Consider the following 144,179-nt stretch of genomic DNA (forward strand, 5'->3'; position numbering starts at 1 on the left):
GCTGGGGACCTCTGAGAAAGGGAAGTCATCTTAATGATCACCTTTCCTCCTCAGCTCTTCTGGTCTCAGCAAGATTACTACCATATTTTCTAAGGTATTTGGACACCTCAAATTTAAAGAGCTCCCAGTTCTTGCAATAAGATTTTTCTTCACAAGCCCTTTCCCAAAAGTGTGAGAGCAGATCTTTAACCTCAAATTTAACTATATCATTATTTAATAATGAGCTATTTGGCTTCCAGTAGGATGCTCTACCAAGGTTCGTATCAGGGGTAAATATTTTGATATCAATGTAAATAGCCCAATGGTCTGTGAGGGGAGTAGTACCAATATTTCTAGTAACACACTCACTATCAATACATTTGGATATAAGCAAAAAATCTATTCTGGATTGTCTGGAACCTGTTTTGTTACTCCAAATGAATGATCTTTCGGCCGGAAACCTCTCTCTCCATATATCAGTAAGATCAAACTTTTCCGTAAAAAGTATTAGACCTAAATTCTGATTGGTTGGCCTACCTGGGGGCCATCTATCAGTTGAATTATCTATTGTAATGTTAAAGTTCCCTCCTATCAATAATAACAAATTGGGAAATGTAAATAGCCAATGAAGTATATGTTTCTCTATAGATTCAAGCAACTCATCATTCTCATGTTTGGTATTGTACCCGTAGAAGTTTACAGTAATGAGCGTAATGTCCTTGTAACTGATCATTCTCATGTTTGGTGTTGTACCCGTAGAAGTTTACAGTAATGAGCGTAATGTCCTTGTAACTGATCATTCTCATGTTTGGTGTTGTACCCGTAGAAGTTTACAGTAATGAGCGTAATGTCCTTGTAACTGATCATTCTCATGTTTGGTGTTGTACCCGTAGAAGTTCACAGTAATGAGCGTAAAGACATTGTAACGGATCACAAGACAAATAAAGTGACCAAAGGGTTCACATTCCGAGTGTAGAATATTACCACCAAAGGTATTTTTCATTGTAGTGACACCAGCAGAGCATTCAGATCCATGGGAAAGCCAAATGTCGTCGCCCCACTGTGACCTCTAGAAGTTGGCATCAGCCAAAATTGAGTGAGACTCTTGAAAAAAGCAAAAATCTGTTCGAAATTGTTTAGCAAATAAAAATAAGGCCTTGCGCTTCACATTGTATCGTAACCCCCTAGCATTAAGAGAAACTATAGACAAAGACAAAACAACAAAGATTATATAAAAGTATAAACTGTAGTAGGAGCAGTGAATGTAAACGATAAGGAACCGAGATCTGCACCATTTAAGTCAATTTAAAGTGAAAATAGCTTATTCCATAACCTTTGAGCTAGACGTTATCTGGCTTTGAAATTCAACTCAACTGAAAATTATGTTCAAGACCAAACCAAGGGTTCTTGTAGTAAGAGAGACTAAAAACCCCCTTTAGTGTAATCAGGAACTATTCCGAGAAATAAAACAACAAATAATAATTTAAATAAAAGGGTACCTACTATTTTAAGTACATATGAAAACTGATCATAAAATATTTTTTTTTACATATAAACGTTCCTAAGACCTTTTTTGGAAATAAGTATTAATAACTAAATAGAGCAATAACCGTGTAAAGTCAGAGCAGACCTGTATGCCCTTTAAAACACTATCTTAGTTACTGTATACATAAAAAATAAATACAACTTTCAATCTTCTTCGTAAGTTTGTAAACAAAATAGGTCTTCTGGTCATACAAGAACAAACTAATAAATTGAGGTACCTGAGTATTCCTGAAAAATAGTCACCTGATGCTTGTTAGGTAAACAACATAAGGAAAATGAGAATACCATGGCTGAAACCATCAACCTGTTCCTTCTGGTGAGATTTTAGGGAGGAATGTGGATTTCTGAACCGTTGATGGAGCCTCCCCTCATTTCGTGCTATCTTGATCGTTGGCCACAACTTGTTCCTTTTTTCTATGTCTTCCGGGCTGAGACGCTCGGCGAAACGCATACCATGGCTCTGAAGGAAGGCGTTCTTCCTAGCAGCTTTCCAGACAGCATCCCTGTAGAATCTGGTAGTGAATAGGATGATGATACCCCTAGGTCTTGAATCGTTTTGCTGTTGCTTCTTGCCGAGTTGATGCACAACGTCGATGGTATCACCAACTTTGTTCTTCTCTGCAGGCAAAACTTCTTGGCTGATACGGATAGCACATCTTAATTCTCCACCTCTGACAAGCCGTAGAGTCTCAGGTTCCATTTTCTTGTGTATTGTTTCAGATCAGTGAGACGTCTATGGTAGACATTGTTATTATTTTCCACCCTTTCCACATTTTTTTCAACTTTTGCCACTCTCGTTTTCACATCCTTGATTTCACCTTATGTAAACTCCAGTCTTTTTCAAACCTTCGATAACCATGGTTGGCGTCACACCTGGACTTGATGAGTAAGGAGAGGGTAGCCACGATGTCAGAGTTCATGTTGGGTTTTGTGGAGGTTGGAGGTTTGCACGGAGTAACCGGTAAATAGGGGAATTCGTCATCGTCATCTTCAACAGCATTCGAAAGCATGATATTATCCATAGGCCAAGCGTAGTTATGGCACGTTTCTCTCTTGTTGATTAGCAATAGAACGGCTAACTTCTTCCTTTCTTTTTTTGTCATGACTTTGCATGTACATGCCGAAATAAGTGAAATAAAAATAGTAATGACTGTAAACTTTTTTTTTTTCACAATCTTTCTTAAGTTTGGTACGGAGCTCGGTAAAAAAGCGTCTGTTCAAGCCGCCATCTTGGCCCCTCTCAGGAAGAGGGTTGCCTACCCCTGCTCTAGAGTCCTGTGGTGCAAGGTATTGGGCAACAGCTTTCTTCCAGAGCCCATATCCCCAAAGCGTCTCACAGTATGGATAATGATCTAGGACCTCCCCCTTGTCAATGTAAACTTAAAATCAGTACTCTTTGTGAATATGGGCCCTGGCTTGTCAGTAATGTCCCTTCACCTGAAATACAACAAAGAAGTCACCTTTTCCTAGAGAGATTTACACTGTTATCAAAACGTCACGCCAGGGTAAACCTACACGAAATTCCCTATGGGAAAGTGAATGGAGGAAAACTATTAGAACAATTTCCCCGTTTGCCCACTAGGTTTTATGGGTATTATGACTCATACTGTGGTCATTAACAATTCCTTTAATTTATATTTATGGTGCATTCTTATGCATGTACATTTCATACTAATACATTCCATTGTGCTGTAGGCAGGTGTTCTACAGCATTTTCAGAAAGTATCATTTTGGATCATGAGTGTCACTCGGGCAAGTGCTGTAGGCCAACCGCTGCTCAAGCTAATGATGCGTTCCAACTTAGTCACCTGCTTACCTCAATTATTGTCCCCGTCTATCCACCCAGTTAATGAGATGTTATGTTCTTGAACTGTGCTGTACCAAGCCTTCCGTCCCGAAGAGGACGCAGTCACTCACCTCCCCAGTCAGTCCCGCTGTGGTAGGACAGCGCTAGCTTCCTGCTTTTATGTTTCTGATGCGAGTATGGTCGCGGAGCCAGACCAGTGATATCAGTAACAGTTTCTGTCCGCACAATTAATGCCTCCTCGATAAGAATCGTCATAGCCTTACATAATGCTATAAATTCTTGAAACTTAGGAGTGGACTGCTTGCAATAACCTGAGGTGAGAATATTTTTTCGGACAACGTAAACTCATAGTACACTACACTACAGTATACTATTATTTAACTCTTAATGATAGCCTACATGGGCTATTGATAATGATACAATTTGTATCGGATTCAACAGCAAGCTACACATGCACATATCACCTATGTAGTTAGATAAAGGATTTTGTGTAATCGAATTTCGATCAAGGTAAATTCATCATCAGGGCGCGTTTACATGTTCAGTTGTTGGTTTCGTCAACATATTACTCATCCCTGCTGTATGTACGCAGAACAAATGTATAGATTCAACGTGCAATAATTTCAAAGATTTTACTGAGTAACAGTTAATATAAGGAAATCAGTAAATTGAAATAAATAAATTAGGCCCTAATCTATGGATTTCACATGACTGGGAGTACAGATATGCATCTCTTGGTCACATATACCATAAAAAAAGAAGGGGCATGGATCAGTAAACCAGACCGTATCTGGTGGGACCATAATTTGCCTCATGCAGTGGGATACATCTCCTTCACATAGTGTTGATCAGGCTGTTGATTGTGGCCTGTGGAATGTTGTCCCACTCCTCTTCAATAGCTTTGCGAAGTTGCTGGATATTGGCTTGAACTGGAACGTGCTGTCATACACGTTTCTCCAGAGCATCCCAAATGTGCTCTATTTGGTAACATGTCTGGTGAGTATGCAGGCCACAGAAGAACTGGGACATTTTCAGCTTCCAGTAATTGTGTACAGATCATGGTGACATACATTATCATGCTGAAACATGAGGTGATGGCAGCGGATGAATCACATGGCAATGGGCCTCAGGATCTCGTCACCATATCTCTGTGCATTCAAATTTTCCATCAATAAAATGCATTTGTGTTTGTTGTTCATAGCTAATGTCTGCCCATACCATAACCCCACCGCCACCTTGGGGCACTCTGACACTTTGACATCAGCAAACCTGCATTCCTGCAGTCAGCATGCCAATTGCACGCTCCCTCAATTCAAGAGATCTGTGGCATTGGGTTGTGTGACAAAACAGTACATTTTAGAGTGGCCTTTTTTGTCCTTGGCCATCAGGTGGATAGATTATCTTGGTAAAGGAGAGTGGTTATGGATGATGCCAGAATTCCACAGTAGGCTGCATTATGTTAAGCCTCAAGTCCAACTTATTTTAATGTTTTTCTCTTTAATAGTATAATTAACTCACTTAGTAAAATTATACTAAAACGAAAAAAACAGTTTAGAGCCATGTCACACTTCTCAGCACTTCTGTATTTCAAGAGGAAGTGCTGCCTAACTGTTTTCTCCCTTTGAAATAAATCACCCAGAAGTGAAACCCTCCACATGCCACATTTGCTTAGTTACACAAATACAACTTGTTTAAATAACCAGTTGTGTAGTCTTGGAATTCTTATTTAAACACCTTGGCCTCACTAAGTTGAACTAATTCAAATGACTCTACAGTCCGGTAAAGAAAGTACACCCAAAGTCCAGAGTCTAGACTGAGAGGATAAATCCCATGCATTCTCATTCAGTTTTTCTTTTCATCTTCCTGCACCTTATTAGCCAGGTCACGTGTGTGGTTCATTCACTCAAATCCACTCCAGTGTCTACTGTCTACAGTTTGACTGGGTTCCCACTCCTCTGGGTGCATATCTGATGGGGTTTGGGGAGGACCTGTGGTGTCCCCAGGCCCACGCGGCCCTGATGCGGCTGCAGGACTCGGAGCTGCGTCTGATGGAGGTGATGAAGAAGTGGATGAGCCAGCGGTCCAAGAGCGACCGGGAGTTCTCGGTTCAGCTGCACCAGATGGCTGCCATGGTTGAGAAACTGGAGGGGCCCCAGCCTGGGGGAGGACTGGACTACATCAGCCAGCTCAACCAGGTTCTTTACGGGTCCTTCCATTTGATTGACATCTTTTTGTTTTGAATGAAACTTTTTATACATATTTGCCCATCATAGAAGTGGGCAGAAAGTAACTTTTTGGACCTGAATGCCAAAATATTTAGAAGATAGAAGTGCTCAGTGTTGACCCATGTTGCATACCTCACCCCAACATGAGACATCCATGTCTTCATCACTGGAAAATATAAACGGTTGGGTTTGATAGTGACAGTTGTTTTAAATTATACTGTCAATCTGTCAATACTGAAATGACATCCACCCTGTATTCTAAAGTATACTGCGTCTCAACCAATGGCGGGCGGGCACAATATAAACATCTCAGATTCTGTAAAATAGGTACTAAGCTACAAAATAAGCCAAAACAAAAAAACAGCGTAATTTACTTGTTTGTAGGTAATTGATTTTAAAGGGTTTGACAACCCTGTTTACATTTTTTTATTATGTCAAACTCAACCGTTTATCTTTTCCAGTGATTAAGGCATGTATAGTATGCCTCATGGTAGGGTGGGGTAGGCAAAATGGGTCGACTTTGAACACATCTCCTAAATATTTTGGCACTCCGGTCCAAAAAGTCCATTTTCTGACCACTTTCTGACCATGGGCAAATATGAATGGGAACTTTCATTCAGTGATTGAAATCAAATGGAATGACCCCTACACTATATCAGTGGGTTTTAGCAAGCTCATTGGTTTAGACATTAGGCCACATCCACCCCCAGCTGCAAAGTGGACTTGACATTTCAACAGTATTGATGATTGAGCATTACGTTTGATCAGTAGATGGCGATACGCAGAGTATTCTCTTTATTCATTCGGTCTCTTTCTCTCTCTCTCTCTCTCTTCCTCTTTCAGTCGTGGGGTGTGCTGGTGGCTCAGACTGAGAGTTTGAGTCGTGTGATGCGGCGGCAGTCTGAGGACCTGCAAGTTGGGCCTCTCAGCAAACTGACCCTGCTGATCAGAGACAAGCAGCAGCTCAGGAAGACCTACGCAGAGCAGTGGAGCCAGCTCAGCCAGGAGCTCAGCAGGGTCAGACACACACACACAACTACACAGATACACATACACACACACACAAACAGATGAACATATCACTCTGTAAAACTCAATTTGCCCTGATAAATATTACCAGGAACTTTGTAGTCCTCCACCAAACACCTTGTCAGTTTGCTTTCAAAGTGGGAAGTAGCTTCCACTTTCACATGCTGGCTTTCAGCTATATGCTTGTGCTGGAGAAATATGCAGTAGCCTACAGTGTTGAAAAAATCACACAAATTTACTGAGAGTGGTGCTATTTCTGAGTCTTGTTTGTACAGTGCCTTGCAAAAGTATTCATCACCATTGGCGTTTTTCCTATTTTGTTGCATTATAACCTGTAATTTAAATAGATTTTGGAGGGGATTTCAGGTAATGGACATACACAAAATATTCCAAATTGGTGAAGTGAAAAAAATTACTTGTTTCAAAAAAACTAAACAAAAATTACAACTGAAAAGTGGTGCGTGCATTTGTATTCACCCCCTTTGCTATGAAGTCCCTAAATAAGAGCTGGTGCAACCAATTACCTTCAGAAGTCACATAATTAGTTAGATTGTACACAGGTGGACTTTATTTAAGTGTCACATGATCTCAGTATATATACACTTGTTCTTAAAGGCCTCAGAGTCCGCACCACCACTAAGCAAGGGGCACCACCAAGCAAGCGTCACCATGAAGACCAAGGAGCTCTCCAAACAGGTCAGGGACAAAATTGTGAAGAAGTACAGATCAGGGTTGGGTTATAAATAATATCTGAAACTTTGAACATCCCACGGAGCACCATTAAATCCATTAATAAAAAATGGAAAGAATATGGCACCATAAAAACCTGCCAAGAGAGGGCCACCCACCAAAACTCACGGACCAGGCAAGGAGGGCATTAATCAGAGAGGCAACAAAGAAACCAAAGATAACCCTGAAGGAGCTGCAAAGCTCCACAGCGGAGATTGTAGTATCTGTCCATAGTACCACTTTAAGCTGTACACTCCACAGAGCTGGGCTTTATGGAAGAGTGGCCATAAAAAATCCATTGCTTAAAGAAAAAAAAGAAGCAAACAGGTTTGGTGTTCACCAAAGGGCATGTGGGAGACTCCCCAAACATATAGAAGAAGGTACTCTGGTCAGATGAGACTAAAATTGAGCTCTTTGGCCATCAAGGATAACGCTATGTCTGGCACAAACCCAACACCTCTCATCACCCCGAGAACAATCATCCCCACAGTAAAGTATGGTGGTGGCAGCATCATGCTGTGGGGATGTTTTTCATCCGCAGGGACTGGGAAACTGGTCAGAATTAAAGGAATGATGGATAGTGCTAAATACAGGAATATTCTTGAGGGAAACCTGCTAAAGCAACACTCAAGTGGTTTAAGGGGAAACATTTAAATGTTTTGGAATGGCCTAGTCAAATCCCAGACCTCAATCCAATTGAGAATCTGTAGTATGACTTAAAGATTGCTGTACACCAAGTTATCTGTTTTTTTGTGTGATATTTCTTGTTTGTTTCACAATAAAAACATATTTTGCATCTTCAAATTGGTATGTTGTGTAAATCAAATGATACAAACCCCCCAAAAATCAATTCTTAATTCCAGGTTGTAAGGCAACAAAATAGGAAAAATGCCAAGGGGGTGAATACTTTCCCTAGCCACTGTAGCTCATACTGTATTTGGTTTGTTTGTTATGAGTTGTGATGGTTTCTTTAGTTACCACTCTATTTTAGAGACAGTATACATCTCTATGTAGAGCCTTTTGCCACTGATCTTGTCAAACAGGAAATGTACAAATAACAATGATCAAAGATCCTGTAACACAAAGGGCTATTACTGTAAGACTATTAATATTACTATTATAAAGGCGTATTGTGCCGAAAGAGCTTACGTAGGAATACTGTTATCACCTGAAACAAACAGTCAAAACAGACGGTCACCTAATCTCTGAAATATGATGTGCTTAATATGAAGATCATGGCATAGGTTGCAAAGAAAGCTGTTTTAAACTTTGGGCTTGAAATAGTTAAATGAATCACAAATGTGTGAATTTAATGCATTTCCTTTTCACCAGTGTGGATATGCAGCAGGCGCTCCTCTTTGAGATGCAGAGCTGCACAGTTATTGTAACTTCATTAACAGACAGCACTCAGTTGAAATGAAAGCCAATGGGCTGTAACTGAGTTTGGCCATTGTTGTCTAATTGAGAATTGCTCTTGCATAGCAAATGCATTTTGATGAACAAAAGCCATCAGGGACTTTAATATGACAATAGTTTTTGCCCTTTCCGTGATTTATATCATTACCATATTATGGCGAGCAAATTATGTGTTAATCTTTAATGAATTCCTGGGTTTATGGGTTGCAGTTCGTACGTTTCCTGGGTCAGGTTTTGCCTTAGTACCTTGTACAGTGCACTACAAACAAGTCACAGGCCTAATGCAGACATCCTCTGCACTTTGGTAGTGCAAGGTATAATTAACCTTTTGTGAACTTTTGTGAAACGTCACAGCACAGTTGAAAAATATATGGCAAATAGAAATCAACTGGATGGTGTTCAGAGATAGATGGGAGGGGTTGAGTGGAGTTGAAGGATGGTATTAAAACAAACAAGATAACTATTGTAAAATATACTGTGCCCGTAAATCAATCAATCAATCAATCAATCAATCAAATATATGTCACTAAGTGCTATACAGAAACCCAGCCAAAAATCCTAAATGGCAAGCAATGCAGATGTAGAAGCACGGTGACTAGGAAAAACTCCCTAGAAAGGCAGGTATCTAGGATGAAAGTGGAAATGATGCAGACAATTACATTGATGGAAGCTACAATCGATCTGTAATATTAAAGCTGATCTACCCCCTAAAAAAATATATATATAGTTATAATTAACCTTAGGTCAGTGGTCACCAACCGGTCGAACGCAATCGACTGGTCGATCTCAAGGCATTCCTCATCGATCACCAAACATTTCTGTAAATAAAACTACAATAAAGCATTGTTCCTATTATTTTTTTTGTGCTGTTGGTGGTAGGTGCACTCCATTCAGCAGCCCCAGTCCCGGGAAGGCAAAGTGTTCCCATTTGAACCATTTCATGTCTGAAGGTAGAACTCCTAGAGAGCAAATCAAGTGCACCGGCGTCTTCACAGACAAGTTGATACCGTGAAATGTAAAAACTTTTAAAACGATGGCTATGAAGACTCAATGAGTACAGCAAAGAGCTGCTGTTTTCATGAGTAAGTTCTTGTTTAAGTTGCTATTCAGCGCTGTCAACACTTTGTTCAACACTTTGTTCAACACTGTCAACACTTTGTTCAACACTTTTATAAGCCATAAAATACACTTTCTCCATAATTCCACTCATGCTACAAACAGCACTGCAGCTGCAATGAATGAGTGTAGCAAATTTTCGATAAGCTTGCATTGTTGTTATTATTAGCGGCTTTTAATATCAAGGAATATTTAACTTTCTCTGGTCATAGGAAGAACAACATGAATTGGTACATGAGGCAGAAATAATGCAGTGTGACTTGAGTTTTGCCATCAGCTAGAAGACTGTTCTCTTTTCTCAGCGGAGGGACCACTGCTCCCTCCCTCTCCTCAGAATGACCATCACATGCAGGCCATCAATCCAGTAATAAATATATAATAATATTATGTTCACTCAGCTCACCGCCTCACAAGTACTACATCAAATGATCTATTACCAGTGTGATCATATACCTACATTTTTTAAATATAATTTCAAAAATTTCTGAGAAGAACATAATTGGCAGGGCATTTCAAGCATAGCCAATATGCAGTGATAATGTATTGGGCCATCCAAGCCTACTGCACAAACATCATTGCTACAGAACTGTTTTTAATTGGTTAATGTAGGCGTATGTTTTTTAAGTCATGTTTTAAAACATGTTTTAACATGCATGCTCAACTTGCATTTTGACTCAGAAAGTGATCTTGACTGGTTGGTGACCACTGCCTTAGATGGTGGCTAATGGAAATGTTAAGGGTAAAAAAATGAAGTCAAACCAGTTTCTGTTACCAGGGCCTCTCTGACGTCACCGACCACTTCCTGTGTGCTTCTACTTCTGAATTGAGAGGTGTTGGGATACAGACCGGTAGGGTCTGGGTCCCGGTCTTTCCTGTCTGGTCTTTCTCCTCTCTCTTGTCTGTCTGCGTTGTCTCGGAGGTGGCAAAGCTGGGGTCAAACAAAAGCCTGCATTGTGAAGGCACTACTGCATTTAACAAACCACACCCGTATCACTTGTTTGTACAGTTTCACCTCCACTCCTTTTTAACTCCCCTCCTTTCCCTCTCTGATGACGGTGCTGTGTGGTTAGATAGTAGAAATGTATTTGAGGACTCTCATTGTCCTCAGAGAATGGCTGAATATCTCTCTACTCATCCCTTTTGTTCTTCAATTTATGCACCTTGTTTGGATGAGGTAACACTAATATACCCTTTCCATTTGTCAGGTGACCCAGACAGAGCTGGAGAGGCTGAAGGCCAGCTATAGACAGCTGGTGAGGGATGCAGCGCAGGCAAAGAGGAAGTACCAGGAGGCCAGTAAAGGTGGGGAAGCTCACTCTTTCTGGCTCCGTCTCATTTCTCCAAACAGCACAGACACACTCTCACTTTGACTGACTGAAAGAATTACATTCAGGACAACAGATGACCATTACCTCCTGATGATTCACCGAATTAACACAGTTGATCATATTACTAGTGACTATTTGTCATGTGTATTGTTTTTCCATTCTATGCTACATTTGTGTGTGTTCTACTGATATATATATATATATTGTGTCTTATGTTTGTTTAGATAAAGAGCGTGAGCGTGCAAGGGAGCGCTATGTGAAGGCTACTCTGAGGCTCCATGAGCTTCATAATGAGTATGTGCTGTCAGTCAGAGCAGCCCAGGTGTACCATCAGCACCACTACAGCCAGGCCCAACCTGCCCTGCTCATGGCACTACAGAGCCTACAGCAGGAGATGGTACTCGTACTGTAAGTGTATGTGTGTGAGGGAAAAGCACAACTCTGTCAGTGAATTCCCAGTCAGTGTTGAGATCATATTTCGTGTGTGTCCACCGTGGTAGGAAAGTACTGTGACTATGGTCATCCTATTGTTACACTGCATGGTTTTGTATCTCACCTAATATCCTTCCCTTTTGATAAGAATTCAAGCACTCTCATGGGAAGTTTGATATAATAGTTTTTGGCTGTTGTCCAAACCCACGTAATGTAATCAATACTGGCCCTGGAGACCCACAGTGTGTTTCAGCCCAGTACTATACATACAGTGCCTTCGGAAAGTATTCAGACCCCTTGACTTTTTCTACATTTTGTTACGTTACAGCCTTATTCTAAAATGGATTAAATAAAACAATTTCCTCAGCAATCTACACACAATAACCCATAATGACAAAGCGAAAACTGTTTTTTATAAATTTTTGCACAATTAAAACAAAAAACTGAAATACCTTATTTAGATAAATATTCAGACCCTTTGCTATGAGACTCGAAATTGAGCTCGGGTGCATCCTGTTTCCATTGATCTTCCTTGAGATGTTTCTACAACTTGATTGGAGTCCACCTGTGGTAAATTCAATTGATTGGACATGATTCGGAAAGGCGCACACACCTGTCTATATAAGGTCCCACAGTTGACAGTGCATGTCAGAGAAAAGCCATGAGGTCGAAGGAATTGTCCGTAGAGCTCTGAGACAGGATTGTGTTGGCACAGATCTGGGGAAGGCTTCCAAAACATTTATGCAGCATTGAAGGTCCCCAAGAAAACAGTTGCCTCCATCATTCTTAATTGGAAGAAGTTCGGAACCGCCAAGATTCTTCCTAAAGCTGGCTGCCTGTCCAAACTGAGCAATCGGGGGTGAAGTGTGGTGGCAGCATCATGCTGTGGGGATGTTTTTCAGCAGCAGGGACTGGAAAACTAGTCAGGGTTTGAGGAAAAGATGAACGGATCAAAGTACACAGAGATCCTTGATGAAAACGTGCTCTAGAGAGCTCAGGATCTCAAACTGGGGTGAATGTTCACCTTCCAACAGGACAACGACCCTAAGCACACAGCCAAGACAACTCAGGAGTGGCTTCATGACAAGTCTCTGAATGTCCTTTAGTGGCCCGGCCTTGAACCCAATCGAACATCTCTGGAGAGACCTGAAAATAGCTGTGCAGCAACACTCCCCATCCAGCCTGACAGAGCTTGAGCGGATCTGCTGAGAAGAATCGGAGTAACTCCCCAAATACAGGTGTGCCAAGCTTGTAGCGTCCTACCCAAGAAGACTCGAGCCTGTAATCGCTGCCAAAGGTGCTTCAACAAAGTACTGAGGAAAGGGTCTGAATACTTATGTAAATGTAATATTTCAGTTTTTTTTTAATGAATTAGCAAAACATTTCTAAACAGTTGTTGCTTAGTTATTATGGTGTATTGTGTGTAGATTGATGAGGGGAGAAACGATTTAAACAATTTTAGAATAAGGCTGTAATCTGACAAAATGTGGAGAAATGTAAGGGGTCTGAATACTTTCCGAAGACACTGACCTATTTAATAACGGATCATCAAGCCTTTGATTAGATGAAGCAGGTGCGTTAGTGCTGAGCTAGAAAAAAAAGCCTGCACACCCAGTGGGTCCCCAGACCAGGGTTGAATAATACTGCCCTGACCTCTACCAGACCTTTGACTTTTTCCCTGTAACCCAGGAAGGAGATCCTGCAGGAGTACTATGACATGTCCAGTATGCTCCAACAGGAGGTGGTATCTGTCCACGAGGAGATGTCTACTGCTCTGAAGGCCATAGAGCCACACAAAGAGTACGAGAGTTTCATCCATCAGAACAGGTATTCAGCTGCAAGTTGCTCTAGATAAGAGAATCTGCTAAATGACTAAAAGGTAAATATGCTGATCTTAGTGCAGTCAAGAGGCTGAAAAGTTTCACCATGTGTGTTCAGGTCTGTAGGGGAGGTTCCGGTGTGTGTGGAGTTTGACTCTGGTCTTCTGGAGAACACAGATCGACTAAAGACTGGAGAGCTGGAACTAAATGAGCTTACAGTGGAGGGGATCCAGCACAGGTTAGTTTATACGCACACACAGACACAGCGCAATCAAAAAGTATTCAGACCCCTTGACTTTTTCCCCATTTTGTTAAGATACAGCCTTATTCTAAAATGTATTCATTATTTTTTTCCCTCATCAATCTACATACAATTCCCCATAATGACACAGTGAAAATAGTTTTTTATTTAAAAAAATGCACATTTATAAAAATAAAAATACGTTATTTAAATAAGAATTCAGAACCTTTGCTATGAGACTCGAAATTGAGGTCAGGTGCACCCTTTTTCCATTGATCATCCTTGAGATGTTTCTACAACTTGATTGGATTCCACCTGTGGAATCAATTGAATTGATTGGACATTATTTGGAAAGGCACACACCTGTCTATACAGTATAAGATCACACAGTTGACAGTGCATGTCAGAGAAAAACCAAGCCATGAGGTCGAATAAATTGTCCATAGAGCCCCGAGACAGGATTGTGTCGAGGCACAGATCTGGGGAAGGCTACCAAAACATTTCTGCAACTTTGAAGGTCCCCAAGAACAGTGGCCTCCATCATTCTTAAATGGAAGAAGTTTGGAACCACCAAGACTCTACCCAGAGCTGGCCACTCAGCCAAACTGAGCAATCAGGGAATAAGGGTCATGGTCAGGGAGGTGACCACGAACCCGATGGTCACTCGGACAGAGCTCCGGAGTTCCTCCGTGGAGATTGGAGAACCCTCCAGAAGGAGAATCATCTCTGCAGCGCTCCACCAATCAAGCCTTTATGGTAGAATGGCCAGACGGAAGCCACTCCTCAGTAAAAGGCACATGACAGCCCGCTTGGAGTTTGCCAAAAGGCACCTAAAGATTCAGATCATGAGGAACAAGATTCTCTGGCCTGATGAAACCAAGATTGAACTCTTTGGCCTGAAGCATGATGGTGGGAGCATCGAGCTGTGGGGATATTTTTCAGCAGCAGGGACTGGGAGACTAGTTAGGATTGAGGGAAAGATGAATAGAGCAAAGTACTGAGAGATCCTTGATGGAAACCTGCTCCAGGCCACTCAGGACCTCTGACTGAGGCAAAGGTTCACCTTCCAACAGGACAACTACCTTAAGCACACAGCCAAGACAATGCAGCAGTGGCTTTGGGACAAGTCTGAATGTCCTTGAGTGGCCCAGCCAGAGCCCGGACTTGAACCCAATCGAACATCTCTGGAGAGACCTGAAAATAGCTGTGCAGCGGAGCTGCAGAGATGAATGGTAGAAACTCCCCAAATACAGGTGTGCCAAGCTTGTAGCGTCATACCAAGGAAGACTCAAGGCTGTCGTCGTTGCCAAAGGGGCTTCAACAGAGTACTGATTAAGGGTATGAATACTTATGTACAGTGGCGCAAAAAAGTATTTAGTCAGCCACCAATTGTGCAAGTTCTCCCACTTAAAAAGATGAGTGAGGCCTGTAATTTTCATCATAGGTACACTTCAACTATGACAGACAAAATGAGAAAAAAAATCCAGAAAAACACATTGTACATACACACACACGCTACCGGTCAAAAGGTTTAGAACACCTACTCATTCAAGGGTTTTTCTTTATTTTTTACTATTTTCTACATTGTAGAACAATAATGAAGACATCAGAACTATGAAATAGCACATATGGAATCATGTAGTTACCAAAAAAGTGTTAAGCAAATGAAAAAATATTTTAGCTTCTTCAAAGTAGCCAACATTTGCCTTGATTACAGCTTTGCAGATTCTTGGCGTTCTCTCAATCAACTTCACCTGGAATGCTTTTTCAATTGGGTTGAGGTCGGGTGATTGTGGAGGCCAGGTCATCTGATGCAGCACTCTATCATTCTCCTTCTTGGTCAAATAGCCCTTACACAGCCTGGAGATGTGTTAGGTTATTGTCCTGTTGAAAACCAAATGGTAGTCCCACTAAGCACAAACCAGATGGGATGGCATATCTCTGCAGAAACTGTGGTAGCCATGCTGGTTAAGTGTGCCTTGAATTCTAAATAAATTACGGACTGTGTCACCAGCAAAGCACCATCACACTTCCTCCTCCATGCTTCACGGTGGGAGCTACACATGCAGAGATCACCCGTTCATTTACTCTGCATCTCAAATTGGGACTCATCAGACCAAAGGACTGATTTCCACCGGTCTAATGTCCATTGCTCGTGTTTCTTGGCCCAGCAAGTTTCTTCTTATTATTGGTGTCCTTTAGTAGTGGTTTCTTTGCAGCAATTCGACCAGCAATTCGTCTTATTCATGCAGTCTCCTCTGAACAGTTGATGTTGAGATGTCTGTTACTTGAACTCTGTGAAGCACTTATTTGGGCTGCAATTTCTGAGGCTGGTAACTCTAATGAACTATTCTCTGTACAGAGGTAATTCTGGGTCTTCCTTTCCTGTGGCGGTCCTCATGAGAGCCAGTTTAATCATAGCGCTTGATGGTTTTTGCGACTGCACTTGAAGAAACTTTGAAAGTTCTTGAAATTTTCCAGATTAAAATAATGATGGACTGTCTTTTCTCTTTGCTTATTTGAGCTGTTCTTGCCATAATATACTAAATAGGGCTATCTTCTGTATACCACCCCTACTTTGTCACAACACAACTGATTTGTCTCAAACGTATTAAGGAAAGAAATTCCACAAATGAACTTTTATCAAGGTACACCTGTTAATTGAAATGCATTCCAGGTGATTACCTCGTGAAGCTGGTTGAGAGAATGGCAAGAGTGTGCAAAGCTGTCATCATGGCTACTTTGAAGAATTTCAAATATAAAATAGATTTAGATTTAGACACTTTTTTTGTATTACTTCATGATTCCATATGTGGTATTTTATAGTTTTGATGTCTTCACTATTGTTTATTATTCTACAATGTAGAAAATAGTTTTAAAAAATACCTGTAATGAGTAGATGTGTCCAAACGTTTGACTGGTACTATATATATATCACACACACACACACACACACACACACACACACACACACACACACACACACACACACACACACACACACACACACACACACACACACACACACACACACACACACACACACACACACACACACACACACACACACACACACACACACACACACACACACACACACACACACACACACACACACACACACACACACACACACTCTCAACACCAACAACACATTTCACCCCTTTGTCCCCCTTCTCTCGCCATGTCTCTCCCCCTCTACCAGGTTGACTGTAGTGGAAGAGGAACTGCTGTCTCTTGCTGGTAATGTGGTTTCCCAACAGGCCTCAGTCAACCAACTGGAGTTGGAGCTGGAGGCAGAGGAAGAGGGCATCAAACGGGGTCAGAGGTGAGGTGATATCCACATGTACAGGAAGGTTCAACTTTACATGGGCAAGCATACTTGGTAAGCACTTAGGCAGATGTAGTGTAATTAGATAGTACTTACAGCTGTTATACCTGATAATATGATAATTTATCCTGGGTAAACAGAATATAATTATATTTATATGGTCTGAACCAGGATAAAGTTGGCTCTGGCTGCACCAAACCACTGTCTTCACCAACACTGACTAGAAAAAAAAGAGTCATGAATTTTGGCGTTGATCTGCATCATATATGTGCAGTGTGTTGATCTCCTCTCAACGGTGGTGTTCATCTGCAGGCAGTCTCCTATCAGAGTAGTTTAGTCTGCTCTCCTCTCTGCTATGGCTGGCTAAGCTGGCTGCTCTCTGGGGGACAGACTCACTATGCCTTATGAATATAACATGGTGATATGAGGAGACTTTTCAAGCTTCTCCTCTCATTTGTCTTGGTTTAGATGCCTGTCCGCTGTTATTAGAAGTTACTAATAAGCTCTTCGTGCATAGATGGAGCAGCTGTGTTGACTGACACTAGCCTAATGTTCTCTGGTGCCGAGGGAAACATGCCTCTCCTTAAGCAGTCATGAGTTTGATGAAACACTTTGGAAATCAACAGATACAGACAATGCTTCCTGGATTAGTAAATAACTATTTTACCCAAGTGGTGATGTTAGTAGTGTAATATTTGAAAGTTAAGTAAGGAAGAATTCTGTCCACAAATATACCCACATATCTATTATATGTCAAATGTTTATGATTAGTGAATGCCATCATGTATTTAATTTGTTAGATACTCCCTATTAGCTGAAATATATATTTTTACAAAGCCATTTTAGCTATCGCACTAGCTGATTGGTTCAAACAGATTCACAAATCATGGGAATTTGTCACACTATGAAGACGTCTCCCTACAAGGCTCGTGCCTGGTCTGGTCTGGTCTGGTCTGGCCTGGTCTGGTCTGCTCCCGCCATGGCCAAAGCCAGTGTGAGAAACGTGCTAACAAACATTTGTGCTTTGAACTAAATAAATACTGCACTCTGACCCACAAAACCTCTTCACTAGATTCATGATAGTGTTGTTAGACAAAGTAAGGAAAGTGAACTTCAAAACGTGATGTAGTTTTATCGGAATTTGCAGCTGTTGTTGAGTAATACATCTGCTACCTTCTGACATGACTTACGGCATCTTTAACCCTACTTCTCCCATATAGAATATCTCAATTAAACTATACTGTTGGTGAGTGCCCTGCGGAAGTGATATGGCTAAGGTGAAGGAGATGGGCCAGTGAACCAGCATTCTTGTGTAAAACCATCGGGCATGTCAGTTACGCTGTAAATATATTGACAGTGAGGCGACAGTCAATGGAATTGTTGCTACTTGTTGTAATGGAAACACATTGTTCCACAGTATCATCACAATGCTTTAATTGATGAGCTGACAGGCTGCTTCTCTCTCTGCAGGGTTTACCAGTTCAGTAAGAGGCATGCACTGGAGGAGAGCCGACAGCAGGTGATGCTGTCCCTGGGAGCTAGAACTAGGCTGGAGGCACAGAGGTTGCTGCTGAAGGGAAAGCTGGAATGGCTGGGATCCAGTGAACCCCCTTCTGCCTTGGGGCTGGAAGAGGACCGTATCTCCCTGTCCTCCATCACCTCTAGTGTAGGTCTCTCTCTCTCCCTCTCTCTCTCTCTCTCTCTCTCTCAAACACACGCACACACACCCTCTGCATATCTGATCCCTGCCACTCATCTGAAAGAGATACCATGCTTCCTGTGGTTGAGATGATCTCTGTCCCTTGTGTCTGTTTCATTGTCTTGTCTCGTATGGGAACCTGACCTGTGATTGCACTCATTGTGTAAGATGTTGTAAAACATGACGTTATTGGCTCTTGTTCGTTTCTAGTCCTCCATTGTGTGTTCAGAGTTCAGGTTCTACTCATTCATTACAGTACCTTGCAAAAGTATTAACCCCTTGGCGTTTTTCCTATTTTGTTGCATTACAACCTGTAATTTAAATTGATTTTTATTTGGATTTCATGTAATGAACATGCAGAAAATAATCCAGATCGGTGAAGTGAAGTGAAATAAATAAAAATACCTGTTTCAAAAAATTCAAAAAAATAAAAAACAAAAGTGGTGCGTGCATATGTATTCACCCCCTTTATGTATTCACCCCCTTTATGTATTCACCCCCTTTATGTATTCACCCCCTTTATGTATTCACCCCCTTTATGTATTCACCCCCTTTATGTATTCACCCCCTTTATGTATTCACCCCCTTTATGTATTCACCCCCTTTATGTATTCACCCCCTTTATGTATTCACCCCCTTTATGTATTCACCCCCTTTATGTATTCACCCCCTTTATGTATTCACCCCCTTTGTGTATTCACCCCCTTTATGTATTCACCCCCTTTATGTATTCACCCCCTTTATGTATTCACCCCCTTTGTGTATTAACCCCCTTTATGTATTCACCCCCTTTATGTATTCACCCCCTTTATGTATTCACCCCCTTTATGTATTCACCCCCTTTATGTATTCACCCCCTTTATGTATTCACCCCCTTTATGTATTCACCCCCTTTATGTATTCACCCCCTTTGCTATGAAGCCCCTAAATAAGATCTGGTGCAACCAATTACCTTCAGAAGTCACGTAATTAATTAAATAAAGTCCACCTGTGTGTGTCACCTGATCTGTCACATGATGTCAGTGTATATATACACCTGTTCTGAAAGGCCCCAGAGTCTGCAACACCACTAAGCAAGGGGCACCAACAAGCAAGCGGGACCATGAAGATCAAGGAGCTCTCCAAATGGGTCAGGGACAGAGTTGTGGAGAAGTACAGATCAGGGTTGGGTTATAAAAAAATATCAGAAACTTTTAACATCCCACAAAGCACCATTAAATCCATTAATAAAAAATGGAAAGAATATGTCACCACATCAAACCTGCCAAGAGAGGACCAAAACTCACGGACCAGGCAAGGAGGGCATTAATCAGAGAGGCAACAAAGAGACCAAAGATAACCCTGAAGGAGCTGCAAAGCTCCACAGCGGAGATTGTAGTATCTGTCCATAGGACCACTTTAAGCTGTACACTCCACAGAGCTGGTCTTTATGGAAGAGTGTCCAGAGAAAAGCCATTGCTTAAAGAAAAAAAGAAGCAAACATGTTTGGTGTTCGCCAAAAGGCATGTGGGAGACTCCCCAAACATATGGAAGAAGGTACTCTGGTCAGATGAGACTAAAATGGAGCTTTTTGGCCATCAAGGATAACGCTATGTCTGGCACAAACCCAATAGCTCTCATCACCCCGAGAACATCATCCCCACAGTGAAGCATGGTGGTGGCAGCATCATGCCGTGGGGATGTTTTTCATCGGCAGGGACTGGGAAACTGGTCAGAATTGCTGCTAAATGCAGGGAAATTCTTGAGGGAAACCTGTTTCTGTCTTCCAGAGATTTGAGACTGGGACGGAGGTTCACCTTCCAGCAGGACAATGACCCTAAGCATACTGCTAAAGCAACACTTGAGTAGTTTAAGGAAAACATTTAAATGTCTTGGAATGGCCTAGTCAAATCCCAGACCTCAATCCAATTGAGAATCTGTGGTATGACTTAAAGATTGCTGGAAACCAGCAGGAACCCATCCAACTTGAAGGAGCTGGAGCAGTTTTTCCTTGAAGAATGAGCAAAAATCTCAGTGGCTAGATGTGCCAAGCTTATAGAGACATATCCCAAGAGACTTGCAGCTGTAGTTGCTGCAAAAGGTGGCTCTACAAAGTATTGACTTTAGGGGGGTGAATAGTTATGCACCCTCAAGTTTTCTGTTTTTTTGTCTTATTTCTTTTTTGTTTCACAATATGTTGTATCTTCAAAGTGGTAGGCATGTTGTGTAAATCAAATAATACAAACCCCCCAACAATAGTCATCATGCCAGGTTGTCCTGAGGCATGGTCCTAGGGCTCAGGTCCTCCGAGAAAGAGAGAGAAAGAAAGAGAGAATTAGAGAGAGCATACTTAAATTCACACAGGACACCGGATAGGACAGGAGAAGTCCTCCAGATATAACAAACTGACCCTAGCCCCCCGACACATAAACTACTGAAGCATAAATACTGGAGGCTGAGACAGGAGGGGTCAGGAGACACTGTGGCCCCATCCGATGATACCCCCGGACAGGGCCAAACAGGAAGGATATAACCCCACTTTGCCAAAGCACAGCCCCCACACCACTAGAGGGATATCTTCAACCACCAACTTACCATCCTGAGACAAGGCCGTGTATAGCCCACAAAGATCTCCGCCACGGCACAACCCAAGGGGGGGCGCCAACCCAGATTACACTGACAGTCTCACACAAACCCATTCTCACACACACACACACACACACACACACACACACACACACACACACACACACACACACAGACGCCATACACACATAATTTCACAATCATCATATGCTGCTACTCTGTTCTTTATTTTACTCTTATTGTTATCTATTCTGATGCCGAGTCACGGTACCCTGCCTTTATGTACACATCTACCTCAAATACCTTGTACCCCTGCTCAGTGACATTGTACTGGTACTCCCTTTTGTACAGCTTCATTCTTGTGTTACAATTTGTATTTTTCTTATTTTCTTATTTATAGCTGTGCATCGTTGGGAAGAGCTCCTAAGCTTAGCGTTTCATAGTAGTCTAATACAAACTGATTTGATTGAGTACAGCACAGTAAAGAAAACTAGAGTATAGGTCAGTACTGTACTTTAAAGTATAGTAGAGTTTAGTACACTACAGTAGAGCACCCTAGAGTAGAGTACAGTATACTTTATTGTATAGTACTATACTTCACTGTACTGAACTCTGCTGTGCTGTACTGAACTCTACTGTGCTAATCTGTGATGTACAAACTTGTGAAACATAGACGTCTATGATTGGTACAGATTTGGTGTGGTCCGGACCAACCAAATTTCATCTTGTTTTGGGGCGGTGCTCATTAGAATAATAGCCAGTATGTAGAATAATACCCAAACATGCGGAGGATGTAAAATATTTCTACCTTTGTGTACCTATTCAGGATACATCACCATGAAGAGAATGCCATTCATGATTATTCATGTCTGTATAGTAGAGTTCAGCACCCATGATACCATTATGTTACCATCACTCTGTTACCGGGTGGTAATCCACTTCACTTACTGTAGTTCAATATCCAAAATAGAGATTTTTTTCAAACTTAAGGTATCATGCTATAGCTGACACCCCAATCTTTCTGCAGACATATTTGAATCTTAATTTGTAGTAGATAATTCCGAGTTTTTGGAAAACGTGGTCACATAAAAAAACGGAAGGAGATTTTACAGTCATTCTGTTAACTTCAGCGAGATATGGATGAGTTTTCACTTCCTACGCCTTCCACTACATGTCAACAGTCAATAGAACTTTGTCTGATGACTCTAATGTGAAGGGAGGTCGAATGAGACAGGAAATAGTCACCACTGCCACGAGTTGACCATGCTTTCACTATGCACGTTCACAGGTAAAGGACCTGCGTTCCACCGGTCATCTGAAGTCATTCTAATTCTCCGGTTGGAACGTTATTCAAGATATATTTAAACAACATTCTAAAGATTGATTCAGTACATCGTCTGACATGTTTCTACTGACTGTTACGGAACTTTTGGACATTTCGTCACGTTATAGTGGACGCGCTTTGTGACTTTGGAATTGTTTACCAAACGCGCTAACCAAAGTAGCTAATTGGACATAAATAACGGACATTTTCGAACAAATCAAGCATTTATTGTGGACCTGGGATTCGTAGGACTGCATTCTAATGAAGTTCATCAAAGGTAAGGAAACATTTATCATGTATTTTCTGGTTTCTGTTGACTCCAACATGGCGGCTAATTTGGCTTCTGTTCTGAGCGCCGTCTCAGATTATTGCATGTGTTGCTTTTTCCGTAAACCTTTTAAAAAATCTGACACAGCGGTTGCGTTAAGGAGAGGTATATCTATAATTCCATGTGTATAACTTGTATTATCATCTACATTTATGATGAGTATTTCTGTTGAAACGATGTGCTATGCAAAATCACTTGATGTTTTTGGATCTAGTGAATCTAATAAGCCAATGTAAACTCAGATTTTTTTGTATAAATATGAACTTTATCAAACAAAACATGCATGCATTGTGTAACATGAAGTCCTATGAGTGTCTTCTGATGAAGATAATTCAAGGTTAGTGATTCATTTTATCTTTATTTCTGATTTTTTGTGAATGCTATATTTCGCTGGAAAATGTCTGTGCTTATTGTGGTTTGGTGGAGACCTAACATAATCGTTTGTAGTGCTTTCGCTGAAAAGCCTATTTGAAATTGTACACTTTGGTGGGATTAACAACAAGATTACCTTTAAAATGATATAAGACACATGTATGTTTTAGGAATTGTAATTATGAGATTTCTGTGGTTTGAATTTGGCGCCCTCTATTTTCACTGGTAGTTGTCATATCGATCCCGGTAGTGGGATTGCAGCCATTTAACAAACTTTACATCTGCACTGTTCTTCCAGTAAATGTGTTTTTGTAAAATTCTGTGGAAATGTTTAGAAGTACTGCTTGTGCATAGAGTTGCATGACTTGTTTAACTTTGCAATCAGTGGTTTTTGTTTGGCATACTTTTAAATAAAAAAATTCCAGCGTCATTCTGCTGCCGTGGAATTGCCCTTATGTAACCTTACAGTTTAACTAGAAGGCATCTGAACTACCGACTGACTCAACCTGTTCTGTACTGTTCTGTACTGAGGACAACCTATTCTCGTGTCTTGTTCAGACACAACCATCTCTATTGAAACAGAGGCATGATTGAGGATCTTGGTGCTTTGCATACTTTGCTGTCTGTCATGGTGTTGACTCAAGTGCATTCCTTCACTCATTGTGCTGTTTTATCCAGATCCGCCCTAAAGCAAACAAGTATTTTCTTCTTTGATATTCTCTACTCATCATTTTTGTAATGTTTTGTGATATTGTGATATTCTCTCCTCATCTGTGGATTATGTTAAGTGTTTCTGAGTGCTGTTACATGTTGTTATTATTAACACAGGTACTGATGGTGATGAGCATTCCTAAAAGGGAGGTTGATGATGGTTGTGCTCTGTGTTGTTTCAGGAGAGGGACGGCCTCAGAAACCTCAGTGTGGACGGCATCATAAGCCACCTTAGTGGCCTGTTCAAACCCAAATACACGGTCAGTGATGTAACGTACAGTGTTCATAAATAGTCAGCTATGGTCATACATACTACACAGTTGTGGTCATACCACTGATGCAGCATACACAATCTGTTATGTTCCTACACGTTCAACTATGGTCATTCATTGTCTGTGAGGCATCATTGTGATCACCCCTGTCACAGATGGACCTGTTCTGTTTTCACCCACCTGCTGTCTTTGATTTATCTGTCTCTGTCTATTCAAACAACTCAAGTCAGACAGTCAAACAGTTCCCTTGTCAAACAGCAAATGGCCGTGTTTTCTCTGTAAGCCAAACTGTTCAGAGTAGGACTCCAGTAGTAAAACGCCTTGTTTCTCATCTGTCTTTCCTCTTTATCTATCTTATCTCTAGAGATGTTTGTTGTAGTATGCCTTATCTTGTCATCTGAACAGTAGTATCTTTTTGAATTGGCGCCATGTTGTCTGTAGTAAACAAAAAATCACTAGGTATCCATGTGTGTGGTCTTTAGATATACATTGTATTGTTTTTGAGCAGTGTGTTTTGTATCTCCTGATCAATGTTGTTGGCAGCTGTATCTTCCTTGTATCTAGTCTCCTTGGCAGTGTATTGTTACCCTGTCTATGTATTCGTCTGTGATGTAGCGGTAACAAAGTTGGTGGGTAAACTCTGATCGCCGGTCGTGGTGAAAAATGTAATCCTTCCTATTCTTTCAATGCATTTATTCCGCAAAAGGTGTGTAAACTGTGTTGACTTGTTTACCCTCCACTACACTACTGGATGTACTTTAGTAGTGTTTGTTCCCCTGTGCTGAATCTCATCTAGAGATACACGTGTGAGACTCATGCATCTCAAACCGCACTAATCTCACATTGAAATCAATCTATTGTTTATGAATGAGCCTCACAGTGGGCGCTCCATGCCCAGGTCCCTCCTTACCTGGCCCCTCATTGACCTTGCTGTGTGAACCCCCTCCAGGTGCCCCCTGCCCTGTCCCCAGTCCCAGAGGTAGAGCGCCCCCTGGAGCAGCAGAACTGGTACCACGGAGTCATCCCCAGGCTTGAAGTCCAGGAGCTGCTGAGGTGTGATGGAGACTTCCTGGTCAGACAGAGTCAGGGCAAACAGGAGTATGTCCTCTCTGTCCACTGGGCTGGCTCTTGCAGGCACTTCCTTATCCAGAGCACAGACGTGAGTGAGTGAGTGAGTGAGTGAGTGAGTGAGTGCGTGCGTGCGTGTATTTACAATATGATCATGTCTGTACAGTTTGTATGGTTATAAAGTGTGTGTGTGTGTGTGTGTGTGTGTGTGTGTATTTACAATATGATCATGTCTGTACAGTTTGTATGGTTATAAAGTGTGTGTGTTTAGAATATGTACCGCCTGGATGGAGAGGGATTCCACACCGTTCCCATGCTGATGAACCACCTGGTCTCGTCACACCAACATGTCACCAAGAGGTCCGACATTGTCCTGAAGAGACCTGTCCTAAAGGTAACGCACCTGCTGCCCACACACACACACACACACACAGGTCAACTATAATCTGTTGTCGATCTTGTTTTACCTTTGTTGAAAAGTCCATTGTTTTGTTTTATTGTGTTAAATTCAAGGTTCCCCAATGCTTTATTTGTCAAAGTATTTCTTAAATATTAACGTTATTAGTTTCACTTAACTAAATAAGGATTACATTACACTCCCACATGTTGAGTTATCTTTCTCTAGTAGTTCTGTAATTACATAATGGACTCCTTTATTTTTATTGTACCTTTCATTTATCAGGGAGTTATACTTTTACAGATGAATTACGTAACATTTTTATCTCAGATGGTGTTTTAAATCTGTCCACAGTAAAAGCCCTCAGATGCCCTTCTCATTCTGTGCTGTGGGACATGTGGCTGTTGGTTAATGCTTCCAACAGGTTGAGAATAACGATGCGGCCATCAATTAAGTCTGGGGCCTAGAAAAGTGTTGTTATTGGGGCCCGTGTCTCCGTTCCTGTGTGCTGGTGTTGGGTGGACCTGTGGGTTTAGGGAGATGTGTGAGTCAGGGGGTGTTCTTGTATGTATATATGTAGGCCTATGTTTTGTGTGTGTGTGGAATAGCGACTTTGTAGTGTGTGCAAAACACTGTGTGTGTGTGCCTGCATGCGCACCTCTCCTGAGCATGTTGGGAGCGAATGGGCTCGAAACACACCTGCTCTGCTCACCACTCTGTGTGTAGCAGCTGTCTCAGCGTTAGGATCCATCAGATTTTAATGAGCTCCCAAGATCCACATACTCATACTTGCTCTTCATCCTCCTGCAGATTGCTATACATACCACACTCACATGTTCTCTAGAGTCTAGAGCTGCATACATACTGTACTACCACCATGCTGCCCATCAAAAGGGCTCCAGTGTTTTTCACACACTACAAGGTCTCCATTCTACACACACACACACTATTTTACACAATGCAGTTTTAGAAGTTTGTCCGAAATGCTCTACCCATTCAGAAGGAACAGCAGCACCGGTGTCTCTGATTGGTTCCTCTCTATCTCTCTCCCTCCAGGACAAGTGGGTTCTGGAACACGATGATGTCATCCTGGGGCAGAGCATTGGCCGGGTGAGCTCACCACCTGTGGAATGTCTGTTTGGAGTTATGAGAGGCTCTGATTGTCAGGTTGGCATTCTGTTTTTGTTTTAGCCAAGATCCAGAATGAAGCCAGATGTGTGTCTGTTGTCCAGGGTAACTTTGGAGAGGTGTACAGTGGTCGTCTGCTTTCTGATAACACACCTGTAGCTGTGAAAGCCTGCAGAGAGAACCTGGCCCCAGAACACAAGAACAGGTTCCTTATGGAGGCCAGGTCAGTCTGTTTCTCTCCCTCTCTCGTTCTCGTTCTCAGTCTCTCTCTCATTCACATTGACCTTGCTGTCTCTCTCTCTCTCTCTCTCTCTCTCTGCTGTGCAGGATCCTGAAGCAGTATGACCATCCTAACATAGTGAAGCTGATTGGTGTCTGCACACAAAAACAACCCATCTATATCATTATGGAGCTGGTACAGGGTGAGCCAATCTGTCGAGGGCCTTTACACTCTAACCACAGCTACAGTACATTCTATCATTACAATGGACTAGTAAAGTGTGTGTGTTCTGCCAGGGGGAGACTTCCTGTCCTTCCTGCGCTGTGAAGGTCACAACCTGAAGTCAAATATGCTGGTGAAAATGGCAGAGAATGTGGCATCTGGCATGGAGTATCTGGAGAGCAAGAAATGCATCCACCGGTGAGAGGCTAGGGAGATGGATCTAGTCTTCCCAGATATGGAGCTGTATGAAGGCTGACATACAACAAGATTACATTTCCTTTGATTGCACAATTTATTCTAGATGATGAAACAGATTGAGGTTTTTGGGACAGTGAAGTTAACCCAGTGTGCAGGGGTTACTGAAGCCTATAGCGTAGGAATGACCCTAGGAGTGTTAAGCTGCTGTGTCGCTGAGGAGGTAGTAGAGGAGCAGAGGACGTAGGGCTCAGAGCCCTGGCTCCTGGCTCATCAGAGGAGTGCTGGATAATTAACCCAGCAGGAACACATCCAGGCTGGATGCTCCAGCCCCCGTTACCCTCTAACACTCCTCCTAACACTGCATGTCAAACTTCCTCCGCTCACTACTACACCCTGCATCATGGAGCCCACAGATGACAAGAGGGGCTGATTTTCTCTCACTTATTTATCGGCTGTCATTTGCTTCCTTCACTCGCTCTGACTCTCGCTCTCTTTCTCTCTCTCTGGCTCGCTCTCTCTCTGGCTCTCTCTCTGGCTCTCTCTCTCTGGCTCTCTCACTGGCTCTCTCTCTGGCTCTCTCTCTCTCTCTGGCTCTCTCTCTGTTTCGGTCTCTCTCTCTCTGTCTCGGTCTCTCTCTCTGTCTCTCTCTCTGTCTCGGTCTCTCTCTCTGTCTCGGTCTCTCTCTCTGTCTCGGTCTCTCTCTCTCTGTCTCGGTCTCTCTCTCTCTCTGTCTCGGTCTCTCTCTCTCTCTGTCTCGGTCTCTCTCTCTCTGTCTCGGTCTCTCTCTCTCGGTCTCTCTCTCTCGGTCTCTCTCTCTCTGTCTCGGTCTCTCTCTGTCTCTCTCTCTGTCTCGGTCTCTCTCTCTGTCTCGGTCTCTCTCTCTGTCTCTCTCTCTGTCTCGGTCTCTCTCTCTCTGTCTCGGTCTCTCTCTCTGTCTCGGTCTCTCTCTCTGTCTCTCTCTCTGTCTCGGTCTCTCTGTCTCGGTCTCTCTCTGTCTCTGTGTGTGTGTGTGCAGGGACCTGGCTGCCCGTAACTGTCTGGTGGGAGAACAGAGCAGGGTGAAGATAAGTGACTTTGGGATGTCTCGCGAGCAGCAGGACGGGGTCTACTCTGCCGCGGGGGGCCTCAAACAGATCCCTGTCAAATGGACGGCCCCCGAAGCCCTCAACTATGGTACCTAGCTCTGCCCCGCGGCCACAACACTCACAACCATCCCTTTCTCCCCTCCTCTCTTTATTCCTAAATCTCTATTTGTATATCCCAAGGTTAGAGAACTCACTAAACACGGCAACAACCTGTCAACCCAGACATCATTCCGTACCCTGTGATCAGTGTACTGCTTTTGTATTTCTCTGAAATGTCATCTCTAACAGACACACGCTGAACTGGGGTTGGAGTGCTGGCGAAACATAGAAGAGTTCTGTCAGAAAAAAAGTCGGAACATACCTTTTGGGGCTTAGAGGAAGCTTCATTTTTAAAACTTTATCACTACTTTTCTCAGGCTGTGATTGTGGAATAGTGTGCTGTAGTACAGTTGAATAGGATCATCATCAAATGTAATAGCTGTCTCAATGCTGCCCCCTGCCTGTGTTTCAGGGAGGTACACCACGGAGAGTGACGTGTGGAGTTTTGGAGTTCTCCTATGGGAGATATTCTCCAGGGGAGTCACCCCCTACACCAGCATGTCCAACCAGCAGACACGGGACGAGGTGGAGAAAGGTACCAGCGAGTCATTGAGATTTCTAACGAGTCAGAATTTGCTCTGTAGGAGTTTCGAGTTTTAATGTCACATGAACAAGTGCAGTGAAATGCCTTTCTTGCAAACTCAAATCTCAACAATGCAATGTAATACTGGACAAAAAAAACACGAGAAATATGAGGAACACAATAATTACGTAAGCATATTATATACAGGGTCAATTCCAATACCATGTTTACATTGTGCAGGGATACTGGAGTGATGGAGGTAGATATGTATAGGGGTAAGGTGACAAGGCACCAGGATATAAGATAAACAGAGTAGCAGCAGCTTGTATGCGAGTTGGTGTGCGTGTGTGTCGAGTCAGTATAAATGTATGTGCATATTATGCGTGAGTGAGCAGTTGGAGTGAGTGTGCAGGACTCTGTGAGTGTGCATAACAGTGCAAAAATAAAAAGGTCTATAAGGATACAAGGTTAACTCAGACAGTCCGTGTAGCTAGTTTAGGAGTAGAGATGCAACATTATAGAAGTATATAGAACAGACATGACTCTGGGTAGAATAGGGAGTTAGGTCAGCTCTATACAGGCGTCCAAAACATTACACCCCTCTGGATTAACCCCAGGTGAAGCCAACCTGATGTCCAATCATGCTCTCCTGTCCCGTCTCCTAGGATACCGGATGCTAGCCCCAAACTCCTGTCCTCCAGATGTGTATGCCGTTATGTGTCGCTGCTGGCAGTACGACTCCAGGAACCGGCCGTCCTTCAGCAAACTCAGGACCGAACTCAGTGCTTTATACCAGAAACTGTCCTTACTCAAGTGACTTGTTTGATTCTCTTTTACCTTTTTATATGGAGCAGATGTTAGCCTTTATTTAATATTAATTGATTATAGAGAACCAGTTGCTATTTGATTTTGAATTTACCATATTTAAGTAGTGATGATCCAACAGGCTGTGAGACCACAGGTAATATAAGTACACAGGACATGTGTGTATTGAAAACATTGGTACCATATTCTACAAAGTAGCATATTCTATATCTGTTGAATATTGCTATTGTTTACTGTATTACATTACTGTAAATGTACAAATTGAATGTTCCTATTATATCAGCTTTAAAGAGTTGATGGGATCTTTTTCTCTCTTGTCTTTTTTAATATACACTGAACAAAAATGTGAACGCAACATGTAAAGTGTTGGTCTCATTTTTCATGAGCTGAAATAAAAGATCCTGGAATTTGTCCCTACACAAAAAAAAATGTATTTTTTTTGTGCAGAAATTTGATTACATCCCTGTTAATGAGCCTTTCTCCTTTGCCAAGATAATTAAATCACCTGACAGGTATGGCATATCAAGAAGCTGAATAAACAGCATGAACGTTACAGAGGTGCACCTTGTGCTGGGATCAATAAAAGGCCCCTTAAATGTGCAGTTCTGTCACACAACACAAAGCCACAGATGTCTCAAGTTTTGAGGGAGTGCGCAATTGGCATGCTGACTGCATGAATGTCCACCAGAGCTGTTGCCATTTCTCTACCATAAGCTGTCTCCAATGTCGTTTTAGAGAATTTGGCAGGAGATCCAGCCAGCCTCACAACTGCAGACCACATGTAACCGCGCCAGCCCAGGACATCCCAATCTGGCTTCTTCACTTGCGGGATCATATGAGACCAGCCATCCAGACAGCTGATGAAACTGTGGGTTTGCACAACCTACGTTTTTGACAGTTTGTGCAGATATTCTATCTCAGGGAAGCTCATCTGCATTCTCGTCATCCTCACCAGGGTCTTGACCTACTGCAGCTTGACGTTGTAACTGACTTCAGTGGGCAAATGCTCAGCTTTAACAGCCACTGGCACCCTGGAGAAGTGTGCTCTTCACGGATGAATCCCAGTTTCAACTGTACTGGGCAGTCGACAGACCGCGAGTATGGTGTCATGTGGGCGAGCGATTTGCTGATGTCAACATTCTGAACACTGCCCCATGGTGGCAGTGAGGTTATGGTATGGGCAGGCATAAGCTATGGACAATGAACACAATTGAATTTTATAGATGGCAATTTGAATGCACATAGATACCGTGACAAGACCCTGAGGCCCATTGTCATGCCATTCATCCATCACCTCATGTTTCAGCATGATAATGCATGGCCCCATGTCACAAGAATCTGTACACAATTCCTGGAAGCTGAAAATGTCCCAGTTCTTCCCTGGCCTGCATACTCACCAGATATGTCACCCATTGAGCATGTTTGGGTTGCTCTGGAGCGATGTGTTCAACAGCATGTTCCAAGTTCCCGTCAAAATCAAGAAACTTCGCACAGCCATTAAAGAAGAGTGGGACAACATTCCACAGGCCACAATCGACAACCTGACCAACTCTATACGAAGGAGATGTGTCGCGCTGCATGAGGCAAATGATGTTCACACCAGATGCTGACACATTCCCCTACCTTTTCTTTAAGGTATCTGTGACCAACAGATGGATATTTGTATTCCCAGTCAGGCAAAATCAATAGAGTAGGGCCTAATTTATTTATTTATATGATCTGTAACTCCGTAGAATCTTTGAAATTGTTGCATGTTGCGTTTATATTTTTGTTCCGTGTATTTTTATGAATTCAAATCCTCTGATCATGATGATGCCAGTGTTTTCTACTGCTTTTTAAAGGTGGCCACTAGAGAGCAGCGCTGTGTGTATGAAAGAGTGATCCACTTACAGTGAGGCTAGTGATGAGACAGTTCACGTGTAGATAACTACTGTACAGTATTGTATGTGACACACCCTCGGCACGGGACCTCGTCTAAACATTGATACTGGCACTATTACATTCTCAGAACTTTATTTCTAGTGATTGTGCCCATCATTTAATTCCAGATTCTTAGACTGGCCTTTGTCTACAGGCATCAATGTGTTTTTATTCAGATCTTTCATGTCAAGACCTTATATCATTAAGACCTTTCACAACAATTCTAAATGACAAGAGGGGAAACAGTAGGCTGTTCCTAGATCTGTTTGTGCATTAGCCAACTTGACACGCAATGATAGTCAGAATGGTTGGCTAAAGCACATACAGATCTGAGACCAGACTAGCAAAACAGAGTTCTAAAAAGGAGCTAAAAGACAACGGTGACACTCGTGACTCATCACTATAGCTCTTGATTGCGGAAGGTCAGCAAATCGCATGACAATCAAGTTAACTGACTTGCGAGTCACTTTCTCATGAGCAACCACCTATTTATTATACAGGAGTGACACCAGAGACTTCTGAGGACATGCTAACCCCTTCTGTGGAATCACACAAACACTGCTACTATTCATTACTTAGAATGAGGCCAATTATTGGGGAACGTCATTGTTAGCCAAATATGTCACATTATTCTACCTGTCTAAGCAAGAGTGAGAATGTACTATATCAGTAACCAAATCTGTGGAAATTGTGCCTAACATTGGCCATTTGTATTGTATTTTTATTGTACATGTGTATAAGATCAAAAGCATGAAGATAACACAAAGAAAATAGAGGTTTATAGTCTTGGTAAGCAGTGGTCGGCCCATCTACCGACTGATCCAGGGAAAAGACAGATGAACGTACAGGAGAGGAGCCCAAGTGATTTGGATCCTGTCTGTTGTAGAAGAATGCAGACCTGTAATATGGCAGTGCTTAATAGCCATTTATCGTCTGCTGATCTAACAGGAGCAATACCTACACAGTCCTGGGGGAGTGGCAGCAATTCACTCATCCCCCATCTTCAGCAAATAGCATGACAGGCAGACAGCCAGGTGATAAAAATGTCACATTCTCTGTGATTGTGCAACTAGCCTGACGTGAAAAGCACCTCGCCAGTTAAGCATGTTCAGTCACTTTCTGCATCAGCTGAATGTCTTAAGATGAAGGGGCGGCAGGTAGCCTAGTAGTTAGAGCGTTGGACTAGTAACCGCAAGGTTGCAAGATCAAGCCGACAAGGTACAAATCTGTCGTTCTGCCCCTGAACAAGGAAGTTAACCCACTGTTCCTAGGCCATCATTGAAAATAATACTTTTTCTTAACTGACTTCCCTAGTTAAATAAAGGTTTAAAAAAAGAAAGAGTGTGTTCGGTCTCTATAGAGAACAACAAACAAAGAGAACCCATCTGATATTTATCTTATTGACTCCAGTGGATGAAAATAAAGTATGGCAATGGCCTTTATCTCTTTTCAGTTATAACACCCATTTTTCCTCAAACACACAGGTAGTCACAGACAGTCATTACTAACTACACAAATGTATATGCATAAACACAAACTTTGAGTTAGTTTTAGTCAAAGATGTTGCAACTACCCATTTAATGTGTGCAAAAGTAGGGCAGAATTCACCCTTTGTTCTAAGTGAGATGTAAGGAATGGGCTGGTTTGAAAAGTAGGACCAAATTCACTCTGTTCCAGGAGTTTCCCTCGATTCCTGTAACAGAGTGAATTTGGAACGTTGACTTTAAAAGCCACAATGACTATAACTCGTGATTGGATTGAATTACCGGTCTTAATTTGGCCCGAATCTTGTAGACATGAAATGGATTGCTGCAGTTGCAACATATTTGACTCAAACTAACTTTGTGTTTATGTATATTCATTTTTGTAGTTAATATCTAACTACTAAACATATAACTTATAGTAAAGTTGTATTGATAATTATTGATATTGCAGCATTCAACACTAAGTGGTGTGTCTCTAGGTCTTTAGTAGTTGAATATTAACTACAAAATGAATATGCATAAATGCAAAGTTAGTTTGACTCAAAGATGTTGCAACTGCAGCTTCCTATTTCATGTGTATAAAAGTAGGGCCAAATTCACTCTTTGTTTTAAGTGAGATGTGAGGAATGGGTGTCTGTTGATTCCTGGAACAGAGTGCATTTGGTCCTACATTCAAAATCAGTCCCATTCCTTATCTCACTTATGTCAAATAGTGAATGTGGCCTTACTTTTGTACACATAAATACTGTATGTAGCTGCAGTTGTTCTAAGTGAGATATAAGGAATGAAACTGGTTTGAGAAGTAGGACAAAATTCACTCTGTTCCAGAAATCAACACATAAAATAATAAAATAATATACATAAACACAAAGTTACTTTGAGTCAAATATGTTGCAACTGCAGCAATCCATTTCATGTCTACAAGATTCGGGCCAAATTAAGACCGGTAATTCAATCCAATCACGAGTTATAGTCATTGTGGCTTTTAAAGTCAACGTTCCAAATTCACTCTGTTACAGGAATCGAGGGAAACTCCTGGAACAGAGTGAATTTGGTCCTACTTCTCAAACCAGTTTCATTCCTTATATCTCACTTAGAACAACTGCAGCTACATACAGTATTTATGTGTACAAAAGTAAGGCCACATTCACTATTTGATATAAGTGAGATAAGGAATGGGACTGATTTTGAATGTAGGACCAAATGCACTCTGTTCCAGGAATCAACAGACACCCATTCCTCACATCTCACTTAAAACAAAGAGTGAATTTGGCCCTACTTTTATACACATGAAATAGGAATCTGCAGTTGCAACATCTTTGACTGAAATTATCTTTGTGTTTAATTATATTCATTGTTGCAGTTAAAGGGGAACTACACTCGCTGAATTGGCCTCGTTTTTTGGCTTGCTCCTCAAGAAATGCTGGAGGCCATAACAGAAGCCAAATGTGAGTTGGCTTGGGGGTGTGTTTTGATGTGGGTGTTTCTTGTGTGTGTCCTTGCCACACCCATCTGTCAAAACCTTGCCCGCAGCTGGTTCCCCCACTCAATCACAACAAACAAACTGCTTGCAGGTTGAGTTCAATAACTACAGGCAGATAGATGTATGAGGAGATGCCGGATGAAGTGTTGAACAGGTCAATAGCCTACAGAGTAATATCAGATGAATGCAATTGCTGAATTTATGTAGATATTCTAAACTAAGTGTTTTGATAACTTTCAAATGTAGTAACAGGTCCATGTACAATAAACAACCGTTTACGTAATACATAAACCATATAAGCAGTGTTCTGCTAATACAGCAATGTGCAATGTCTTTCTCAGGGATTTTGTCTGGTGGTAATAGGGCTACCTTGGCAAACATGTCAGAGCGGTCATAACTTCCTGTGTGGTGTCCCGTACACAACAGGAATTTCATGATCCTGAGGCAGAATACATATGGGTTCTCCCTCCCCATAATGACTCATACCATCCAATTAAATAATATAAAACGACAATACAAGTTAAAGTTGTCTAGTAAAATGTTAATGCTGAGTGCCAGGTCTCTGTCCATTCAGTGACGTCAGTATCAAGCCTGTCTGTCGGTCAGGACTCTATCACATCATCTTGCAAGTCTCCAAGTGCTGGCTCCATAGAGCCTCTTGATATCTGACAAACATACACTCACTGGCCAGTTTATTAGGTACACCCATCTATGTAGTACTGTGTCGGAACCCCATTGCCTCCAGAACAACCTGAATTCTTCAGAGCATTCTACAAGCTGTTGGAAACGTTCCACAGGGATGTTAGTCCATACTAATGCTATGGCATCACACAGTTTCTGCAGATTGGACGGGCGTACGTTCATGCTGCGAACAGCCAGTTCTATATCTTTATAAAGATGCTCTATTGGGTTGAGGTCTGGGGACTGTGCAGGACACGCAAGTAAACTGAACACGCTGTCATGTTCCAGGCAATGTTTTTCACTCTTCAATTGTCCAGTGTTGGTGATCGCGTGCCCACTGGAGCCGCTTCTTCTTGTTTTTAGAAGATAGGAGTGGAACCCTGTGTGGTCGTCTGCTGCAATAGCCCATTAGTGACAAGGATCGACTAGTTGAGTGTTCCAAGATGCCATTCTGCACACCACTGTTGTACTGTGCCATTATTTGTCCATTTGTGGCCCGCCTGTTAGATTGCACGATTTTTGCCGTTCTCCTTTGACCTTAATTGCCAATCTCCTTCGGCCGCCCACAGGACTGCCGCTGACTGGATGTTTTTTGTTTGTCACACCATTCTCAGTAAACCCTAGGCACTGTTGTGTGTGTAAAGCCCAGGAGGGAGGACGTTTCTGAGATACTGGATCTGGCACTGACTATCACACCATGCTCGAAGTCCCTTAGACCACTCGTTTTGCCCATTCTAACATTCAATCGAACAGTAACTGAATGCCTCGATGTCTGTCGGCCTGCTTTATATAGCAAGCCACTGCCCCGTGACTCACTGTCTGTAGGAGCAATCCATTCTTATGAACAAGGTATACTGGCCACGGAGTGTATACTATGTTAAAGTTTGAACAGGTCAAACTCAACCTACCTAATTATGGTCTCCTCATCAACAAACATTGTTGAGCAGGCAAGAGGTGAGGCTGGAGGTAAGGTTTTTTGTCCGCGCCCCATTGACGGGCATGGCAGCGTAGATCAGCTCCTGGCCCCTCATCAAAGATACTGGTCGGCCATACACAAACACACACACAAAGCACTGATTACATTATCAATGGTGGTTATGATTAGCATGGTGGAACCAACCTGACTGCTGTATTCACCTTTCTATTTCACTTCAGATATAATGATATGTGAAGTGAAATACAATGGTAAACACAGTGAGCAGGCTGGTTCCACCAGGCTAAGTTATGAAGGGGAATTGGGGAAAAACTCTAAACTGTTTTGACCTTTGACCAGGTCAAATGTCACCAACCTGTTTCAAGTGTCATTCCTGTTCCATTTATAGGAATGCGCACAGCTTGGGCATGTCTTCATGATGCTGAAGGTCCCCCTGCTGGTCTTCTCTATGTTGCATGTTCGGCTTTAAACTGGACATCTCTGCAACAGGCAATCCTCATAAACAATGTACTTCCTCATCTTATGAGGTGTTGTTGACTGGGAGGGCCCGTGACAGGGTTATTCAATAGATGCACAAGTGGTAAATTGCATTTTGTTCTAAAGAAAGGTCAAAGCTTTTTTTGAACTTCACAACCAAAATGTATTCTCCTTGTATCTGCTTGGCTGGGTAATTAACCAACTAGTTTATCAAACCGAGTATTTTTTTAGACACATTTTCACATAACACACATTACCATTGTTGATGAAGCCGTCTGTGTCACCAGGGCAGTAACTTGGGTCAAGCTAAATCTAGGTCGTCACTAGTTACCACAGGCACAAAGTTATAAACGCCGCCTATTTCTACAATTACACTTCTTTGAATGTGATTTTAAACCTAACCCTAACCACACTGCTAACCTTATGCATAACCCTAACCTTAAATTAAGACCAGGAAGTGAACTTTTGTACAGAATGACTGTAGCACCAGATTGTATTAGATTCAGGCCAGTAATGCCGCTATGGTTTGTTGCTCCAGTCCTAGTTCACTGTATTACTGAGACATGTGTTAGCTACCACCATAGCTGCATCCATTATTTAGTTTTGCCCTAGACAATACAGAACACACTTGTATGAGCTACAAACTAACTTTCAAACTCGACTTGTAGGGAATACCGTTAACTAGCCTATAGCTAGCTAACCTGCCTCGCTAGCATTATCAAATGATAACTTTACATAACCAGCAGTATCTAGACAATACACAATAAACTTGTATGAGCTATGAACTAACTAGTTTGTATTATCAAAAAACTAGCTAAACAAAAGTATATGTACTCCTTCACTTCATAAATGTACTCAGATCGCTACAGGCTCTGGGGGCCTGAGAGGGGAAAGCATCTTCCGACAGTATTCCCTGCAATGTTTTCAGCCTTGAAATCCTGGATATCCAAGAACCTTTTAGCCACTTTCATAATGATTTTGTTAGCTTGTCCTGTACAATGAATCACCTGCGCAATAAACACAACAAAATGAACCTTCTTCAGCGATTCATCTTTCAGGATCTCTCAACTGACTGACATCCACAGACTGTTGGGCATCCACTGCCATAGCTTCATCATCTCAACTAGCTGATTTGACCATTTTCACTGTCTCTGCATAGGAGACCTTCTCGACAGCCCTGATCCTTCCTACTTTGACCTCCTTCACCCTAACAGGGCACGCAGGGAACTCTGGAACCCGATTCCCATCACAATTGGAATACCTTGCATCCTCAGACTCTTCAACAATAATATTCCGTTTGCAAACGCTTGACGTGTGGCCAATTCTTTAAACATTTATGACATTGAAGCTTTTGTACATAAACTCGCACCGCATATCTCATACAGTGCCTTGCGAAAGTATTCGGCCCCCTTGAACTTTGCGACCTTTTGTCACATTTCAGGCTTCAAACATAAAGATATAAAACTGTATTTTTTGTGAAGAATCAACAACAAGTGGGACACAATCATGAAGTGGAACGACATTTATTGGATATTTCAAACTTTTTTAACAAATCAAAAACTGAAAAATTGGGCGTGCAAAATTATTCAGCCCCCTTAAGTTAATACTTTGTAGCGCCACCTTTTGCTGCGATTACAGCTGTAAGTCGCTTGGGGTATGTCTCTATCAGTTTTGCACATCGAGAGACTGACATTTTTTCCCATTCCTCCTTGCAATTTCAAAAGCAGCTAATACAGCAAAGTGTTGGGAATAGTCGATTTTTAAACATTAGCTGTAAAGACTCAGGGCCTGATTTATAGCTAGTTTTGGTTGGCTTCTCTTCTCTATGATCCTGTCCACTTTACTACCCTGCTGGCTGAGCTTTGAACCACAATGTCTTCAGGGCCTGAATGTCACAGGATGACCTCGGTAGGGGTCAACAGAATAACCCAAAACGCTGCTGCATAGACATTCCAATTCATAAAAGCGTGCTTCTTCTATATGCAAAAACTCCAATAATCTCTCCAAACTTCTCAGAAGCCTTTCTCCCCATCCCTCAGCGTTACCTGAGTTTTTTTTTTGGTCCACATATCACGATGCAGGAAACCTTATGACTCCGCCAGGGGTTTTGCGTCAGTCTGTGACATCTTAAAAGTGAGTTATCACATGACTAGCCATTGTGAAGTATTTCACGTCAGTGAGGTATGATGAAGTGTATCTCTGTTGTAGATCAGTGCTCTCTGTCAGCAGGCTATCAAGAGTGTCAGGCCCTACTATGAGTGAGTGTGGGTCGGTGTCACCCAGAGATATCTGTCTGTCTCTCATTCCTCTACGCTATCACCTATCTCATGAATGCACACTGTATGCATACTATATGTCTCTAAGCATCAACCAAGGTGCACGAACAAAGGAGCAAACTGGAAATGTGAGAGACTCTGATAATTCTTGGTAAACCTCCCAGCTGTATGGGTTATTAGTGACATCCAGTCATTAATCACCTGGCGAAGGATGTATTCTCTGTGATGTGAGCCAAGGGAGGCTTCACTCCGAGCCAGTATGTCGCTCAGACTGCTGCATCACCATGTATCACATAAATCACGTTTGATTCGTTTTCACAGTAGAGATGGCATCAGTGATGAGGAGCTTTCTGAGACAAAGGTAAACAATCACTGGGCTTGGGCCTTAATGGAACTTTTACTGATGTTCCTGTTATCTTTTGCTTGGTTTCTATTACTATGGTATAGCAATGCTATATGGGTGGATTATACATCTTCTTATGCTTTAAATCCCTGACTTAAAGGAAAAACCCACTCCAAAACTATACTTTGGTTTTCTTTTCATTCGTCTACTGTTGATACAGTCCCGAAATGTTTTGCATGTTATCAGTCAAGTTTTCAAGATATTGGACATTCAAGAAGCAAGGTGTCACTTGCCACATCATTATGATGCAAAACGCATAGTGTATTTTCCTTTAAGCCAGCAAGGTGGAAAAATCTGCCATTCTACCCTTGAGCAAGGCAGTTAACCTCCAACAACAACTGCTTCCCGGATGCCGATGACGTGGTTTAAGGCAGCCCTCCGCACCTCTCTGATTCAGAGGGTTAAATGCAGAAGACACATTTCAGTTGAATGCATTCAGTTAAAACAACTGACTAGGTATCCCCTTTCCCTTCCCTTCACATCTCCGATGTTGTGTCATTCATATTCACTGTCTCTCTCCTTCACAGCTATAGCCTGGTCCCAGATCGGTGCTATCATTCCAACTCCTTGTCACAGAAAACAATGAAAGACATGATAATTCAATAAGTATTTGGTAAGAGAGCAAAAATAGACTGGCTAAGTTTAAGGAGAGAGGTCCCTGTTGCTTTACACTGTACATTTTCTCATATCTTCAGACCTCATGTGGTTTTACACCCGTCAGTGGTGTCAGAGATGGTTAATAGTGTTATTGTATTGCAGCATTGGCAGGCAAACCACATTCACTGTTTTGGGCAGAGAGGGCTAAGAAAGCAAAACTCCGAAATTGCCTGAAGTATCTGTGGTGCGATGTTCTGTGACTCACCTGCCTATTGATTGGCAGCTCTCCATGAGACCTTATGGTACATCACTGGTGGAATGTATCCATGCCGCAATGACAGTTGAGGACACCACACCATGTAATAGAGAGCCTTGTAGGAATGTAGCTTTGAAGATAAGGATCTAAGTGACTCCATAATATCCCTCGGTCGCATTCTTTCACTGATTTGTTTTGTTTGTGAAACGTTTGTATAACTCACCTTGGCCCAACTGAATGGTTGGTCTTCTGCAGGTACTAGAGGCTAGTGGCTATGTCTGACGTTCACTCAAACTTTTAATTAAAACAATCACTGAAAAAACCTGAACTGTCTGTAAGGCATTGCCCTGGTTTAGTCTGTATCTAATGGTTAATTATTTGAGGGCTGTTCGGGCTCATAACAATGAGGAGGTGAGACCCAGTCATACATTTCTTTTTGAATAAGGTTGTTGTATTATTCTGAACCATCAGAGAACTCCTTATTAGACAAACTATTAGAAAAGCGAGGCACTTTTGTCCTCGTACAATTCAGTTGTCTGTAAACAAAAGAAATTAGGCCTACTCATCCAACATATTTTGTTGAAGTGATATCCCGTAGTTGAAGCCTCAGTGCCAGTCAGGTTGTGCTATCATGCCAATGCCAATGTTGGCTTGATAATGACAGCAGTGAAGTTGGCATTGGCAAGAGCACAAACAGAGATGGGACCAGGCTACCATAGTTGAACACTGAAGATACCATTGTAAAGAGACACCTCAAACCTAATCTGAAATGCAATAAGCAAAATAAAAAATGTATACCACTCTTATTGTTGCTAATATAGCACAATTGACAGTCATTATAGCATTATTATCATTGCATTTCATGTTGATTACAGTACAACATCAATTTATGTTTTACCTAGCAGTTTTTTATGCTTATGTCACTAAGATCTTGTACAGTACCAATACCATGAGTTTGTCCATAAATTCCCTCTGATTATCAACTGTCAAAAACTACAGTAGATGTTAGAATAGCAAAAGAAACGCTCCAAGGCCTTGATCATAGTTAAGATAAGAGTCATCAGCGAGACACCAACTAAGACAGCAACCGACATCATGCTGTGTGTGTGTCCATCACGTGTTCTTATCAGACCCCATGTGCACGCGTCACCTGCATACCTAGAAAACACATTTAGGAGGATGTTCTCTTCTAGTACAGGTATACAGGTTCTTGTTGATACAGTGTACTGAGTTCACTAAGGGTTCAATAATACTGTATTTCATCATATATTCAGTAGTTGGCCTATGTGGTTAGCTACTGATGACTTTAGAAGATGTTGAAATTAATTGTATATGTTTTTTCAATGACTGATCAACGAAAGTAGAGTTTGGTAGGGGCACAATCAAGGCCAAATTTAACTCAAAATCATAGCTAAAGTTTGGGCTCTACTGAACACATCAGGGAGTCTCCAAGGTAAACGAAACAACATTGATCCATATCAAGGTCCAGGTGAGAGTCATTTTCTTATTTTCTTTGTTTCAGGATTAGATTACTTGAATTTCAAATTCTCACACTCCTCTATTCTCTCCCTACCCTGAACAAAACTTTAAGATTACAGATTCCATTTAATTGAAAAGCCATTTCATTCAATATACTTTGTTCAAAATACATATTTAGTAGTAAGATTATGTTACCCCACATTATACTGCCAGTTTACTCTTAGTGCTCTGGCTATGTACATAACCCAGACTGATACAGGGCTGCTGTTCAGTGAAGGCAGCGTGGCACATGGAGTTACCGGATGCCCTTATAGCCTCAGACACACCTCATTACCACTTTGGGCAGATGACTGGACAGATATTGCCCTGTGTGTGTCTATTTAAATTGATACAGACATAAACAAAACATTTGGTATGTTATCCTGCAGGCTTGTATTGTATGTCAGAAATGCCCCTGTTGCCTGCAGTGTTTATTTAAGATCAGTCCACACATCACCATCAACACTAGTCAGGGCACCAAGTAGCATCACCCGGACAAACAAGCCTCTATGTAGGCTGTAAATAATAATATTTTCTATTGCACTGACCTTAAATTCTATCAATAATGCACCAACTAAGTTGCAAGCTATGGGTAGAAGATTTGGTACTGCAATTTGCATAGCCTTGGTACTCATCTCAACATTATTAGGCTACATGAATTATGTCTGCTCAAATGGATTAAGGAAGATGTTAAACAAAAAGGATAATTTGTTTGTCCAAACATAAATATTTAAATACATGTTAATTCATGCATAACAGACAGCGGATAGGGCAATATCCCCCCAAGATGCAAATACAGTTCATGGTAACTCAAAGCAGCCAAAGCTGAGGTTGCTGATCCATCAGCTGCTTTCTTAAATAAACACTGCAGGTACAAGGGGAATTTATTGCATACAACACAGTGCTGTGGTATAACATACCAAATGTGTTGTTTATGTCTGGTGTTCAACCTTCCTAAGTTCTCCCATGTCACCCTGCTTTTCCGTACAGTCCACTGGCTTCCAGTCGAAGCTCGTATCACCATCAAGACCCTGGTGCTTGACTACGGAGCAGCAAGGGGAACTGCCCCTCCTTTCTTTCAGGCTATGTTCCCACCCTACGTCCCAACCCAATCACTCCGTTCAGCCACCCTTGGGCTCTCAGCCCTCCCACCTCTAAGGGAGGGCAGCTCCCGCAGCCCAGTCAAAGCTCTTCTCTGTCCTGACACCCCAATGATGGAACAAGCTTCCCACTAAAGTTAGGACAACGTTCCCTGCCCCTCTTCCGAAAACCTCTGAAACCCTAGCTCTTTGAAGAATGTCTTAAATAACTCTCATGTACCATCTAAACCGCTGTAAAATATATTTTTCATCACCAAAAATATTGTATTTTCAGCTGTTTGAAGCTGGTGTATAAATCCGAAAGTAAAAGATGCAAAAACTAAACTTGAGCATGGGAAGCATATAAATAGTGCACATGGAATAGATATATCACTTCTTAGACTTGCTTTCAATGAGATTTACAGATCTATAACTCACATTTCTATGTGAATTTGGTCGGATCGCCCAAAAAGTTACATATTGCAGCTTTAAATGTTGTATATATCTGTCTTTTGAATACAAAACATGTCAACCATGACCTGCAGTAATTGTAGTTTCCCTGACCTTCTCTAATGCAGAATGTTGTTTGTAATGAATACAGTTATATCATTTCTGCTTTGTAACTCCAGGCCGCAGCCAACGTGTTCTTAGTGTATGTCGAATTATTCTGTAAGTAAATCTCTGACACTTCTACTTTAGGTGACATTATGAATGGAATAGTGGTCATACAATATCATACGAATTATAGGAAGTACAGTACCAGTCAAAAGTTTGGACACACCTAAAAAGTTTTGGACACACCTACTAATTTCAGGGTTTTTCTTTATTTGTACTATTTTCTATATTGTAGAATAATAGTGGAGACATCAAAACTATGAAATAACACATATGGAATCATGTAGTAACAAAAAGTGTTAAACAAATCAAAATATAATTTATATTTGAGATTCTTCAAAGTAGCCACCCTTTGCCTTGATGACAGCTTTGCACACTCTTGGCATTCTCTTGACCATCTCCACCTGGAATGCTCTTCCAACAGTCTTGAAGGAGTTCCCATATATGCTGAGCACATGTTGGCTGCTTTTCCTTCACTCTGCGGTCCAACTCATCCCAAACCATCTCAATTGGGTTGAGGTTGGATGATTGTGGAGGCCGGGTCAACTGATGCAGCACTCCATCACTCTCTTTCTTGGTCAAATAGCCCTTACACAGCCTGAAAGCGTGTTGGGTCAATGTCCTATTGAAAAACAAACAATAGTTCCAGTGAGCACAAACCAGATGGGATGGCGTATCGCTGCAGAATGCTGTGGTAGCCATGCTGGTTAAGTGTGCCTTGAATTCTAAATAAATCATCAACAGTGTCACCAGAAAAGCACCCCCACACCTCCTCCTCCATGCATCGCGGTGGGAACCACACATGCAGAGATCATCCGTTCACCTGCCCTGCATCTCACAAAGACATGGCGGTTGGAACTAACAAATTTGGACTCATCAGACCAAAGGAAGGATTTCCACCGGTCAAATGTCCATTGCTTGTGTTTCTTAGTCCAAGCAAGTCTCTTATTATAATTGATATCCTTTAGTAGTGGTTTCTTTGCAGCAATTTGACCACGAAGGCCTGATTCACACAGTCTCCTCTGAACAGTTGATGTTGAGATGTGTCTGTTACTTGAACTCTGCGAAGCATTTTTTTGGGCTGCAATTTCTGAGGCTGGTAACTTTATACACCAGAAGTTAATGGGTATCTGTAGGACGACTGTACAGTGTAAGTCGGAGGTTTACATACACTTAGGTTGGAGTCACTAAAACTCGTTTTTCAACCACTCCACAAATTTCTTGTTAACAAACTAATGTTTTGGCAAGTCGGTTAGGACATCTACTTTGTGCATGACACAAGTAATTTTTCTAACAATTGTTTACAGACAGATTATTTCACTTATAATTCACTGCATCACAATTCCAGTGCGTCAGAAGTTTACATACACTATGCCTTTAAACAGCTTGGAAAATTCCAGAAAATTATGTCATGGCTTTAGAAGCTTCTGATAGGCTAATTGACATAATTTCAGTCAATTGGAGGTGTACCTGTGGATGTATTTCAAGGCCTACCTTCAAACGCAGTGCCTCTTTGCTTGACATCATGGGAAAATCAAAAGAAATCAGGAGCTCAGAAAAAAATTGTAGGCCTCCACAAGTCTGGTTCATCCTTGGGAGCAATTTCCAAATGCCTGAATGTACCACGTTCATCTGTACAAACAATAGTCCTCAAGTATAAACACCATGGGACCACGCAGCTGTCAAACCACTCAGGAAGGAGACGTATTCTGTCTCCTAAAGATAAACTTACTTTGGTGCGAAAAGTGCAAATCAATCCCAGAAAAATAGCAAAGGACCTTGTGAAGATGCTGGAGGAAACAGATACAAAAGTATCTATATCCACAGTAAAACGAGTTCTATGTTGACATAACCTGAAAGACCGCTCAGCAAGGAAGAAGCCACTGCTCCAAAACAGCCATAAAAAAGCCAGACTACGGTTTGCAACTGCACATGGGGACAAAGATCGTACTTTTTGGAGATATGTCCTCTGGTCTGATGAAACAAAAATAGAACTGTTTGGCCATAATGACCATTGTTATGTTTGGTGGAAAAAGGGGGATGTTTGCAAGCCGAAGAACACCATCCCAACCGTGAAGACAAGTTGGGTGACAGACAGACATACACCACAGAGTGATTGATCAAACATGAGTAAACACAGTCACAAAGCCCAATTATCTTATGTTAACAATCACTTAAGCACCTTGAAAGAAATGCTAAGTAACATGACCTGGCAAGAGATGAACGACGACTGCACCATTAGATATTTAAAGCACTGTCCATCTGTAACCTCAAACACTGCAGGAGGGACTGGTGCACTTCACAAAATAGATGGCATCATGAGGGTGGAAAATTATGTGGATATATTGAAGCAACATCTCAAGACATCAGTCAGGAAGTTAAAACTTGGTCGCAAATGGGTCTTCCAAATTGACAATGACACCAAGCACACTTCCAAAGTTGTGGCAAAATAGCTTAAGGTCAACAAAGTCAAGGTATTGGAGTGGCCATCACAAAGCCCTGACCTCAATCCTATAGAAAATGTGTGGGCAGAACTGAAAAAGCAAGGAGGCCTACAAACCTGACTCAGTTACACCAGCTCTGTCAGGAGAAATGGGCCAAAATTCACCCAACTTATTGTGGGAAGCTTGTGGAAGGGTCCTGAAAAATTTGACCCAAGTCAAACAATTTTAAGGCAATGCTACCAAATTCTAATTGAGTGTATGTACACTTCTGACCCACTGGGAATGTGATGAAAGAAATAAAAGCTTAAATAAATAATTCTCTCTACTATTATTTTGACATTTCACATTCTTAAAATAAAGTGGTGATCCTATTGTGAAAAACTGAGTTTAAATGTATTTGGCTAAGGTGTATGTAAACCACTGACTTCAACTGTATATGGTTGGGTCAGGAGGAGCCAGGGGGCTTTGGGAGGTGCTGAGTAGAGGAGAGTCAATCACATTATTGTGTTCACTGATAATAGTGGACAGCTGTGGATTAGTGAGGAAGGGGGTCGAGGTCAGGTCAGGTGAGATGACATTAAGGGAGAAGGAACAGTTTATTGCCCGCATCACTTGACGTCCTGCCTAGTAATAAAGATGTAATATTTAGAGGGAAGGAGGAGACTCCTCCCAAATTGGGATATATATACTACAACTGGTGGAAATATGTTTTGTCTTATGCAGCTGTATGACCCAATGGGTGAATAAACTTGGTTTAAGCTTTACTAATCGTCCTTAGGTTCTAAATAAACAGAGTAAAACTTAACACAATAATATGGACTTGGTCTTTTACCAAATAGGGCTATCTTCTGTATACCACCTCTACCTTGTCACAACACAACTGATTGGCTCAAACACATTAAGATGGAAAGAAATTCCACAAATTACATTTTAACAAGGCACACCTGTTAATTGAAATGCATTCCAGTTGAGTGTGCAGAGCTGTCATCAAGGCAAAGGATGGCTACTTTGAAGAATCTCAAAAAAATATATATTTTGATTTGTTTAACACTTTTTTGGCTTCTAGATAATTCCATATGTGTTATTTCATAGTTTTGATGTCTTTTCTATTATACTACAATGTAGAAAATAGTAAAAATAAAGTAAAACCCTGGAATGTGTATCTGTGTCCAAACTTTTGACTGGTACTGTGTATCATCATACATCTTATCCAGTTGTACAGTACAATAGCATACAAATTGGATGACTTAACTTATCAAACATCTTGGAGGATGTTTAGTATTATACTTCTTTCTCTGAGACCAGGTTGCTTGTTGCCCAGTAACAACAAAGGAGATCTCCTCTAACAACAAAAAATGGCAACCAAATGTCTTTTTTTCAGGTTTTCCTCTAACCCCTCCAATGTTGTTTGTGACAAACAATAAAATGCACGGGACTCTCTGCTGCCTCATGTCAGATGTCATCTATCAAGGTGCCAGAGGGCAGGAAGGGGAGGGAGGGTTTGGCGCTGGGTGGGGCAACAGCTGGCTCACACTGAGGACACACCTCTGTTTTGTCCCATATATACCTGTAGTGATACAGACTGTAGTTTCAGGGTCACAGCCACACTCAGGCAGGTCAAAGAGCAACACTGTCTCAGTACTTACTCAGCCACCACCATGGGGAATTGCAGCCAGGGATGCAAAGACTATTTCTCTCGGCAAAAGAACACCAACATCCGTCTTACACTGCCGGTAGTCTGCTTCGTCTGGCAGATTGCCATGATCATCCTCTTCGGAGTCTTCATCCGCTACGACAAGGAGTCGAACGCACACTGGGTAGAGACCAAGGCCCATGACAACATCACCAGCGACATAGAGAATGACTTCTACTTCAGATACCCCAGTAAGTACATTCATAATCACCGGTCTGCCTGGTGCATCGTTTAGGTTGACAATATACAGTAAATGTATGATTCATGGTTTCATCTTCATTGAAATGACAAAGACTCTGGTTATTAATAAGAAGCATGCTTGCTGTTTGATCAGATGACAACCTTTGATCTCTAGGATGTTTGATTTCCCCTGTGAAATCCTCTGGACAACGATCTCAGTCTCAGTTATTTTGAAAGCATCTATTCATTAATGGACTAATGCAGTAGCAGTCCAAATTTTCCTCCCTAACTTGGGTTAAAACTACGTAAACTCTTTACCAGATGTTGGTCAGTGCTTATTTCCAATTTGTCTGGTTCTAGCTTGGTTCATAACAGCTTCTGATGGGCATCTTTGCTGATAGCCAGGCTGAATGAGTTACAAGTTAAGTTTACTCGTGATGCTATGTGGCATCTGTTTCCTCTTATAATATGATGTGTTTTGATTTGTCAGGGATTATATGCTACCTGTAGCTCTGGCGTGTAAACTGACAGGGTGTGTATCCTAAACCTGCTAATCTGATGATGACATTTCCAGATGAACATGTCAAGTTAACAGCTTTAAAACTTTGACCAAATAGTACAGAACACCAGGACTGATTTTTATAAAAAAAACTATGCAACTACTGAGAGCCCCTTGCATTGGATGCAATAACATGTTTCATTAACTATTAGGATTTATTTTACACTTTTAATAATTCTCTCGCTCTCCCTCTCTCGCTCTCCACCTCTCTCTATCTCACTCTTTCTCCTTTTAACTCTCCTCTCTCCAGGCTTCCAGGATGTCCATGTGATGATTTTTGTGGGTTTTGGGTTCCTCATGACTTTCTTGAAGAGGTACAGCTTCGGTGCGGTCGGCTTCAACTTCCTCATTGCCTCCTTCGGCCTGCAGTGGGCTCTGCTAATGCAAGGCTGGTTCCACTCTCTAGACCCCCAGACAGGAAAGATCTTCATCGGTGTTGAAAGGTATGCAACTGCACTGATGTGCATCTATGAGGCTGCAATTTGTTCAGTAATTAGAGTGAGAACTGATGAGGTGTGCCCACACATAGGAGAGGGGAGGAGGCTTAGTCCGTGAGTTGCTACTCATACTGAGACAATGGCAGAATGGTTGTAGGAGCAATAGACTGTACCATAGACTCTCTTAGGGTTAAGCAAGCTGTCACCATGGGTTAAGCGGTGATGGGTTAAACCAGGTACGGGAAACTGGCGGTCCACGGGCATCATATTATTATTATTATTTCAACTGGGGGGGACTCAGTCGGGGTCTCAACTTACTATTGAGAGTTAGAATAATAGAATAAACTAAGTGCAATTTCAAAATGTGGTTGTGCATCAGCAGTCACTCAATTAGCCCATGTCAGCTACATTTTTTAGATTGGTGAGTTAGTCTAGCGGCCAGCTATCTAGCATGATCGTAATACCTACCGGTGTGGGGCCCATCGATGCAAATATTTGCCTCCACCCCATGCCAAAATGTGCTGTATTGCAGGAAATTGACTTTAAAATGTAAATGTTTTCTCTTCGCTGTCATGAGGGGGGTCACCCCCATCAAAGTTGCTCATCCCTGGGTTCATCTGATGGATGGGTTCTTGTTCTGAGAATCTCAATAACAAGAGGCGTGGAGGTTTAAACCATTTAGGTTGACTTAAATCACAAATATCATTATCCTTGAGACTTCTCTCCCGTGGTATTCATATTGAAGGGCAGACTATCATTACTCTCATAGCTGAGAGAAAGACCTGAAGGAGGATTACCTGAAGGAGGATTACTTACTGATCTAGTCATTCAGGTTTTACAACTGTATACATGACTGACTCTCTCACATGACTCTCCAGTAATAATCTCCACCCACCTGTGTCTTCTATCTGCAGTCTGATCAATGCTGACTTCTGTGTGGCGGGCTGTCTCATAGCCTACGGGGCAGTGCTGGGCAAAGTCAGCCCGGTCCAGCTGTTGGTTATGACCCTGTTTGGTGTCACTCTGTTTGCTGTGGAAGAGTACATCATTCTGAACTTACTTCATGTGAGTCCCATCAAGCACTCTCTGGGCGTACAACTATTAAATTAAACACACTGTATTAGCCATGGTTGGATTCATTGAATTCACCCTATAACCCTGATATAGTAACGCATTTATGTAATCTCAATGACCTGCAGCCACGTAATCACATGGTTTGGTACACCTGGTAACAAACAACTGTTTCTATCCCCACAGGCTAGGGATGCCGGTGGCTCCATGGTTATTCACACCTTTGGAGGTTATTATGGTCTGTCCATCTCCCGGGTCCTTTACCGACCTAATTTACACCAGAGCAAGCGTATGCAGGGCTCTGTGTACCACTCCGATACCTTCGCCATGATTGGTGAGCTAGTTGTTCATTGCATAAACATATGAATGGTTCTGATTGGCTCTGTGTGGGTTTCACTCCCTCTGGTGATGGTGACCTATCTTTAGTTTGTAGACGTTTTCTGCCATGGCACTGTTCCTGTTCTGAAGTGTGTGTGATGATCGGTGTGTTTCAACTGTGTTGGGTCTTCTCTCTCCTCAGGCACACTGTTCCTGTGGATGTTCTGGCCCAGTTTCAACTCGGCCATTACTGACCATGGAGACGGTCAGCACAGGGCTGTCATCAACACCTACCTGTGCCTGGCCTCCACTGTCCTCACCACAGTGGCCATCTCCAGCCTCTCCCAGAAGACTGGCAAGCTCGACATGGTAAGAATCATCACTATGTGTATGTGTGTTTGAATGTGTGACATTCTCTGTAACTGTGTATTTGTGACACTAACTGATGACCTCTCAGTCTGCATAATCCTCCTCTGCGCTCATCTTGTTGACTGACAACTTTGAGTGTCATGACTGGTGCTCTCTCTTGCTTAACAGGTGCATATCCAGAATTCCACCCTGGCGGGGGGTGTTGCCTTGGGGACAGCGGCTGAGTTTATGATCTCTCCCTACGGCGCTCTGATTGTGGGCTTCTTCTGCGGCATCATCTCTACCATGGGCTACATCTTCATTTCTGTGAGTCTCAACCCTGGCCAATCACAGCTTAAAGCTACAATGTCTTGTTTTGTAGGCATAGTAGGTTCTGTCCAAAGAAAGTAATGCCAACTCTTACAGCTCTTATTTACTTCTTATGAATGATGTTGGGCCACACTCAAAAAAGAAGGTATAGCACTCTAAATGGTTGCCTAATCTTTGGGCAGATTCTTTTATGGCAAACGGTAACACACTAATTGGGGCTGTTTACGGGTGTGTTAAACTTTCCCTGTCTCCTCCCAGCCCTTCTTGGAGAAGACACTGAAGATTCAGGACACGTGTGGAATACACAACCTGCACGCCATGCCTGGGGTGATTGGCGGGATAGTTGGAGCCATCACTGCTGCAGCTGCCAGCGAGTCAGTCTACGGAAAGCAGGGGTGAGTCAGGAGACCCGAGGGCCTAAGGCTACACAGCCAAACCACATGAACCTGAACATGTATCCTTGTTACCAGACAATCAGAACACATATTCCCCCACAACCTCTCATCAACCAATCATATCACACAGTTACTGTATGTCACAGGACAGATCTTAAACGATGAATGTAATTTTACACCAAACAATTTATGTCAATTACAGTTTAGGCTGTAGTCTAACAGTTAGTTGGAAATATACAGAGTCATTAGAACACTCAACAATAAGCCTAAATATGGCACACAATCTGACTCTGTACATTGTTATTTTTTGTCCAGGTTGATCAACACGTTTGACTTCACTGGAGACTTTAAGGACAGAACTGTGTTAACTCAGGGTGGATACCAGGCCGCTGGCATGTGTGTGTCCATCGTCTTCGGGGTTGTAGGCGGAGCTATAGTCGGTGAGTTTGGCCACGCCAGCCTAGCATCAGAGATAGAGAGGAGCCATGGGCATATAAAGGGTGAACTAGAGGTGACATGGGTGTTATAAGGGGTGACGTACTTGAAGGAAAGGGACTGAAGTTAAACGCTATCTCCTCTGTTCACAGGTTCCATCCTGAAGTTACCCATTTGGGGTGATCCTGCTGATGAGAACTGCTTCGATGATGAGGTGTACTGGGAGGTAAGAGAACCAGCCACTCATCACCTGCTGTTCAGAATATAGCCACTAGGTGGTGCCATTGTCTTTGATTTAGTCTCACGTGACGATTTACAGACCTTTGAGATCTACATCTGAATTTTTATGACTAAATGTAGAAAAAAAGGAGAAATAAAGATCAACTATAGTAGTCGATAAAACTATTGCATTACACTGACCACACTGAAGACATTTCACACAAGTAGGACAATAAAACCTAAATCACCTAGGATTTCTTCACAGCTCCCTGATGAAGAGGAGGAGCATCAGGAGAGCATCCCTCCCATTCTGGAGTACAACAACCACATGATCCACAAGCAGCAAGACCTGTAAGTCCATTCAGCATGCTCTGTTTGACCATATCACACAAATCGTTAGTGATTTGTTGAAGTTATAATCAAGGATTCGTTTTAAATACAGTACTTGTTTATAGATAATCCAATCTTTTCTCAAACCATTATGTTCTCTGTTTATTGTAAAAAAAATTACCTTTATTTAATGACTAATCATTCCACAAGAGAGAGCAGTGGAGGGAAACATTTCTGTTTTTCTTTCTAAGTCTGTGATGTTTTTCTCTTATCCTAATAGATCTGAGTCCAACTTCTCTGTGGAAAACTGTGAAAGCTAAATACAGAGGTGTGAGGACACCACTACCCAAAGACGTGCTGCTGGACCACGGAATTACCACGGAAATCCAACAGACAACCGCACTCCCCTTAAATGAAGGCACCTATACAAGGAACATTAAAACGTGCTTTCTTGCATCTTATGTTAAGGTCATTACCTACATTTGAAGCCATTAGATACTGTACGTGCCTTCAGCCCTCCCCCCACCACCCACACCATTAGATCACATACACTTCCTAGATGGTTATGCACTGACACGGAACACTGTGTCCTGAATTCTGGTAAAATGCTGATCTATTGAAAGGACCTCTAAGATCTGCACTTAATCCACAGTATGTATGTGCAACTATAACCTACTACACAAAATGGCCAATAGAGCTTTTCCTGAGTATTGGTATACTGTGTAATATGTTATATATATATATATATATATAGTTGATATATATATATATATAATCACACACTGTGAAATCTTTGACCACAACCACTGAATTGAATGAGGTTGAGGAAAGGATTTTTTTATGAAATCACTTTGACCAATCCTCATTCTGTGGCCTTGTATGTTGTACATTTTCTTTTCAGATCATTTTTTATTTTAATACAGCTGGTGCATATGTGAAGAGGACTGTAGTTTACTTTTAGTTAAAAGTGAATATTTTGTCTATTGTGCTCTGAAAACCCCCAAATGGTTTTGCTCTTTTTTCACAATGCAGGAGTACCCTTTGAGTCCCCAATGTGATCATTTTCTTTGGTTAAATACTTTAAATGTACTTCTACAACTTATCACTGACTCTTTGTTTGGGATAACGATTTAAACTTTACTTGAACGTTTTTGGTAACATAATGCATTTAAACAGCTTTTAAAGCTATGCACATGCAAACACATTTTCATCACTATCTCCAATGATTGAATGTATCCCCTGCCTTCTGAGAAGCCCTCTGTCGTCCACCTGTTACTTATGTTCTTACTGTGCTGTCTGAGTGACAAAAGTTATTTAGATGTTTTATGTAAATCTCATTCTATACTCAAAATCATGTTTATTTAAATGTTGCTACTCATGTAACTTAACAAATAAAATGTGATGTTAGATATACTGTGTTTGCCTCTTCTCCTTGATAGTTCCACAGTCATGTAAGATGGATGTCAGTATGTGTATATCTGATGTCATTCTCAGTGTGAATGAGAAGATACTGTACATAAGATGAACATACAGACCAGCATGATCAACATGAACTGTAACAGGTGGGGCCTTTTGAATGTCCACCACTGAGGTAATGAAGGGCTAAAATCAATGACCTGCTATCCCTTTAAAAGGCAACTGCAGTCAGCAATTTTGGAGAGGGGAAATACTTTTCACTGCACACAAAATTACTTTTTCGCAGCAGGTTAGGTAAATTAGCGTAGCACGTTAGGAGACTGAGGTTAAGGTTAAGAAAAAGGATTTGGGTCAGAGTTAGCAAAAACGAACCTGCTACGAAAATCTCTTCCTATGGAAGTGCTGTGAAAAGTGTCCCCCTTTTGGAGAGAGTACTACTATGGGGCCTACACCATGTGACCATGTCTGTTTGAGGATGATGAATTGTTTGAAAGTCATGGTAAGTCTATTTCAAATCAGTAATATCATTGAAATTGTTTTGAATATATGAATCCTGTAAATATTGACTGTAGGTGTAACACGATGCTTTGGGACAGACTACAGCTAAGGAGAGTTTGAAAGGAGTTTTATGTAAGTTGCCTCTGAAACTGATCTAATGTCTGTATATTTGCAAGTTTAAATGTTTAAACTGGCATTTGCAAGTTTAAACTGGCATTTTCATGTGTCTTCTAGAGACTTAATACAGCAGCTGTATTTTAACCTTGATAAAACAGTTTTTTAGTCTAAAGCCACTAACCCAAAAGTTTAGCTATTTAATTGTATTGAGTACATTCTTGGTTAGAGTTTAGGTATGCCTATCTCTGCCTGCTTTTTGAGTGCCCCAACATGTTTAACAGGAATTTGTCATTTTTGGGATGTTTTTCTTGGGCTATCACTACTGCTTCAGTGATAACTTAAAGGTGTGTTTGAAAAGTGTGTTGTGCTCAAGTGTTTTCCTCATAGAAGTGCTGTGAATCCCTATTTTCTAGTCCAATTACTCTGAGGAGGCAGGCTCAGGTTCAGAACTACTGAGTTTATTAACGCACATACATACATACAGTATATACACACACACATATATATATACTGTATATATATGTAATAATATCAATATATATATATATATATATATATATATACACTACCGTTCAAATGCTTGGGGTCACTTGGGAGAAAAAAAATTGTCCATTAAAATAACATTGAATTGATCAGAATTACAGTGTACAGTCGTGTCCAAAAGTTTTGAGAATGACACAAATATTGATTTCCACAAAGTTTGCTGCTTCAGTGTCTTTAGATATTTTTGTCAGATGTTACTATGAAATACTGAAGTATAATTACAAGCATTTCATAAGTGTCAAAGGATTTTATTGACAATTACATGAAGTTGATGCGAAGAGTCAATATTTGCAGTGTTGACCCTTCTTTTTCAAGACCTCTGCAATCCGCCCTGGCTTGCTGTCAATTAACTTCTGGGCTACATCCTGACTGATGGCATTCCATTCTTGCATAATCAATGCTTGGAGTTTGTCATAATTGGTGGGTTTTTGTTTGTCCACCCGCCTCTTGAGGATTGACCACACGTTCTCAATGGGATTACGGTCAGGGGAGTTTCCTGGCCATGGACCCAAAATATTGATGTTTTGTTCCCCGAGCCACTTAGTTATCACTTTTGCCTCATGGCAAGGTGCTCCATAATGCTGGAAAAGGCATTGTTTGTCACCAAACTGTTCCTGGATGGTTGGGAGAAGTTGCTCTCGGAGGATGTGTTGGTACCATTCTTTATTCATGGCTGTGTTCTTGGGCAAAATTGTGAGTGAGCCCACTCCCTTGGCTGAGAAGCAACCCCACACATGAATTGTCTCAGGATGCTTTACTGTTGGCATGACACAGGATTGATGGTAGCGCTCACCTTGTCTTCTCTGGACAAGCTTTTTCTGGATGCCCCAAAACAATCATAAAGGGGATTCATCAGAGAAAATGACTTTACCCCAGTCCTCAGCAGTCCAATCCCTGTACCTTTTGCAGAATATCAGTCTGTCCCTGATGTTTTTCCTGGAGATAAGTAGCTTCTTTGCTGCCCTTCTTGACACCAGGCCCTCCTCCAAAAGTCTTTGCCTCACTGTGCGTGCAGATGCACTCACACCTGCCTGCTGCCATTCTTGAGCAAGCTCTGTACTGGTGGTGCCCCGATCCCGCAGCTGAATCAACTTTAGGAGACGGTCCTGGCGTTTGCTGGACTTTCTTGGGCGCTCTGAAGCCTTCTTCACAACAATTGAACCGCTCTCCTTGAAGTTCTTGATGATCCGTTAAATGGTTAATTTAGGTGCAATCTTACTGGCAGGAATATCCTTGCCTGTGAAGCCCTTTTTGTGCAAATGACGGCACGTCTTTCCTTGCAGGTAACCATGGTTGACAGAGGAAGAACAATGATTCCAAGCACCACCCTCCTTTTGAAGCTGGAGTATATGCAAATTGCCATCATACAAACGGAGGCAGCAGACTTTGTGAAAATTCATATTTGTGTCATGCTCAAAACTTTTGATCATGACTGTAGACATTTTAATGTTGTAAATGACTATTGTAGCTGGAACATGATGATTTTTAATGGAATATCTAGATAGGCGTACAGAGGCCGATTATCAGCAACTATTACTTACTTACTGACTTTATTGTCCTCATGTGGAAATGTTGTTGCGGTGTCATGTACACATTTAAAGTGGCGTTTAAATACAAAACAAAATTGACAATACAACTTTCATAACAGTTACGTACCAATAAATACAATTTTTTTTAAAGACTAGCCTCCTGGCCTTACTGAGTCGATAGGAACATTAACATTATTTAGGAGGGATATCACACCTGGCACAAATTATTGTCTAGTTCTGTTTTTCCTGCTGAGGGGTGCTGATATCTGCACCCAGAGGGGAGTAGTTCAAAGTCCGGGTACAGGGGGTGGCTTGGGTCTAAAATTATTTTGTGAGCCTTGCAGAGGGTCCTGACCTGAAAGATCTCATCCAGGTCTGACTGTTTAACTCCAAGTACCTTGGGGAGGGCCCTGACCTTAAAGATCTCATCCAGGTCTGACTGTTTAACTCCAAGTACCTTGCTTGCTGTGGTGATAATCCTTCTCAGCATATTTCTCTGGCTGACAGTGGCATTGCCAAACCAACAAACAATACAAAAAGTTATAATACTCTCAATGAAAGATTTGTAAAACAGAGTCAGGATAGTACAGTTTACATTAAGAGATCCCAGCTTTTAGAGAAAAAACACCCGCAAAACACCAGTTTCGACGTCAACAGTGAAGAGGCGACTCCGGGATGCTGGCCTTCTAGGCAGAGTTCCTCGGTCCAGTGTCTGTGTTTTTTTTGCCCATCTTAATCTTTTATTTTTATTGCCCAGTCTGAGATGGCTTTTTCTTTGCAACTCTGCCTAGAAGGCCAGCATCCCGGAGTCGCCTCTTCACTGTTGACGTTGAGACTGGTGTTTTGCAGATACTATTTAATGAAGCTGCCAGTTGAGGACTTGTGAGGCGTCTGCTACTTGTCCTCTTGCTCAGTTTTGCATTGGGGCCTCCCACTCCTCGTTCTATTCTGGTTAGAGCTGTTCTGTGAAGGGAGTAGTACACAGTGTTGTACGAGATCTTCAGTTTCTTGGCAATTTCTCGCACGGAATAGCCTTCATTTCTCAGAACAAGAATAGACTGACAAGTTTCAGAAGAAAGTCTTTGTTTCTGGCCATTTTGAGCCTGTAATTGAACCCACAAATTCTGATGCTCCACTAGTCTAAGGCCAGTTTTATAGCTTTTTTAACAGTTTTCAGCTGTGCTAACATAATTGCAAAATGGTTTTCTAATGATCAATTAGCCTTTTCAAATGATCAACTTTGATTAGCTAACACAACGTGCCATTGGAACACAGGAGTGATGGTTGTGAATAATGGGCATTTGTACGCATATGTAGATATTCCATTAAAAATCAGCCGTTTCCAGCTACAATAGTAATATACAACATTAACAATGTCTACACTGTATTTCTGATCAATTTGATGTTATTTTAATGGACAAAAAATGTGCTTTTCTTTCAAAAACAAGGACATTTCTATGTGACCCCAAACTTTTGAATATATTGTGTATATATATAAACTCAGCAAAAGGACCCTGTCTTTCAAAGATAATTTGTAAAAATCTAAATAACTTCACAGATCTTCATTGTAAAGGGTTTAAACACTGTTTCCCATGCTTGTTCAAGGAACCATAAAAAATGAATGAACATGCACCTGTGGAACGGTCATTAAGACACTAACAGCTTACAGATGGTAGGCAATTAAGGTCACAGTTATGAAAACTTAGGACACTAAAGAGGCCTTTCTACTGACTGAAAAACACCAAAAGAAAGATGCACAGGATTCATGAACATCTGCGTGAACGTGCCTTAGGCATGCTGCAAGGAGGCATGAGGACTGCAGATGTTGCCAGGGCAATAATTTGCAATGTCTGCACTGTGAGACGCCTAAGACAGCGCTACAGGGAGACAGGACGGACAGCTGATCGTCCTCACAGTGGCAGACCACGTGTAACAACACCTGCACAGGATCGGTACATCCGAACATCACGCCTGAGGGACAGGTACAGGATGGCAACAATAACTGCCCGAGTTACACCAGGAACGCACAATCCCTCCGTCAGTGCTAAGATTGTCCGCAATAGGCAGAGAGAGGATGGACTGAGGGCTTGTAGGCCTGTTGTAAAGGCAGGTCCTCACCAGACATCACCGGCAACAACGTCGCCTATGGGCACAAACCCAACGTCGCTGGACCAGACAGGACCGGCAAAAAGTGCTCTTCACTGACGAGTCACGGTTTTGTCTCACCAGGGGTGATGGTCGGATTCGCGTTTATCGTCGAAAGAATGAGCGTTACACCGAGGCCTGTATTCTGGATCGATTTGGTGGTGGAGGGTCCATCATGGTCTGGGGCGGTGTGTCACAGCATCATCGGACTGAACTTGTTTTCATTGCAGGCAATCTCAACATTGTGTGTTACAGGGAAGACATCCTCCTCCCTCATGTGGTACCCTTCCTGCAGGCTCATCCTGACATGACCCTCCAGCATGACAATGCCATCCGCAATACTGCTCGTTCTGTGCTTGATTTCCTGCAAGACAGGAACTTCAGTGTTCTGCCATGGCCAGCGAAGAGCCCGGATCTCAATCCCATTGAGCATATCTGGGACCTGATGGATCGGAGGGTGAGGGCTAGGGCCATTCCCCCCCAGAAATGTCCGAGAACTTGCAGGTGCCTTGGTGGAAGAGTGGGGTAATATCTCACAGCAAGAACTGGCAAATCTGGTGCAGTCCATGAGGAGGTGCACTGCAGTACTTAATGCAGCTGGTGGCCACACCAGATACTGATTGTTACTTTTGATTTTGACCCCCCCTTTGTTCAGGGACACATTATTCAAATTCTGTTGGTCACATGTCTGTGGAACTTGATCAGTTTATGTCTCAGTTGTTGAATCTTGTTATGTTCATACAAATATTTACACATGTTAAGTTTGCTGAAAATAAACGCAGTTAACAGTGAGAGGACGTTTCATTTTTATTTAGTTTATTTATACACACATACATATAAATAAAAGAGGGACGGAACCCAAAATGCAAAAAAGTACACAGGAAATAGTAGAAGAGATTCCTCTCAGGAAAACAAGCAACATTTACAATGACCAACAAAGACAAATGACAGAGGGAGTATATATACAGTGATAGAGTGGGGATTGGAACCAGGTGTGTGTAATGATGACGGGACAAGTCCGGGGTTGATGAGTGAAGGGCGTTTGCCATCAGCAGGTTCAGCAGCAGCTAGAAGGCTGGCGACGTCGATTGCCTGAGCTGGACAGGAGGTGAAGCCAAAGCGAAGGCTGGTGTGACAGAGCATACCTACCAGGAATCAGCTTTGGACCTTTATTGTGTGATGCTATTGCTCCCATAGTTATCATAAAGCTTTTGCAATGTATGTAGGGTCCTTTGTCTTGTCTACAGTAAGTGAGATCTTAGACCAGCACCTTTGACCTCACCATGTGTTCAAATCTGAGCTAGTAAAAATAAAGATCCTGCTCTTGTGCCTTGAGCCACAGCCAATCAGAGGTATGTAGCAGGGTTCTCTGTCCTGTCTCACGAAGCACAACCCGATGTCATTGTGACCTAGCCTGGCCACTTCCTCCGGTCAAAGTTGGGAGTTGGAGGGCTTAGAGAGGTCAATCCAGAGGCCCAAAGGTCCAGAGGTTATTACATAACCAGAGACACATGTTTAGCTTTATAGGGCAACATGTTAGAGGTTAAAGGTTAGATCAATCTCTGTCACACTCTGTGAAGTGAAGAGCACCCCTCTGACTAACTGAGGCCTGGTATTGGCCCCACCATCTGTTACTCTCAGCCAAGTCCCTCCCCTCATCTCTCACCCTGTGTTTTCTGTGACAGGTATTATTTTAACGTATTGTTGTATATTTTAATGTGTATATGGATGTGTAGTTTAATGTGTATATTGTATTTTGATGTGTATTGTTGTGCTAAACAGGGCACATCTGGAAAAGAGACCTTGGTCTCAGCATTGACTCCCTGTCAAAATAAAGGTTAAATACGCCACTGATGTGGAATATGTCCCGTGTCTTCTGTCTGAGACTCTCTATGGTATGTTCATTACAGGTCTGACAGACATGATTATCACCATCATTGTACCAAGTACCCCTGAACAACTCTTACTTTCACTCTCATATACCCATACACATTTATATTTCAAGAGTATCTGCATCAGGTCAAAGAGGGGGGTTATTAGTATGACCATAAACAGAGACAGAAAGCAAACCATGTCATTTCTCGCTGAGCATATGTGAGGGCGTGATGGGTTAAGGCGAGGGTCTGAGCTGGCCTGATGGAGGTCTGTTGCCTGTCCATGTTGGTCATACCAGACTGGTCACCCTCAGGGCCAACCTTTCCAATCCCAGTATTCTCATGGTAATGAGGCCTAACAGAGATCCCGGGTCACTGGACAGACCAGTCAATAGGGTCATTTCCTGATCCATCACCATGGTGTTTAATGAACTCTAAACACTCAGTGTGGACACTAGCTTTGTGCCTGCCTGACAAACCAGCTGGTTTCATGAGTGAAGAGGTCACAAATTATGATTTTTATATTTAAGCTTAATTATGAGGTTACTTCTCTTAACTATCAGTTTGAACAATAGTTTTCAGAATATTTTACAATGAACACTTTATTCACAATATAAATGGTCTTCTACAGGAATGAGTAGCAAAATATATTGTATATATCTGCATTTGGAAAGAATTGGACAGCTTCCTCATAATGAATCTACTCTGGAGCAAGTTCAGTGAGCGCATGTCCCTAGATTTGGCCCCTGAGCCCTGAAGTGGCTTTATGAGGAATTCACCACTTCTAATCCTGATGGGAGGAAAGTCAACCAGGGGAACCTTGACACTAAGGCAGTGTGCACCAACTCCAGCCCAGGTTTAGGGGATTACATGGGATAAATTAGATGGACAGCAGGGGAGAGCAGGGAGGGTGGAGCAGCGATTTCCCTGATTCACATAGCTTTCCCATGAGGAGGTGGGAGGAGGGAGGAGGGATTGGAGCTTCAAACTGAGTGAGAGAGAACACGAGACAGAAGAGGTAAAGAATGAGAATGAGGGGGAGAAAGTGAGAGGGAAATGGCTTCATATATCTTCTTCAGGCTAATCAAACAAGGCTGTGGGTTTGAGGGGCCGACAGAGGGGGATGGAGGCGGGATGCAGGAGGAGGAGGAGGCAGTGGGACTGTAACAGAGATGTCCCTGTTAATCCTGTGTTTGAAGAGTGCAGGCGGACAAGCAGGTGGGCAGACCCTCCTATAGTCCCCCCTGAAAGGACCCGGGGTGCTGGAGGAGATTGGAGGGAGCTCCTCTCCTGGATCACATGACCCTGGGAGTGTGTGTGAAACCACTCTGCCTACCATTGTCCCCCCTGAGGCCAACCCGATGTGAAAGGCTGCAGAAAGCCTGTAATCAGATTAAAGGTTGCTAGGAAGAGGGGGGCCAGGTTTTCGGGGAACGTGAAGGGGGGTGGTCGCTCTCTAATCAATACCTGCCATTGAAGTGCAGGAGAGGGGCTAAATAACGCAGCGGGTGGGCGTGGGGTACTGGGCCGCGGGGACAAATTGGCCTGTTGTTGGAGGGGGGATAACGGCTGGGCTGGGAGGAGTGGCACAATCAGTAAGCTTGGAGTGTGGTAGAATGGGTGGGTGGGAAAGGGGGGACCGGGAGAACTCAAAAGGTGGCGGCCCTCTCCCCTCCCGCCCTGGTAATTATATCACTTTTGTGAGCTGATTGGAGCAGGCTGCAGGGTCCATCTGGTCTGATAGATCTCTATTCTCAGACTCACACTGGTCTCACCAACCCACCACTCAATGAACTATCAGGGGCTCCTCTGCTCTTAACAGGACTCATCATCATCAGGCTTCATGAGAGGTCTGTCCCTGTCAGTCAGCCATCACACAACACCACAGCTCACTAATGACAGACAATAGGCTTCTCTCTGCTTCCCTCCAGGTCCCAGGTGGACCATTAATGGAGAAAGAACGTCAACTAGTCGCACCATTTCATTGTAACACTGAGGCTGTGGATGGTCTTTTGTGCTTAGGTGCTTGAATGGATGTGATGTGGAAGGAGTGAATGTGAAAGAGGTTTCTGGTTGGGAAGGACACCCTCTTGAAACATTTTGGAAAGTGAGAAGCATCAGGGGTGGAATATAACATAAAGGAAACTTCTCATCTCATTTTCATTTTCACACACAGAACTACGCCTATTGCTATATTTTTTTAATTTAACCTTTATTTAACCAGGTAAGTCAATTAAGAACAAATTCTTATTTACAATGACGGCCTTGCAAGAGGCAAAGAGCTCCTGTGGGGACAGGGGATAAAAAAAACTAGGTAAGACAAAACGGACAACACAGACAGAAAACACTGGCAACAGCACAAATACACCAGCAAACACACAAAGTGGATGTGTGTGTTTTGTTTGTTAAGTAAAACAACATGCTTCCTTACGTAAGGAAACGCAAACTAGTGACATCAGGTGACAATTAGAAACAACTCCTAAAAGATCCTGGAGCTTTAGGTTGGCTTGGAGGGAATTCCAAGACCAGGGGAGTAATTTCAAGGACTTTTTCCATGCTCGGTTCTAATTTTCAGGACTGTTAGCATAAAACAACATTGAGATTTGAGCTTCTTTTCATTCAAGCTAGGAGAAAGGATAGATAAAATAGAAGTTTTCCTAAAATGGCCTTCTAAATAAAAATGCACCAGTGTTTGAGCCTGAGTGTTGCTAGTGATGTCCACCCCACAACACAGTAGAGATCACATGATTGGTGACAATAGAAGGGCCCCACATAAAAAAATAACACAGTTTATTATAGAATACTACAGTACTTACTATAGAATTCTGTAGTAAACTGTAGAATACTATACTACGCAATGTAGTATACCTCAATCATGTGTATACTTACTTCATAATGTTGGAGTATACTGTAGAATAAATAGTATAACAGTAAATACTGCATTATACAACAGACCACAAAAACACTACATTAAATTATACAGTAATGTCTGCGAAAACACGACAGTCTGCAAAAACAAAACAGTAATTATTATAGTAAACTCAGAAACGTCCTCTCACTGTCAACTGCCTTTACTTTCAGCAAACTTAACATGTGTCAATATTTGCATGAACATATGATTCAACAACTGAGACATGAACTGAACAAGTTCCATAGACATGTGACTAACAGAAATTGAATAATGTGTCCCTGAACAAAGGGGTAGGGGTCAAAATCCAAAGTTGTTGCGACGTTGTTGCCGGTGATGTCTGGTGAGGACCTGCCTTACAACAGACCTACAAGCCCTCAGTCCAGCCTCTCTCTGCCTATTGCGGACAGTCTGAGCACTGATGGAGGGATTGTGTGTTCCTGGTGTAGCTCGGGCAGTTGTTGTTGCCATCCTTTACCTGTCTTGTGTTATGTTTGGATATACCAAACCTGTGCAGGTGTTGTTGCACGTGGTCTGCCATTGCGAGGACAATCAGCTGTCTGTTTTGTCTCCCTGTAGCGCTGTCTTAGGCATCTCACAGTACGGACATTGCAATTTATTGTCCTGGCCACATCTGCAGTCCTTGCCGCATGCCTAAGGCACGTTCACGCAGATGAGCAGGGACTATGTGCATCTTTCTTTGGTGTTTTTCAGTCAGTAAAAAGGCCTCTTTAGTGTCCTAAGTTTTAATAACTGTGACCTTAATTGCCTACTGCCTGTAAGCTGTTAGTGTCTTAACGACCGTTCCACATGTGTATGTTTATTAATTGTTTATGGTTCATTGAACAAGCATGGGAAACCGTGTTTAAACCCTTTACAATGAAGATCTGTGAAGTTATTTGGATTTTTACGAAGGTCCTGAAAAAGGGACTTAGCTTTTTTTTCTGAGTATATACTACAGTATTTATTATTTGCATATACCCTGCCCATTACCCTCCCCATATCCCAATTTGTGCCACCCATAAGTGAGAAAACTACATGCCAAGTATAAACCATATATTGTGTTCCCTAGAGGTTATTCTCTACAGGATTTATGTCCTGACCTCGGGACGGTTGAGCAAAAGTAGGCTAACGTGATTAGCATGAGGTTGTAAGAAACCCCCCCCAAAAATCCCAGGACATAGATTTATCTGACATGTGCAGAAAGCTTAAATTCTTGTTCATCTAACTGCACTTCCAATTTACAGTACCTATTACAGTGAAAGAATACCATGCCATTGTTTGAGGAGAGTGCACAGTTATGAACATGAAAATGTATGAATAAACCAATTAGGCACATTTGGGCAGTCTTGATACAACATTTTGAATAGATATGCAATAGTTCATTGGATCAGTCTAAAAGTTTTCACATACTCTGCTGTCATCTAGTGGCTAAAGTCTAAATTGCGCCTAGGCTAAAATAATTCATTATTGCCTTTCTCTTTCATTTCAAAGATGACGGCACAAAACATTTTTTCTTTGAATGAACTTTTACCAGATCTAATGTGATATATTCTACTACATTAATTTCACATTTCCACAAACTTCAAAGTGTTTCCTTTCAAATGTAATCAAGAATATGCATGTCCTTGCTTCAGGTCCTGAGCTACAGGCAGTTAGATTTGGGTATGTCATTTCAGGCGAAAATTGAAAGAAAGGAGCGGATCCTTAAGAGGTTTTAATTAAAGAAAAGAGCAGAAGCTCTGAATTATCTGTTCAGACCTCTGACCAACCAACCATCCAACACTACAGGTCATGGAAAATTTGCTCTTTGAGGATTTTGTCCCACAGATTTCCTCAAGGACAAAGCCCCCACTTCTATCACAAGGATAAAAAACTATACCCGTTTTCCCCATCAGTCCCTGGCTACTTATTCTGGTGTTCCCTGTTTGTCTGTTGCCAGTTTGTCTTGTCAAGTCAACCAGGGTGTTTTTCTGTGCTCCTGCTTTTCTTATCTCTCTATTGCTAGTCCTCCTAGTTTTGACCCTTGCCTGCCTTGACTCTGAACCCGCCTGCCTGACCATGCTGCCCACCCTGACCTCGAGCCTGCCTGCAACTCTGTACCTCCTGGACCTTGTTTATGATTTTTTGCCTGTCCACGACCATTCTCTGGCCTGCCCCTTGGATTGTAATAAATATCAGAGACTCGAACCATCTGCTCCCCCGTGTCTGCATCCGGGTCTCGGCCTTCAGTGTAGAGTTTGAGGTTTACACATAAATAGGATCACCTTAGTCCAACGCAGATTAAAAGTACAACAAATCAACTATTTTCTGGTGACAAAGGAACAACAAGCCTCAAATCGTACAGATTTTGTTGAATGTACTTCCGGCGCCGACAGAGATGGCCGCCTCGCTTTGTGCTCCTAGGAAACTATGTAGTATTTTTTATTTTTTAGAAGTTATTTCTTACATTCTTACCCCAGGAAATCTTAAGTTTTATTACATACAGTCGTGAGGAACTATTGGATATAAGAGCAACGTCAACTCACCAACATGATGACCAGGTATACGACTTTCCCAAAGCGGATCCTCTGTTTGGTCCACCACCCAGGACAATGGATCGGATCCCAGCCGGCGACCCAAAACAACAGCGCAGCAGAAGGGGCAGACGGAGAGATCTTCTTGTCAGGCTCCATAGACGGGCACATTGTGCACCGCTCCAGAGTTTACTACTCGCCAATGTCCAGTCTCTTGACAACAAGGTAGATGAAATCCGAGCAAAGGTTGCCTTCCAGAGAAACATCAGAGATTGTAACGTTCTTTGTTTCACTGAAACATGGCTCACTCGGGATACGTCATCAGAGTCGGTACTCCAACCTGGCTTCTTCACGCATTGCGCCGACAGAAACAAACATCTCTCTGGTAAGAAGAAGGGCGGGGGTGTATGCCTTATGAATAACGAGACGTGGTGTGATCATAACAACATACAGGAACTCAAGTCCTTTTGTTCACGTGACCTAGAATTCTTTACAATCAAATGCCGACCGCATTATCTACCAAGAGAATTCTCTTCGATCATAATCACAGTCGTGTATATCCCCCCCCCCCCGCCAAGCAGACACATCGACGGCTGCATTTATTGTAGCTGGGGATTTTAACAAGGATAATCTGAAAACCAGGCTCCCTACATTTTATCAGCATATCGAACGCGCGACCCGGGCTGGCAAAACCCTGGATCATTGATATTCTAACTTCCGTGACGCATATAAAGCCCTCCCCCATCCTCCTTTCGGAAAATCTGACCATGACTCCATTTTGTTGTTCCCAACCTATAGACAGAAACTAAAACAGGAAGAGTCCGTGCTCAGGTCTGTACAACGCTTGTCCAACCAATCGGATTCCACGCTCAAGATTGCTTTGATCACGTGGACTGGGATATGTTCCGCATAGCGCTGGACAATAACATTGATGAATACGCTGATTCGGTGAGCGAGTTATTAAGCAAGTGCATCAGTGATGTTGTACCTACCGCGTCTATTAAAACATACCCCAACCAGAAACCATGGATTGATGGCAGTATTCGCACAAAACTGAAAGCACGAACCACTGCTTATAATCAGGGCAAGGTGACTGGAAACATGACCGAATACAAATAGTGTAGTATTCCCTCCCGCAAGGCAATCAAACAAGCTAAGTGTCACTATAGAGACAAAGTAGAGTTGCAATTCAACGACTCAGACACGAGAGGTATGTGGCAGGGTCTACAGTCAATCACGGACTACAAAAGGAAAACCAGCCCCGTCGCGGACCACGATGTCTTGCTCCCAGACAAACTAAACAACTTCTTTGCTCGCTTTGAGGAAAATACAGTGTCACTGACACGGCCCGCTACCAAAACCTGCGGGCTATCCTTCACTGCAGCCAACGTGAGTAAAACATTTAAACGTGTTAACCCTCGCAAGGCTGCCGGCCCAGACGGCATCCCCAGCTGCGTCCTCAGAGCATGCGCAGACCAGCTGGCTGGTGTGTTTACGGACATATTCAATCAATCCTTATCCCAGTCTGCTGTTCCCACATGCTTCAAGAGGGCCACCATTGTTCCTGTTCCCAAGAAAGTGAAGGTAACTGAGCTAAATGATTATTGCCCCGTAGCACTCACTTCCGTAATCATGAAGTGCTTTGAGAGACTAGTCAAGGACTATATCACCTCCACCCTACCTGACACTCTAGACCCACTCCAATTTGCTTACCGCCCCAATAGGTCCACAGACGACGCAATTGCAATCACACTGCACACTGCCCTAACCCATCTGGACAAGATGAATACCTATGTAAGAATGCTGTTCAACGACTACAGCTCAGCATTTAACACCATAGTACCCTCCAAACTCGTCATTAAGTTTGAGACCCTGGGTCTCGACCCCGCCCTGTGCAACTGGGTCCTGGACTTCCTGACGGCCCGCCTCCAGGTGGTGAGGGTAGGTCACAACATCTCCACCCCGCTGATCCTCAACACTGGGGCCCTACAAGGGTGCGTTCTCAGCCCTCTCCTGTACTCCCTGTTCACTCATGACTGCGTGGCCATGCACGCCTCCAACTCAATCATCAGGTTTGCAGACGACACTACAGTGGTAGGCTTGATTACCAACAACGACGAGACGGCCTACAGGGAGGAGGTGAGGGCCCTCGGAGTGTGGTGTCAGGAAAATAACCTCACACTCAATGTCAACAAAACAAAGGAGATGATTGTGGACTTCAGGAAACAGCAGAGGGAGCAGCCCCCTATCCACATCGATGGGACAGTAGTGGAGAAGGTGGAAAGTTCCTTGGTGTACACATCACGGACCAACTGAAATGGTCCACCCACACAGACAGCGTGGTGAAGAAGGCGCTGCAGTGCCTCTTCAACCTCAAGAGGCTGAAGAAATTCGGCTTGTCACCAAAAACACTCAAACTTTTACAGATGCACAATCTAGAGCATCCTGGCGGGCTGTATCACCGCCTGGTACGGCAACTGCTCCACCCACAACCGTAAGGCTCTCCAGAGGGTAGTGAGGTCTGCACAACGCATCACCGGGGGCAAACTACCTGCCCTCCAGGACACCTACACCACCCGATGTCACAGGAAGGCCATGAAGATCATCAAGGACAACAACCACCCGAGCCACTGCCTGTTCCCCAGCTACCATCCAGAAGGCGAGGTCAGTACAGGTGCATCAAAGCTGGGATAGAGAGACTGAAAAACAGCTTCTATCTCAAGGCCATCAGACTGTTAAACAGCCATCACTAACATTGAGTGGCTGCTGCCAACATACTGAATCATCTTTAGCCACTTTAATAATGAAAAAATGTATGTAATAAATGTATCACTAGCCACTTTAAACAATGCCACTTTATATAATGTTTACATACCCTACATTACTCATCCCATATGTATATACTGTACTCTATACTATCTACTGCATCTTGCCTATGCCGTTCGGCCATCGCTCATTCATATATTTTTATGTACATATTCTTATTCATTACTTTACACTTGTGTGTATAAGGTAGTTGTGAAATTGTTAGGTTATATTACTTGTTAAATATTACTGCATGGTTGGAACTAGAAGCACAAGCATTTCGCTACACTCGCATTAACATCTGCTAACCATGTGTATGTGACAAATAAAATTGGATTTGATTTGAATGATGTTAAAAGCTGTTTGGGCTTTTTCAAAAGCCAAAGTCAAACGGCTGCCATTTGAATAGAGAACAGTGTCATCTGCATAAACATCTACATCAGCTGTCTCAATATGTCTCCAAATGTTGTTGATCTAGATAATAAACAATAGGGGACCTCAAATTGATCCTTGAGGCATACTTCAGCACAGCTCTACGGTGTCCGACTTACGATCTGCCTTAACACACTGGGTTCTATTTGACAGGTAGTTCACAAATCACTCCAGAGCGTGAGTAATCCCAATACACGTTAAGCTCTGCACCAAGACAGTATGGTCCACAGTGTCAAATGCCTTTGACAAGTCTATGAATGCAGATACACAATGCAGCTTCTTATCCAGGGCACAGTGAACATCATTCAGAACCTTCAAAGTTGCTGTGACAGTGCTGTGGTTAGAACTGAAACCTGATTGCATACCACTGAAAATATTGTTTTCCTGGAGTTAGGCCTTCAACTGCTTAATGACTAGGGATTCCAATACATTTGCCAGAACAGACAATTTAGATATGGGCCGATACTTATCCAGTAGAGTGGGATCCCCTCTTTTCTAAAGAGGTAGGACAAATGCTGATTTCCACAACTTGCGGATTTCATTACATTTTAGGGTGAGACGGTATGTTAAAAGAGGAGCAATTTTGTCTGCAGCTAATTGTAGTAGGTGGGGGTCTAGATCATCAGGGCAAGGGGATTTGTTGACATCAATTGCTTTCAGGGCTCGAATTACTTCTGAGGCAGAGAAAGACGAGAAGGAGAACCTGGAGAAGGAGTGCCTTGCAGAGGGAGAGGGAGTGTCAGGTAATATAGTCACATATCACTATTCTTTCCTGATCCACATTCTTTCATGTCAGGTGACATAACTGGATGTGTGTTGATTTTATCTATCAAGTTCTTTCAGGTCACTGAGAAAAGGATACTGCTACCTGAGACTGTTGTAGTCGTAGATTGGTTCTTTTCCACTCTGTGAGAGAGGTAGATTCTAGAGACTGTTTTTTTTTTTACAAAGGTGGATGCTTACGTCGATGGAGAAGTGCCCTACAATACCTCCACGTTTCCATCACCAATCATCACCTCCTCACAGATAAAACACTATTCCTTGTAAAACATTTGTTTTGCCATCTGACATTAGTCCATCTGTTGGGGTCAAAGGGGATGTTCTTGGGAGGGGATGACTCTGTAGAGGAGTCACTGAGGGGGGAGAACCAGAGAAACATCAATTCATAGATGGACTGGGCTTTGATCAGGACACAAAAGCAGCAGGATCAGTGATGGTGTGAAAGGGGTGGCGAGCGGGGCTGGATTAAAAGGATCCAATTAGTTGCTCCACCTGCATCAGGCCACCAATTAGAGTGGGAGTAGGCTGGTGGGGAAACGTCTTATAGTGCCGTCTAATCGAGAGGTGATCATTAGCCTTTTATAAACCAATAGCTTGGTTTGATTGGCAGGTAGAATCAGAGAGTGAATAGGAGATGGAAAGGGTATAATGTGTGAAAGTTCTGTGTAGCTGCTACAATGCTCATGATGGTGCTCATCATGAACCCAACAGTAAGTTGAAATGCATATAATATGTTGTGATTATTGCTGGCAGCATCTCTGGTATCTGAAATCCCTCCCTTGGCGATGCTGCTGGATAATTAACTACAAGTCAGGACTGTAAGTCTCGACCGGGGGTAGGCAACCCTGGTCCTGTTTTTGATTTAACCAACCTGGAAGATGAGGTGTGTTGAATTTAGTCAATCACTGAACTGATCAATTAGCTCTGTTGGTCTGGTGTGGTGCCTAGTTGGGACAAAATCCTGCAGTACCTGTCTCTCCAGGAACACCCCTGGTCTAGACAGTGTCAACAAAGTTTTGTAGCTGGGTTCACTCGTTAGTTGACATGTTGTCATGTAGGGAGGATGACTCACCCCGCTAGGCTGTATTTTCTACTGTCACTCAGTTGTTTTATTGCACCCCAATGCCCTCGTAGCATAAACTAGAAATGTGACCATTCAGGACTTAAAGGTTCATTGAAAATGCAAGTAGAACATTACAGGCATTCCTTTGTTAATTTAGTTTTCTTAGTTGCTAAACATTTTCTGGAATTGTAGGTGGAGAAATAGCTGGAGGACATAAAGTCAAAGGGTAAAACAGACCATTTTATTTTAAATATTGTTAGACAGTATACCGATACTTTTTCAATGGCAAACCATTGACTATAATATAAAGTTATTATATTTCTGGTCCTGAGAATAAGTTAAGATGTGATAGTGATTGCAAGATGGTATTCTAAAACAGAGATGAAAATAAAACTTCCGTAAAGCAGTTGTTGGAGCAGCCTGGATGCTCATCCCCACGCCCAGAGCGGTCTCTGAGTGGGGACAATGTCCTTTCTTGCGTCAGGGTGCTGCTGGAAGAAGAGAGTTACTGATAATGACCGTGTTTAGGCCCTGAATACAGGCCTACTGACCTGCCACAGCCCTAATAGGGACTAATGGATAAGAATAAACTGATTGACAGCCCAGTGCAGTCAGATATGTGATTGTCCTGTGTTTTATATATATTTACACACTGTGAGGTTGGAATTATACTGTGAAATTGCGAAAATTATTTGAATGCCCTTTTAGTGTAAGAGCTGTTTGAGAAGACCACATGAAATTTCAACCTGTTTTGGTGGGATGGAGTTTTAGCCTAACAGTCAACATCACCAGGCGGTATATGTTAATAGACCAATAACAAAGAGAGATTCAAACCTCTCTGCCAATAACAGCAAGTTTTCAGGTTAAATATCCCTCCCATTAGGCTCATCCAATTAAGCCCCTCACGCAGACCTCTCCCAGACAGTCCTAGCAAAATTGTTGCTTGAGAAATTGCTCTTTGCCAAGAAGCTATTTTTGTTTATTTTTGACCATTTTAATTGAAAACAATCACATTAAAGTACTTAATTGCTCTCCATAAATTATTTGATATTGAGATTAAAATGGCTACATTGGACCTTTAATCAATCCCTCTAAACAGACAGGAGAACTGATCCTCCTTCACTGACCCGGAAAAAAAGGATGGCTACCTGACAGTGACGGAAAAGAGAAGAGCGAGAAAGAAAGAGGGAAATACAACAGACCCCTAAATTTAACCCACCATCAAAAAAAAGGAAGCACAAAGGAAGTACTTAGGACATCTCCACCTCTCCACAGCCCTTCTGATCCACCATCTACACCTCTCCACGGCCCTTCTGTTCCACCATCTACACCTCTCCACGGCCCTCCTGTTCCACCATCTACACCTCTCCACGGCCCTCCTGTTCCACCATCTACACCTCTCCACGGCCCTCCTGTTCCACCATCTACACCTCTCCACAGCCCTTCTGATCCACCATCTACACCTCTCCACGGCCCTTCTGTTCCACCATCTACACCTCTCCACAGCCCTTCTGTTCCACCATCTACACCTCTCCACAGCCCTTCTGTTCCACCATCTCCACCTCTCCACGGCCCTCCTGTTCCACCATCTACACCTCTCCACGGCCCTCCTGTTCCACCATCTACACCTCTCCACGGCCCTCCTGTTCCACCATCTACACCTCTCCACGGCCCTCCTGTTCCACCATCTACACCTCTCCACGGCCCTTCTGTTCCACCATCTACACCTCTCCACGGCCCTCCTGTTCCACCATCTACACCTCTCCACGGCCCTCCTGTTCCACCATCTACACCTCTCCACGGCCCTCCTGTTCCACCATCTACACCTCTCCACGGCCCTCCTGTTCCACCATCTACACCTCTCCACGGCCCTTCTGTTCCACCATCTACACCTCTCCACGGCCCTCCTGTTCCACCATCTACACCTCTCCACGGCCCTCCATTTCCACCATCTACACCTCTCCACAGCCCTTCTGTTCCACCATCTACACCTCTCCACAGCCCTTCTGTTCCACCATCTGGGGGTGTTGTTAGGATGTTTTTTTAAGCCAACACTTTGAGAAGGGATTGTGTTTTTGGTTTATTTGCCTAAACGCCAGTCACATCGGTGATCTCTCAAATGAATCTCTCTCTGGTAGCACAAATCTGTCCCTTTAGCATTCAAGCAAGTTGCTCTCGAGTAACTTTTCCGATATTCCTATTCCTTCCTCGTTCTACGCTCTTTTCCTTCATATGCAAAGGAGAGCCTGTGCTCCAACACCCCAGCCCGTCATCATCATTCTGTACCAGTGGCCTGCCTTTTCACTGCAGTTGTTTTAGAGTCTCTGTCAGACCTCCACCGCAAAGAACAACCATTAGTCATGATCTTATCCTCCAAGTATCTGCCCCTTTCTTCTCTTCCTTACCAAGTTTCTGCATCTCTTCATTCTCTGTGTGGCAAGTGAAAGAGAGAGGGAGGGGTCTCCTCTCTGAACCATCAGATGAACTTCACACAGGATAAATAAAGAGGCGTTTTCAGTCGATCACAGAGAAGGCCCTCTCTCTACTGCAGGGCCCCGTTGCTAAGGTGCAAGGCCTTTTCATTGCTCAGCTCCTGTTGCTAGGGATGGCGCCTCTCTCTCACTTGAGGCTGGTTGCTAGGCAAGGCAGAGAGCTGTAGAGTGCACGCGGCCTGGTCTTTCGGTATTAATCTGCCTGGCGAGACATCTCTGTCCAACGGAAGCCGTGATTGACACATCCCTGCCTGCCTCACGTTGGTCTGGTCCCTCTAAGGGACCCTGAGCCTGCTGGGTGGCACACGCACACACACATAATCACACATACACACTCACATAGTCTTGTGAATGAGTCGGTCTGATTGAAGGCAGGTCTGACTCCTCACGGCAGTGAAAGCACTCCACACACAGGGGAGGCACACAGTAATTGTCACTGGCCCCGATGGTCATCCATTCAGGCTCTGGACTCAGCCACTACTAAACTTTGTTTCGTAACTGCAGTTGAATTTGGGTCATCTTTTTGCAAGTGTGTTTGGTTTCCTATGAAGGATGTGTGATATAACGAAATGTAAGTAAATGGCTTGCAGTCAGTGCTATTTCCAAAACTATTATCTTGGTTCTCAGAACACACATTGTCCAATACAGCGCTGGTATGCCCTCACACAGACATTCCCATGCATGTAAATCAAGGAGCTGAGAGTGACATGTCTATGTGTGGTCAGACTGTCCCATGGTGACTGGTGGGGAGATGAAACAGAGAGGCCGAGTGGCTGCCCATTGTGTCCCTGTAGGGTTTGGCAGCCCAGAAGTGGCCCCAAGTGGCCCCATTTGCCACACATGCATATTTATGCCCACATGCAGATGTATGCAGATTGAAGGCTGTGGGATGCTGTAGATGTGTCTGTGTCTGACTCTGCAGTGAGAGAGACAAGGGAGAAAGCAGGGGACTGACCTTGCTGTCACTGGGCTTCAACTGAGGATGGGGGGCTGAATACCCCTCTCTGTCACGTTCGTTATAAGGATCGGACCAAGGCGCAGCGTGGTATACGTACATTCTTATTTATTTAAAGAATGAAACTAACAAAACGAAATGTGCCGCTATACAAACTATTGCTGACAGGCAACTACACATAGACAAGATCCCACAAACACTAAAGGGAAATGGCTACCTAAATATGATCCCCTATCAGAGACAACGATAAACAGCTGCCTCTGATTGGGAACCATATCAGGCCACCATAGACATACAAATCACCTAGACCTACAAAAACCCTAGACATACAAAAAACCCTAGACGTACAAAAAACCCTAGACATACAAAAAACCCTAGACATACAAAAAACCCTAGACAATGAAAAAACTAGCGTACCCAGAGACAAATGGAAGAGACACAAATGGAATGTAAACATAGCTCCTGTTTGGCTGTTGGTCTTGGTGTTAAACATGGGGAAATGTACAAATTAACACCTCCAAGTTATGTCACATGAGCTTTTTTCTTCTTCTTTTGGGAAATCCTGAGTTGTTGTTTTATTGTCCAATTCTGATTAGTTTAGGACCTTCTGTGTGTATTGTCCTTCACTAAGCCCTTCCGCTATGGCCTCTTGCAGTGTTGTTTTGAGCTTAGGTGAACGACAGAGCTTCTTCGAAGGTGTCACCATGCTTACTGTCAGACTGTCGATGGAAATGCTGTAAACCAACTGAAATTGTATCAATATTTTACATTCCTGTTGTACTTACAGTACCAGTCAAAATATTGGACACACCTACTCATTGAGGTGTTTTCCTTATTTTTACTATTTTCTACATTGTAGAAAAGTAGTGAAGACATCAAAACTATTAACTAACACATATGGAATCATATAGTAACCAAAAAAGTATTAAACAAATCAAAATCTATTTTATATTTGAGATTCTTCAAAGTAGCCACCCTTTGCCTTGATGACAGCTTTGCACACTCTTGGCATTCTCTCAACCAGCTACACCTGGAATGCTTTTTCAACATGTCTTGAAGGAGTTCCAAAATATGCTGAGTACTTGTTGGCTGCTTTTTCTTCACTCTGCGGGCCAACTCATCCCAAATCATCTCAATTGGATTGAGGTTGGGTGATTGTGGAGGCCAGGGCATCTGATGCAGCACTCCATCACTCTCTTTCTTGGTCAAATAACCCTTACACAGCCTGGAGGTGTGTTGGGTCATTGTCCTGTTGAAAAACAAATGATAGTCCCACTAAGAGCAAAGCAGATGGGATGGTGTATCGCTGCAAAATGCTGTGGTAGCCATGCTGGTTAAGTGTGCCTTGAATTGTAAATAAGTCACAGACAGTGTCACCAGAAAAGCACCCCCACACCATCACACCTCCACCTCCATGCTTCACAGTGGGAACCACACATGCGGAGATCATCTGTTCACCTACTGCGTCTCACAAAGACACGGTGGTTGAAACCAAAAATCTCACATTTGGACCAGTCTAAGATTTACACATGTCTAAAGTCCACTGCTCGTGTTTCTTGGCCCAATCAAGCCTCTTCTTCTTACTGGTGTCCTTTAGTAGTGATTTCCTTGCAGCAATTCGACCATGAAGGCCTGATTCACACAGTCTCCTCTAAACAGTTGATGTTGAGATGTGTCTGTTACTTGAACTCTGTGAAGCATTTATTTGGGCTGCAATTTCTGAGGCTGGTAACTCTAATGAACTGATCCTCTGCAGCAGAGGTAACTCTGGGTCTTCCTTTCCTGTGGCGGTCCTCGTGAGAGCCAGTTTCGTCATAGCACTTGATGTTTTTTTCGCCTGCACTTGAAGAAACTTTCAAAGTTTAAGAAATGTTACGTATTCACTGACCTTCTTGTCTTAAAGTCATGATGGACTGTCATTTCTCTTTGTTTATTTGATCTATTCTTGCCATAATATGGACTTGGTCTTTTACCAAATAGGGCTATCTTCTGTATACCACCCCTACCTTGTCACAGCACAATTGATTGGCTGAAACGCATTAACCTTTTGCGACTAGCAATCCCGGATCCGGGAGCGTAATCATAGCCTCAAATGAATTAGCATAACGCAGCGGACATAAATACCCCTAGAAACTTTTCCTATTCATGAAAATCGCAAATGAAATATATTCAAACACAAGCTTAGCCTTTTGTTAATCACACTATCATCTCAGATTTTCAAAATATGCGTTACAGCCAACGCTAGACAAGCATTTGGGTAAGTTTATCATGGCATAATGCTATGCTAGGCTCTGCTGGCAGCAGGCAATATTTTCACGAAAATAAGAAAAGCAACCAAATTAAATAATTTACCTTTGAAGAACTTCGGATGTTTTCACTCAGGAGACTCCCAGTTAGATAGCAAATGTTCCTTTTTTCCAAAAATATTATTTTTGTAGGCGAAATAGCTCCCGTTTGTTCATCATGTTTGGCTGAGAAATCGACCGGAAAATGCTACCACTACAACGTCAAACTTTTTTCCAAATTAGCTCCATAATATCGACAGAAACACGGCAAACGTTGTTTAGGATCAATCCTCAAGGTGTTTTTAACATATATATTCGATAATATATCCGTCGAGGCAATTGGTTTCTCATAAGAAGCGATTGGAAAAATGGCTACCTCAGTATTTTACGCAAGATTTTCTGCGGGAGACACCATGTGACCACTTGCTAAATATGGTCCCATCCCATTTTTCAACGGAAATGCGTAAAAATACGTCACAATGCTGTAGACACCTTGGGGAATACGTAGAAAACGTAAGCTCATTCGTAGCTCATTCACAGCCATATAAGGAGTCATTGGCATGAGGCGGTTTAAAAAAATGCCGCACTTCCTGGTTGGATTTTTATCTGGGTTTCACCTGCAACATCAGTTCTGTTGCACTCACAGACAATATCTTTGCAGTTTTGGAAACATCAGAGTGTTTTCTATCCAAAGCTGTCAATTATATGCATAGTCGAGCATCTTTTCGTGACAAAATATCTTGTTTAAAACGGGAACGTTTTTCATCCAAAAATTTTAATATCGCCCCCTAGTCGCAAGAAGTTTTAAGAAAGAAAGAAATTCCACAAATGAACTTTTAAAAAGGCACACCTGTTAATTGAAATGTATTCCAGGTGACTACCTCATGAAACTGGTTGAGAGAATTCCAAGAGTGTGCAAAGCTGTCATCAAGGCAAAAAAATCTCAAATATAATATTTGTTTAACACTTTTTTGGTTACTACATGATTCCATATGTGTTATTTTATCGTTTTGATGTCTTCGCTATTTTTCTACAATGTAGAAAATAGACAAAATAATGAAAAACCCTTGAATGAGTTAGTATGTCCCAACTTTTGACTTGTACTGTATCTGTTTTCAAAGTATAAAGTAATAGAAACACATTTCAGGAGAAAACCTATAGTACATCTTTCCCATCGGGAGTCCGGTCCATCACATTACTTTTAAAACATGAAGCCAATGCTGGGTACACTTTACCCTTTCTACTTTGATGCATTTTGATGCATCACACTGTCCTGTGTGGCTGTGGTGAGAGGAGGCTGCTGCTACTGACGCACAGACAGGCAGACAGGGGGCAGCCGACTCATACAGCACAGGACAAGTGCAGTGGAGGAAGAGAGAGAGTCAGAGAGAGGGAAGGAAGGACAGACTCACAGAGAGGGAGGGAGTGAGAGACCAAGGGACAGGGAGGGAGGGGTGTATTCTCTGGGGACGGCTGAGTGTTTGGGTAAAAGGCGACAGTGTGTGTATTGTTGAAGCCCCTGACTCGCCACCCTGGAGAGCCCCCTGTTCCCACGGTCCGCTCGGCAAACAAGCGCACCCCCCCCCCCCCCCCCCCCCCATCTTCCCCCTGTCCAACCCTCGCACTCCGAGGTGATGTCATTAATTAACATCGAAATGAGTGTGACAGCAAGCGAGTGTGCATGCGACTGCCAGTGTGTGTGTGTGTGGGGGGGGGGTGAGGAAAAGAGACCATTGTCTGCTCAAATAAAGAAATCTCCACTGAACCATTGTTAACAAGCAAGGCAGAAAAAAGGACCAAAATACAGAGTTATGTGAGTGGGAGCTGGCCTGTCACATCATGTCCGAGCCTCACAAAACCTGATTTCCACACACTGCCCAGCCTGACCACTGAGGGACACTGTGCCCCGTGACTGTGGGGGACTGCGTGTGTACTCCTGATGTAACTCAGAGTTTTCCCTCCAATGTCTCGAAAGAGAGGGAGTGATCTTGTTTTTTTATGAACGGCCGTGTGTGTGTTTGTGCGTGTGAGTGTGTGTGTGTGTGTGTGTGTGACAGAGACAGAGACACAGTATTTGTGTGTGTGTGCTTGTACGCATTTGTTTCTTCATAACGTGTGTATTGGCAGGTGTATGAACACAGTTTGAACATACAGTAATAACACAGCTGCCTGACCATTAGCCTCTTTCTCTGTGCTATGATCTCTACTCATTTCCATATATACAGTACACAAAGTAGGAGAAAAATGCTTTTGAAAATGGATGGAGTATATGTCCTGTTTCCCTTCCTTCAGAATAACGTAACCTATATTGGACATCTCTGGTGGCTTTAAATGCTGCAGTGTTCTAGAATGTTTGCGACGTCACGTAACCCAAACCTTTGCGAGTTCTTTTAGTCACATTGTGTTGTTTAGCTGAGGAGGCCACACTAAGCAGGCTGCCCTCCCTCTTTGTGCCATGAGCAGGGGAACCAGATTATTGTTGATCAAATTTGCAGCCACATGAATGCATGGGAGTCCACCTCATCAAAGTCCGCAAAGATAATTGCTACCATTTGATCTCCACTCTCTCTAAGGACATTCAGTGTCATTCAGTGTTAATTAGGAGCTCTGATTGGGCCAGAATGAGGCGAGAAATGAGGGGAATGTTTGTGCTTTGTTGTCCAGCACAAAGCTCTCTTCTCTGGGTTTACCCTGCTCTGCTGGGCCGAGGTGGACGGAGGTCCTAGACCCTGAGTGGCTCCTTGTTTCCAGGACCAGGCCCGTCTCTGTTTCTGGGAGAATGCTGCTCATCTGCCCCTCATCCTCCAAGCTCATTAAGGCATCCCAATGAGCTGAAACAATAAGCTGCATTGAGGGGAAGAGATGGACAAATTAAGGCCCTTTCCTCTGATTGCTAGTGTTGGGGCCACAGGAAACATCTTCACAGACCCCGTGTTGTTAAACTCATCATGGCAGCCAGGCATGCTACCTTTGGATCTTTTGGATGGGAAGCCGGATATTTTAATTGGGAATTATGTGTTTTTGTGTGTGTGTGTGTGTGTGTGTGTGTGTGTGTGTGTGTGTGTGTGTGTGTGTGTGTGTGTATGTGCATGTGTGTGTGTTTGTGCGTGTCTGCTTGTGTGTGCGTACTGGTGACTGTGTGTGTGTGTGTGTGTGTGTGTGTGTGTGTGTGTGTGTGTGTGTGTGTGTGTGTGTGTGTGTGTGTGTGTGTGTGTGTGTGTGTGTGTGTGTGTGTGCGTGCTTGCGCCAAAGAGAAGGAGTGTAAATTAGCATGTGTATGTGCATGCCGACTTGCATTAATGTATGTGTAATAATCAACACAACAAAACAATCTAACATTAATATCACTTTTAAGTTCAAGATACAGTACATACGTAATGTATTGGCATGGGACTGAGTCTAGGTTTTGTCAATTATTCAGAACATGTCATGGAGATCAGAATGCTGAATTGAATTCTCTTTCCTACACCAGGGCCCGTATCCACAAAGCATCTCAGAGTAGGAGTGCTGCTCTGGAGTCGGTTTCACGTCCTGACCTTAGTTCCTATTTTATGTCTCTATTTTAGTTTGGTCAGGGCGTGAGTTGGGGTGGGCATTCTATGTGTTGTTCTAGGTTTTTGTATTTCTGTGTTTGGCCTGGTATGGTTCCCAATCAGAGGCAGCTGTTTATCGTTGTCTCTGATTGAGAACCATACTTAGGCAGCCTGTTTTCCCACTATGATTTGTGGGTAGTTGTTTTCTTTCTCTGTGTCTGCACCAGACAGAACTGTTTCATTTTTGGTCGTTCTCGTTATTTTGTTTTGTGTTCAGTTTAAATAAATATTAACATGGACACGTCATGGACACGTACCACGTTGCATATTGGTCCGATCTTTCTTATTCCTCATCAGAAGAGGAAGACAATCGTTGCATATACTCCAGATCTTGCTTCTCATTTTTTTTTTACCTTTATTTAACTAGGCAAGTAAGTTATGAACAAATTCTTATTTTCAATGACAGCCTAGGAACAGTGGGTTAACTGCCTGTTCAGGGGCCTGTTCAGGGGCAGACCCTGTACCTTGTCAACGCTCTAACCACTAGGCTACCCTGCCGCCTCATAGTGTGAAAATAAATCTCAAGGCACTGTTTCAACTAATGTTAAACCTCTTGCGATTACAGTTGTAATGGATAACATGTCTTCTTGACAGCTTATTATCTTTGAAACATTTAATTGATATATATATATATATATATATATATATATATATATATATATATATATATATATATATATACAGTATCAGTCAAAAGTTTGGACACACCTACTCATTTCAGGGTTTTTCTCTATTTTTGCCAATTTCTACATTGTAGAATAATAGTGAAGACATCAAAACTATGAAATACCACATATGGAATCATGTACTGTAGTAACCAAAAAAGTGTAGTTTAATATATAATACTATAATACTATAATACTATAAAATATAGTTTATGTTTTAGATTCTTCAAAGTAGCCACCCTTTGCCGTGATGACAGATTTGCATACTCTTGGCATTCTCTCAACCAGCTTTACCTGGAATGCTTTTCCAACTTGAAGGAGTTCCCACATATGCTGAGCACATGTTGGCTGCTTTTCCTTCACTCTGCGGTCCCACTCATCCAAAACCATCTCAATTGGGTTGAGGTTGGGTGATTGTGGAGGACAGGTCATCTGATGCAGCACTCCACCACTCTCCTTGGTCAAATAACCCTTACACAGCCTGGAGGTGTGTTAGGTCATTGTCCTGTTGAAAAACAAATGGTTGTCCCACTAAGTGCAAACCAGATGGGATGGTTTATCGCTACAGAATGCTGTGGTAGCCATGCTGGTTAAGTGTGGCTTGAATTCTAAATAAATCACTGACAGTGTCACTAGCAAAGCACCCCCACACCATCACACCTCCTCCGCTATGCTTCACAGGGAGAACCACACATGCAGAGATCATCCGTTCACCTACCCTGCATCTCACAAAGACATAGTGGTTGGAACCAAACATTTCTAATTTGGACTCATCAGACTCATCTCTTTCTTTGTCAAAAAGCCGGTACACAGCCAGGAGGCGTGTTGGGTCAATGTCCTATTGAAAAACAAACAATAGTTCCACTGAGCACAAAACTGATGGGATGGCGTATCGCTGCAGAATGCTGTGGTAGCCATGCTGGTTAAGTGTGCCTTGAATTCTAAATAAATCATCAACAGTGTCACCAGAAAAGCACCCCCACAACCTCACAACTCCTCCTCCATGCATCGCGGTGGGAACCACACATGCGGTGATCATCCGTTCACCTGCCCTTCATCTCACAAAGACATGACGGTTGGAACTAACAAATTTGGACTCATCAGACCAAAGGAAAGATTTCCACCGATCAAATGTCTATTGCTCGTCTTTCTTGGCCCAAGCAAGTCTCTTCTTCTTATTGGTATCCTTTATTCTGGGTTTCTTTGCAGCAATTCGACCATGAAAGCCTGATTCACACAGACTCCTCTGATCAGTTGATGTTGAGATGTGTCTGTTACTTGAACTCTGCGAAGCATTTATTTGGGTTGCAATTTCTGGGGCTGGTAACTCTAATGAACTGATCCTCTGCAGCAGGAGTAACTCTGGGTCTTCCTTTCCTGTGGTGGTCCTCATGAGAGCCAGTTTCATCATAGCGCTTGATGGTTTTTGCGACTGCAGTTGAAGAAACTTTCACAGTTCTTGAACTTTTCCGGATTGATAGACCTTCATGTCTTAAAGTAATGATGGACTGTAATTTCTCTTTATTTGAGCTGTTCTTGCCATAATATGGCCTCAGTCTTTTACCAAATAGGGCTATTTTCTGTATACCACCCCTACCTTGTGAGAACTGATTGGCTCAAACGCTTTAAGAAGGAAAGGAAATTTAACAAGGCACACCTGTTAATTGAAATGCATTCCAAGTGACTACCTCATGAAGCTGGTTGAGAGAATGCCAAGAGTGTGCAAAAGCTGTCATCGTGGCAAAAGGTGGCTACTTAGAAGAAGAAACATATATTTGTATTTGTTTTACACTTTTTTGGTTACTACATGATTCCATATGTGTTATTTCATAGTTTTGGTGTCTTCACTATTATTCTGCAATGTAGACAATAGTAAAAATGAAGAAAAAACCCTTGAATGAGTAGGTGTGTCCAATTTTTTTAATGGTACTATATATATATATATATATATATATATTATTTTTTTTAAATATATATATTTCGTACTTTATACTGTAGCTATACAAAAATATAATATTTGAATGATGATGACTTACTGTATATACTTTGTCTGTTTCGTCAGCAAAGCAACTTTTCTCTAGCACACTAGTGATATCACTGTGAGAGATTTGATTTGGTTAAAACAATTGAGGAACAGAATTTGTTGGGAAAATATGAATAGTGTGTAGTATTTATTCAACCTTCATTTAGCAAGGTACTGTAGGTCACTGACAGTAAAATTACTATTTACAATAATGACATGGTGGTGTTGTACAGTTCAAAGGGAAACATAGCATGTTGCTACCTCATAGTGCAACTGAGATATATGAATAGATTTAATATCAAATCAAATGTTATTTGTCACATGCGCCAAATACAAATACTTACCATCAAATGCTTACTTACAAGCCCTTAACCAACAATGCAGGTTTAAGAAAATAGAGTTAAGAAAGTATTTACTAAATACAATTTTAAAAAGAACAATAATGAGGCCATATACAGGGGGTGTGTGGGATTGATATATACAGGGGGTGTGTGGGGTTTATATATACAGGGGGTGTGTGGGGTTGATATATACAGGGGGTGTGTGGGATTGATATATACAGGGGGTGTGTGGGGTTGATATATACAGGGGGTGTGTGGGGTTGATATATACAGGGGGTGTGTGGGGTTGATATATACAGGGGGTGTGTGGGATTGATATATACAGGGGGTGTGTGGGGTTGATATATACAGGGGGTGTGTGGGGTTGATATATATACAGGGGGTGTGTGGGGTTGATATATACAGGGGGTGTGTGGGATTGATATATACAGGGGGTGTGTGGGGTTGATATATACAGGGGGTGTGTGGGATTGATATATACAGGGGGTGTGTGGGGTTGGTATATACAGGGGGTGTGTGGGATTGATATATACAGGGGGTGTGTGGGGTTGATATATACAGGGGGTGTGTGGGGTTGATATATACAGGGGGTGTGTGGGATTGGTATATACAGGGGGTGTGTGGGGTTGATATATACAGGGGGTGTGTGGGATTGGTATATACAGGGGGTGTGTGGGGTTGATATATACAGGGGGTGTGTGGGGTTGGTATATACACGGGGTGTGTGGGGTTGGTATATACAGGGGGTGTGTGGGGTTGATATATACAGGTGGTGTGTGGGGTTGATATATACAGGGGGTGTGTGGGGTTGGTATATACAGGGGGTGTGTGGGGTTGATATATACAGGGGGTGTGTGGGGTTGATATATACAGGGGGTGTGTGGGGTTGATATATACAGGGGGTGTGTGGGGTTGATATATACAGGGGGTGTGTGGGGTTGATATATACAGGGGGTGTGTGGGGTTGATATATACAGGGGGTGTGTGGGGTTGATATATACAGGGGGTGTGTGGGGTTGGTATATACAGGGGGTGTGTGGGGTTGATATATACAGGGGGTGTGTGGGGTTGGTATATACAGGGGGTGTGTGGGGTTGGTATATACAGGGGGTGTGTGGGGTTGGTATATACAGGGGGTGTGTGGGGTTGATATATACAGGGGGTGTGTGGGGTTGATATATACAGGGGGTGTGTGGGGTTGGTATATACAGGGGGTGTGTGGGGTTGGTATATACAGGGGGTGTGTGGGGTTGATATATACAGGGGGTGTGTGGGGTTGATATATACAGGGGGTGTGTGGGGTTGGTAAGGAGCCTTTTTTAACCTAGAATAGACTGAATATGTCATAGTTCTCCATACGAGAGGTATAGTTACAGTACTGTTGACATGCTGAGTTCCACAGTACAAGGCTGAGACAGAGGCCCGCGTTACCAGCAGATGGTGCCAACGTGGCATAGACTGGCACAGTGGAGCCTGGCGGCGATAGGGGCATCTGATCTTCACCCACTGGGTTTACCATGCAGCCTCTGTTCTCTGTGGGAAACACAATACCTTATCTAGTCATCTATATTACATTTACATTGACTTTCTGCAGGCACGGGTGTGTATGTGGGGGGAAAAAACATGTTTGTAACGTGCTCTAGAGTTTAATGGCCCATATAGTTAACAGTGTGCAGGCACATATAGATTGAACATACATAATTGAATTCATGTTCATTTGGAAATGATCACAATATTTCTAAGTTGTTTTGAGCGGCAGACATGAAATGGATTTGGAATGGCACTTTGCACGAGTTGATGCTGAGGCATTACAAGCTGCAATAATGAACATGTTTGTACATTGTTGCAATCATTTGAAAAGGTCAAGAGTTTACAGAAAATTGATACCACATTGGAGCTCCAGAGAGATTTCAACATAACAATGCCATTACAATAGAGTGAAAGACATGACATAAATAGGTAACATACAGATTTTTTTTTTTCTCAAGAGAAATGGCAATGTCTTGTTTGAGTTGTGGTTGACATGTGGAATCATGTATGTTTGACTGAGATGTGATGAATAAAAAAAACGCATCACTTCACTTGGACAAAACCCACACATAGGCTTAATTGGCCAGTCACCAAGATGGCAGTGAGTGGGCAACATTATCGAGTCCTTCCCACTACACAGGAACTGTATCAATCACTCAGAGACCCAAACGGAAGAGCTTAGCACATTTCTCCCTCTTTCTTTCCTGCTTTTCACAATTAACAAAAGGGGGATAGAACCAGAACCAGTGCACAGATCCAGGTCTCTAGTAGGGCCGGCAGTAATGGTGGTGTTGGTCTTGGCTACTTCCCCCATGGTCTGTTCTGTCTCCATTAACATTCTGAGGCTGTGCCACTTGGAGCACCAGGCTCCGAAAGAGAGCGCTTAGACTCCCTCTCTCTGACTAGGAGACAGCTAGGACAATAACTCTACTGTGTGACTTCCTACTCTTTATATATTCAAACTCCCCCTGCAAATATACACCCTGCACCACCGCCATGAATGGACCCCACTGTTAACTAACCGTACAATGAGTGGCCATGATTAAATATAGGTCTCTGTGTTATTTTTGATAATTTATTGGGCTTAATGAATGTGATGTGTTCAATGTTCATTCTAGAGCAGAGTCTCGCGTTCAGATGACATAATACACATAAGTCGATCATCCAAATACACGGGCTCTATGCTTTCATGGAGGAATCAAAACGCAGGACAAAACCTCAACTGAGGTGCAAACGGAATTTCCATCCGCTTCCGGGCCTACTTACTAATGAGCATTGATTACAGGATGCCACTAGATGCCGCACTCTTAGCAGCTCCTTTTCCCTTATGGGATGTAGTACAGTAATTTCACTTAGGACAGTCATGATAAAATAGCCTAAAACATAGTCCCTGTTGTTTCAGAAAATGCTATAGAAGAAAAGCTACATTTATTTGGATGTATTTCAGTGTCTTAAAAAATACCCTTTGAGAAAAAAAGATTATATAAATAAAATACATCAAATGTTGCATTTATAAGGACCAAACGTTTTCTATAAATGGATATATGTCACTGAATAGATCGAAATAATAGTGGAGATTTAGTTGAACTAGATATACGTAATACCAACACATTATGAAAATAATCTCAATAGACTATTTAATGAAAACATCTGAAAGGATCAAGAGGAGAAGTCAAATATTATTTACCATAAGTACAATATAGCATTTAAAACGTATAGGCTACTATTAAAACCAAGGCAATCAGCACACATTTATACATGATTACAAACACCATATAAGTTGTAATATAGCCTATTAGGCTACAGTGACATGCAAATATGCCTAGAACAAAATGTCATTCATAGAACATTTTGAAAAATAGAGAAACAATTGTTACAGTAATTATGATATTATGATAGTGTGGTTTATAACCCTGTCTCTCATAAGAGGCACGCCTGGATGACAATTAAACGGTTAAAAATAATTATACAACTCTGAAGAGGAAAGTTGAATATCATTTCCACTCCTCTAAAATATAATTTGAAATATGTTCGAATAACTATACCTATAAATCTCAAATAAAAAAAATGGTCTATAAAATATTATAAATTACGTTCTGATGAGATCAAAACTGTAACTTAGCTATAATAGAAAAATACATAATGATTGAACTATAAAATCCTATTTCCTTCTACGATGCTATGTCAATCCCTTTTGTTTCAAAGGGGCTGACATGAACAGTTGAAGTCCCTTTTATCCGCAGCATAGAAATGTGCTTGATCGAAATGTTTTATTGCCAGTTCGTTTGCCGAGGGCTTTGTACAAGAGGACTTAAAACTATATAATTGAAAAGCTATAAGCATCGCAGTAGCATATCAAATGCATCACATAGTTAAAATAATGTCTTAATTTTTCCATGGACTGGATCAGGTAGGCTACAGACTACTGTAGCTGGCAACCACACCCCTGAAGTATAGTCAGCACATTCTATTGGAAACGTAATTCAAAAGGTATTTAATTTTAGTAACTTTATTTTAGTGTTTTAAGAAGTTCTGCAACTACAACTGCTACAATAACACATGCATAAAATGATAACTAAGATAAAGTTTATTCCATGACATTTCTAATCCCACAACTAGAAACGCTGAAACTATGAAGCTCTGAAACGTATCGAAATGTATCAATGCTGAAACAATAAGCAGCCCTCTGGACGAGAGCCTAATTAAAACGAGCCAAGAATAGAGACACAATTTCGACGCCATCTATTCAGACATTTAAATCATGATTTTCTATAATAGCTCAAACTTTAAAGCTCTTATCAGATATCGTTGGTCTTTCATAACATTGTAATGGAAACAGTTGAGTTTATCATATTGACACAGTTGAGTTAATTTCATTTGGAGATTAGAGTATTTCTCTGCCCGCCACGGGCTCTGTGAGTTAGCCCACTCAACATGCCCTGCCTAGCCTACCAATTTGCTCTGTTCTCTAAACACTATTCAATAAGCCTACAATACGTGGCCTCTATTCGCGGATATGTTATCGAATGTAACCTTCAGTAGCCCTACTGGAGCACTTGGGGATAAATTAAGGTTATGGGATTTTATTCATCCCATACTTGGACTCAAAAAATATATTTAGCTACATTGATGAGGAGCACTTATTTTACAACACGATAACACCTATTATTAACAGGGCTATCTATGCCCACGAAGAATTCAAACATCAGTCAAACATCTTGAAATTAGAGAGCACGAGTACTGCTCTTCTACTTTAGGTCTACACGGTACATTAGTGCCACTCTGCACTCGTTTGATAGAGTAGGCCTACTTGGCATCATGTTTGAGGCCGACCACATGTTACTACGGCCACGACGAAGGGCACATTCAGAAAACACTTACAAGCTATGTATTATCAACGGAGTGATCGAATTCGTCGTTGTTTCACGCGTGCAATATATGGGCCGCTCTCCTTGGTCTTTAACCTTTTTAGTTTTTGTTGAAAAGTTTTTCATATCTTGAGTCTATTCAGGCCAACATCGTGCTTTAAGGAGTTAAGTATGTTTCTGCCTTCGCTGTAACTAGGTCTATAGTTGGAGAAATGGTGGTTGTTAGAAAACAGTGGTAATTACTCAGCCACGACACGCCACGACATGCTCATACATACGTTTCGTCACATTGTTCAGCACCTTGTACCCTGGACAGCGCCCAACTAGATTTGCTCTGCATAGCAATTCTCTCTCTCGCTCTCTCTGTTCAAAATTATATTGAACGTTATTTCATATAGCTTATCACACATATATCATGCAAGTACAATCTAATTAGACAAGTGAGATTTCATTGCTGATAAAAATACAGTTTTATTTTTCTCAGCATCTTGAAAACAGAAACAGTGGCCTATACTAGTAATAAGAATTGTATACTAAAAGGACGAACATGAGTCATAAAACAACATAATAAAATACTTTGTGGAGGTGTTATGGACTACTATTTGCAAATTGGCTGACATTTTATAAATAACTTTATGCTGTTGTACTGATCAAAAGGCTTGTTGGGAGCATAATGGCCATGTATCTATCCCTCTTGACAAAGAGAAGGCTTTTAAACCTGGACACTTGCCAAACGTCACACCTTCCCGCCTGCCCAGGGTGCATTAACAGTATAGCTGGCAGTGGTGAAGGAGTAATTATGTTTAATTATGTTTAACACTATGTAGTTAACGCTGTAGCAGCGGCAATGAGAGCATTTATAAATGAAATCACATAAAATAACTTGTATTTTAATAAAGCTATTTAAAGATGAATTGATGTTGGGCACAATGCTTTACGCGGAAACAGGGGCAGTGTCATATCCGGATTAAATAATGTTTCATATCTAATGTAGGCCTATTCCATCTCAGCGACACATACTCTGTCATAACTTTAACCTACTGGATGTGGCCAAAGTTTAACTCAATTTCCAGTTAAGTATGAACAATGTCCAACTCTATTTAGGCTAATTTAGTTAATTGTTTTAAGACATTCTGATATGGGGCACATTTTTGCTATCCTTCACATGAGCACTTCATGTTCATGACTGATATATGACTGGCTGACACTATTGGATTTAATTTGCACGAGCACCCTATCAATAATGATGTTGTGAGATATTTCTCGAGAATATGATTTCATAGAAAATGAAAAGGTTATCTTTTTAAAGTATTTTATAGGCTACATGTGCATCATTTGCTACTTTGCCAAAGGTCATTGCCTAAGTTCAAATAGGGCCAGTCCTTCAGCAACTTTAAACAGGGCGCTCTCCTTCAGCTCTATGCTACACAGAGCTACATGCATCAAAAGTCATTGCCGAGATGCGTGCCTTGGTTCAGGTCATCGGTCCACTACCACAAAACCATGTGTTTAATTGGACTACAAACTGCTGCAGACTTTAGAAATGCATCCTCTATCCTGAGGAGGTCGCTTTTGCTCCTCTCCACTGAAATGCGCATGTGTGTTTAGGATGCTTGCGTCGTTACTTCTGTCATAAAGATGTTGTTTGCACTTTCATGTTGAGACAGAGATATTGTTCCTACCGAATGGGATCGTAATACTGTTTTCAAAGAGTGAATACAAATATGGATGAAATTGTCGAAAATGTCTCACTCTCACTCCCGCACACACACACACACACACACACACACACACACACACACACACACACACACACACACACACACACACACACACACACACACACACACACACACACACACACACACCACACACAAGAACGGAGGTAGTGAGGGAGAGAGGGAGAGAGGGAGAGACGTGTATTGCTCAGTCACTCCCCAGTTGTTCATTATGCTTGAGATTTTCAGGCATTTTGTCATCTTTTCATTTTCATTAACATGAACACTGATATAAAATAATCCTATGTGTAAAAGTCTAGTTATACAATCTCTCAGTTATTCAATTACATTTGTACAGTTTGGGACTGTTCAGCAGGTTTAGTAACCAATAATACTGACAGCGAGGAGAATCATCATTGAGAAAGACATTTAAATGTCTCTTCCTCTACTGTCTATTAGGCCTATCTCCAGTGTTAAATGACCCTGCCCTTCCTCCTCCTCCTCTTCCTCTCACATCGTATTATCATGCATCCTCAGTGCACAACTCAATGAGGTGTGTGTGTGTGTGTGTGTGTGTGTGTGTGTGTGTGTGTGTGTGTGTGTGTGTGTGTGTGTGTGTGTGTGTGTGTGTGTGTGTGTGTGTGTGTGTGTGTGTGTGTGTGTGTGTGTGTGTGTGTGCGCTTTTGGAGACATTGGCATGAGTGTGTGTGTGCCAGTGGTTATGGTGGGCCATAATTTGCAACATATGTAAATAGTGTAAAATTATATCCAAGACAGGGTCATTCTCTGGCATGGTTCTTCATGCCAGAGTACAGTATCTTGCCTCAGTGAGGTTTCCTCTTTTTGTTGCCTTGATCTGAAAAGACTGAATAGTTGAGAAAACCGTTCTAATTATATGGAAGCACAGCTTATTTAGGTGATGAAAAGGGACTTGTAGTGTCATAGCAGCCCCTTAAATTTGCCAAATAAGGAGCGGTAATGATGAGGTGAGAAGGAGTGAATGCCTAAAACAAACTATAGAGGAGCTCCACTAAAGCAACCAGGGGCTTAAGATATATTAAATTACCATGATTAGGACTTTAGGCATGGTTCAAGCCTGTTTGAGAGGCTGGGGAGCCTGAAAGTGGTGCTATTCATGTCTGGGGAGCAGGGTCAATAGGTCGTTGAAGTTCACAGGACCTGTTTCTATTCTTATGCTAACACAGAATACAGGCCCTAATGCTCACTGGCTTGGAAGATATAAATGATTGGGCAATAATCCACGGCCCTCCGTTGCAGGGGGAGCTGGTCTATAGCTAATTGCGCTCTGCCTGCTCTCCATTCAGGAGACGGCCATAATGATGTCTCTGAAAGACTGGCCGTTTTCCCTGCTCTCCTCTTTTCCCACTTACAGTTAGAGAGGTACACGATTGTGTTTTGATATCAGTGCACGGGGGCTCAGGCGTTTCTGAGTGCTAGTCTTGTACAGGAGGCTCTTGGTTGAATTGAGTGTATGGCTGCATACAGTGAGATGCTGTGTTCTGTTGACAATGACTGCTTATAGTCCATTTTGAAGTTGGCTAGATGTTTTTCCCTCCACATCTCATAATGATAGCCACAGAAAATGTGTCTACTTTACAATCCCATAAAGCGTTTTAAGGATAATAGATTTTTAGCTGTTAGACTATATGTGCCTTGTTTAGTCACCTCCCTACTCCCCAGGACAGTTTAGTTGTTCCTCCATCCAAGAACGCCTCAGAGTGTAGCAATGTAAATATATGAAATGATGATGAAGAATATTTTGTTTATTTAAATATCGTTACACGGAACATAAAAGGTTGTTTTGTTCTCCTACGGAAAGCCAGAAGATTCATTTCTCAGTGATGGTAAGAATGAGACCCTCAATGTCTCCTGCTACAATAGGCCCTATCTATCTCCTTATGACAAGCAGAAAATCTGAGAAGAATAAATGAATGAATACAAATGATCGTGGAGTGCCATGTGACAGAACACCTGCAGTCAAGTTCCTGTGGCAGTCTAGTAGAATCGTTTGGGAGCCAGGGCTGTTTCACAAGCATTTTTCACATTCACACAACTAGTCTAGTTTAGGCTGGGCTGGGAGCATCATGGGAGTGGCTTCAGTTTACACTGTACACATACAGAATGTATTTACATTATCATACACGTTTCACCCCAAGCAAGAGTAGTGAAGATTATGTAAGAGATGGGATATCTAAAGTCCTGTGAAATGAATTGTACTTTTAGTCAGGGATAAATGGTTTCTTTTGATAGTTAAAAACCCTCAAAATCCAAGGAAAATTATGTATATTATAGGAATTTTAAGTCTATTGTCCATTGAAAAACTGAAGGTCAAGGTTATGGTTTTGAATATACTGAAATAAAAAAAAGTGTATGTAATCCTTTGTTACCTAATAGGGGATATGGTTATAAGAGTATTTCAGTGTCTGTAATCAAACGATCACACTTTCAGTGTCACTGTGAAAGAAATTCATGTCAACTCCTGTCAATGGAGTTCATTCCATTGGCCATTGGGGAATAGACGGACAAGCCACTTAAACTGCGGTCATCCCCTCTGACCCCTGGCTGCTCTAGAGGGCCCTGGGGAGACACTTAATAGCACTGACATCTAGGATTCTAACAGGTCCCTCTCTGAGTCACATTCCAAGCATTGAAACCCCATCATCCCATCATCCCATCATCAAACTCCTATTTTCTATACACTGTATTGTTATATTGCATTGATGAAAGCTACGTTTGACATCATTCCTGAATATGAAGTGCAGCCATTTTTTTAAGTACCTGCATTTCAACATAACATTGGCCATTAGTGCCCCATGAACTGCCCGGTATCATAGAATGAAATGTAGAATTTAGGATAAAACTCTTTACATAAAAATACATATTATGAAAGGTTGAATTGATTTATAATAGATGGGTAGTTATAGATTCACTGGAAAATTGTATGGGAAGAAATAGAGAAGTACAAGGAATAACAATGTTAATATGATAAACTATCTGCAAACTAGTTCATTGTCTAAACTACGTAAACACTTCATAAATATAAAAGTATTTATAAACCTTTTAAAATAGTTACAATGTCTTAAAATTACAATGTCTTAAAACACCCCAGGTTTGTTGTGAACAGGACATTATCATGTTGATAAGCACGTGTCACTTTATTGGTCTTTGCCGGGTCAAGCTGTCCCTTTACAAGGACAGGTCATAACCCTCTCTGGCCTGCGCATCCATCCAGCCCTGTTTGGCACTGGACTTGGAGATGGGATTGTCAGCAATATAGACTCACACTCAGCTTACTGCTTGATCCTCTCCTGATACTAAAACACAATAAAGTGCACTTTTGTGATCATTTCTGTCTTTGTGTTTAAATTTCACCAAATTACATTCAGAGTGTCTTCTGAATGCTGTGACTATTTGGGATAGCAAAATGTTTGCATTTTGGCAGAAAGTAATACAGATTTACCGACAAAAGAACGTGCAATAAACAATATTCAATTTGAACCCTAACCTTTATTTGACCTTATGTAAAGCAATCCATAAGCTTTTTTATTGTCGGCTATTGTATCTGCAATTAAATAAGTTAACTCAACTGACTAGAATTTAAAGCTAGTATAGTGTTCACGTATAGAGTATCTGAAGCACTAATACATGGAGGCAAAATGTTACAAGTACGTATTCTTTTGAGATGTTCTATTGTAGGCACTCTAGAAATCTAAGCTAATAAACGATTAATAAAGATGTATCGACATTCTATTCTTATACCGTTCATTTGTATAGGCTAGATTTGAATGTTTCATTAAAAAGGTGTCAGAGATAGGTGGCCCAAGACGTCAAGCTAAGTAGCCAGCCTATCTATGGGCAAACTAAAGCGACTTCGGTTGGAATGGTCGAAAATAAAATAATAATAAATAACTTTTGATAACCGTATTGGATCTATTTTGAATAAGAAATCCCTTGAGGTATTTTGGCATCAACTAAACGTTCGATTGGAGTGTGTTTCGGGCCAATCTATTTTCAAATGTCAGTGACCTATGCAAATGATTCCCAACGTGGACCCGACTAATATAAATTAGTTGTCAGATACATGATCTGCTTTACAGACTGGTTAAGCATTACACACAATTAAATAAGTATCTGCTTACCTTAATCACAGGCTTTATGAAGCAATGATTCGTGATGTTTTTAAAATCTAAAAATCAGATTTAGGCCTAGCCTCTTAATTCGGGTAAAATGTATTTGATTTTCAGATTATTTTTTTCTGCGGTCAATCCACGATGAAGCATCTTTGAGGGGAAAGACGAGTTGCTTGTTTTGAGTCGACGAGTCTGTGCTATCCAGTCCGAAGTCAAATGGCGAGTGATTGGCGATACTCTATCGAATTTAAAGAGCAATTAAATGTTCAAAACAACAACGCCTTCTGAGGGAGAGGGAGTTAGCTCAAGGAGAGAAACTTCTGCAGGGTCATGTCTGTACCGCTACTTCTGCATCACTGTGTCTCAATCGGCTCTCTCAACTTCTAGACGTTCACTGTTTCTCTCTTTTTTGATTCACGTCTATTTTCTTTGCATGTTATTATGCCTTTGCACTTTAGATTTCGTCCAAACCATTAGAATGATTTCATTTCTCTCAGCGCATGCCTTATTAGGTTTCTGCAGAATCATTTTAGGATATGTTCAATGTTTCTCAGCAATTACGTGTCACCTGTCACTCAAAATGCATATGAAAACAGTTACCGATCAAAGACCAGCAAACCTGAGAGCTGGTCATCTGGGAATCCTTGGTAGGCTACTTTTGATTTATTTTAGGCTACTTCAGAAGACTTCATGAGGAGGGTCTGTTTATGTCCAAACGGTTGTAGGCCTGTATTCACATTTCAAAATAAAGGTGATTGGTTGCATAATATTCACACTCAGCTGGTAAATAGAAGATCCAGACCAATCTACCAACAGCTTTCTATTGTGGTGTGCTTTCCAAGGTGCTGATACACATATTGTCTTTAAGAGCAACATACTGTAGTTATCAGAGTCTGTATCTCTAGGCTGCGTTTAGACAGGCAGCCCAATTCTGATCTGTTTTTCACGTATTAGTCTTTTGACCAGTCAGATAATCTCGGAAAAAGATCTGATGTGAAAAGATCCGATGTGATTGGTAAAAAAAAAATCTGAATTTGGCTGCCTGTCTAAATGCAGACATATAAACTTCAATATCAATAATTTCTGTATTTCCAATAAAAAACACTAGAATCTTTTAGACATCTTTTATAAATTATTTATTCTGTATACACATTCAATTCAAACAGCACAGTTATGACAAGTCAGAACTCAATTACAAAAACATGTTTTGTATGACTTTAGTGTACAAGTATGTGTCACTTTCTTTATTGCAGGTATGTTCAAAACTGTCTATCTCTCTGAATAAGGATAATAATAACAATCAGGCAATGAGACGGCTATTAATCTGACTGCTTCAATACTGTATCCAACACATTTCATGTAGAACATTCCCTGATCACTATGAACACATGCAGATAATATTTGTAATTGGAAAAATGCAGCATTTGATGAATATACAGTAAATTGATGGAATCTTCACCAAACAATGTCTTTCTTTTCACTGTGACAGTCAAACATTAAACAACATTTGCAATACAGCCAGAGGGTGAGTCATTCACATTTATTTGCATAGAGTAGTCAGTTCTATTCATAAAGTAACTAATTGCACATGACAGAAGATAGACATCCAGAGAGCTTCTCTTGTAAGCAGCCCACACATTAGGGCACTGTAGTGCTTCTCTGAAGCCCAGTACACTCCATAGTACTCTAAAGAGTACAATAGGGACCAAACCACACACACACACACACACACACACACACACACACACACGTCCTTAAATTAAGGTATGAACACATGTTGATCTCATCCCTTTAGATTTCACATTATACACACATTGTCTTACATTCTGCTGTAATGTTAAAAGTTATATTGAAACTATACACTCTCAGCCAGATGATCCGTGTGCAACTTCTGCAAACAATGTCTTCAAATAACTCCAAACATTGTCCTTACAGTAAATCTCTCCAAGCATTAACTTTAGGGGGGATTCTTCAGTGCCCTAATTTCTCAGTGTTTGACTGGAGAGGATGCCAATGAGGAAGGCCTTGCGTGACATCCTGGGATCTGACATGCTATTCCCGCTGGTGCATCTAAACCGACTGCCAGGGCTCAGGGCCCAGGGCCCAGGGCCCAGGGCTCAGGGCTGATGGAAGAGGCTTCCTCTGAAGGTTGTCAACACCAGCAGGACCTGGAGGCACAGAGATAAAAAAACAACATGTAAGTCACCCATGTCACATTGCTTAACACAAGAACCCAGAACACAGAGTATTGGTTACCAGTATTGACCAGTATTGTTTTAGGTCACAGTAAGATGGAGGGATGACAATGATCTTGGCCTTGATGCTTGATGGAATCTAGTTTGGGAGCAGGGAATGTGTCAGTCAGTGAATGATTGGTTAAAAAATAAATGTGGATGTACAGTCTTCCATCTATTTCTACATTGGGTTATTCAAAACACATTAACACCAGTTTCGGTACTTGGAGTACACCAATAGAAATGTTATGAATAATAAGGACAATTGTGTTACAGTATGTGCAAAGCAATTTCAGAGAGGACAGAAACAGAAAAGGACAGATTTTACCAATACAAAGAATCATTGTGAATTCATGTGGGATATTACAGTTTTCTGATAACTGTGTTTATTGCATCATCCTTAACTGTCATCAACTTAACAACTAAGACAAATCTAGCTGTCTCTCATCAAGTTTTGAATATACACAGGGGCAGTCTACCCGCACCATTACCAATTTCACCAGATTATATATAGAGAGGTTTCTGGACAATTTAATCCCACCGGGGGACTTGGCCAGACCCTTTCTCTGTCAATTTTCCACCCTCTCCCTTATTCAAGCCCCCTCTTTTTTCTCTTCCTCCACAATGCGGGATCTCTCCCTCTTTCTTTTTTATGTTCTCTCATATATTTTTTTTCTCTGCGGCTCCCCTCCCGCCAAACCCTCAGACAGCATGCAGCTTATGCAAATCATCAGCCTTTTATGCTCAATACTCGTCCTCAGTCCTGAATGAGACCTCAACAAAACACACACACACACACACACACACACACACACACACACACACACACACACACACACACACACACACACACACACACACACACACACACACACACACGCAGGTTCATTTAAAATGTCCAAATACACATAGCCCCCAGTGTTCTCACTCAAAGTCTTTAGCGCCATTCCAGTCCATTTGTATTTGAAAGCCCCAACCTGACTGGATGAGCTCCCAGTTAGTAGGGTAGGAAGAGGCAGACAGATGAGAGGGTCCTGCTTCTACTGTCCCAGAGAGGGAGGGAGGGAGGGATGCATAGGAGAGAAAGATGGGATGGGAGAAAGATGGAGGGAGAGTGAAGGAGACAGGGAGGTAAGGAGTGAGTGATGGAGGGAGAGAGGGGAGTCTAATGAATATAAAATGTTCTCTGTGTTTCTGTGTTCCCAGGCTCTGGCCTGTCTGCTAGGGGACAGGAGGGGGACGGGGGGGGACAAGAGGGGACCAGAGTGGGGGGACAGGGTGCCTTTGCCCAGCTGTAAGGGGGACCTAAGGGACTTCTCACACACTTTCTGACAGGCTGTCCCTTTCACCAGCACATAGCTGGGCCCGCCAGGCCTGCTACCATAACAACGCTGCAGCCCCTCTGTCATAGCAACGCCACGGAAACGCCACAGAACACTGGGCTCCCCCAGCCTGCCTTGGACACGACCATCAGGGGGAGGATGGGAGGGGGGTTGACAAAAGTAGATGAAGAAGTACTGAATGTGAATCAGTCTAGACATTCCCATCGCTGTGAACTTGAACTTGACAGACAGCCTGAAATGTTCACAGGCCGTGTGAGTGATGGGCAGATAGAGAGATACACGCAGCACAATGGAGGTGAAGACTATCTAGTGATACATTCCTTAACCTTTTCTAAATGAGCCCACAATAAATTGATACAAAATGCCTTTATTTATGATGAAGTGGTCATTAAAACTTGTTTGGTTGACCAATTGTTTGCCCACATTTGGTGAAAACACCATAGCCTTTAGCTAGGGCTGTTATGGCCGCTGTCTCCATACTAATGCTGAGGCAGGCCCATGTCTGGGGGTCCACGCTGTTTATGGCCACTGGGCCATGGGAAGAAAAGAGATGTGAAAGGTCCCCTGTTGCCGTTACAAAGCTGAGAACAATCCTTGGCGGGATAATCGCGTTTATCCCCAGATTAAGACGAGATCGCAGCTGAGGTATCCTCAGAGGAGGAGAGGAGAGGGAGTGTAAAACATACAATCTTTAGACAAAGCTCAGAGCAGGGTGTGTGATTTAGTCCCTTTTATGGACAGGTTATAACATTGAATGTGATGGAAGATTACTTAAATGTGTTTATCTACATGGGTCTGAACCCACCCGTCAGTTGTTAATTCTGCCTGGATCATGGTGAAAAAACTGTATTGATTCATTGGTTGTGTTTAGCAGCGGGGTCTTGATAAAATCCACAAGGCTTCAGCTACAGTACAATGTGGGATTTGGGAACCACAGCTTTAGGTGTTCAGTGGAGGTGTAACAGAAGCATTCACAGCCATTCTATTCTTATTGTTAACCCATTCTCTAAAAGCCCACTTGACCTCATGAGAAATGGCAGAATAGAGCTACGGTAACACTCTGAAAAGAAAGAACTCATTTTATAGTCATAACCCAAGTATGATCGATATCTTGCATTTGATTCAGATTGAGCTCCTTAGTGGGATAATACAAGGTGGTTCCAGACAGCTCCCAGACCCCTGTTCACCCTGTCTATGAATATGCCAGCTGCAGCCTCAGCTACATGGAAACACAGACAGACACACAGAGGCAGACAGTACATCCCCTCCCCCAACACACACACTGACTGTCCACACACACATATAAACACACAGAAGTGCATAAAAACACACAGATACTATGCATAAATACACACACACACACACACACACACACACACACACACACACACACACACACACACACACACACACACACACACACACACACACACACACACACACACACACACACACACACACACAAACTCCCCACCACCTTACATTCTGAATGGATAAACCTGTTAACGGTCAAACATAATTTCTCTCTCTTTACAACTGTTTAAAACATGATTCTGTGCTATTCCTTTCACATTCTCTGTCATTACCTATGTTTACCTCTCATTATTTTGTTCCTGCATACATTATCACCTATTATCATTGTCTGAATGCCTTGCTGTGAAACATTGTTGTCTGCCCCTTGGTAAAAACAACTTCTCTCCCTCCTTTCTCTCTCATTTTCCCTCTGCCTGCCTCCTTTTACAGGGTAATATATTGTGATTGTCATTTAATTAATAGCCTGTCTGTGGCAGAAGGGGAATCGGGAATACAGTCTGCCACCCAGCTCAAATGTAACATGACATTCTCAATGCCAAATTGTTAATCCATACTAACAAATTATGCCTTTTTAAATCCTAAAATTCAGTAAAGATTTTACATCTGTGAATTATTGAAAATTGTTCTCCCATAAACAACCATTAATATGCTGGCTGTTATAGACACAAGGTAGTTGAAGCTTTTATGAGGGGCAGTAACCCCCAGCGTACTCAGTGAGTTAAGATACGTTTAGGTTTTCCAACATTGTAACTATGAATTATATTTTAAACACATGCCTCTGATGATCCTTTAAGTTATTATTTTAACAGTGCAACATCATTTAAAAAAGAGCTAATTTAGGGCTTTAAACTAATTTGATCATTTGTGCAAAAAACACACACACACACGCACGCACGCACGCACACACACACACACACACACACACTGAGACACATTCACTAACACACACAGACATAAATACATAGAAAAACGGGGAGAGGGGCTGCTTTTCCAGGGGGCACTCTCATGGTTTTGGCACTAATGCAGGCATCTGGCAGTGTCTGGTCTGGAGCGTCTTTCCCACCCCATTACCCCCTGTGTCTCCTGCAGCACCCACCCACACAATGGTGGGAAAGAGGGGTGGCGGACCTCCGTCAAGAGCTCCCCTCACAAAGCAGTCATTGTGGAGGGGAGCCAGGAGCAGAATGATAATGTGGACTCCATCTACTGTTTACCAACAGGCAGACTAGCTACAGACAGACAGCTGTAGTACACAGTGCACTACACCGACCTGCAGCCCTGCAGCCCAGGCTCAAAGATCACAGCTCACTGTTGCTCTCTGCTCTGTTCCCCAGTGCCAGGAGCTAAAAGAGACATTTAACAGGAATCTGTATGGATGTTTTGTACGTGGGTGAGAGTGTGAGTGTGAGTGTGTGTGTGTGTGTGTGTGTGTGTGTGTGTGTGTGCATGCTGCGTGCGTGTGTGTGTGTGTGTGTGTGTGTGTGTGTGTGTGTGTGTGTGTGTGTGTGTGTGTGTGTGTGTGTGTGTGTGTGTGTGTGTGTGTGTGTGTGTGTGTGTGTGTGTGTGCATGTGTGTCTTTCTGTTCACGTGTGCATTTCAGACTTCCGTGTCTATGGGCACCCTACAATGTGGTATTAGTCACATTGCGGAAAGATAGCATTGTCCCATTCTCTTATAGAACACATTTAAATCCAGCCAGGTCACTTGTGATACAAGTCAATATTAGACGTCCATCCATGTCTGAGGACATTGGGAGATGATGTGGAAACCGGCCACCAGAGGCAACAGTGAGTGCTTTTACAGTCAAATAGGTTTGGGTTTTGCTAGGGTGTTGTGGACAGGATGGAGGATGGGTTTAACGTTGGTTGTTCTAATTCAGCGATAGGAAGTTGTTTTTGAGATTTTTGTTTTAAACCTATTCCAAACCTTAACCCTTACCTTAACCATTCAGAGTTAACGCCTAACCTTAAGACTTTGGAGGTACAGTAGTGCCTAAACTTAACCCTAACCGTAAAAATGTGGAGCTAATGCCTAAACTTAACCTTAAACACTTTGAAATGTAACATTTGCAACAACTTAAAAATGTGACATTTGAGAAACATGGATGAACGTCTAATTCTGACGTGAGACTGTGAGAGCTAGTTGTTCAAATCAAGGTGTTTTGGTTCACACAGCCAATGTCTAATTAAAACGTGCATCGACTCGGCACATGTGCATGCAGAATGCAACATCACCAGTCATTACAGTAAAAACATCTGCCTTAATCTGATGCTGTCCTAGGTGCTGAATTAGATTGCAATGCTACTGCATTCACTGCCAAACCACTGATTACATACTGTACAACTGGCTCCCACCACATCACCACCAAATAATTCCCTGTGTCCAGCGTTAACAATCAGGGTTGAAGACAATGGGGAGATATGCATGTAGACTACTGTAACAGCAATAGTCTTCTTCATTAACTGGGAACTAGGCCATATGAAATCAATCCACCCAATGAAAACAAAGAGATCAGTCATGTTTACAGATTTCATAACCTTTAAACCTATCAACCAGGAGGATTATAGACAGAGCATTCTCTATATCACCCCCCAATTAGTAGTAAGAATCATCCAAATACAAGCCCACGGTCTCTGAGTAAATGGGACATGAAGCATCAGGATCAAAATAGGTCTATTTTAGTCCCACAGTCAGTCTGAAACGGAACAGTCTTTGTATCTGCATTAATGTGTTGAAAGTAGAATATATAGGATATGAGAATGTTATGACAGATATATGGTGGAAAATTATCACTGTAAGAACTTTCTCTCACATGAATGCAAAATAACTCACATCCATGCTCTGTGAGAATAGTTGCTATGGCACCTAATCCACATAGTGGAAATGATTAATTAATTGAAACAGCCAGATGTGATAGTATTCGAACACAGGAATAGACTTAACAAAGCATATTCAATGTCATAGGCTTTGCCTTGGGCGCGCGCACACACACACACACACACACACACACACACACACACACACACACACACACACACACACACACACACACACACACACACACACACACACACACACACACACACACACACACACGCACACACACTTATCATCATATTTACATCAAATGCTATTCATTATGAGATTCCCTACAACTGATTGTAGGTTTAATTAACACATTGTGTGTAGAGCTAGTCCTTTGCTTCTTCCAGTAAGCTTCTTTATATCTGCCCATCCCTGTATTCTATGCAGTGACACATCTGCGATGGAGGCCTTGAGAATATGTAAATCAGGTATGAGGAGGCCCCTCCCCCCTATGGAGAGACTGCTAGTCTAATTAAAGGTTGCTTGGGCATTAAAGGCACAGTTGTCCTTTGTTGTATTAAAGGCATAGTGGATTTCCTTCATCATAATAAAGGCATTTTTTTCTTTGTTATGTTAAAGCTACAGTAATCTTTGATTGTACTAAAATACATAGTGGTTAATCATTTATCATCCCATGTACTGTACATGATGATGAATACATGCACATATGGGTAGGCTAGGCTACTGTAGATCTTTCATCCAATGCACGTAAGATGTATAATCACTCAACAAGCATTGTGATCTTATTCTTGTGTGTACAAACAATTAAGCATACATTTTTTTGGGGATACGAATTAATGTTGCTCCAAATGAATGCTATTTCCCTACATGATTTAGTGGGGTACTATCCCTAAATCAAAATATCATAGAAACATAATATACCATATGATGTCAGGTGGAACGTGTCTATAGGCCTATTTTTTTTTTTGTAATTAAATGAAATCATAATTTAACAATTGACATTATATTTACCATATAGGAGGCATTAGGCTGTTTGAATTATAAGTCACTCTCTCTTTGTATCTGGTGTGGTTTTGTTTGGCTGCCATAAAGGTTTCATAAAAAGATACCCTACTGTAAGGGATGATCTACACTGGCTTTTACATTTCATTAGTTACAGTAAAGGGACTTCAGGATTTAGGGGATATTCGGTTAAACTGGATATTTTTACATTTGGCAAAAATTAATCCCACATTTTCCACTTTGCTGTCGCGTGTCTCGTGCAGCTAAACCCTACGCGCATACAAGGCTGCAGCCCGCGCCTCTAATGTGCTGCTGTTCCTTTAAAGAGGGCTCTGCATTCTCTCCTCGTTTCTATGCAATTATGTTAATATACAGAGCTTGTCTGGTGCTCTTCATTAACGGCTGCAGTTGCATCAATGTTTCCTTTATTTGTTATCTCTGTAAAGCCAATGATTCAGTAACAGGCTATATTTTGGTGTTTTCTTCCTTACAAATATGTGGTCTTTAATAGTGATGGATTAAGTAGGCCGTATGTAAAGTATTTTTTTATAAATATTAGCGTTTATTTGTGGTTTTCTATTGCAAATGATCCTATCTCAAGGTCGTGCTTTGCATCCGGTTTGTGTTGGACATCGGTTTCTAAATAGGCAGACAAGGTCCTACCTTCAGTGAGTATGCGAATCATTTCTTGTTCAAAAGAATATGATTATTTATTTTCGATATCAAATATTTTCAGTACATTGTCAGATTACATACATGTAATATTGCCTTGCAGTCTCTGTAATATTAGACTTTGTGAAAATCAGTTTAACGTTATATCAACCACATAACCTACATTAGGTAGCCTACCTTTTTTTCCATTTATCATGCCATATTCATATTCCTAGCTTGTTAACATAATTGTCCAGCTAATTGTCTCAACGTGTAATTTCTAAGTTGCATAGCAACAGCAGTCTGTGCAATGAAAGCAATGACCCGCTCTGATCACTATAATCATTTCATCCTATACTGTGACCAAGATACATATTTTCAGTTCAAGGTGAGGTGCCTATGGAAACATCTATAGTGTATAGAAATATATTGTATAGAAATACATTTGCCCTGTTATATTGACTGATAATTTAAAGCTATGAAAAATCATACTCCAATTATACTCTTCACCATAACCCAGATGATAATATAAACAGAACATGTTGTACAGTACACCATCCAACATGACTGGTAGGCCTGGCCTACTGTACTGTAAATCGTGTTTCCCTCTCTATGATAAACACACAGATACAACCATAGTTGTTGTTGTCTTTCTTATTTTGTGAATATGCACATTTTTCATGACAGATGTAAATACATTTTTAAAAAGTGCTGATAATAAGGATATATAAACTGTAGTTCATCTCTGTTATACATAAAGACAACATCTGAAATGACTGAAACTAATTAGGGCTAAACCCCCTGTGCACATTTGTCCTTTTTTGAATAGTTTATAGCTTAATATCAAGTAGCCAAAGTAACCAAGAGTGGAAGTAAACAATGAGGTGCAATGATGGAAAATTAAAAGGTCTATCACTTTGTATTTTGTAATTCCATGTGCAACGTAAGCAATAGCCAGATCTTTGAAATTACAGAATATACAGGAACAAATGTAGCTCTAAGACATGTGGCAGGGTGCATATGAATGTGCATATTATGGACAATAGTCGTGAAACATAGAAGATGTACATAGGTAGGAGACACATTATAGTATGAGGCATGAATGCATACACAATAGACATATCGCGAGTGAGACAGAAGTTGTAAGCTAAGTATGAGAAAAGTGGGTTTAGATGTGAGACACATATGTAAGATGTGTGTATGAGACAAACAGCGGTTTGAGATGTGAGGGTTGATCGTAGGTTTGAGACTGATTGAAGGTGTAATGACCAACGAGTGAGCTAGCTCTGCTCTGTGGCTAAAGGCCACAATGGCATCATCATCATCTGACATGACCAGATTTATGTAACCTGAGAGTGCAAGGATTGTATGTGTTCTGTCTGTCTGTCTGTGTCTGTGTCTGTGTCTGTGTGTGTGTGTGTGTGTGTGTGTGTGTGTGTGTGTGTGTGTGTGTGTGTGTGTGTGTGTGTGTGTGTGTGTGTGTGTGTGTGTGTGTGTGTGTGTGTGTGTGTGTGTGTGTGTGTGTGTGTGTGTGTGTGTGTGTGTGTGTGTGCGTGTGCATGCGTGTGCGTGTGTGAGAGAAAGATATATGTTCAAAATTAGGATTATTTAAGAGATAAATATTTATTCATATGGAAATACGTGTATTTAATGTGGTGTATTCTAAAAAAATATAGAACTGCTTGTCTGTTGCAAAGTGTGCACATTACAATCAAAAAATCAAACAAGGCTATAGTCAGTTCGTTAATGCAATGCCTCGTTAACATCTAAACAGTAATGGATGGGGCTGCTTTTTCTCTAGCCTACAAGCGTTAATTGATCTAATATCTCCTAAACCCTGCCACACTCGTTAGCCAGTTCAGACTGGAGAGGGCAAGATGAGAGGGCTGACAGAGGCTAGCCTACTGATGAGGGGAGTGATGGAGAAAAGCCCGATAGAACCGATGGTGCTGCCAGCCCTACCTCATGCCAACACAGCCATTTTAGGAGCAGCAGCAAGACTCTCCATCAAGATGGCTTCCGTAGCTCAGCCCCAGTCAGTCACACAGTCCTCTGGCTGCCTGCGAGGGGGGCCGCTCTAACTGGCAGCTCCTTTGTCCCCGTTGGCACAGGGTGGAGGCATCTCGTCCGTCCTTTTCTCCGGGGGCACAGATGGCACCAAAGGCTTCCGGTGATGGAGATTTAAGGGAAGAGGGACAAGGGGGTTGGCCTTTTTCTTCCCCTCCTGCTTTCTCCTTTTTTTGTGACGACTGTGCCACTTTTCCCTCGCTCAATCCAGACCTGGTGTGAATGGCTGGCAGTCACTGTGGAGGAAATAAAGCACAAAACAGACCCCCTTTTATCACTGCCATGGCAACTACCACATAATCTGTCTTTAGGGAAATAAAAGGACAGAATAACTGTAATTCCTTTGTATCTGACAGTCACATCACTACAAGGTACTAGACTCTGGGTGAAGCTTTTGATAGTAATCTTAATAGAGTGCAGTCTGGTTATTTGACTCAAGCAATGGTGTACAGTAGACTGTATGGTATGTTTTGTACTGGCTTTGTGCTACCCATAGTGGCTGCAATGTTGCTTTAGTGTGTATGTGAGCCTGCTGTCGTTTCAGACCGTGGGAGGGGGTCAGTGTATTAGAGACAATAGAGAACGAGCCGCTCTCAACATCGTTAATTAATTAAAGGGTTTGCCAGCTCGTCAGAGAGTGGTTAGATGCCGGGGAGAAAAAATATTACCCGCCAGCCAGCCTAGATCTTGCCAGCAAAAAATGCTTTGTTGTGGTGCGTTGTCCCGTTTAGCAGATGGTCTAATGCAAAGAGCGCACTTGTTCATCAGTAGTTATTTATTTCACAAAAAAAGATTCATGATTAAATTGTTGTAAAAGAGACTCATAATACTAATTTCTATTTTAGCGTTCTAATCTATGCCTTCATGAATAAAAGGAAATATAGTTTCAGGCTGTAAGATCTACTCAGAATAGCAATCTGCTTGCTACTGTGTCAAGTCAAATGAATTTAGAGTCCATAAAGGAGGTTATTCTATGATTAGCCTATAAAAGCAGAGAATGACAGAGGGAGTGGGAGATGGAGACTATAGTTCCTCCATCTTCAGGGAGAATGCATTTTTTGAAGATCAGTGAGAAACGTGGGTGGGTGGTGGGTGGGTGGCGGGTCGGAAAACAAAACCCACATGAGATGAAACAGGCAGACAGCCTCTTTGTAAACAGAATGGATTCAGAGGAAAGAAGTGGCTGAAGCAGATGCTGAAGTTTCAGCATTTTTCCTCCTTTACTCCTCCTCTGCTCTTTCCTCCTTTCTGTAGTACAAAGCTGAAGGCAGCAGCGTCAGAACCTGACGACTACAGGGAGCCAGCTCAGATCTGGGTCATGCTGCCACCAGCACAAACCAGGAACATACTGGAGCTTTTACACATCTTCATCTCCACCAAGGCTCCCATGGAGGCATAGAGAAACCTGAAGCCAAGAGGCACGGAGCTGCATCCTAGCACCTGTCATTCACACCCGATTGGTTCATGTTCATGTTCTGTTTTCAACCTCTCTCTCATATTCTCTCCTCTCATCATGCCTCTCTATATCTGCCATTAGCTGTTACTCTACCATATAATATGCACATGTACTGTATACCTTACTTACCATATAGTAGACAGCGTGTGCTGTTCACACTGCAGAGTTTCTGTGTGTATCTCAGGCAGCCACTGCAGTGACAAGGGCACTGGATCAACCTTTGACAATAACAAAGACATTTCCAACTACAATACAATGCAATAGTGAAAAAAAAACTACACGTATCCATTAAAACAATACGCTTGAATTCTCATCACTAACATTCAGCGACAATTAATTTGATCATTGTCGGGTTATAGAATAGTCATGCCAAGGGTTCTTCTACAACATTCAAAGGACATGTTTATTTGGATTAGGCCTAGAGAAGAATAGAGTGGTGAGATAGATGTGCTTGATTTAGATAATGTCTCCATTCTTCTTTTTTGGGAATTGTTTGGACCAGAGCCTGCATTACAGTTATTGATGAGGAGATTCAGATAGGCAGGCTGGAGGACACAAGGCTTTTGTTTTGAGTAGAGTAGAGGTGCAATCAGCATGCAGTTAGTGAAGAAAGGTGAAGCTACAATAAATAAGTATAGATGGATATTTTAAACATATATTGAGATTGATTAGAATATGAAGTGTTCAAATCAAGTGAGTTGATAGTAGTTGTTAATTTCCATCATCAACAACTAGCCTACTCTCAGTATTAAAATACCTGAGTAGGAATTTAGATATCGGCCAACACTTGGGTAATGTAAAGCTCACAATAGACATCAATAGGATGCGGTTTTGGTTAAGGACGAGATTATCAGAATAGCGACTGGTGGGCCCTACGTAACTGGGTTGACCAGTGGAAATTCTAAAATGTCTGGTGACACACTTGAATGGAGAGATCTGTCCGGTCGTGGGAAAAGCTCGCTTGGACGTTTCACAAATCCAGCGTATAGCCTCCTCCTACTGAATCAAACCAATTAGCTAGGAGCGCGCTCCAGTCATTGAGAGCCACTGTAGGCTCTGAGAGGAGTTGTTGGTTGAATGAAAATGCATCCCCGGATTTGGTTCTCCAAGAGAAGCTATAGAAGTTGCCTTTTGAGGGACGGCTATAGCACCGTGAAGGGCCAGGCAGAAAGTCCAAATTGAGACACTTGAATCATTTGGGCGATTAGGTGTGCACACAATGCGTAAAAGTATTGTGTGACTCACATGGGAGGTATAATGCATTTAAAATCTACAAAAACCATGAATATCTTAAGTGTTCTTCCTTTCTAGGTAACACAACTCAATGTGAGAACACAACTACATGTTTTTATTCCTGAAATGATGCGTTTATGTAATGACATGGATCTCTTGACTTAATATCGATTGAAAGATATCATTAGCCTAGCTTATTCAGAATATCAGTGGAAGGGGTAGGCAAAGCCTACATAGCTCATCTTAATCAGGACAGCCTTTTTCATAGGTGTTGGACTACAGTAGGCCTAAATACGTCATAAGGGCTAATAGCGGCCATTTTCTGGAAAATTGAAACCTTTCCACCTTTTTAAGAATGATATCAATATGAGCTACAAATCTTAATCCATTTCATTAAACCTTAATTCAATATGTGTTTGCGTGTATGTAAACCTGATTTATGCAGTGAGAACTATAAGGAATACAGCCTCAACTGTGGATACTTTGATGCAACAAAGCTTTATTCATAGTCAGGCCTGAATACCAATTGTTACAGTTCACTCATATGACTGGATAAAGTTATGTATTCCTCTGAACGGAATAAAGGCTTTTTCTGAAGTATTTTTCTTTTTAGAAGATGTTTTAGGCAAAAATACTCCAGATGCTTTGCGTGATGGAATAAATAAATACATAAAGAGTATTCTTGCTCCAAGCATACTAAACAAAAGTGGGACAAATATACACTTCAATTCACAGCATGATTGTAGAAAATGTTGTCTTTTCATTTAAAGGCATGCTATAAAGATGGTCCTACTTATATTTTGAGAATATCTTCTCTAAATTAAGTAAGAAAACGTATTAAAAATAATTTCGGGTTGTAGCAGGTTTTGAGGAATTCAGAAATGTTTCAACAGATGTTTATAATAAGTGATTAGGGAAAATTGTTATAACTTACCGGAAAGGCACTGAGGTATTGGCCTGTAATTGCATATCAATTATGTTATTTTGTGTCTTTACTCCCAGACACCATTTATTCCTGTCCGAGTCGCAGGTTTGGAGGACATTCCTACTTTCGGTTAGCTAGCTTTATGACGGCCGAGTAACACTCATACAGCTAGATAACCAAAGATAGCAACCGACTCCTTCTCGTACATACTGCCAGAGTATCGTATGGGTTCCACCTAACATGAAAAATAAACATTTTGTTAATGCAATAATTAGCCTAATAATGACACTGCTACCACCAATTGGTATCCATAAATGTGCCCCCTTCCCCTAAAAAAGATAATAATAATAAATAGGCCTACATCAATAGAAATATTTCCGATTATTAGTTGATGTGCAGGCCATGGGGTCGATGAATAAGACCCTGGGAAAGGTTTTAATCTGTCTCCATCTCTAACTACTCTCACTGATATAGACCCATGCATGGTGACATCACAAGCATGTAGGCCTATAGGCCTACAAGCCTGGCCTGGACGTGCAACCAGCTTCCCGCCTTTTGTGAAAGATCCTTAAATTCTGCATAACTTAAATCATCGCGATATTAAATCCCGACTCACTTTAGAGTAAATCGATCAATAGACTCTCAACCAGCGGAGGACTTGGCTAACATTGAAATGTTCCATTTATAGGCCTATAGTTCTGCTCCCATACACCATCACCGTCTTCACCACTTAGGATTCCACTCCCACTACATATCTTATGACAATAATTAGGATCAATTCATGTAAAAACATATCACAGGCGATTTAATTGCATCGATTGGCATCGTATTTGCACGCAGTAGGTACGCTATTATAGGCCTAGTGAGTTTTCCAGAAAAATAGCCTGTGTCTATTATGGTAAGGACTGCATGGCACTACACGTCACCTATGATCATTATAATGAAATTATATGATGATGATTATTATTATTATTAATGTCATATTATTATTGGAATCTTTAGTCTATAGGCTATTTATATATCTGGATATCATTTAGTTTCTTACCCCCCCTGGAAAAAATTATCTATTTCAAAAGATCATAGAGGATACCCACACTAACACACAATTGGGCTATTCATTCACTAATTCATTCATTTCTCACAAGGGAGTGTAAAAAACACAAGCTAAATCATGTCATCAAGTAGAACGCGTGTAGGCCTTTAGACCATCATTATTTTACCGGATTTAGTATTGTAGCTAGTCTATCTATAATGAGCCTTCTGCACATGTTTTAATAAAGACTAATCTTGTGATGAACCCACGTTTCCCTTTATCAGTGCGTCTTACGTCATAGCTTTTAATTGAAAAAGTCACGAATAATAGTGATCTTGTAAGCAATTTCCAAATAATTTCGATTTAACACATCAATAATTTAACACAACGCAATGTTGTTTGTTATTAATATAATGCAACAATTAAAATATTTACAGAAATTGACACAACTTTATTGCTATGTTACAGAATAGCCTAAATAATTGCATATTTTATGTACATGTCTTTGTATGTGGGTGACATTACACATCCTAATGTATGGATGAGGATATTCCTACAAAGCAGTTAGGTTACCAGGCTATAGGCTACATTTGAAACTGCCCAATTCCATCACACCGACTATCTTACTAAATTAATGTAGAAAATAATAAAACCAATATACCATATAAATAAAACCCCTAGCAGTATCTACATGACCAAAAGGACTGCGTTTATTTCACAAATAGGCCTATACATGTCATAGAGGCTATCTATACATGGCGATGTAGATCTATCCGCGCATTCGACTATATAAGCCTAGGCTACAGTTGATCAGATCAGACACAGGTTAAGTTGTCCCATAATTAGCCAGCTTTACTAGATCAATTCAGTCTCTTTAACACTGTATATAAATATATAAATGATGGTCAGAATTGATGGCTGCGATATGGTAAACAAAGATGAGTGTCTGCAGCTAGCGGTAGGCTATATAGCCTGAAATAAACTCACATCGACGTCTATTGAATAAGGAATCCTTACTTTTCAATGCGAGGAAATTTTTCCTGGTTCTTTTGCCATCCAATGGAGGGCGGCGCACCCGCGTGGAAGGCAGCAGTAAGGGTTCCGGTATAGGATGAGAAGCATTTGGCTAGCCTATAGAATAGGTTTTTACCGAGGAAATGAAATCAGATGATTTACCTATGAAGTGAGGACAGTACAGAAAACGATAAACGCTTCTTATCCAAAATCCGCCTTCGAAGCAGGTGGAGGCAGACAGTTTCTAAAAGGTGCTGTCGATGTTCAAACCGATCCATGTCGAATTGGTGGTTTATTTCCGAGGTTGTGAGATCCCTTAACCGTTATTTCACTTGTCTCTCGTAGATGGCATACGAGATGGTATCTCTCGACGGATTATAAATCAAAGCGTGGTCCTCCCGTGGCCCGTTAGTTTATCCATTGTGGCTCTCCTCCGTGCCTCCGTTGCTCTCACTACCCTGAGAGCATAGAGTTTTTTCTCTAAATGCTTCTTCCTCTGACAGTTCTCTCCTGCAGTGACGTCACTCCAGCAGCAAACGGCCGAGTGACCAATCACAGACAGGCTACACAGTGGGAAAGAGACACTCTAGACCTGACACATGGGCACCCACAGACAGGCCGTGATAGATGAAATCATCAGAGAACCCTATTGGCTGTACTGTGTGTGTGTGTGTGTGTGTGTGTGTGTGTGTGTGTGTGTGTGTGTGTGTGCGTGCGTGCGTGCGTGCGTGCGTGTGTGTGTGTGTCAGGTACAACAGTGAGCATACACGTGTGAGTTAATCATGCTTTGCGCGTATGCCATTTTACGAGAGAGCGCTTTTTCTATCCATGTTTTAGGCTATAGACTACTTGAGATAATATTACCGCCTGTTTATTACACTATATAAGAAAAAAATCGAAAGATTACCCCAAAAATGGTTTATTAGGGCAAGGGGTAGGCTACAATTTGATTGCACGGGTTTTATGCACGTTTGGTGACTTTTACGCAGGTTTATACCTGTGTGTGTGTGTGTATTTGTGTTTATTAGATGTACCCCCCCCCCCCCCCCCCCCCCCCCATTAACTCTGTATGAATGTTATTGGATGAGGACATACTGAGCTAGGCCCAGTATTGCCCAATCCACCTTCGGGTGTTGGTGTGGCAGATTTAAATTAAGCTAATTCGGATGAAATTAGGGTGCTAGAATAGCCCTATCATCGAAAGAGAGAGAGGGAATCTATTGAAACTGGATTTTGCCTTGTAGTTCTGTGCTTTGATACTATACGTGCTCAGTGTAAGATCTGCTCTGTGGTAGATGTGCTCAGTAAAGATGCTGTGTAGCTATTCATAATAAATTAACTATACATCTGTTGATGTCATTTCTATGTCTTTATGATATTTATTAGGCTATATTATCCTAGTTTTTTAGCATGACATTTTTTTTCTCCAACCGTTTTGGCAAACTGTCCAGGTGGGCTATGGGTTAGTGCGTGCTATGTGATGAGACGTAATCAATGCAGCTTGCTATATCTTCATTTATCAGCTGAGCTATTTAAGTCTGCGGTCTACACTTTTAGCATGAGCATTTTCTTCTCGCTAATCCCCCTTTTTACCTTCAATGCTTGGCACTCTCCATGTTTCATGTTTGAAAGCAGATATTCTACACCACAACGTTCCGGTCCAGCAGTGTATGTAGCCAATAGGCAATGACAATAGATCCGGTCCAGCAGTGTATGTAGCCAATAGGCAATGAGAATAGAGAAATACAAATACTTTATGGAGGGTAAACGATTTTTATGGTTCATAGAATGTCGTGATCTAATTTCTCTAAACTATCAAACCGATTGAAGTTTCAATTAAGTTTGCAATATCACAGCATACAAATCAATCTTAAAAAAACTATTTGGACTGTTTTGTGGGTATTCAATTTTCCCCAGGCTTGGAAGACGAAACTTATCTCTGATCTCCTCTCTCCGTTTGGCCCCAGTCGGACAGGGAAGTAGAGAAAATAATATGCAGAGATACTGTAAAAAGTGTACTTTTACCGTTTATGTATAATTTATGTACCGTTTAGGTACCATTTATGTACCATTTAGGTACCCTTTATGTACCATTTAGGTACCATTTTGGATGGTGGTCCAAACAAAGGTAATGCATGATAATAAATATCGAGCTCTCATTGATGGAGCACCTTGTAATAAAACTGATCTTAATATGTTTTGAATAGAAATACATGTATTTGCGAGACAACGGCAAAAAGGCATTAAAAGGCATACGTTATTTTTTAAAGGCTTTTTGGAGTAGGTATAATAACTGGACAGGCTTGACTGTGCATCTCGTCTAATGCAACAACAACAACAAAATTGGTACTGAAGGCATTCTAGTTTTTATTTTTGGTAAAATCATGTGGTTATACTTGTGTGAGGCAGATTGTCTTTACTTGGCTATTTACTAAATTCGATCACACACACGCACGCACAGACGCACGCACACACACACACTATATATCTTCCTCTATTATTTCTTATTTCTCGTGTTTTTATTATTTTAAATTTTTCCAATTAGTTATAATTTTTTATATTGAATACTGCACTGTTGGGTAGGGCTTTCAAGTGAAGCATTTCTAATGCCACGGACTAATGTCACGGACTAATGTCACGGACTAATGTCACGAGGGACTTTGTGGGGTTGATGGCTCAGGCAGTGACAGAACACGTCGCGGAGATAGCGGGTCAGTTCTTGACCTCTAAACCCTGGGTTTTGTTATAACAAAGTGGTGCTTTCACTGAGTCCGGTCTCTCCTTGTAGAGAGGGTAATTTAAGGTTAGGTTAAGTGCTTGTGTCTCTATAGACAGACGGATTACTAGCTTGTTAACCAATTGTGCGAGCCATTGTCAGATAATGCATTGTAAAATCGTTTATCAAAATAAAATGCCTGCAGTGATGTTACCCAGGTCAGCCTAAAAATGATCTCTTTCCATTGCCTTTATTCACACATATTAACCTGCTGAATCTCCAGATCAAATTGTTGAAATATATCCCAAATAGCAGTTTTTTGAAATCCGTAAATCGATTACATCGAATAATGCTGAAGTGCGTATAGACTTTTTAATCTTAATTTTATGTCACTGACCCGTGGTTTGACCGTGATCTGAAAAGAGAGGATGGGCCTATAAGAAATTCATGACGAGGTTTGAATAATGGTCCAACTGACTTGGGTTATACCGACATCTAGTGCTCGATTAATGTTTTTTTCATTCCTCGTGTTATCTATCATACTGTAAAGTCAATGGGATATGCTCTAGGCATAACCTCTATAACGTTTGTAATCGAAAATGCAATATATAATCTTAATTGGGCAATTAAGAGAATTTCGTAAATGTTAGGTCTATTTCAATTTGTTTCAACATTGTAATATAGGATTGCTAATTGTTTGTGTCAGATGTTTTGTAATATATCAGAAATGATGGTATTAAATCACCAAAGTTATAGTCGAGCCACAAACATCCTACTCTAGAATAGATAGTTTATATTTTATATTTCTCCCCCAATGCATATTCTCATCTTCTAAAAAAGTTTACAAACTACAATCAATGTTCTATAAGATATTTTTTCTAATATGCGAATATAATACACACTAAACCTAGGAATTAGATTCACTGCACAAAGAGTCCTTGTTTTGTTTGAAGAAGTCAAATGCAATCTTTTCCATGTTTGGTGCAGACAAGACTTTAAAATGATTTGTATAGTCCTAAATTGGCTTTGTTATTGCAGTTGGTTAGCAAATTAATGAAAGTGTTCAATACGTAACTTTAGAACTAAAGTTGTGTTCTAACAAATGGCAGTGCACAGTTTCAGAGATCAAGAATTATAGATGTTTAACATTAAATTATAATAACATGTTTCATGTGTTTTAATTTGTTTGCATTATTACATGCCTCCTTATAATAAACAATAACATGTTGATATATCATTGAGACACGCCATTTCGATGCATGTGTGTGAGTCAGTTGTTATACGTTGGTAAATTAGGCCAACAACAACAAGGTAACCTGGCAACATGTGCGTGCGTGTGTGTGTGTGTGTGTGTGCGTCTGTGTGCGTGTGTGTGTGTGCGTGCGTGTCTGTGTGTGAGAGATATTTCTTTACAATTGATTTCGTTGCGATTTTCCAGTAAGTTAACGCGCGCCACAAATGTCCGAAATAAAGTGTCTTCGACTGGTGTCTTGGATGGGTGTCAAACACATAGCCTAAGCAAGGGATGGGCAACTGGCCGCCTGCGGGCAGATCCCCATTTGAGGAGTATAGAGCAAAGTTGTTCTTTAAAATTAGTATTGATTAGGCCTATATGACACAGTATTTGACCGATCAAGCTTATTTTCCATAAGTAGAGTTCAAAACGCATACACCATTATTATGTGTCAAAATGTTATTAGTTGAGCCTCCGTATGGAATAATGTTGGGAGGAGGCTATGGGCCATTCATTGCACATCTGAAATGACTGCAGTGGGTGGGTTTATGATGGAAATAGGACGGAAATCCTACTAGAAAGTTAAACGAAACGTTCACCATTTACTTACCCCCCTCGAGTCCTCGAGTCCTTCAGTTCCGCAAGTACTCGGCATCAAGGGCAGGGAAAGAAAGGCTACAAACTTTTCCGTTTTGAATTTAGGTAAAGTCGCTCCTTCCTCCTGGAAGGATATGAGTAAAAAGGTTCTAGTCATTTGGCGCCATCTAGTGTATGAATCCATAAAGTCAAACAATTCAAATGGTAGGCTATTTGACACTAACAGTCAACAATGAATAACAAACACACTTCGATTAAACAAATGGGGGTGAAAAACAATTGATCAACAAATGGTTTCTACAAACGTATGTTCCATAATATGCATACAACATTTGATGACCATCAGCAAATTAGGAAAAGGGCAGCACAGGCTGGATTGCAAATGTTCGTAAATGCTTGCAAAACATATCTGCTTTCCAGACCTGAACTTTTAGTTCGGTCTTTTGTCCATTTATTAGCAGCAAATATTAAAATAACAAGAATTAGATACTGGCAGATGTAATTACCACCTGCCATATCATAGTTCCAAAGGGTTAACATTGAGCAAGAATAGTATGCTCTCCTTACCTATGCATCCCTAATTACTGGTCACCTGTGTGTCTATATAGGCCTACATGTGACCATGACCCGTGACCCAACATAGTGCCCTCTACTGTAGGACTAGCCTAGAAATTAATTGGAATATACAAAGACAGACAAACCATAGACAGCACAACACAACAACTATATAACAACTATATACGTAGGTCAACATGGCTCCTATAGCAGACATGGTTAACAAATCCATGTCCTTTTGTCGCTTCGTCTGAATTACAACACTTTCCACACTGCAACTCTCAGAGAACTGCTTGGCTACATGCAACAATGTGGGGCGAGCACCATTGTCTTATATCAGATAGCACGACGGCTGTCTGCACTGATCAGTTTTCATATCAAATTATTTTCTTACAGATATTTCAAAGTAGTGTGATGGATATTATTAAAACTCAGATCTACTGAAAAGCTTAGAATCCACCTATTCACTCAGAACCTAGCAGAGGGCCATGGAGATGACCTGTCTGTTAACCTGTAATTACAGCTCAGCTAACAGGAAGAGGTGCTCTTTAGGCTTGTCTGGAGAATGCTAAAAGACAGCATGTCAGTCGGTAAGCCTACAAGACAACAATATGTATTTTGCAGGTGCACAAATGTGTAAAAACCTAGTTTATGAAGCTTAGTTTAATCTACACAAAGTGTACACAACATTAGGAAACATTGCTCTTTCCTTGAAATAGACTGACCAGGTGAATCCATTTCACATTTACATTTTAGTAATTTAGCAGACACTCTTATCCAGAGTGACTTACAATTAGTGCATTCATCTTAAAATAGCTACTGTAGGTGAGACAACAACACATCACAATAGTATCAAGTACATTTTCCCAGTGCTAGTCAGTGCTAGTGGGAAAAGCTATGATTCCTTATTGATGTCACTTGTAAAGTCCACTTCAATCAGTGTAGATGAAGGGGAAGAGACAGGTTAAATAATTATTTTTAAGGCTTGAGACATGGATTGTGTATGTGTGCCATTCAGAGGGTGAAGTGTCTTTGAACCAGGTATGGCACAGTAGTAGGTGCCAGGCACACCGATTTGTGTGTGAAGAACTGCAACACTGCTTGGAATTTCACGCTCAACAGTTTCCCATGTGTATCAAGAATGGTCCACCACCCAAAGGACAAAAAATGCATCTAGGAAAATCTTTGAAGTCCCCGAATATTAACAGCAGGGTGAAACCCAATCATATAGTTGTCCGCCTCCGAAGAAATTACGCACAAGCCATGTCATTGCACGACATTACCAGGAATCAACCAATGATAAACAAGCAATGGCTTGCTAAAATCAGAAGCGGGCTTGTGGCGCAATGGATAACGCGTCTGACTACGGATCAGAAGATTCTAGGTTCGACTCCTGGCAAGCTCGTTCACTTCCTTTTTGCACCATCCATCCAAATCACAGAACGAGATTCAGTGCATTCAAATAAAAAGTATCTGCAGAAAATATCCATTGTTATCGCCAGAGGCATATGTTAGGCTAAGTAACTTTAGCTAAGTTAGCTCTTTGTTATCATTACGCAGGATATTCACAACATTTAACTACACAACACATATGCCCACCCCAAATGGAGGGCTCCATATTGCTCTGTATTTACATGATTGGTTGACAGTAGGTGGGGACGGGAGGTCCTGTTGAAATACAAACTCACCTTGACAAATTATTCGTAACAGGTCTGCTCCATGAAGCACAAGAAGTAGGAATGTCCAGACTTCTTTTTATTTAACCTTTATTTAGTTAACTAGGCAAGTCAGTTAAGAACAAATTCTTATTTATATTGATGCCTACCAAAAGGCAAAAGGTCTCCTGCGGAGATGGGGGCTGCAATTAAAAATAAAATATAAATTATAGGACAAAACACACATCACGACAAGAGAGACAACACAACACTACATAAAGAGAGACCTAAAGACAACAACCTAGCAAGCCAGCAACCCATGACAACACAGCATGGTAGCAGCACAAAACATGGTACACACATTATTGGCCACAGACAAAAGCACAAAGGGCCAGAAGGTAGAGACAACAATACATCACACAAAGCAACCACAAATGTCAGTAATTGTCAATGATTGAGTCTTTGAATGAAGAGATTGAGATAAAACTGTCGAGTTTGAGTGTTTGTTGCCGCTCGTTCCAGTCGCTAGCTGCAGCGGACAAAAAAGACGAGCGACCCAGGGATGTGTGTGCTTTGGGGATCTTTAATTTAACAGAATGTGACAGGCAGAACGGGTGTGGATGGGGGCTGCAGTAGGTATCTCAGATTGGGGGAGTGAGGCCTAAGAGGCTTTTATAAACTCAACTCTAACATTAACCCTAACACCTAGTCATGTTAATGTTAGCCAGCTAGCTAACATTAACATCTAGCTAGAATTCGTAACATATCATGTTTTCCAAATTTGAAACATGTTGTACATTTAGCAAATTCATAATATATCATACAAATGTGTTATTGGACATGCACAAATTAATACATACCATACGAAATGTAACATATCATACTAAATGGAACATCTTCGGATTTAGGTACAGAATAATACGAAATGCTCTGAAACCAGGTTGTAAATCGAGCTCTGTCTGTACCACACAGCTTCCCAAATTTTGTAACAATGCTGAGGGCTCCATTAAGCTCCGCAATGAGATGATTGGTTGACGGTAGGTGCTGGCGGTACGTCCTGTAAAAATACAAACTCCCTTCCTTCACAACAGCTCTGCTGTGCTCCACGAAGTATGAATTCCCTGATTTCTGCAGAAACTGCATCACAGTAAACACTGTATGGCTATTGTAGACGCTGGATTGACCATGCTGCTAGCTTTATGCTAACCAATCACATACAATTTCACTACAAATCGTTTACCTGGAATTGACCAATTAAAAAATCGCTGGTATGCCAATTTGTATCATCAGCGGGCTTGTGGCGCAATGGATAACGCGTCTGACTACGGATCAGAAGATTCTAGGTTCGACTCCTGGCAAGCTCGTTAATTTTATTTTTGCACCACCACGGAAACTATGCCAAGAGAGGCATATGTAATGCTAAGTAGCGTTAGCTAGCTACAGTAGCTAACGTTAGCATTATTCTAGAGTCTTTGTAATCATCACGCAGGCAACTCAGTTGCCAACCCAAAATTGGGGCCCGGGCTGCTGTACTGAGTGAGATTAAACGTTCAGAACATTGCCCATATTTCAGTAGGAGGGGGTTGAAATGTTATGGGGGTGCCCGGTTATCAGCACATACCCTAATTTAACCGTAAACCTTTAACCTAACTCCTGAACTTAATTCTATAACCTTAATCCTAACCCCTAACCTAGCTAACGTTAGCCAGCTAGCTAACGTTATCCACCTAGCTAGAATTTGTAACATATCATACGTTTTGCATATGCATATCATACGCTTTGCATATGTACAGTAATTGACCAGTAAATTAAGAATTACAAAATAGCTATTTTGGCAGCACATGCCAGTACTGGGCTTGTGGCGCAATGGATAACGCGTCTGACTACGGATCAGAAGATTCTAGGTTCGACTCCTGGCATGCTCGTACATTTTTTGCCCCTTAAATTGATCCAGGATCGTGAGATCAGTATTATAAATCATTGTGTGCTATATTTGCCTCTGTAGCAGCAAAACTCATTTATAGACTGTGTGCGGTGGCATGTGATGTCAAATTCTCCTGTCCTATCTGGTGTACTGTGTGATAATTTACTAACATTTATTTATAGGGTGCACCCTCTATAACCACTGTTGTTATTATTTGACCCTGCTGGTCATCTATGAACATTTGAACGTCTTGGAATAATTTTATTTAACCTTTATTTAACTAGGTAAGTGAGTTTAGAACAAATTCATATTTTACAATGACGGCCGGCCAAACCCTCCCCTAACCCGGACGACGCTGGGCCAATTGTGCGCCGCCCTATGGGAATGAGCTGGCCTTAATGGCCATGTATTCTTTTTATAATCTACATAAATCACAGCCATAAGAGAACTGACCAGATAGAGAGATGATTTAATTACTAGTTCCAGAATGTGGTGAAACCAGTCTAATTGGAATGAGTGGCAGTAGAGGCATAATCCTGATTTGACTTATGCAGGAAAATAAAAGGCATGTGATACATCAGAAAAAATATAATCATTGTCAACCTAAGATAGTCATAACTATAAATACAGTTTATATACCAATTTTCTGTATAAATAGTCTCTAAAATACACTATATATACATAAGTATTTGGACACCCCTTCAAATGTGTGGATTTGGCTATTTCAGCCTCACCCGTTTCTGACAGGTGTATAAAATCAAGCACAACGGCATGCAATCTCCATAGACAAACATTGACAGTAGAATGGCCTTACTGAAGATCTCAGTGACTTTCAACGTGGCACCGTCATAGGATGCCACCTTTCCAACAAGTCAGGTCGTCAAATTTCTGCCTTGCTCGAGCTGACCTGGTCAACTGTAAGTGCTGTTATTGTGAAGTAGAAACGTCTAAGAGCAACAACAGCTCAGCCGCGAAGTGGGAGACCATACAAGCTCACAGAACGGGATGCCAAGTGCTGAAGCGCATTGTGTGTAAAAATCATCTGCCCTCTGTTGCAACTCTCACTGCCGAGCTCCAAACTGCCTCTGGAAGCAACGCCAGCACAATAACTGTTTGTCGGGAGCTTCATGGGAAACATGGGAAACATGGGTTTCCATAGCCGAGCAGACGCACACAAGCCTAAGATCACCATGCGCAATGCCAAGCATCGGCTGGAGTGGTGTAAAGCTCTTTGCCATTGGACTCATTCTCTGGAGTGATGAACCATGCTTCTGGCAGTCCTACAGACGACTCTGGATTTGGTGGATGCCAGGAGAACTCTACCTGCCCCAATGCATAGTGCCAGCTGAGAAGTTTGGTGGAGGAGAAATAATGGTCTGGGGCTGTTTTTCTTTTTTCGGGCTAGGCCCCTTAGTTCCAGTGAAAGGAAATCTTAACGCTACAGCATATAATGACATTCTAGACGATTCTGTGCATCCCACTTTGTGGCAACAGCTTGAGGAAGGCCCTTTCCTGTTTCAGCATGACAATGCCCCCGTGTACGAAGCAAGGTCCATACACAAATGGTTTGTCGAGATTGGTGTGGAAGAACTTGACTGGCCTGCACAATGCCCTGACCTCAACCCCATCGAACACCTTTGGGATGAATTGTAGCGCTGACTGTAAGCCAGGCCTAATCGTCCAACATCAGTGCTCAACCTCATTAATGCTCTTGTGCCTGAATGTAAGCAAGTCCCCTAGTGGAAAGCCTTCCCAGAAGAGGTGGAGGCTGTTATAGCAGCAAAGGGGGGAGCAACTCCGTACTAATGCCCATGGTTTTAGAATGAGATGTTCGGCGAGCAGGTGTCCACATACTTTTGGTCATGTAATGTGCTTCTACATCTGCATTGCTTGCTGTTTGGGGTTTTAGGCTGGGTTTCTGTACAGCACTTTGTGACATTGGCTGATGTAAAAAGGGCATTATAAATACATTTGATTGATTGATAATGTATATGTAAACAGACCATAAATGTCTACATTTTAATTTTATTTTAAAGCTGTGAGTGATATATGATACAATATCAGTACCTGTTGCATTTACAACTTGTCATCAATTGATTTCAGCCAGTATATGGAGTGACTGCATTGTTTGAATGTAATGTCATATTGGCAGTTAATGGAAAAATTTATGGAATCATTCCTCTAAAACTGTCTGGCTAGCTCACTAGCAATCATACAGTGCAGTTACATTCTTTAAATTCATTATTTTTCACAGTATTTTATCACAGCACTGTCATACCATTGTTGACCAACTCCCTAACCAAAATGTTTGATCTTTATCCCATCATAATTACGTTTCATTCCCATTCTAGTATTCTAATTCTGACTGGCCACCCCTCTGAGCCTGGTTCCACCCTTCTAGGGAGTTTTTTCCTAGCCACCGTGCTTCTACATCTGCATTGGGGTTTTAGGCTGGGTATCTGTATAGCACTTTTTTACTACTGCTGATGTAAAAAGGGCATCATAAAATACATTTGATTGATTGTTGTCCAAATGTATGGCTTTATGCATTTAAGATAGCAATTTTGATCATTATTTAGTCAACAAACCACGACTTTCAATATTTTTTACATTATGCCTTTACAATATATTAGTCAGTCAGAGATTACAGAAGCAAGAATCATATTTTATTTCACATACAGAAATGGGTAGTGACGACAAAATAGCAACAGTGAACAGTATAACCTGTTTATGATGACAAAGTCTATTATTGTACAAGCGGATGAATTACACGGAAGAAAAGAAGTGCTTGATATAGAAAACAAAGAGCATTCTTCAACATCTATTTATAAAACCACAAATATAGAAAAATGAGAAGGGATGAATACAAAAGATATACAGTTTATAAAACAAATACATCATTTTAACAGTACAAAAACAGGAAAAAAAGAGAGCCAATTTTGACACGTTGAATTGAACTTGATTCTGTTTCATTTTAAACAGGATCCTGCCATTAAGCCCTTTGGCATTTAAACTGAATTCTGCCGTAAGGTCCTTTTGCATTTCAACTTGATTCTACCATGAGGTCCTTGTGCTTTTAAACAGGATTTTTCCTCACATCAATTCTGGAATTGTTTGAGATCAGTGGTCCGGTGTTGAGGCTGGATCGGCGGGACTCTCTGCGTGATTTGGCAAATGGCAGAGATGTCATTCCACTCCAAGGCCCCGTGCCTGTCTGAACCACCCGGTTTACAGGCGTCTCCACGGCCACCCGCTGTTGTAGCTCCTCCATGCCGCAGGGGTCCTCGGTGGGGAGGGAGGAGCGCCTCCATGTGGCAGGGAGAGGGGCGTTGACCAGCTCCCTTATTTCCTCCCGGGACCTGGCTGGTCTCTCTGGCTCCCCTGGCCCTCCCCTACGGCTGTCGTCTGGGCCTCGGCTCAGCCTCTCCACACTGCCACTGCCTGCTGTTCTGCCCTCAAAGACCGGAACTGCAACGCAACATATAAAATAATGAATATTCACATGCCTCACAGCCCAGCACTGAACAGGACAGACTAGGACAGAATACTCACAAACACTGAATGTTGAATACTTATTATTCCCTGACAGATGTGCATTTTACATATGTACTTTTTTTTATTTATCTGAGAGAGCAGATGTCTGAGTATTTGAGCAGATGAGGATTATTTTAACAGAAATCAGAGATTGGATTATGTTTTTTATACCGATGCCTTCTGTTATCTTATCTTACCTACATTATGTTACATTAATGTACTTTACCTACTGACAAGGGCGCTTTGTAAAAAAATGACAATAGCATGTCCCTATCCAAAATGAGCATTACAGTACCCTTTCCCTGCTCCATGGGCTGGCTGGCGTTGCCACACAGCTCCCTGAACCGGTTGCTCAGTTCCAGGTTGGCAGCCTTGTAGTGGTTGAGCTCTTTACTGAGGTTATGGATCCAGCCTTCGTACTGCCTCTGCCTCCCCGCCAGGCCCTCGTCCATTTGCTCTATAGGGAAGTAAACATCAGGGGGACCACAACAATACCCGAGAAACACTGCGCTGCAGATAATGGGCCTGGAGGCTGTTATCACACTGGGTGTGGGAGGGTTGAATGGGAGGTATAGACATGGCAAACTGAATGGAGATAAAATATCAACAATATATATCTTAAAAATAGAAAGTGGTAGTTGTGCCCGTGTCTCACTTTGTTGTCTTGAGGTGGAGCAACAAAGTGTGCCTAGATCTTTGTTGAAAACAAAAAATGGTTATATTCTGACATGTTCTGCCTATATCCTACAGGTGTGTGTATTTATTTGTGTGTGAGGCCCACCTCGGCACTGCTGCAGCAGTAGCTGCACACTCCTCTCGTGCTCCTTCTGCTGCTGTGTGAGCCTGCGGTCCGTGTCGAGCTGCGTGCGGTCCAGAGCGTTCTCCAGCCACTGCACCAGCTGCAGCTGCTCCTCACCACGCATCTCTAGATCTGCCAGGGCCAGCTGCAGCTTACGCTCCTCCTCCCGCAGCGACACCACCTACACACACAAACAACTTACATCCCCTATCTTTCTCTTTCTCCAATTTCCATGCTGCTTTGAATCAGAATAGAGACTTGCTGTGTACACATTGACTATGCGCCATATATTTGAGCTGACACAGTGAAAACCACAACAGCAGGGAAGAGGGACACACAGACAGACCTTGTCAAAGTACTTGCAGAGCAGCGCACGGGTCTCTGAGGCAGACAGGTAGCTGAGTTTGGCCATAAGGTTCATCTCCCACTGGGAGAGCATGCTGGCAGAGGCCCTCAGCTGCCTTTGTCTCTGGGTGATGGCCTCGTTCTTATACTCTATAGCCGCGTCCAGAGCCTCGATTGCCTCGTCCAGCTGGAACACAGACCGCTCCTCCTGGGGACAGAACAAAGAGAGCCACAGGGGTTGAAATGGGGGGGGGGAGATACAGGCACACACACAATATACCAAACTACAGGGGCACCGCCTGCATTGACACTCAGAACCTAACACGCCAAACTACAGAAACGATACAAATACTACGTATGGAAAGAATCCACAGAGAAGTGTTGGGGCGGTGTTAGAAGCTTCTGTAAGCCTGTAGGGTCTCTGACCTCTGGTGAGAGCAGACTACCCTGCCGTAGTTTGTCATCCAGCTCCACTCTCTGTTTGAGCAGTGTGTCCTTCTCCTGGCGCAGGTTGTTGATCTCCTGGCGGATCTGCTGGGAGTCCTGGGCACTGCTGCTGCGGAGCAGGCCGTTCCTCTCACTCAGCTCCCGCTCCAGAGACTCGATACGGCCAGACAACGTCACCAGGTCCTCACTGAGGGCCTACGGGGAGAGAAGAGATATACTACAGTTGAATGAAAGACGCTACTCGGCCGTACTAGATTTATTAATGATTTATCAATGAGTACGGTAAATCATTAAATTGAAATTAGCTTGGCAAACCACTATACCTGAAGGGCCACTGAGTGTGTGGGGCTTGTTTAATGTGTGTGTACCTGACTGGAGCGGAGTCTCTTGGTCTCCAGGCCACTGCGTTCCTGCAGCAGGGCCTCCTTCTTGGCTAGGATCTGTTCCCTCTTGGTCAGCTCTCCCTCCAGGTCCTCCAGTCCTTTCCTCTGCTCCAGAACACTTTCCATCTCCTCATCCAGCCAGCGCTTCTGCTCCTCAATCTTCTGCTCGCACGGGAACACATGCAGACACACTTCATTTGGATCCACAATGAAACACGGTAGTACCGTACAAAGGAATTCAATATTTCAGACATAACTCACATTGCACACAAAAGGAGCAAATGTAGACACATCCCACATCTGAAGAACGTTCAATAACAAGACCAGCCATTTTGCTCATTGGAAGCCTGGACAAGAAATAATTAAACACTTGTGCCCCACAACATTGTACATCTATAACTGACAGGCAGCTGGGAGTTTTTGTTGTTGATTGCCCATCATTCAGTGTATTGATCTATATCGCACCTATCTCCATCACACAGACTGCCAGGTCTCTTACTCTATTCATTAAAAAGACCATGCTAAGAGACCCACTAAAACAGGCTTTCTCACAGAGTTCAGTATGGTGGCTGTGTATCACACTGGTCCAGTGTGAGTCAGTGTGAGCTCTGGGCCTGTCCAGGCACATAAGATAACGACTTGAGACTCTCTTCCCTCAATGTGTACTATGAGTGTGAGATATACGGAAACACACAGGGGAAACTCAGCTGCATTTAGTTGCTGGGGGATACGAGACATTTTTCATCTTTCACTCTTAACAATGGAAATAGAGCCTTTGGATGTTGAAACATGCTTTTTGGATAAATATGTAGCCAGCTGATCTCCTGGCCAGGCTAGTTTTTAGTTGTTATATGTCCTTGGCTCATATATAGAAGAAACTATGAGTAAAACCACATAAAATACTTTAAAAGGCCATAGAATTACTTTATAAATGGTGTAGAACTACTGCATGGTTTGTATGTAACATCTATATAAATGCTTTTGAGATTCTATGCCTATTGTATAACTGGTGTATAAATACTTCAACTGTTTATATGTGCTATATAAATGCTTCATAAGCATTGTAGAAGACCCATGTCACACCAGTTGCTCCTCCAGTGATATGAGAGAGCCGTTGCTGCCGCTGCGTCTCTGTCTCTGGAAGGCAGCAATCTCCTCCGTCTTTATCCTCAGGATCTTCTGCTGCTGTTCATTCTTTATCTCCAGCTCCTTGGGAGGGAGGGAGGGAAAGAAGGAGTATTCAGTAAAAACAGAGGGATACCAAGGTAGGCAGGCATCATATTCTAATAGCAACAATATAATTGCCATCAAACTGCCTAGTCCTTCTCTCATTTGAGAAAACTGATGTGGGGAAATAGCTGCTTAGAAATAGCTGCTATGCATAATTCAGGTGTTAGTTACATGTTGGAATTCTGTCCACAGAATTTAGGCCACAGTGGAGTGTTCGTAATACACTATGAATGCAAATTAGTCAAGTGTTGATGTCATGTGATCACTGAAAACTTTTGGATGTGACAAATGCCAATCTGTAAAAACCACAGCATTGTCCTGCTCCACTCTGTTTCTTAGCAGGTATTCTACATTCTCCAGGGCTGCACCTTGACTCTGTGCGTGCGTCGCTGCATCTCGGTCTCCAGGCGTCGTTTCTGTTGGCTCTCGTGTCGCAGACGTCTCTGCAGCTGCTCCTGCTGCTGCCTCATGCCCTGCACGCTGCGCTCCAGCTCCGAAACACGCCGCTCGCTCTGTGCAGACAGTGAGGCCAGCTGCGCCGTGTCCCTCTGACGCTGGCTCAGGACCTAACGCGCACACACACGCCCACAAATATGAATAAACCGACACCGATTTGTAATAATGACAATTACAACAATACTGAATGAACAATGAACACTTTTATTTTAACTTAATATAATACAAAAATAAAATCAATTTAGTCTCAAATAAATAATGAAACATGTTCAATTTCGTTTAAATAATGCAAAAACAGTGAGAAGAAAGTAAAAGCGCAATAAGTGCCATTTCAAAAAGCTAACTGTCATGTGTCAATGTGCAGCGGTTAGGACGGAGTCAGGTGCAGAACACAGAACTGAGTAGAAGACGTACTTTACTCGAAAAGAAACAACAAAATTTCCACGCAGGGAAAACACACCAGCTCACAGAAGTCTTGAACACTAAACAAAGAACAAACACGCACAAAACCATGTGGGAACTAGAGGGTTAAATAGGGAATAAATTATAACGTAATGGGAACCAGGTGTGTACAATCAAGACAAAACAAATGAAAAAAGAAAAGTAGATCGGTGGCAGCTAGAAAGCCGGACGACCGCCGAACGCCGCCGGAAACAAGGAGAGGCACCAACTTCAGCGGAAGTTGTGACCCTAACGTTTAAGTTCCTTTCTCAGAACATGAGAACATATGAAAGCTGGTGGTTCCTTTGGTCATTAATATGGTCAAATCCGGAAACTATCATTTCGAAAACAAAACGTTTATTCTGTCAGTCAAATACGGAACCGTTCCGTATCTTATCGAACGGGTGGCAACCCTAAGTCTAAATATTGATGTTACATTGCACAACCTTCAATGTTATGTCATAATTATGTAAAATTCTGGCAAATTAATTAGGGACTTTGTTAGGAAGAAATGGTCTTTACACAGTTCGCAACGAGCCAGGCGGCCCAAGCTGCTGCATACACCCTGACTCTAGATGCACTGAACGCAAGAGAAGGACACAATTTCCCTAGTTAATATTGCCTGCTAACATGCATTTATTTTAACTAAATATGCAGGTTTAAAAAAATATACTTCTGTGTATTGATTTTAAGAAAGGCATTGATGTTTATGGTTAGGTACATTCGTGCAACGATTGTGCTTTTTTAGCGAATGTGCTTTTGTTAAATTGTCACCCGTTTGGCAAAGTTGAAGTAGGCTGTGATTTGATGATAAATTAACAGGCATCGCATTGATTATATGCAACGCAGGACAAGCTAGTTAACCTGGTAATATCATCAACCAGTGATTCAACTAGTGATTATGTGAAGATTGATTGTTTTTTTTACAAGATAAGTTTAATGCTAGCTAGCAACTTACCATGGCTCCTTGCAGCCACAAGGTCCTTTTGTTACTGCACTCGCGTAACAGGTGGTCAGCCTGCCGTAACAGGTGGTCAGCCTGCCGTAACAGGTGGTCAGCCTGCCGTAACAGGTGGTCAGCCTGCCACGCAGTCTCCTCGTGGATTGCAATGTAATCAGCCATAATCGGTGTCCAAAAAGGCTGATTACCGATTGCTATGAAAACTTGAAATCGGCCCTAATTAAATCAGCCATGCCGACCTCTAGTACAAACATCCACTATGAGCAGACACACTAACTGATGTTACGAGTGTACAGTATGCATTAGTGTAGGAGTCTGGCTCAGACAGACAGACCTGTACTTTGCTCTGTGCTGCAGCTATCTTCCTGCGACACTCCTGGGCCCTGGTCCTGTCAGTGACACCGCTGGTCTCCTTCTCATGTTTCTCCAGGTCCTGAAGCTGTCTCTGGGCCTCCTGGACCTCCTGCCTGGCCTGCTCAGCTTCCCCCTCCAGGGCAGAGATCTTACGGGTGTACTGCCTGTTCAGAGCCTGGGCGTCTTTACCTAAGGTAACACATGATAATATCTGTCCCACCACTCCATGGTACATTACGTATTGTTTATGGGGAGATAACAGGCATGTGATTGCCATCATATAGAAAGCCAGGAAGGAATGGTCTTAGGTATGTACCTGTCTTGACCAGTTCTCTGATGAGCTCCTCCTTCATGCGGATGGTGACAGACAGCTCTCTGATCTTCTGCTGAGCCTGTAGCAGGCCCCACTCTGACCCCAGACCCACTGAGCTCTCCCCTACACTAGAGTTGGCTGCACAGAGAGAAGGGGATGCAAACACATGTTAGTGCTTCCACAGTCAACTTAAATTTGAATTAGTTCATTTAGAATTTGAATTAGTTCATTTAGAATTTGATTAGGCCTGCTGTGGGACTGCTGTGGGACTCACATGGACGCCTGGTGGAGAATTGTTCAGAGGCAGGCAGCCCAGGCAGCTGAGACAGGAGACCTCTCCCTCCAACTGCTGATCCACCCATAATATCTCTCTTAGTCCAAGTCAGATTCACGTGTCTAAGAGATACATACAGTAGCCATCAATAACCTAGACAGTCAATGATGCTTGGGCATTCTATAATCTGCCCGATCTCACTCAGTTTTAAATAAAGATGTGATATTCTCTCCATACTTCCGTCTGTCGTGGCTCATGTTGACGTAAGTGTCCTCCTCCTCAGAGTCCTTCACCTCTCCCTCAACTAGGTCCTCGTGGTCATGAGAAGATTGACCATAACCACACTGGATCTGGTCACCAAATGAGCTGCTCTCCACACAGTCCACTGGACTAACCTACAGCCAACACAGTCACACTCATAGCACACAGCGACATACACTGTGGAACACACTACTGATTAATGTTGAGACTGTGGAACTTCATGCCAGTTTTCATTCCACTACTAAGAGGTGCTGATCAGTCAGGTACCTGTCTGTTGGTGAGTCCGTTGTGGGAGTGGCTCGTGGAGCCCTGGGGGGCGGTGTGGGGGCGTGGTGTCAGGTGTAATCCCAACCTCGGTACACCTGGCCCCGAGAGCAGACACTGCAGCTCCACTATCACGTCCTGCTGCTCCTGCAGCTTATCACTCTAGGGGAGGGGGAGAGAATAATTGAACCATTGAAACAATGAACAATGTTGATCATCTCTCAAGATGTAAATTATTATCTACGGAGACTAGTACTGAAATATTGGAGGCAAGTGAGGACAGACTAAGAAATGAGACAAAATGTATTTGCTTTTATTCTTTGATGATTACAGTGCTGTCATGTTGAACACCAAAATGCCAGTAAGAAGTCAAAATGCTGTGTAGTTCTGACCTGCTGTTTGTACTGCTCCATAGCGTCCTCCAGAGCAGCCAGGAAGTCTGTGTTCTCTCTCTCCAGCTGCTGGACCTGGCCCTGGAGCTGAGACACACTCTCCTCCCTCTTACGGCCCAACTCCTCCCCACCACTCTCTGCCTCCTGTGGGGTTCAATGACAGATACATTATGAGTCACAGAGCACAACAACACTTCCTGGATTGTTCGGTGAGATGATTGATGCCTTACCACCATAATTCCATCAGGTTGTTTGAATGCTTTTAGGATAGGATGAACTAGGGCTGGGCGATATGGCCAAAATATCACATCTTTTTAAAAATTTTGACAGTATGGTGGTATTTGACAGTATTCTATGTTTCTGAAAAATTAACATTCTAAATATGTTTTATGAGCAGTGAAACCTCTCTCTTCACCTCTTCCTCTCGGAACCTTATCTGTGTGTGCCGGGAATCATTTATCCACAAGAAAATACTTTCAACCTCTAGCGTTGGGTGCGCATGTGATCGGACAGATGAGCATGGACGAAAGTGCTTAAAAGTATGCCACCATGTGCATACATTTGAAAAAGTTATCCAAAACTGACCATGAAGTAGTCCACTTTTTGGAACTGTTAACTTACTTAGCACTATATCAACATATCGCTATAAACAGCATTGTAAAAACCCATAGCAGTATGTGGGTCCATACCGGTATACCTTAAAATACGATATATTACCCAGCCCTAGGATGAACCTCTTGTTGATAAGATAAAATATTTTGTTAAGCCTTTTCTTTGAATAAATAGGAGCTTTATGAATATGTAGTGAGCGATGTAGTGATTGTTAATGTGTGTATGACCTGGTTCTTGACTGCAGCCCTCCCCCTCCTCAGAGCGGAGGTGTCCTCGGTGGAGCTGCTCTCGATGCCGCTGTCAGGTCCTGAGGCAGTGGTCAGGCCGCTGCGTTCTTCCTCCACAGAACACAGCCAGTCCTTCACCCTCAGGCCTTGCTCCGCAGTCAGCACCCCCTCACCCTGCAGCTCACACAGCAACCTGGGGATGGGTACACAGACTTACATATTCAGACAACTACTCCTGAGCTCATTAGCCAAACACAACACAACACCCACACACATCTATCCTCACAATAAAGTGCCCTTTTATGAAACTGATAATATTACTTCTAGTCAACTACTGAACTTAATGCCAGTGATTATTAAGAAAATTAAAGCAGTTTGTGTGCATTTCATCTCACCTGTATGCAGTGTCAGTGCAGGTCCTGTAGTGGGCACTCTGGGCTTGCAGTCTGATGATCTCTCCCTCTCCGGGGCGCAATCGCCTGTCTGGGTCCGAGCGGGCGATGATACGGGTCTCTGAGCGTTGGCGGTTCTCAAGGGCCCTGCGAAGCGCCCGAATCTGCTGCTCCAGCCCCTCCACACGGTCCGGCTCTCCTCGGCAGTTCACCGTGGCCCGGTTCTGGATGTTGCGGGCTCGCTTGGCGTAGTTCAGTGTGTTCAGGCTCTCGTCAAAGTCCGCAGAGGAGGGGCTGATGCATGCAATCATCAGCGTCTTGGCGTTTCCTCCCAGAGAATCTTTCAAGATCCTGAATACAGAATTTATTTCAGAATTCAGACTTAAATTATTTGCAAAAAAAGGAGGAAAAACAATATACCCTGCACACCATTTTATGAGTCCCCAAATGTTGACTACATACCTGGTGATTTTGGAGTCCCTGTATGGTATGTGGGTGCCTCTCCTCTTGGGGTCTCCCAGGGCTCCTATGACATTCCCCAGGGCTAGCAGCCCACTGTTGATCTGGATGCTCTCCTTCAGCCTCTCCCCTGTGTTCCCTGTGCGGAGGATCCTCTCTGACCCCGCTAGGTCCACAAAGTGAAACTTAGAGGAGAGGACGTGAGGCCCGGTGCCCGTGGTGGGGTTACCATGGGCCCGGGAGCTGCCACTGCGCTGGTCCATGTGCACACTGAAGATGGTGTGCGAGCGGCTAGAGTGGGGGTTCATCTGGGTGGCGCCTGTGTGTCTGGCCGTGTTGCCAGACTCCAGCAGGCTCAGCACCTCGTCCAGCCCCTCCACTTCACACTCCTTCACCCCGCACAGCACTGCAGGGAAGCGCACACACGAGCACAGACAGGGACATGAATAACTAACACACATGACTGACTCCTCCCTACCCTCATGTTGAACTTTAAGATCCCTTACAACACAGAGAGATGCTTGTTTGTGATAAATATTTGTTGGAAAAACAAACAAATATCCATACCAATGTTGCCCTTGTCATCCTCTCTGATGTGGATGTCCTTGCTGGCTGTCTCCACCTCCAGCAGGTCCCTGAAGTCCTCCTTGTACACCTCCAGGTAAGACACTCGGACAGAGAAGTCACTGAGGTCATTCTCATCCAGCAGCTTGAAGACCTCAGCCACAGCCCTGGGGATGATGCCCTGCTCCTCATCCCTAAAGGAAGCTACACAAGCAACACAGGGTTCATATACCCTGTATGGTATAGCCTAGTAACCTCTCTGAGGATAATTAAGTATGTACGTATATAAAACCATTGCCTGCAGCTTTGCACTGTTTTCATTGAAGGAACACGTACCTCTGACACACACATGCACCACAGAACTGATCTAATATAGCACATACTTCATCACACACAAACACACACACTCTGTGTTGTAACCATAACCCACCCACACAGATTTGCCATCTCACACACCAGTAGCTCAGATGGCAAGCCTGTCTGGTATGGACTGTTCCCGCAGGCTGTGACAGCTGAACTGTAGGAAGTGCAGTTGGCTTCCAGGATGGGTGTGAACTCTCTGCATATCAGCATTTCTATATCACACACCAGAAGATGTGCATCTATTCTCCGCTCCTCTACACTACAAGCTAGCACATCTCCTCTGATGGAACTCAAAAGGCATAGAACAAAAATTATTAAATGACCAAACATTGCAGGTAGCGGGGAAGAAACCAGAAACTCACAAAGGTTGGCTTCTCCGATAGTGTATGTCTTTCCAGAGCCTGTCTGCCCATAGGCGAAGACAGTGGCGTTGAAACCCTGAAAGAAGGCCTCTATGAGGGGCTGGACACACACAGCGTACACCTCCTCCTGGCAGCTGGTCTCCTCAAACAGGAAGTCACAGTGAAAGTGTCGGTCGTGACCCAGAGTGACCCTGCGCTGCTCAGGGTCAGCCGTCATGCAGCTCTCGTGGCTGTGCAGCAGCTCCTTGGGCAGCAGGGGGCGCACTCGAACAGCGACCTGTACCGCCGTGTCCTCCGCCCTGCCATGGCCAGGCACTTTGGGAGACATCGCTGGCAGGCTGGGCTAGTAGTCAGGGGTCCAGGACTCCCTTCAGAGTCTCTGGTTTGTGAGTTCAATCATCTTAAACAGGACATCCTACACAGGCCAAAATAACCACAATCAACTCATACACTCATACAGAAAAACCCCATCAATAATCCTCATACAGAAAATATGTTAACATTCAATAGAAATAAGAAAGAAAATGTGTCAAAGAAAGAAAATGCCAGTAGAAAAAGAGACTAAACAAATATATTGTGTAAATAATATATCATAAACTGGGTGGTTCGAGCCCTGAAGGCTGATTGGCTGAAAGCTGTGGTATATCAGACAGTATACCACGGGTATGACAAAACGTTTATTGTTACTGCTCTAATTACGTTGGTAACCAGTTTATAATAGCAGTAAGGCACCTCTGGGGATTGTGGTATATGGCCAATACACCACGGCTAAGGGCTGTATCTAGGCACTCTGTGTTGCGTTGTGCATAAGCACAGCCTGTTGCCATGGTATATTGGCTATATACCACACCCCTTTGGGCCTTATTACTTAAATATAGGCCTAGCTCTATCTAGTTATATAGACAATGCCAATGAGTCCATGCTATAATGGGAACTTAATAGATGGCATTGTTATCTGGTCATAATAAAATAAGCATCTAGCAAAGCAATATGTGGATTTCTGTAACTGGCTAGTCATCTGCTAAACAGCACGTCCAGTCTGAATTTATTTTGGGGATTTTATACATTAATTACTTAAATTAGCATGGAAAAGATGTCTGACGTCTAGACCGCCAAGTAAACAAAAACTTTGATTTGGAACTCGGGCAGCCTGCAGGCTAGCTTTAGCTTAGCTACACACATGATGGCATAGCTCTGGTCCATTGCGTATCCATTGCATAGAAGAACCCAATCAATGATTTGTAGAGCAGACCCAAAAGTATAAATGTTGTCAGAGAGTGCTGTCTGGAGAAGTTTTCCAGAAATCTGTATACAATAATGAGATGTTAATGTCTCCGCCCTAATAACGGGAGTCATTGTCTCAAAGGTGGGAAGGCGTTTATGCAAAAAAGTTGCCCATACATACTAACGCGTCGCATCTTCCTCTCTGACCCTTCTCTGCGTGTGCAGGGTACCATTTATCATAAATAAAATACTTTCGACCACTGACGTCGGGTGCGCTTGCACTAGTGGCGATCCGTCGTATGAGCGTGGACTAAAGTGCTTAAAGGTATGCCACCCTGTGCGCACATAAGAAAACGTTATCCATCACTCTGGCAACATCTTTACTCTGAGTTACAGCAATGGTATATTGATGCCAGTCACTAAACAAAAGTAATTTACAGCCAAAAATAACACTCAGACTGAAGATGATGTTAGCAGATGGCAGTTATGGCTGTGATGTATTGTTGTCTCTACCTTCTTGCCCTTTGTGCTGTTGTCTGTGCCCAGTAATGTTTGTACCATGTTTTGTGTTGCTACCTTGCCATGTTGTTGCCTCATTTCTCTTTATGTAGTGTTGTCTCCCTTGTGATGTGTTTTGTTCTATATTTATATTGTTTTTATTTTTAATCCCAGGCACCCGTCCTCGCAGGAGGCATTTTGCCTTTTGGTAAGAATTTGTTCTTAACTGACTTGCCTAGTTAAATAAAGGTTAAATAAATAAATGACCAGCCAATTCGTTGTCATCGCGCGATGGACCAGATCTAACGATAGTCTCGGTAGCTAGCTGGCTAACTAGCTAGGAAAGTAACTTTTGTTGCTAACTCACTAACGTTAGCTGGCTAACATTGTTTTACGAGAACAACAAAATACATATACGTATACCGTAACGTTAGTTGCCAAAATAGCTCATTTGGTTGAGCAGCTTCACAGAACGCCATAGTTAGCTAGCAGAATTTGGCCCAAAAAAGTTAGCTAGCTAACATTAGCTAAAACGTTTTTTGTTGTTGTTGTTACACACAAATTAGTTATCCCGTACCGCTTATGCATACATAAAGCATCCACAAACAAATGTGTAAAGTGAATACGTAAATAACATAGTGCAATGTATTCACTTACTGAAAACTTTAACTTTTCATCTTCCAATCCATTACCCTCCAGCAGAGAGACTTGAGAGTTGCAGGGAAGGTGTGGGAATGTTTGGATGAAGTGATGTCATTCAGTAGACACTAGCAGATGCTCGTCCAAAGGGTTTCGACTATGTGGTGGCACAGATAGAACACATCTTTGGGTATACATCCATGACCGTAAGTTACTTGTTCGTAGCAGGTTAGGATAATTAGGTTAAGGTTAGGAAAAGGTTCAACTAAAATCCTTTACTAGCGTACTATGAAAAGTCACTTCCGGTCGCAGCTGTACTGTATCTATTCACAACCCGTCCAAAGTAATGTGCTGAGCGTGTTCAATTGAAACCGCTCTGGTCCAATGGCTGTAATCAAACAAACTATGATTCTGAATGTTCACCGGTTGTTTTTCATTTGAATAAGACAGGAGAAATAAGAGTACTCTAGCAAATATGCAGTAGGTTATTTGGCAGTTTATCCTTCAATATTAAAACATGGTTAATCATAGTCTCATTATTATTATTGCAATATCCACATATGGTTATATTATGTTATCTATGTGATTGAATATATAGTGCATTCGTAAAGTATTCCAACCCCTTCCCTTTTCCACATTTTGTTACGTTACAACCTTATTCTAAAATTGATTAAATAAAACATTTCCCTCAATCTACACACAATACCCCATAATGATAAAGCAAAAACAGGTTATTAGAAATATTTGCAAATTTATTAAAAAAATAAAAAATAATTGAAATATCTTATTTACATATGTATTCAGACCCTTTGCTATGAGACTCAACATTTTGCTCAGGTGCATCCTGTTTCCATTGATCATCCTTCAGATGTTTCTACAACTTAATTGGAGTCAACCTGTGGTAAATTAAGTTGATTGGACATGATTTGGAAAGGCACTATAGTGCACTATAGTTTTTTTTGTTGAGTTTCATAAATGATTGCTACTACACAGCAAACTCCACAGTCTTTGACTTCATTCATACTTCGTTTTGAAGATTCTATGAGACAAATTATAACTTGTTCTGGCTTTGTTGGTGATGTCATGCTGTTTTCTGCAGCATTGAAGGTCCCCAAGAACACAGTTCCTCCATCATTCTTAAATGAAAGAGGTTTGGAACCACCAAGACTCTTCCTTGAGCTTGCGGCCCTGCCAAACGGAGCAATCGAGGAAGAAGGGCCTTGGTTAGGGAGGTCACTCTGACAGAGATCGTCACTCTGACAGAGCTCCAGAGTTCCTCTGTGGAGATGGGAGAACCTTCCAGAAGGACAACCATCTCTGCAGCACTCCACCAATTAGGCCTTTATGGTAGAGTGGCCAGATGGAAGCCATTCCTCAGTATAAAGGCACATGAAAGCCCGCTTGGAGTTTGCAAAATTGCACCTAAAGGACTCTCTCAGAAACAAGATTCTCTGGTCTGATGAAACCAAGGTTGAACTATTTGGCCTGAACTCCAAGCGTCACGTCTGGAGGAAACCCGTCACCATCCCTACTGTGAAGCATGGTGGTGGCAGCATCATGCTGTGGGGATGTTTTTCAGCGGCAGGGACTGGGAGACTAGTCAGGATCGAAGGAAAGCTGAACAGAGCAAAGTACAGAGAGATCCTTGATGAAAACCTACTCCGGAGCACTCAGGGCCTCAGACTCGGGCGAAGGTTCACCTTCCAACAGTACAATGACTCTGAATGTCCTTGATGGCCCAGCCAGAGCCCTGACTTGAACCCGATAAAACATCTCTGGAGAGACCTGAAAAACGCTGTGCAGCAACACTCCCAATCCAACCTGGCAGAGCTTGATAGGATTTGCAGAGAAGAATGGGAGAAACTCCCTAAATATAGGTGTGCCAAGCTTGTAGCGTCATACCCAAGACGACTCGAGGCTGTAATCGCTGCCAGTGGTGCTTCAACAAAGTACTGAGTAAAGTGTCTGGATATTTATGTAAATGTATATTTCATTAAAAAAAAGATAAAAAAATCTTCTGAAAACCTGTTTTTGCCTTGTCATTATGGGTTATTGTGTGCAGATGTTTTTTTCCTCGTCAATCAGGATAAGGCTGTAACATAACAAAATGTGGAAAAAGTCAAGGGGTCTGAATACTTTCCAAAAGCACTGCATGTGTGGATCATGATTTGTCATGTTTCTGCAGAAAGCCAGCTGGAGTCACGTTAAAAATGACCTTTCCCAAATAAAATAATGCAAATAATTACAAATAAACCAATAATAACACTATCAATTTATGTAAACGTGATGTTTTGGGTGTAGTATCATATCCTTGCTCATTAAAGGCCTCGTGAACAGCTAGTTTTCTGTCTGTAAAATTATTGCTTGAGAAATTTCTTTTTGATATTAGAAATATATATATATTTTTTTGTTGTTGACCATTTTAATTGAAAACGATCACAGAGAGGTACTTAATTGTTACCCATAAATTATTTGATATTGACATAAAAGCGGCTGCATTAGATCTTTAAGAAATTGATTTTGAGACTATTGGATCTATGCTTGAAAAGCCATTTCGGTAGGCTATTGCTGCTGAGCCCACTCAACCTAACCCTATGGCACAATTAATTACCTAATAAAAATGTAGACAGAGGAGGTCTACTGATAAAATGATCCCAAAGGTATTTCTCCAACATTGAGTTCAGCTTGGTATCATCTATTATGGATTAATTTCAAAATGCACTGTATAAAACAATCTTTTCACTGTACTTCAGGCCATTTTAATGCTCCATTTTGCAAAAAGACCTTGGAGATTATTCTTCCTGCAGTATAGCCTGATATTATTGTAGCAGTTATATCTTTATCTTTTGGTTGTCTGGCCATTTCAGTTGAGGCACCATTCAATTATCCAGCTATCTACAGCATGCCCCTTTTCCATAGAGATGAATTTCTACAGCACAGTGAAAGGGTTGTTGAGTTTCACCAACAATGACCCTCGAGGCCATGGAAATCAGACTATTTCATACTGATTTGTTCTAGGCCGATGTCTGTTTTTTAGTAAAGGTTGCCATGGTAATAACCATGGAAACATCCTACACTGATCTCAGAGTTGAAGGTAACGCCCACTCTCATTGTTACTCTCTGTGATGCATATTCATATTCAAAAAAAGCTATTACAAATGGCTGTCATTAGGCTTCCATTTAATCTGTCCATCTCTCTTTTCATCCAGTAACTACTGTAAATGCAATAAATACAACTCATTTCCTTCAATACATTCTTCTTTCCTTGCGACGAATGAATTTTTATAGAGGTCTAGAATTTCACAAAATTGTAAAGGCTATACTGCTGGGAAATGATACATCATAGTCATTTGGCACTATGGGCTGTCTGGCGTGGACAAGGCTTACCTGTCCAAGGCTTACTACTTACTATTTACCACTCAAGGTCTATGGAATGATATCTGTAAACAGAGTGTGTGCATTGTGTTATTACAGTGGTAATAACCTTCTGATTGGTAAAACTAAAGAAAAAGTTAAAATACCTACGCTAAGATTTCATAAGACTTGATCGAATAAGAAATCACAACACATAATCCATTGTTTTATAACATATTTCAACACATTTGCATTTTCAAAATATATCAATCCCATTACTGATCATGGATGGTAATTCATAGCTCACACTGGTAATATCAGGTATATAAAGTTCAATAAGATGTGCTCAACTCTAACCAAGTTCACTAGTATTAATCTTTGAGTATTTATTCATACTGAGTATTTATTAATTTAGACAAGAAACCTGGAGAAGAACCGTGGCGAAGGAGATGGATTGTGGCCTGTCATGGAATAATATTCCCAAAAAGACTGGAGATCAGCAGCAGTGGTGCTCTCTCATGGAAAACTAGTGTTCCACATGGGAATGAAGAGGATTAAGTATGAGTATTTATTCCATATCAACACTCATATCAACACTCACATCAACACTCACATCAACACTCATATCAACACTCATATCAACACTCATATCAACACTCATATCAACACTCACATCAACACTCACATCAACACTCACATCAACACTCACATCAACACTTACATCAACACTCACATCAACACTCACATCAACACTCACATCAACACTCACATCAACACTCACATCAACACTCACATCAACACTCACATCAACACTCACATCAACACTCACATCAACACTCACATCAACACTCATATCAACACTCATATCAACACTCACATCAACACTCACATCAACACTCACATCAACACTCACATCAACACTCATATCAACACTCATATCAACACTCATATCAACACTCATATCAACACTCACAATGGACCCAGCATCTGATGATTGAAGCCTCTATGGCTGAAACGTGTTTTTAACATCAGATGTAGCCTAAACACAGAACGGACAAAAGCCATTATATTTTAAAAGAAGAATAAAAGACACCTCTCAATCGAGGAGTTTTCTTTAATGGTAAAAGACATACAATATGTGAATTTATGATGAAACGTCAAAGCACACATAAGCCATCGGAAATGACAATAGGTTACAGTGCATCCCACAATTTCAAAATAAGACTCCACTCTTCCTAAGCGTTGTACGATTATGTCTCTACTAAAAGCTTGAGGTGTCATTGATGCATGAGTTCTGGACACTGAGGTAGACTATGACTTGTTGTCTGGGTGCTGAATTTACAACAACAAAATCACTAGTCTTCCATAGCGTCCAGGACCACAAAAGTCAGAACTCTTCACCTTGAGCTGTGGCTCCGTTTCTGTTGTAGCGTTCTGTAAGGTCAGCTTGGATGGTAGACCCCTGAGTCACGATGCAGTGTCATCTCCCTAGGGAAAATAAAAAGACATGACAAGCTCGATCAGGGCCAGCCAGATACATTGTAAGATTTAATTTACCACCTGTATTAATTAAATCAAATCAAATCATCAAATCAAATGTATTTATATAGCCCTTCGTACATGAGCTGATATCTCAAAGTGCTGTACAGAAACCCAGCCTAAAACCCCAAACAGCAAGCAATGCAGGTGTAGAAGCACGGTGGCTAGGAAAAACTCCCTAGAAAGGCCAAAACCTAGGAAGAAACCTAGAGAGGAACCAGGCTATGTGGGGTGGCCAGTCCTCTTCTGGCTGTGCCGGGTGGAGATTATAACAGAACATGGTCAAGATGTTCAAATGTTCATATGTTCAATTTGTCTTAGGAAACTAAGACAAATTAAAGACTGCAGTTATAGCTACTAAACTGTTGGAATTGTATATTATGGCTCCATGTGCCCTTACAAATCCTGTTTTGGAGAAGTTAATAATGTCATGGTGTAAAATCCCAATTTCCAGTGAGTGGGCAGAGAGTCTCCCAAATTCATAATATTCTCCTTCATTTCCAGGGACTGTCACCTGTGTCCCCCTCCTCTCTCAGTGCTCAGGAAGGACATAGCCAATACAGCCACAGCACTCTGAGTCTAATAAAACCCATCAATGGAGAGGGGTTGTCCTTGTAAACGCTCAAACTGCATTTAATGCATAGTGCAACCAATGGTCCAAGTGACACGGTGGGACACAGAGAAACTAATGTGCAATAGACTGTGTTTATGCACATCATTTTCTTAAGATACTTTCAATCACGAACAGATCTCTTGATTGGATGCATTGAAGTAGAAATAAAGAGTTCAAATAGGACATGATACTTCACCCGCTAACCTCTCTGATGAATATTTAGCCATTCTGTTTAACGGTCTGAACATATTGAGTAGCAGTAGCTAACAGTCTTTCAGTGTCAAGTTATCAACTTGCTCATCAAAGGTAGTTCAACCTGTCTGGATGCTGAAAAGGTGCTGAAAGGGAGTTGGGTCCTTGAATTTTAAACAAGTCAATGTGAAATAAGGCACTTGGGTAAATGAATGATTCCCCATTGATCGCAGCAGGTAGTGTAGAGCTGTGTTGGCCGCCTCTGACTGGAACTGTGGCTAATGTGCTTCATTTGAAATGGTATTCTGACTGCTTAGCCTTAGACTGTCTCTCTACTCTTCTCCATCCCTCTTACTTTCTCTTTGTCTACACAACATACACCTACAGTACACACACACACATCATTCTATATCAATGAATATATAATTATTCGCCTCTAAATAGCTTTTTGTCATTACCCCCACTGACGGGTTTGGCTGTGTGCTAACTGGCCTGATTAGCCTATATTCAAGTCCCATTTATTTTGCATAAGGAACTGCTTGGGTTATCACAAACAAAAGCAGAGGTCATAATTGGATAGCATTGTATGGGAGTCAGCTCCACTCAATGGGAGCAGACTTGGCTGGGGAGGAAAGGGTAACTTGCCACCGACATGGGTAATGTATTACGTTAGGAGTCCCACGGTGAGAGGGAAATTGACTTGTATCAAATACGTTTTCCCAGTTAAATATATATTAACCATAATAGGGCCAGCCGCTAGTGTGAATATGAGAGACTCGTTCAAAATAGCAGAGCCTGCCTCTGCATCCATTTATATATTTACTTGGGGTCTTCATGAGGAAAAAGGTCTGGAATATGTTCCTCTTATTTCTGCTGGAGTCCTGGAAGAACTAATAGGTGCAGCATAGAATGGTAATGCATTATTAAAGCCGGCTGAATTATGCTCTCCAGCTCAAATGAAGGCCTGTCCTCTATACAATTACCGACACAGCGGGCAGCGAGGGGCCAGGGCCAATTCTGTCCTTGTGCGCTTTGAATGGAAACTAATGTTCAACTAGAGCGCCTATGATTATGGCAGACTATGATTCATAAAATGCTGGCAATTTGCCTTTTTTTTTCCATCAACACAGAAAGGAGAAAATAACAAACACCAAAGCATGTTTCTTCCTGACCCCATGACTAAAACACACCACCTCTGAACATTTCACATTCCCCTTTTCGACATTAGATGTAGAATGGTGAACAACAGAGGAAGAACACCTAGATACAGTATATGTGTTGTTACTTTTAAAATCACAATGTCTAGACAGTGCAGTTGGAAACATTCTGATTCTAAATAACACTGACAAATTAGACCAGCATGCACCTGGCATGGGGGAGAAAGATAAAACCGACTCCCTGAGGCCAAACAATCAGGTGTAAAAAGAAAAATGCATTCCAGTTCTCCAGAACCAGACTGAAATGAGGATGAGGGAGACTTTAATTCAATAACTCTGAGTGAGAATAATCATGCCCTTAGGGCAGCTCTCTGGCCTCACCTTAACTCCATTATAACATCTCATCACCCAGCCCTGTCAGCAGGGAACATGGCAGGAATTTCTTAAATGGCTTTTTATTCACCCCTCGTTTCATTAGTTCTGTCTCTCCACAGGTGTGGAGCGGCTCTGATTAGTGGAAAGACGTATGGAGACAGACATACCCTCCCCTATCTCTGATAACAACACACACACACTTTACATACATACTGTATGATGTGCATGCACAAACACACACACACAGAAACGCGCAAACAGATGAACAAACACTCGCATGCACTCGCATGCATGCAGGTACACACACAAACACTTGTGGGGACTTCCCTTTTGATCTCACATTAAGAAGCTGATGAGGGAATACGTCTCACTCTGAATCCCGGGTGCCTCATCACTAAGCGAGTGACAGCAAACGGCTCAGAATAACAGCTCAATTCGATCTGGAATGCAGTTTGTTTCCATCTGACAGACTAACATTACAGTGGCAGGGGAACATGAAATACAGCAGGCGTTGTTGTTTCTTATTGTATGTAATAATAGAATACCTGCCTGTGGCCTGTCGGCAGATCTGAGGAGGTTTCAGAGCTCTAGAAACAGCACACGATCCAGTGTCTGCTATGACTGGAGCACAGCTCAGCTTCTCTTTACTACTCAAGCATGATGTCTCCCCTGAGGTCTCTGTCGAGTTACATGAACAATTTGTTTTATTACAGTAACGAGAGGGCTGCGCTTTAGAAATCAGTCCAGAGTCCCTGTGCTCTCATCTTCTTCACGCCCGTCAAAGTGTAAAAAATCCACTCTGAAATACATCTGACACAGAAGAAATCTTACACTAGACGAGGAATCGTACTCTACAAAGAGGAAAACCGCTTGTGAGAGTGTGCAGTGCACACTGTTGCTGTAATTGCAATTGAATGATTTCCTACTGTAGCTCATCTACATGGAGTGATTCCCAACAACACTGTACATGTCCTACCTAGAAAGCCTCCCTAGTATTGAATTAAGAATGATCATTATCTAAATGGATTTTTTTATCAATGTGTAAATTGATTTTGGTTTGTCTTAAACGGTTGTCTTATGGGCCAATGGGGTTCCTTTGGAAACAAGCTCTAA

The 144,179-nt window shown here is 42.0% G+C and overlaps 3 protein-coding genes, 1 long non-coding RNA gene and 3 other non-coding genes across 8 annotated transcripts; 5 read left to right on the forward strand and 2 right to left on the reverse strand.

Moving 5' to 3' along the window:
- Positions 1–3,451: 3,451 nt before the first annotated feature.
- LOC139384995 (tyrosine-protein kinase Fes/Fps-like) lies at positions 3,452–30,336 on the forward strand. 2 transcript variants are annotated; one of them, XM_071129959.1, is made up of 19 exons: positions 3,452–3,647; positions 5,266–5,526; positions 6,400–6,573; positions 11,052–11,148; positions 11,399–11,582; positions 13,296–13,433; positions 13,545–13,664; positions 16,873–16,995; positions 18,469–18,664; positions 24,180–24,257; positions 25,219–25,428; positions 25,609–25,731; positions 26,791–26,844; positions 26,967–27,085; positions 27,190–27,284; positions 27,379–27,502; positions 28,518–28,675; positions 29,099–29,221; positions 29,875–30,336. In XM_071129959.1, exons 2-19 carry the CDS (start codon positions 5,302–5,304, stop codon positions 30,024–30,026), a joined length of 2,493 nt encoding a protein of 830 aa, XP_070986060.1. In that variant the 5' UTR covers positions 3,452–3,647; positions 5,266–5,301; the 3' UTR covers positions 30,027–30,336. The 2 variants fall into 2 exon arrangements, with proteins under 2 accessions (XP_070986060.1, XP_070986059.1); XM_071129958.1 differs by having other exon boundaries at positions 3,499–3,647; positions 5,209–5,526.
- Positions 30,337–47,809: 17,473 nt separating this feature from the next.
- LOC139384835 (ammonium transporter Rh type C-like) lies at positions 47,810–53,262 on the forward strand. The gene is made up of 11 exons (XM_071129731.1): positions 47,810–48,085; positions 48,884–49,076; positions 49,985–50,135; positions 50,328–50,475; positions 50,662–50,828; positions 50,997–51,134; positions 51,396–51,532; positions 51,848–51,972; positions 52,120–52,193; positions 52,452–52,537; positions 52,797–53,262. Exons 1-11 carry the CDS (start codon positions 47,860–47,862, stop codon positions 52,834–52,836), a joined length of 1,485 nt encoding a protein of 494 aa, XP_070985832.1. The 5' UTR covers positions 47,810–47,859; the 3' UTR covers positions 52,837–53,262.
- A 42,680-nt stretch (positions 53,263–95,942) lies between these two features.
- On the reverse strand, positions 95,943–109,540 carry LOC139385012 (uncharacterized). Its single transcript, XR_011628903.1, has 4 exons — positions 109,324–109,540; positions 107,286–107,374; positions 105,596–105,936; positions 95,943–96,431 (listed from the first exon to the last, which is right to left on the reverse strand). It is a non-coding gene; the product is annotated as an uncharacterized lncRNA (long non-coding RNA).
- An 8,255-nt stretch (positions 109,541–117,795) lies between these two features.
- Positions 117,796–117,868, forward strand: trnar-acg (transfer RNA arginine (anticodon ACG)). The gene has a single exon. It is a non-coding gene; the product is annotated as a tRNA-Arg (tRNA).
- A 1,541-nt stretch (positions 117,869–119,409) lies between these two features.
- trnar-acg (transfer RNA arginine (anticodon ACG)) lies at positions 119,410–119,482 on the forward strand. The gene has a single exon. It is a non-coding gene; the product is annotated as a tRNA-Arg (tRNA).
- A 488-nt stretch (positions 119,483–119,970) lies between these two features.
- trnar-acg (transfer RNA arginine (anticodon ACG)) lies at positions 119,971–120,043 on the forward strand. The gene has a single exon. It is a non-coding gene; the product is annotated as a tRNA-Arg (tRNA).
- Positions 120,044–122,686: 2,643 nt separating this feature from the next.
- On the reverse strand, positions 122,687–136,126 carry LOC139385056 (kinesin-like protein kif7). Its single transcript, XM_071130100.1, has 20 exons — positions 135,855–136,126; positions 133,476–133,890; positions 132,754–132,954; positions 132,190–132,592; positions 131,731–132,078; positions 131,336–131,528; positions 130,497–130,640; positions 130,108–130,266; positions 129,817–129,974; positions 129,580–129,701; positions 129,309–129,443; positions 128,973–129,181; positions 127,149–127,346; positions 126,634–126,759; positions 125,536–125,712; positions 125,147–125,362; positions 124,722–124,928; positions 124,358–124,556; positions 123,872–124,033; positions 122,687–123,510 (listed from the first exon to the last, which is right to left on the reverse strand). The coding sequence occupies exons 2-20, from the start codon at positions 133,801–133,803 to the stop codon at positions 123,119–123,121; spliced, it is 4,077 nt and encodes a 1,358-aa protein (XP_070986201.1). The 5' UTR covers positions 133,804–133,890; positions 135,855–136,126; the 3' UTR covers positions 122,687–123,118.
- Between the last annotated feature and the right edge of the window lie 8,053 nt (positions 136,127–144,179).

This window comes from Oncorhynchus clarkii, chromosome 26, assembly GCF_045791955.1.
Source record: "Oncorhynchus clarkii lewisi isolate Uvic-CL-2024 chromosome 26, UVic_Ocla_1.0, whole genome shotgun sequence".
Lineage (NCBI taxonomy): Eukaryota > Metazoa > Chordata > Actinopteri > Salmoniformes > Salmonidae > Oncorhynchus > Oncorhynchus clarkii.

Coding starts and splice junctions, on each gene's coding strand:
- LOC139384995 (XM_071129959.1), top strand. CDS start 5,302: ATGGGGTTTGGGGAGGACCTGTGGTGTCCCCAGGCCCACGCGGCCCTG. Junction 5,527..6,399: donor ACATCAGCCAGCTCAACCAG/GTTCTTTACGGG, acceptor TTCCTCTTTCAG/TCGTGGGGTGTGCTGGTGGC. Junction 29,222..29,874: donor ACGGGACGAGGTGGAGAAAG/GTACCAGCGAGT, acceptor CCCGTCTCCTAG/GATACCGGATGCTAGCCCCA.
- LOC139384835 (XM_071129731.1), top strand. CDS start 47,860: ATGGGGAATTGCAGCCAGGGATGCAAAGACTATTTCTCTCGGCAAAAG. Junction 49,077..49,984: donor ATCTTCATCGGTGTTGAAAG/GTATGCAACTGC, acceptor TTCTATCTGCAG/TCTGATCAATGCTGACTTCT. Junction 51,135..51,395: donor TGGGCTACATCTTCATTTCT/GTGAGTCTCAAC, acceptor GTCTCCTCCCAG/CCCTTCTTGGAGAAGACACT.
- LOC139385056 (XM_071130100.1), bottom strand. CDS start 133,803: ATGTCTCCCAAAGTGCCTGGCCATGGCAGGGCGGAGGACACGGCGGTA. Junction 130,641..131,335: donor GGGCTGCAGTCAAGAACCAG/GTCATACACACA, acceptor TGAACCCCACAG/GAGGCAGAGAGTGGTGGGGA. Junction 124,557..124,721: donor TCTGCAAGTACTTTGACAAG/GTCTGTCTGTGT, acceptor TTGTGTGTGTAG/GTGGTGTCGCTGCGGGAGGA.